At 42.8% G+C, this 144,179-nt stretch overlaps 1 protein-coding gene and 1 pseudogene across 3 annotated transcripts; both read right to left on the reverse strand.

The window, feature by feature from the left end:
• Window positions 1-6,281: 6,281 nt before the first annotated feature.
• On the reverse strand, window positions 6,282-67,332 carry Atg4c (autophagy related 4C cysteine peptidase). 3 transcript variants are annotated; one of them, XM_021160047.2, is made up of 11 exons: window positions 66,975-67,332; window positions 47,378-47,512; window positions 44,135-44,218; window positions 41,851-42,084; window positions 38,756-39,086; window positions 37,346-37,416; window positions 35,564-35,700; window positions 31,369-31,447; window positions 30,424-30,500; window positions 26,565-26,684; window positions 6,282-7,574 (listed from the first exon to the last, which is right to left on the reverse strand). In XM_021160047.2, the coding sequence occupies exons 2-11, from the start codon at window positions 47,451-47,453 to the stop codon at window positions 7,407-7,409; spliced, it is 1,377 nt and encodes a 458-aa protein (XP_021015706.1). In that variant the 5' UTR covers window positions 47,454-47,512; window positions 66,975-67,332; the 3' UTR covers window positions 6,282-7,406. The 3 variants fall into 3 exon arrangements, with proteins under 3 accessions (XP_021015706.1, XP_029332200.1, XP_021015705.1); XM_029476340.1 differs by having other exon boundaries at window positions 41,851-42,024; window positions 66,809-67,332; XM_021160046.2 differs by having other exon boundaries at window positions 66,809-67,332.
• Window positions 67,333-81,485: 14,153 nt separating this feature from the next.
• LOC147004248 (endogenous murine leukemia virus Env polyprotein from Emv-2 locus pseudogene) lies at window positions 81,486-83,324 on the reverse strand (annotated as a pseudogene).
• Between the last annotated feature and the right edge of the window lie 60,855 nt (window positions 83,325-144,179).

Below are 144,179 nucleotides of genomic sequence, written 5' to 3' on the forward strand. Positions count from 1 at the left end.
AAGACCTCTGCATTAACTATCATATGAAAACGCTGGACTCCCGTCCATGACAAGGTTATAGTTACCGCTGATAACACTGTACTTTGCTTCTGACATTAGGAAGAGATTCACAAAATAAAAATAAAATAAACTCTATGTTTAAATGGCATGTTAATGGAAATATAGACGCAAGCTTTTCCATCTGAGTTCACAGATCCCGGGGGACCATTCAGACGTTTATCGCATTAAGAATGAAAAGCATTTAGTGACCTGTTCTTTCATGGTCCTATAGACAGTCAGTAAGCATGGCTACAGAACCTGCAGACTTATACCTAGATAAAACATAGCAAAGACCATAGAGAAGGGCTTGGAGAATCTTCCAGCTTTAAATTTTCATTGATAAAGGGTGGAGACTAAAACCTCACTTCTGATTCCCATCCCGTTCTTCCTTCACAGTACCCTTCCTTCTGCGTCTTCTTCCAGGCACCCCCACCTAACCCCTACTCCTGGCATTCAACTGAAGGTCCAGAACCAAATCCTTACACTCACGGCCAACTGAGTTTCAGTACCAAGGCAAACACGGTTCAGCAGGATAAAGGAGGAATCCTTTCAACAATGGTGCTCGCACACCTCCACAGAGGCACAAGGATCCATCCAGATGTCTACTTCATAGCACACACAAAAATCAGCTCAAAAGGAATACAATGGAAGAAATAAAATTATAAAACCACTCTTTTTTTTTTTATCACAGATTAAGAAATGGCTTCTCAACTATGTCCCCAACTGCACAGACTGAGGGTTAGACAGAACTCAGAGAAATTGGACTTGGATTCAAAGTGGAACTATTTCCTGTTCTTTCTTCTGTGCTCTCCCTCCACTTGGTCCTTCGCAACAGGACCCAAAGCAATAAGGCCAAATGGCCATGGACAGAAACCTTTATCACAAAAATAAGACAACCCACAGATTGAGAGGAAAAGCCCAGAAATCATACAACTGGTAAATAACTTAGACCCAGGACTTGCAAGGAACCCTTACCTCTCAGTAACGCAATGACAAATGACCAAACTTTGCAATGAGCAATCAACCTGAATTTCCTCTGTGGCAAATGAGAACTGAAAAGCACATGGCAAGATGCTCAACACTGTTACTAACTGGAAAAATCCAGGAGGGTAAGGTAAGGGGAACTGGAAGGATCCTGCCTCAAACATTGCTGTACCTACCCTGGAAAACATTTTGGTAGTTCTTCAAAGAGTTAAACACAAATTTCCCTACATTATTAGCTATTTCAGCTCCTAAGCATAGGCCCAGGAGAATCAAAATATACACCCACATAAAATCGTGGACATGGCTGGCCTCCACACTGTATTCATAGAGGCCAGAAAGTATAAATAATACAAATGTCAATCAATTCGTGAATAAGCAAAATGTGATTTATCAATCTACGGGAATATTATCCAATCACAAAGGGAATGAAGTTCACGAGCATGTAAAAGAAAAAAAAAGTGGTTCTAAATGAAGAAATCAGAAGAAATACCCAGAAGAGCTAAATTCATATAAAGTAAATCAGCGGCTGTCAGGCTGGGGGTGAGAGGCCAGGACTGAGAACCAAGTAAAAGCAGGCACAGAGCTCCTTCTCGGGATAATGAACACGAGCTGGCCTGCCACAGTGCTCATCATTATAGCTATGTGACGACACTGAAAAAACAAAACAAAACAAAACAAAACCAGGTGGCCGGCGAGATGGCTCAGTGGCCATGGCTCAGTGGCTGGCCACCAAGGCAGACTACCGGAGTTTGATCTCTAGTATTCACAGGATGGAAGAAACAAACTGACTTCTGTAAGTTGTCCTCTGATACCCAGGCATGTACAATAGGACTCACGTAATCACACACAGGCTTACACACACACACATGCATGCACACACAAACACGTACACACACACAAATAAATCTAACAAAAACTTGAAACCCATAGAACTGTACATTTAAAAACAATGAGTGTCAATACACAAACACAACAAAGTTGTGGTTTAAACCAGGTATAGTGCCCACACCTTTAGTCCCAGTACTTAGAAGGCAGAGGCAGGCAGATCTGTAAGCTTTCCAGGCCAACGTGCTCCACACAGCCAGTTTCAGGTCAACCAGGCAACACAGTGAGAACCTGTCTAATGGGGGCGGGAGGGGGCTGTTGTTTAAGAAGGAAAACCTCCTGTGAGTCATGAGATGGCATCTCCATCACACTCTGGTTGGAGTGTGATGTCATAGGCCAAGTGTTAAGGCTTAGTCCCAGCCACTACTGGTAGGTACAGCAATCTTTAGGAGGTGGGGTCCAGTGGAGAAATGACCTTTGAAGAGGATATTACGACCTGACCCTCCTCCCTTCTCTTTGCCCCCGACATGCACTCCTCCCCTGATATGTTTACCTTAACAGGGCCGAAAAGCAATAAGGGCAACTGACTATGAACAGAATCTTCCCAAACTATGAGCTAAAATAGGTCTTTCTACTTTTTAAGTTGATTGGTCTAGGTATTTTGTTATAGCAATAAATTGCTAACTCAAATGACTACAATAAATACTTTTATCTGGGACTTAGATGCACGTTAGATATCTAATCCAGTTGCACCCCCACCCCCAGCCCCACCCCATCTCCACCCCTGTAACTACCTTAAATAACAGACTACACAATTTTTGGATTTTATTACTAGTTATTTTGTAACTATGTCATGAAGACAGAAAAATAGGAGTGATAAGACTACTGGTAAGAAATGCAGATCTCATAAATCTAATTAATGTCCGGACAGAAATAATCAGCCTCTGTGAAATGCTCAGGCGAATGTATATCCACTTTAAAGCGGACAAGTATATATTCTACTGTGCAAAAGAATAAGAAGAGAGTGAGTTACAGCTGTATCAAGATCATGTCAAGCCTATATGATTAAAAATAATTTGAGCTTCAAATATTTTTAAATATTTTAAATTCCCTTTTATAATATTTTAAATCTTCTTAAACTATTATTTTAAAACATCTATTATTCAGGCCTTTCAGATTCAACTGTCTCAAGTCCTTATAGGAACAAATTTTATTGCAAAAATAGGAGTGTCTCGGAGTGTAGCCATGGGCTACCAGCCAAAAGGATTGTGGCTAGAAAGCAGTCACAGGTCACAGGTCACAGGAATGAACACAATGCAAGCCAGAGGTTAAAATAAGACTGCCACATAAATAAATAAAGCCATGAGAGGCTGAGCACGAGGTGGCCCCTTCACCAAGAATAAACAGATTCATCAAATAAAAATCCAACTCAACCAACTGGACATGCTTCCATGATTCAGTGAACACAACATGCAGAGATAAAAGCAACATATTTAGGCAGCAAGGGGTGGGTGTGTTTTCTCTTGGTAAGTGCACACGTGCAGTGGCTCCCCACTGAAACCCCTGTTCTAATTACTCTCAGGAGCAGGTTTTCCCACTCAGCCCTAATTTCCCTGCGTCTGTTTGCCCTATTCTAGTGCAAGCAAACTGGTCTGAACACTGCCTAGTGAAAAGCAGGCCCTGTAAGCACACTGCTCAAGCCGGGGAGCAGGGGTTCTCTAAACCGAGTGCCTCTGCAGCAGCCAGACACAGCTTTGGGGGAAGAGATCTGCTTTCATTCTTACTGAAAACAAGGATCCCTTATCGTTCCACGCAACTGCTCTTCTGGTGTATTCCTTGTTATGGGGGAGGGAGGCAGTCTTTCACGTGGGATTTGGAAATGCAAACTCAGGTACTCAGCAAGCACTCTTGCCCTGAGCCAGCTCCCACCCCTGCTGCCATGAAGTCTCACGTCTAGGTTGTATCCTCTCAGTTCTTTAAATGTAGCTTCTGCTTCATCCCATGCCTGCTTTTTATTATTTTTTTTAATTTATTTTTTTATTATGTATTTTCCTCAATTACATTTCCAATGCTATCCCAAAAGTCCCCCATACCTCCCCCACTTCCCTACCCACCCATTCCCATTCTTTTGGCCCTGGCATTCCCCTGTATTGGGGCATATAAAGTTTGCAAGTCCAATGGGCCTCTCTTTCCAGTGATGGCCGACTAGGCCATCTTTCGATACATATGCAGCTAGAGACAAGAGCTCCGGGGTACTGGTTAGTTCATCATGTTGTTCCCCCTATAGGGTTGCATATCCCTTTAACTCCTTGGGTACTTTCTCTAGCTTCTCCATTGGGAGCCCTGTGATCCATCCAATAGCTGACTGTGAGCATCCACTTCTGTGTTTGCTAGGCCCCAGCATAGTCTCACAAGAGACAGCTATATCTGGGTCCTTTCAGCAAAATCTTGCTAGTGTATGCAATGGTGTCAGCATTTGGAAGCTGATTATGGGATGGATCCCTGGATATGGCAGTCTCTAGAGCAGGGAGCGCCATGCCTGCTTTAATAACAACACATTTAGTGATTCTATTCTCACAAACTGTTTCTTCACTATCTGTTCTTCCTCGTTTCCTGGTTTTGGAAAATCCTTTATAGTTTTTTTTTTTTTCCTTTTGGTGCTTCCACATGAAAACACCTCTATGTCAAATACAACTGACGGTGATCTGTCATAAACCACAGTAGTGAGACTTCTCTGAGGGAGAAGGGGGAACTCGCAACCCTAAGTTTGGACTGGAATAACATGCTTCCTGGCACGGAACAATAGAGGTTAACTAGAGATCACTAAAAGTATAGGGTTCTGACCCAAAATGGGATGGATTACACAGGTGAGTCATTTTGTTGTTTTCGGTTTTAACATAACCACTCTAGTGTCAGAATTAGCATATGAGGTTATGTTTGCCACAAATAGTGGCAAATCCCAAGGTTAACAGACTCCAAAGTGATCTGAGTTTTAATCTTCTGAGATTACCTTCTCACTGATACAGATTTAATGGGGTTGGTTTAATGTAATACCAGGAAAAGGAATCCCTTGGGAAAATTTTTTGGAAATACACTGTAAAGGATCTTTTCATTTGCTTATTCACTCATTCACTCCGTAAAGGGTTAACTTTCAAAACTGCCTTCTGGTGGTTAAATTCTGGCCAAAAGAAACAAACTCAATCAACCCTTATAAAGAAAACAAAAGGAAACTTTTGTTAAACATCCTATCAAAAAAAAAAAATTGTACAAAGCCCTTTCTGAAATGTGTCTGGTAAGATCTAGTATCTTTAATGGGAGACTCTCTCCCCTTAGGACACTAACTTAGAATCTTAGAATCTTCCTTGGAAGAGAGCACTCCCAAGCCTCCCTGCTTGGCTGTGCTTCCTGTCTTACAGAACATTAAGTCTGTGTTCAAAGCAAAGTGTGAGGCCAGGATGTACAGGGCTTCTGTCCTGACCCTACGGTTCAGTAGCTGCTTCCCTGGTGAAGGAGTAACCTAGCTTCAGCTGGTCCTGAGATCCGGGCAAATCAGTAAATTACCAAGATTAACCTACCACTCTTACTTCCCACCCGCACAGTCATTCACGCCTACACACCACCCAATACACTTTAGATCCATATCATTATCTCAAAGTTTCTGATTCTACACATTTATTCCCCATCAGCTAGATGACTGTGTTGTAAGATGTATTTGTTTTGACTGCACAATATCCTGAAAGAGCATTTTAAAACAGAATTTAATATCAACAGTGTGCTACCTCCTCTTTCCTTACCATTCCCCAGGTAGAATTTTTGTCTCACTCCAATATGCCACTTTAATATTATCTTTTTAAAGGCTAGGAAAGCGATGAGCTTCAACTGTAACAAGCTTGTATTCGGGTTCTTACACGGGAACACTCACAGCCAGTGCACATGAAGGTCTGGGCCTACGTCCTCCTGTGGCTGCTGGGGCAGTGGCCTGTCTCAGGAGAGTGGGGCACATGAACCCAGCAGACTCGTGGCTGCTCGTTCCTCGGCTGCTTTGACATTCTAGGAAAATTAGTATTGAACTTAATTTGTTCAGATTTATAGGGACAAAGGGAAAATTTAGATTTTAGACTGCCTGGATTCAATAAACTATCCGCCATGGGAAATGTCAAACCTGCTTTCACTCCTCAGGTTTACTGAGGCCTCTGTTGTGGCTCCAGTTGCATCTGTGAACAAAGGAATTCTGGGTAAAGGAGGTCAATGTCTACACAGAACACGGACTTCATCCAACACTGAGACACAAGAGCTTGCTAAAATAGGTAAACCCCTGCTTCCTGGGCAATGGCATCATTTCCATTCATCAGAAATAAATAGAATTCATCCAAGATAACAATTTTTTCAATGAATTAAAATGATCCTGACATTAAATCCAAAACAAAAGTGTCTTATGTTCTCATGTTTTTAATTAAAGTATTTGTTTTATAATCCTGGCTTGGTGATAGCTCTTACACTCTTATATCACAAGTTTGTCTTTAAGTAAACTCACAGCACACTTAAGGCAGATTTAACCTGTACATGTCTCAGCTCCTAAATGCCATGACACCATTTTACACAAACAGTAAAAGCAGAAAGCATCCATATATTCCTTGTATTCATCATTTGAGTTAAAAATTAAGTAATACATTGGATTTCCATAAAATTTCACTTTTAAGATTGAAAACAAAAGCTACAGTAATTCTGTAATTTCCTTTACCTAATTAAAATAAATAGAGATACTACTGAAAATTTAACTTTTAAATATGTAGAGAAAATCAATACTTTAGGACAGCTCAGAGGTAGAACACATGCCTATCATATACAAGGCCCTGGGTTCAATCCCCAGACCCAGTCCTGAAAGGAAGAAGAAAGGAAATAAAGAAGGAAGGAAGGAAAGAAAGGAAGAAAGGAGGGAGGGAGGGAGGGAGGGAGGGAGGGGAAAACAAGTGTTTTGTATTCATTCCTCATAGAAGACTCTGAAAAATGCATAAAGAGTAGCTGCTATAAAATCATATGGGTAAGTATTGCCTTAAAATCCTGCTTACATAATTATATGTGTCCATTTCATTATCCAGTTATGCAAACCCAAAACGTCCTCTGGTTATGTTAAGAGCAGGAGGTTGGTTAGCTCTGAAGATCCAGTCTCCTGTCATTAATACAAAGGGAGGCTTTTAAAAGTAATTTGGTGATCTGAATCTTTGAGGAAACATGTATCATAAAGTCTTCAGGAGACCAATGGGCTCAGGTAGAAAATGCTGGGGACTGAAAGGCTTGCAGTTGATGTAGTGTTCCGTTAGCACATCTTTGGGAAACAGGAATGCAACCAGAATCGTTTGTTATTTATCGCTGGAAAGCAAGAGCCATCAAGTCATTTAGAAAAGGTATTCAGAAAAATACCTTTATAGTCTGGGTGTTTTCAAATGTGTACTGTTCGAGGAACGCGCTCCGTTAGAGTCTCCAGCTCACTCGCGCTCCTCGACTCTGCTGTGTTCGAGCGCCTCTCAGAAGCACAAATGTCACAAATGTCTTCCCCTTTAAAGAAGGACAAACTCTTCTGTGCTAAATCTTTTGAAATTCTTCCTTTCATCTTCTGAGAAAAGGTCTTCTTCACTGGCTGCAGTAGATGTAAAATCAAAGTCTTTGGAATGGCCATTTACAAAAGTAAATAGTGGATATTTCTCCTTTGAGGAAATTTTCAACATCTGCAAGAGACAGCACAATTAATCATTCACCAGGTGCAAGTGTGCATAGTAGGGCCAAGTGACACAGCTAAGCCTTTTAGCTCTGACCTTGTTCTGTTCATTTCTCTCTTGCGCTCATCCTGTGCTGCTGTTTTAACAGCCCTGCCTATAGGCTTAAAGTTGATTGGCCCCATACAGTCTACCCATAAACATGCAAGCTGGGCTATCAGTCCTCTTCACCCCAAGGTCTCCCACAGTCTTCCAGTGCTGTTATTCTGTAGCTATGCTCAAGAACTAACTCATATTTACCTTCCTTTCACAAGTAACTAGAACGTGACAAAATGGCAGTGAGTGCTGGGAAGGACTGCTTGGCAAGGTAACACACATAAAAGCGGCGTGATACTGAGTCAGAAGGCCCAGTCTTATCTCAGGTCTGCAACTACCTCAAAGTGACCTTGGGCAAATGACTCTCCCTCATTCTCTAGGAGAGAGTCTAGGCAGCCAATTTCCCTACTTTAGACTTGTTTTTAAAAGATTAAAAGCAGTAATATAAAGCTCTTTTAAATACTCAGTTTGAGGGCCAGTGAGATGGCTCAGTGGGTGAAGATGCTTGTCACCAAGCCTGACAAACTGAGTTCAATACTAGGCACCCATGTGGTGGAAAGAGAGAATTCATTCTTACTAGTCGTTCCCTGATTTCCACACGTATACAACGGCATGTGCATACTCATAATTTTTTAAAAAATGTATAGAAATGTAAAAAATAGGTTTGGCCTTTTCAAAGATTTCTATACTAAAATTTTTGACTAAAATAATTCTGCTTTAATCTAGTCAACATGAAAGAGAGATCTCTAGTTCAGTAATGACAAATTGCCTCCGTACAAACAAAAGCAGCCTCTAAAATCTTGTGGGAGACCTGCAACTATTACATAATATACATGTTTATAAATTATAGATTGAAGTGTATTTGAGCAATTTTAAATCTTTCTGTTAAATACATTCTATTAAAAGGTAAACCATATTCATAAAAGTGAATATCAAACTTTCTCTGAAGAATGTTTGGGGGAAAAATGTTTCTCTTTTTTGTTATGAGACAAGATGTAACTATGTCTCCAGACCTGCCACCACCTCACTGCCTCTGCCTCCCAAGAGCTGCAGTGACCTGCATGTGCCAACGGGCCAAGCAAAAACCAAAGCTTTGTTTTATGTAAGGACCATTAAAACTCTGAAAGGTTCAAGCTTCACAGAAAAGGCGGAGAGAACACCAACTGTGCACATACACAGCGCTAGTCATCAGGTAATCATGGCTTGTTAGCCCGTGTAGACTTACCACACACACACAAGCACACATGCATGCACACATTACATTTGTAGATTCTCTTGGCTTAATAAATAGCTCTTGCCAAAGAAACAATGCTAAAAACATTTCAATGAGACAGTTAACATAATTCACTTTTTTTCTTTGTGGTTGGGTGGAAACAAACCATTTTTAAAACAACTAAGTACTAAAAACATTATTTGATAAAACCAGATCTTATAATTCGTTTCAAGCTTTTTTTTTTCATTGCTCTAATTTATTTGATTTGCATTCTACAGAACAAGAGGAGATGGGCAAAAATATTGAAATAGAGAACAAGAGGCAGAAAGGATTGCATCTGAGGAAGCATTCTCCACCAGCCAACAACCTGCCTGTCACCTCACATTCATCTCCTGTCACCGGTAAAGTCCAGTGTTCATTGGGCCAGAGGCCATATCATATTACCTTCAGATCAACAAAGCACAGCTAACGTTAGAAACGTCCAACTTTCCCTTCAAGATCAGAAGGAGTCATTTGGGTTTCTTAGCGATGTCCGAGATGCTCGTCAGTGAATTATCAGTTAACTCTGCACCCCAGGGAAAATGCCAGAAAGAAAATGCACCCTTATCCTTTGTAAAGTGCATCTCCCCTCATGCAGTCTGAGGCCTCCTATACAAAACCTGTTGATTCCAGCTTTGAGAACTGTCAGTGGCAAATCTTTCTAAGTTTATTTAATAATACTCAGAATCTCAAATGAGACAGGACATCTCAAAAAAAGACTGAGTTTTATCCAGGGGGCTGGAGAAACCTCTCTGTAGTTAAGAGCACTGTCCCACATGACAGCTCAGAACCATCCAACTCCAGTTCCAGGAGATCTGATGCCCCCTTTCTGCCTTCCACTGGGCACACGTGTGGGGACACACCCACAGACATCAAAATTTAAAATGAAGGTTTATCCAAACTAGTTACAAGTCAATGTCCACATCAAACCCGCAGCCTATGATTGGAGAGGAGACTCCGCAGTGAAGGAAGGGCGCTGGCTGCTCCTGCAGAGGACCCAAGTTTAGTTCCCAGTACCCACACGGCATCTTCAAGCACAGGTAACTCAAGTTTCACAGGATCCAGCACCTGTTCACTTCCACATGAACAGGCAGCAGGAACACATGTCCTGCACAAACATCCATGCAGAGAAGCGCTCGTGGACATGAAATAAAAATAAAGGCACGTCTTTAAAAACCCTGTGTGCATGTTTATATCAGGTTCTTTTTCATGGTGTCAAAACTTGGAGGAAATCAAGACGCTGCTGTGGTGTCTTAGTGAGAGAACAAACAAACTGTGGTGATCCTGAAAATAGAACCCTAAAAAGAAGTGAGCCACGGAAGCACGCATGAAAGCCTCGAATGCATGCTACCACGAGGAAAGGCCGGTCTAACGCGACTGCGCACTGGATGGCCTTGGCTATGACATGTTTTTGAAAAAAAAAAATGATGGCCACAGTAGGAAGATCAGTGTCTAAGAGGACAAAGGATGGACGAGCATAGCAGAGACATTCTGACAGTTACACGATTGTTTATGATATTATAATGACATGTGTCTCAGTATATCTGTCGAAAGCCACAGAATATACAGCAGACAGAGTAAATCTTAAAACTCCAGACTTGGCACAACAGCAACAGGTCAATCTGAGCAAATTCCCTCCCCGGGGAGGGCAATCTGATAGTGGGGAGGGGGGGCATACGGGTGGTTTCCTGCTCAGTTTTGTTGTGAAGCCAAAGCTAACCTTTAAAGATTATTCAGCCTATTAAATGCACTATAATGTACAGTTGGCTAGAAGACAAAGCCAAGTGAAAACTTACCAGCCCATCAACATGATAGAGCAGCCAAGATGTCATTTCAAGACAAATAAAAACTGGAACGCCAAAGGGGGCTTTGTAAACTGTCTAGCTCATTCTTTTCTAAATCAACAAATTCAGAACCAAAGGACTCAGATGATTACAGCCACGGAAGACGGAAGACGAGTACATCAACAATTCATTATCGGCACTTGTGTCCCCAAAGGCCTGTCAACAGACTTTCCAGGAACTCCCCATAGCAAGGGGCACCACAGCAAGACAGCTTTAAGAATACAAAGAACTGGGGCTGGGGAGATGGCTCAGTGGTTAAGAGCACTTGCTTGTCCTCCAGAGGACCCAAATTTGGTCCCCAGCACTGATATCAGGTGGCTCACAACCACCTATACCTCCAACTCCAGGGGATCCAATGTCCTCTTTTGTCCAAGGTGGGCACCCACACAGACAAACACAGAAACATAAATAAAAATTACAGATGCAATTTTTTAAAAAATCAATCCTGAATTTAAAAAAAAAAGGAAAATCTGACATTCTAATTAGAACAATGGCAGTGTTGTCAAATCTTGGGATTTCCCAAAGTAGATAATACAAAACCTACATTTAAAAATTCTAAATTAGAGATAAAATATCACTAGCTTAACACTATTCAAAGTAAAATACATGTTAATTAATTAATGATGTAGGGAAATGTTTATTTTATAATCTTTTTTAGGTTTACTTTTATATGTGCATATGTATGCTGTATGTGTGTGCCATGTGTGTGTTGAGTGTATATATCTCATGTGGGTATACATGTGTATGCTGTGTGGGTTATGCCATGTGTGTGCATGTGTATGCTGTGTTTGTGTATGTGTATGCTGTGTGTGTGTGTATGTGTGTGTGTGCGTGCCATGTGTGTGCATGTATATGTCATGAATGTACAAGTGCAGGTAAGAGGCAGAAGAGAGCATTAGGTCCCCTGAAGCTGGAGTTACTAGTGGTTGTGAACAGCCTGAACTCAGGTTCTCTGCAAGAGCAGCAAGCACCCTTAACTGCTGAGCCATCTCTCCAGAACCCAAATGTTTATTATATAATCTGTGTGTGTGTGTGCGGAGGTCAGAAGAAAATTAGCTGAAGTCAATGCTTTCCTTCAGCTCTGTGGGTACTAAGGATGGAATTCAAATCATCAGGGTCTCTTGAAGACACCCTCACCTGCTGAGCCATCTCCTAGCCCTATCCTCTACCTTTAAAAACAAGATATAAATCTATTTATAAAGCTCTAGAAGCAAACATAATGAAAATATTAACACATGTTTCTAGGCGGGAAAATTAACAATGAGCTTTTTTTCTGTTGGGCTGTGTTGGGGTGTGTGTGTATGTGTGTGTGTGATTTTCTAAACTTTTTTTTTAATTTATTTTTTTATTAGGTATTTTCCTCAATTACATTTCCAATGCTATCCAAAAGTCCCCAATACACTCCCCCCCCCCAGTTCCCCACCCACCCACCCCCACCCCTTGGCCCTGGCATTCCCCTGTACTGGGGCATATAAAGTTGGCAAGTCCAATGGGCCTCTCTTTCCAGTGATGGCCCACTAGGCCATCTTTTGATACAAATGCAGCTAGAGTCAAGAGCTCTGGGGTACTGGTTAGTTCATAATAATGTTCCACCTATGGGGTTGCAGTTCCCTTTAGCTCCTTGGGTACTTTCTCTAGCTCCTCCATTGGGGGCCCTGTGATCCATCCAATAGCTGACTGTGAGCATCCACTTCTGTGTTTGCTAGGCCCTGGCATTGTCTCACAAGAGACAGCTATATCTGGGTCCTTTCAGCAAAATCTTGCTAGTGTATGCAATGGTGTCAGCGTTTGGAAGCTGATTATGGGATGGATCCCTGGATATGGCAATCACTAGATGGTCCATCCTTTCCTCACAGCTCCAAATTTTGTCTCTGTAACTCCTTCCATGGGTGTTTTGTTCCCATTTCTAGGAAGGGGCACAGTGTCCACACTTTGGTCTTCGTTCTTCTTAAATTTCATGCGTTTAGCAAATTGTATCTTATATCTTGGGTACAACTGGCAGTTATCATGTAGAAAAATGCGAATTGATTTTCTAAACTTTTAAGCGTGTACTTTGTCCATAAATTAAGAAAATAGCGTTTTTAAACTTTTAAGATAAATTAGCTTACAAAAGCATAAGTAATTTCGAAACGGGGCTTGAGCGGTCTAAATTCTATTTTGTTTTCACAGCACAGCTAAATGCATGCTGAAGCTGCTTTATCTCCTCAACAGCAAGTCATAGATTTCTTATCTTTACAGGAAAGAAATACAGCCAAACTTTATCTGTGTGCTGGGTTGGCAGGCCTCAGAATTTAGACAGGAAAAATCTAGAGGACAAAGTTGAGTAATTTATTTCATCACAAAGCTAGTTAGGAGGATGTGAGTAAAACAAGGGAATGATCGACCACTTCCCCCATGCCAAAGCCCTTTCTACTACTGCCTACCACCAAACACGCAAAACCACGCTAGTCCACAGCACTCTGTTGGTACTCTCCATGGTCACTGTACTGAGCTATAGCATATGCCTTGGTCACATTCTAAAGCCAGCCAAAAACATGAAAAATAAAATATGTCAAAATCACCTTGAAAACCCTTCCAACTGTTTAAAGTATGTCAGTCTTCATACCTTATACACACCCTTTTCAGTGATGTGTGTAAATGTACAATATGGACTGTCATATACTGTGAGCCAGAAATGGTGACACACACCCGTAAGTGTGACACACTCCCAAGTACCCGGGAAGGTCAGGAGTTGGATGCTAGCCTGGATTAAATATATCAGGATACTGTCTTAAAATGCCACAACTAAAATCAAGTATATGTACATATGAACACAGACATAGATATAGACAGACAAATAGATGATAGATAGATAATGGATGATAAATAGATGAATTAAATAATTCTAATAATAATAGATGGAGGATAGACAGACAGACACACAACTATGAAAGAGTGGCTGGAGAGCTGGTTCAGTGGTTAGGAGCACAGCTGCTCTTATGGAGGACCAGGGATTGATGCCCAGCATCCACATAGTGGCTCACAACACTGGAACTCCTGATACCTCGCCGGCTTCTACAAGCAGCAGGCACACATGATACACAGATATATGCAGGTAAAATGCCAACACACATAGAATAAAATAAATACACACGTATGGAACATGAATGCTTGGTTACTACACGAGCCCCATTACTGAACTGCATTAAGACTGCAGGTGTTGTTAATTCCCTTACATTCTGATGACCGTAAGTCCTACCCACTCTTCTAGCTCTCAAAGGAACAACGTGTTATTAGCTCTTATCCTCACCTTGTTTCCATGACAATGATCTTTCTGAAGCATCATTCCCTACGGTCCTGCAGCACCTCACTTCCCAGTGTCTTTTGAATAACTCTTTACTCACTTACTGTCTCCATCTAGTTCCACATCCCAAACACAGATATCCCAAAATTGACCCTTCATCTCTCCTATGTATTAGGACATCCTACATTCTCCTCCTTAAAAATATCAGCTGCAGGCTTGAGAGATGGCTCAGAGGTTAAGAGCACCAGATGATCTTCTAGAAGTCCTGAGTTCAATTCCCAGCAACTACGCGGTGGCTCACAACCATCTATAATGAGATGTGGTTCCCTCTTTTGGTGCACAGGCAGGCAGAACACTGTGCACACAAAAAATAAATCTTTAAAAATATATATTTTCTACCCTCAGCTTCAGCTATTTGTCTATCAAGCACAGTTACCTTCCATGCGTGCAGATGAGGTGGTGAACACTGGAGGATCAGGCAGCTTCTCTATGGTTTCAAGGCTACAGCGAGCTGACGAAGCCAGGTTTTGACCACGGCAGCTTAACTCTAATACGGCTAATATTCTATACAGGCCTCAACAGCAAATGAAGGCTCATTGTAACATCAGATCAAATCAATCATAATAGAGTAGAACAGTTTCTTTCTCCCCAAATTAGCTCCCTTCCAGAATTCCTACTAATTAGAAGTGGAGTTGTTGCAAATGACAGATACAAAACAAAACAAAACAATTAACAAAGGTTTTAAATAATAGGAACTGTTTTATCAACAAGAAGTCTGGTTTTTTTAACTTGTTTAGTTGACATTAAAAGGCAGTCTCTGTAATTCCCTGGCCTCCCTCTCCTAATTACAGTAAGATTACCAATGTCCCATAGGCTTAGTTTGCCTTCAGGGTAGGGGACATGGACAGAGGCGACATTGCATCTGTATCCTAATTCATCAGAGAAACATCCCTGAAAGTCTGAGTCCACACCCACATGACTTCACCAACCCAAAGTGGATCTACATGACGGAGACCCCAGGAACACGAGTGAGTGGGCGCATTAATACCATAAACACAATCAGGATCCTTTCTGTAAAAGAAAAACAAAAAAGGAAAAGAGATGGGGATTAAACAAGTACCCAGGGTTTGTGTGCCATCCACAGATGAGGAGCACGTGATCAAAATCAAGCAAGGCCACGTGCTAAGCACATCTTCAGGGTCTGTGGTCAGAAAGGACCAGGCTGAGACCCGAATGACACTAAGGTAACAAGCCCTGTCAGCAGACATACCGGAGACTTAAATTCTTAGTGCATTTGAGCAGACAGACAACAGCAGAGACCGTGGTCCTCAAGAGCAGATCTCACAGGCCCTGCTGAGTCAGATGAGAAGGTGATTTGGGTTTCATTTGTTTACTTAAACACCCACCTCAGAACCATTCTACCACAAATTTCTCACAACTCTTCCTGGAGATTCTCCCCAGTGTTTTCTAGCTCTTCCTCACACTTTTTTCCTGACTGCACGACAACCAATCCTTCCAGCCCCACCTCTATTCTACTGACTCTATCTCAGGCCACACTGACAGCTCCTCCAAGGCCTCACGGACTCGTCCAGTTGAGCATAAAGATGACTAACACTGGCTGTGGCACGGCAGACTCAGCTCAAAACCAGATACCTAAGAACTGTGTTAGCCTGAGCGAGCTACTTGACCAGACCGTCTCACTTTATTCAGACGTAGAACCAGCAATGCTAGCATCTACCCAACAGAGTTCCTGTGCAGACTGAATCTGCCAACATGTATAAAGGTCTTACAAGACTGTCTGGTCCCTGATGTATTGGCTTCATACTGTTATTGCCATTATTATCACAATATTAGTCTTTTGGCATTTATTAAACATATAGAGTCATTTGCCATTAATGTCTACTCTTATCTTTTTAATGAAACTATAAACCCCTAAAGATTACACAACAAATCAAGAGTTCTTATCACCAGATCCAGAAGGGAAAAGGATGCAGGTGGAGATCACAGAGCTAAGGAAAGGAGCCTCTCTGGAAATACAATTGTAAGCATGCGCCTGAAACACCAAAGTGGTCTCACAAAGACATTTTCCGAGATAGCGATGGGTGAGGGAAATGTCACTGCTGGAGGAGATGGGAACTCTCTCACTCTATGAGGACAAGGATCACAGAGGCAGGTTCCAACCCAATATAAAACAAGCAACAAAAAAGAACAACTGCTAAACAACAGGATCTACCTGAAATTTGAAGACTTTCAAGACTGCTGGAAATAAAGACCATCGTCGCAGGGAAGGTGAATTCTCAGGGAGACAGGAGACTGGGACAGGGATGATGAGAAGCCTTGAGTTGCTGTAACGGCTTGACTCAGTACCACTACTTACTAATTATCACCATTTCTCCTAAAGACTTAGTTACTTTATGTGTATGAGTGGTTTGCTTGTATATAAGCCTGTGCACCACACTCATGTCTGGTGCCCACAGAGATCGGAGATCAGACCCCCTGAAACTGGAGTTACAGATGGATGTTAGCGAGCACGTGGGTTCTGGGAATGGAACTGGGGTCCTCTGCAAGCCAGCTCTCTAGGCCCAGTAATTAGGGCTTTGTAAAAGTTGTTGACCTTCCCAGAACTTCCTTAGCTGTATCAGGGGTGTAACAGTATCTACCTCACAAAGTTCAATTAGAGTGAGATATGTAGGGTGCTCCGCAAAGGACTCAACAAACGCTAGAAATGCATTGGCTTGCCTCTCTGATCTCAAAGTCCATGGATGGAACCACCTTCTGCAACAAAAGGATGACATAGAGGTTTTTGTGTTAACCTCTATTCTAATGAAATAATTTCTTTTTCTAGCTTTTATTGATTTATCATTTATTTGTGTGTGTGTGTATGTGTGCAAGCACGTGCGCATGTGTGCGCGTAGGCATTTCTTTAAGTTATATGCCTCAAAGGCATACAGAATCCCTTGGAGCAGAAGAGGGTGCCAGATCTCCTAGAACTGAAGCTACAGACAATTGTAAGTTGCCATGTGGATGCCAGGAATTGAACCCAGGTCCTGTGGAAGCATAGTCAGTGCTCTTAAGTACTAAGCCATCTCTCCAGCCACAGTGATTAATTTCTTAATATTCTTGGGTTTTATGTGATTTTTTTGGCCTCAAACAGTACTACCAGGTAATATGCTTGCCAACAAAAGGAATGTCTTATTTGATAATCAGGTTGGGAACAATTATTTTAAAAAGAAATATGAGAGGAAAGACAAATACTCCCATTACAATGTCTCCAGGGCAGTGGAGCAGAGTGCGTGTGAGCTAAGTCCACGGGCTATGAGGTATGTTAGCAGAAGCTACAGAAAGCCCTCAGGTCTGCCCTGCAGAGCTCAGAGAGAAACAGGATGCAGATGCAAAAGACAATACCAAACAAACAACAAACAAGAGGAAATGAAATTATTTTCTCAATTTCAAGAAAAATTCCTTAAACAGAAAGAATTTAAAGACACCCAATGATCAGGATCCCAAATGAGGATGTGTAAAGCTGACTTACAGCCAAACAGTAAACCAGGCCGAGTACACTTCATAAGCCCCACTGACTTCGTCTCAGCCTTCAGACTGGTGTTACAGGCAGCACCAACTAGAGAGACACGCAGCACATCACAGAGGGAAAGTGCTTGCTCACTGATGCACAGCATGTCAGAGAGGCAAAGAGCACGGTCATGGATGCACAGCATATCAGATCTGCTAGGATGTAGCAAGTCAGAATTCAAGCCTGAGAGCTTCCAAAGGAAGATGGTCCCATTGCAGGGACAAGAATTTACAACAACATCAGACTTGGCAACAGCCAACTCCCTACAGGAAACAGAGGGCAGGCCTTCAGAGCAGAAAAGAAGAGCAAAGATAGATAATTTGACATTGGGATTATCCTTCCCAGGAAAGAACGAGGAAGGGGAGGGAGGGGAAGAGGAGTGGGAGGGCGAGAGTCAGCAAAGTTTGGTTTTAACTCCACACTGGTCATCACTTTCAACAGATTACCTTTATATATTCACATATACATAATTACATAGAGAAATTAGCTTTCTGAAAAGTGTATTTTGAGTTATACATACTAATAGTACTAAATCAATAGACTATTATAAATCTTGAGATAAGGCCATAGAAATTTAAGGAAAATAACACTGGAATAGGTGAACATCTACTGACGACCCTCTATATAGCTCAATCATTGAGCACTTTGATAACTTATAAGAAAAAACCTTTAACAAAACCTCTTTAATTCAGTCTTTCATTCAACAAATATTTACTGACCCCAAGAGTGTGACACACATCCCTTAGCGCTAGTAACTCAACTATAAACTTTCCAGAAGTTTGCCAAGGTAACACTGCAGTGGAAAAGGCATATGCGTGCCTGAAGCAGCAGAATGCACACAGACGAGTTGCACGTGTGTAAAATGAATGACAGGCAGGGCAGTAAGGAGACAAACCAGGAATGGAGCGACTTCGCACAGACAGCTAGAAGTCTAAGCAGAGAGAGAGAGCACGAATAGAGACCTGGAAGAGGCAAAGGAAGGGACAGGAGCGCATCTGCCATCTGTTGAGAGGGAATTCTACACACAGAGCAAAGCAGGAGCAGGGAGAGGCTCAGTCAAGCTGGCAGAAGAGGACCGAAGGTGAGGTCCCAGGCTGGTGATAGAGGAAGCAGGGATCCCTCCTGAGCCCCATAAGGCCATGTGAGTTTGCACAAGTTTAAGAGTTGACTCGGAATAGGTTGGAAAGAAACTATGAAGGTTTGAATGACAAGTTACTAGCACAATCTTAATTGTATTTTTAATCTATTTCACTATTTTATAGGAATGGGTATTTCGCATAATTGTCAGTCTATGCACTGCATGCACACAGTGGCATGGAAGCCAGAAGACAACATCAGATCCCTGGGAACTGGAGTTGCGAAGGGTTGTGAGGCACCTCATGGGTGTTGGGGCTCAGACCCAGTTCCTCTAAAAGAGCAGCCGGTGCTCTTAACCAGGAGCTGCCATGTTAAATAAGATCACGGTGGCAGCTATGTTGGCAACAGACTGTAGCAAGGTGACTGTTAAGAAACTAGAAAGCCAGGCGGTGGTGGCGCACGCCTTTAATCCCAGCACTTGGGAGGCAGAGGCAGGCGGATTTCTGAGTTCGAGGCCAGCCTGGTCTACAAAGTGAGTTCCAGGACAGCCAGGGCTACACAGAGAAACCCTGTCTCGAAAAACCAAAAAAAAAAAAAAACAAAAGAAAGAAAGAAAGAAAGAAAGAAAGAAAGAAACTAGAGCAGACATTTCCAGGAAGGTGCCATGAAGGACCAGAGTGATGGGAAAGGTCAGCGGGTGCCACTCAACGTGCACGCGGGGTGGGAGATGATGAGAGATGCCTCTGTGGTGCACACAGGGGGTGAGATGGAGAAAGACCCAGTTGGCGGGCAGGGCCCATAAAGACAGCATTGCTGATTTATAGGACAACCAAATTCCCTCTCAATTGCTCTGCTTCGCTTTAGCACTTTTATAATTTCCTTTAGTGTCCACATTCCTTTGGATGGGCAGCAGATAAAACCTAACAGGTCTCCTTCTATACACAGTACCTGTGGCAGAATTCCAATGAAATAAAAAATAAAAATAACTTTACGATTTTAAAAATGGATCTTTTTATTTTATAGTCAAGTCTTACCGATTTAAAAAAAAAATAGCTAAAAGTCACTTTATAAATACCCTTGTTAGGAGAGCCTGATAAAACAGCATGTGGCAAAATAACTCCTCACCAAGAGCAACGGTAAGGATGGATAAAATAGATAAAAGCACCACTGAAAAGCTTCTGGGAGGAAGAGTCCATTGTAAGGAGGGAGAACCTGGTAGGTTGGAGTGACACCAGAGGCGGAAACAGAAAGAACCCTAGGTCCCATGAAAATACCTCCAAGGCAATTCACTTCTGAAGCCAGTAGGTGGTGCTGGGCAAAGCATGCTTCCACACAGGGCAGGGGCGGTGTGTCTCTGCCCTACTAAGTGCACTGAGGCAGTAGACATCACCTTAAGTGACGGAAGTTAGGTACCAGCAAAGGGACATGTGCCAGCCACTAAAATTCAGTAGGAAGACAGTATTGTGTCACCTGCTGTAATACACCTGACCTGAAAGGTGTGAGACCTGAAAGGGGACCTGAAAACCATAAGGAGACACCAGGTAAACCCACCACTAGGGACAAGCTAGAAAATTACCAAACATGTCTTGGTTTTTGTTTGGTTGGGTTGTTTTGTTTTGCTGTGTTTTGTTTAAGCAAATCTGGCCATCTTTAAAAGTACAAGATAAAGTCATGGAAGATGGTAAACTCCTCTAGATTAAAGCAGAGTCAATATACATGGCTGTCTCATGGTATCTTCTAAAGCCCAGATGCTCACGTGATAAACCGCATCACTCCTCTGATTGGAACAGCTGAACCGAGCTTATGCAGGGGAAGGTCTTGTTTGTAAGAAGTGCACATTCAATTCTTCAAGCATAATGGGGCATCATGCTAGCAATTATTCTCACACGGGTCCATGGCAAAGTTAACTGTATTGCATTTTCAACTCTTCTTTAAAATTTCTGTCTCTTTTAAATGGATGTGAAATAAAGACACAAACAAGCAAAAACAGTATTCGTTCTTCAACAAGAAGCACCACAGAAGACAACCATGGCAACAATCAAGAGCGACACAAAATGACGTCAGACAGAAGCCTCGTGAGAAAGAAGGAACAGAGGCATTAGGAAGACGCCACTCACTACAACACAAGGAATTCAGAGTCCTACAAGACTCAGATTCTGGACAGTGAAGCAGAGAAACAGACATAAGGCAGGAAATGCTACCAGAGATAGAGGAAGCAATTGCAATTATATAATTGTAAATGATTTAGTTGGGCCAGGTGAGGCGGTGCAGGCCTGTAATCCCAACACTTGTGATGCAGAAGCAGCAGAATCAGGGACTTGGGCCTTCAAGGTGGCTCAGTGGGTGAGGGGGCCTGCGGCCAAGTCTGACGGTGAGTTAGGTTGTGGAAATCCATATGGGAGAAGGGACAAGCTGACCCCTACAAGTTATCTCCTGGCCTACACATGGACACACACACACAATAAACTCACATGGATAATAAATACAATCATTTGAGAGAGGGGGGAAGGGAAGGGAGGAGGAAGAGAGGGGGGAGAGAAAAGGGAGAGGGAGAGAATAAATACCAGGCTAGCCTCAACTACATAGTTTCAAGGCCAGCTGAAGATACATCAGGATCTATCTAAAAAAAAAAACAAAAACAAAAACAAAAAACAAAAACAAGCAAACAAAAAACCATCATTCCAGGGGTTGAAGAGATGGCTCAGTGGTTTAGAGCATTTGTTGCTCTTCCAGACAACCCAGGTTTAATTCCCCGCACCCATATGGAGGCTCACAGCCATGTGTAACTTCAGTTCCAGGGGATCCGATGCCCTCTTCTACCTTCTCAGGCACCAAACATGTCCAGGGGAAACACATCATGCAGCCAAAACAGTCACACATAAGATAAAATAAATAAATCTAATTTAAAAAAATTGTAATCAATCAATAGAAAAAAAATTTAGTCAATTAGTAGATTCAATAATAGAGTACGACCTAATAATCAAAATTGTACATAAATTAATGATATTGCCACAAAATATATAAAACCAAAAGTAAGAAAATATAAAGAAGAAACAAAGAGGTCCATCCTCGCAGGTGGGAACTTATCCCACAATCTAACTTGGGCCGTCAGACCTGGCAGCAGGCCCCCTAGTCTACTGAGCCACTGTGATGGCCCAGCGTCCTGATCCTCTTGCTCCATGACTCATAGCTGTGACAAACAGCTGGCAAATGCACTGTGTGGTGGTTTGAATATGCTTGGCCCAGAGAGTGGCACTATTAGGAGGTGTGGCCTTGTTGGAGTGGGTGTGGCCTTGTTGGAGGAAGTGTGTCACTGTGGGGGTGGGCAATGAGACCCTCCTCCTAGCCACATGGGAGCCAGTCTTCTCCTGGTTGCCTTTGGATCAAGATGTAAAACTCTCAGCTCCTCCTGTACCAAGTCAGCCTGGATGTTGCCATGTCCCATCTTGATGATAATGGGCTAAACCTATAAGCCAGCCCCAATTAAATGTTGTCCTTGTAAGAGATGCCTTGGTCATGGTGTCTCTTCACAACAATACAAATGCTAAATAAGACACACTGTAAGACTGACTTGGTTCATGGTTTCAGTTTATCGTGGCGGCAAGGTGTGGAGGTATGAACAGTTCTACTCGTGGTGGCACAGGTGTATGAGGAGGCTGGACCAAGAAAAAGTATGGGGCTAGAAACTGGAAAAGACTGTAACCCCTGAAGCCTCCCACCCCTTGGTGACCCCTCCCCACAAGCCAGAACTCATCTCCTAAAGTTTCTGTAACCTCTGCTACCAACACTGTCACCAACTGAGGCTCAGGTGCACATGCACATATGGCTGTGAGGAACACCTCAGATTTGAACCATGGCAATCAGTTAGCTTTCAATAAGTTAAAAAGCATGTAGGAAAATAAAGGACATAAAAAAATGTAAGGAAGGAAAGGAAGGAGGGACAGTGGACAACAGAAAGACCAGAGACAGGGTTAAGGAGAGCTACCCCATCAAGTCTTGAGAAGTCAGCGGCTTCTGCAAATTCATCTTCAGCAAACCTGACTGTGCAAAGGGAACTGGGTGTTAAATTCCTATTAGGACACGAAGAGGAAAAATAAGGTTAGATCAATGGGTGTGGCTACATAGGATCATGAACTTTGAGGAGTTATGTAAATCATTCAAATGACCCTTGACTAGATGAATTCACCATCATCTAGGTAGTCAAGGTCACTATCAATCAGAGAAATACAGATTAAAATACAAACTGATACTAACTCTACCTAGTAGACTGTTTATACATCTTCAGCCAGGCAGCCTCAAGCGTCATCGCACGAGGCGCTGGGAATTCTTGCATACCGCTTTTAGGAGTACTCTGGGCAGCTTCAACCACAGGAGGCAAACAGAACTACACACTCCTGTGTAGTTTTTCTACTCTGTGTAGCATTTCTAGATGTACAAAGTACATCTAATGATGTACAAAGTATATCTAATGCAATTGTGAAGAATGATATATGCACAAGAATACGCTTTAAAACACTATTTATAGGGCTGCACAGAAGGCTCGGTGACTAAAGTACTCACACAGAGCCTGGGTTCAATCCCTAGCACCCACATGGGAGTGCCATCTGTAACTTCACTCCCAGCGGATCTGATGCCCTCTTCTGGCCGTCATAGGCACTGCAGCACATGTGATACACTTAAGTACTTGCAGGTAAAACACTTATACACACAAAAATAAATAACTCTAGCCAGGAGGTAGTGGTGCATGCCTTTAATCCCAGCACTCAGAAGGCAGAGGCAGGCAGATCTCTGTGAGGTCAAGGCTAGCCTGGTCTACAGAGCTAGTTCCAGAACTGCTAGGGCTATATACACATGCATGCATATACACACACCATACACACACACACACACACCCTGTCCTGAAAAACAAACAAATAAATAAATAACTTTAAGAAAATACAAGTAATAGAATATTATTTTAACTAAAACTTGAAAAAAAATTTTAGGTTCTTAGAAACAAGCTAAATGACCATCAACAAAATAAAGGCTGAGAACCTAGGTAACATAGTAAGTAGCATATGATGTTTATAGATGTATCAAAATGGGTGTGATGGACAGATCCAATATGTAAGTTACCAGTAACAAGTCAGAAAAGGAAGGCAGCTGGAGAGAAAGCCACTTACACTGGGTTTATAACCAATTATAGTATATGTGTAATTTTTCATAAGCTCGGTGCTAGAATACAGGCATTTTTCTTCATATGTCTATATGCCTGAAATTTAAATTTTAATGGCATAAAATACATTATTAATGTGCTGCTCCAGCCTGACATTCACACTTCTCTACAATATTATGTCAACGTACGTTTCTAGTGTCACTCCCGCTGTGCTACTTCCTAGCGCCGTGTTTCCTAAGCCGCAGACACTCCTACATGGCCTTCTCTGCCTCCAGGTATGTTACCTCTACATGACTAAGGAACACATGTCTTTTCATCATTGATAACTTAAACAATTTTGTACAAATAAATGAAAGGGGGAACCGTGCTCACTATACCCACAATGTTTTCTAATACGAAGGGAGACTCGTGTGTGTGTGTGTGTGTGTGTGTGTGTGTGCGCGCTTGTCTTTAGTGCCACATGAAAATAGAAGGTATCACACCCTGGATTAACTTACAAGTCATTTTTCAAGTTTAGTGTAAGGGATCGCTTTGGTAGAACTGACATCTCCAGAGCACACCCTTCGGGGTTCTGCTCAGATGGTCAGAGGACAGAGAACCTGCCCGGTATGTACCCTGGGCTTCCGTCAAAGTGGACCCTGCCTGGATATGCACCATAGTGTGGCTTCTCTTGGCCTTCTCCCCGATCATTTCCTTGGCTTTAAGTACGTTCCCTACCTACTAAGCTATGGAAATTATGCGTACACGTTCAGGCTCAGCTTAAATATCACCATCACAATAAAATACTTTGACTTGGATATGCCATCTCTCTGGGTTCAACTCACCTCCTTCCTCATCAATTTATTTCTAGATTCATATGAACGCTTATCATATTCAATGTAATATATGTCTGCTTGTCATATTCCCCTCCTTCAGTATAAATGTTACTCGAGTCTAGAAGCTTTATGTCTTATTCGAAGCAGGAATCCTATCTCAGCCACTTTACGCTTTGTATACAGTAGACACCTGGAGACTGATCTCCATCCAATAATCACCTTAATAATTTTTATTAACATTTTTCAATCACACAGCATACGGAGACTATTCACGCATAGAACGTTACAACTAAACTTGACACTCTAGACTTCCTAGCTTCGTTTTTAACATGAGAAAACAAAAAATAAATCCTATAAGAAAACAATGGGGTGGCTGGAAATGCCAGATTCCGGTGTTACGGTGTGTGCTTAACTTAGAACTGCCCGAGCAATAGTGACTGGCAAAGCCAGGCTTCGGTACCACTCCACGGCCTTTAGCTTCGGAGGGCAGCTCACTGGCTCTTAAAAATCTCGGTACTTCCAGAAGCCATGTCGGCGGAGTTTCCTTTTTGCTTTTCTCTGATACATCAGTGATAATCCTAATTGCTTTTCTGGTGAGGAAAGCCATCATGGCTATTTTGGATCAGAAAGTCAATACGCAACTCCTTGGTAAATGCTTCCCTTTGCCTCGGCCACAGGAGTAGACTGCACTCCTGTTTCAAACACACTTATTCTGATCCAAATAGAAAGTAAGCCAAAGAAAACAGAGAACTTTCCCTTTCCGTGGGAAATATTTATCAACACTATCACTAGATTGCCTGGATTTATATATTTTAGGACATACATGGTACTTCACAAAGACAAAGGAGTATCAAAGCAGAGCATACACTGGCAACCGTGATGTCAGGGAAGGGAGCAATGGAGGCTCCGTGCTCCGTTCTGCTCACAGGCCTCCCTGTTGCCAGGGAGGGAGAGGGGGTGAGGACTATGGGTGGACAGAGGAGGAATGCACAGGCACACCTCCTCCTTGCTCAAATTTTCAGCCACATTCCTGTTGAATTTCTCTTTTTTTTTCTTGGTGGGTCGAGTAAACTAAGATTCCCATTTGAGACTTTGTATTTAACATTTCCATACTATTTTTACATTGTTGAAGTAAAATGTTAACCTACTATGTCTTCCTTCCCAAATGAATAAAATCAAATGGATGGTGAACACTGACAAAATCCCTGTTACGTCTGAGTACCAGCTCCAAGTGCCTCACAGTGATTCTAGTCTGTTCTGACTTACCATGAAAGGGCAGCCTACATTAACTCTTGACCCCGATACAGACACCCATCCGGTTACTCGTACTGAATACAGGAGGCATTAAAGCTCTGTATGTGATTTAGCAGTACCCAGGTACCAAAAACATGCACCAGTTTCAATGCAGCAAGTAGCTGGCTGAGCAACTACTTCAGCGAGTCCTTATGTAGACCAGACCAGACAAGACACTGTTACTGGAAGGTAACACTTCGGTTAATAAGGCAGTTCTAAGAAACCCAAAAATATCACTTCTCTTTTAAAAAAATAAATAAATAAACCACTTGGTCTAAAAAGAAATGAAATTTGACTTGATCAAATACTTCATTAATTTTTTTTTCTACCCCTAAGGGAGTGCCCTTTAAAATCCTCTTCAAATAGGATGTAACCTAATTGCTTGCCCAGGGCCACAGTTACAGGATTTTTATTTCAACACTGCCACCTAGTGGACAGTACTTTTAACTAGTCACTGGCTCCATCTGTCTCAAACGCTGGCTCCCCAAAGTTAGTAATAGAAACAGTCAAGGGGGAATGTTACTTGTATGTACATGTGACAATTTACACACTTATTACCATGGACTAGAAATCATGTAATTTACAACACTGTTACATAGTGATCTTAATAAGGTACCTTAGTGATTTCTTCAGATGCTCGTTCAAAGTCCTGGACATTTCGACAGTAAAATCCTATCGTACAACTAGGATCCATTTTTCGAAATGACATCTTTTTAGGAGATGGACAGTGGAATGTCTGTAATTTTTAAAATAGTTTGGAATTAATTTTCCCTTACTTGATGGACTTTCTCTCAAAATATAATAAACATATTTCCTAAGGAGCATTTTAGCCTTCCCCATTCTCTATAAAGATGCACAACACAAGAACCAGCATTGTGTATATTTAACTAAACCTTCACCCTCATGACACTGTGCTGTTCAGCAAAACAAAGCCAGTTCATCAAGTATGCAATACATTTCTAATATTTGAAGAAAAGAAGAAACACAGACCACCAGAGTCAGCACATATAGTCTAATCTAGAGCATATGTTAGCCAGCCATCTCTATGAGACTGAGTTAAGTCTTTTTTATTAGTGATTCTTCATTGTTTATAAATTCATAGCAGTTTTATCCATATAGCCAAAAGTAAGAAATGAACCAAATATCTGTAAACATATGGCTGAATTGAAACTGTCGTGTTGGAGGGCTGGAAAGATGGCTTGGTAGTTGAGTGCTGGCTACTGTTGCAGAGGACCCAGCACCTACAAAGTGGTTCCCGACTGCCTGTAACTCCAGTGCCAAGGGATACATGGCCCCTTCTGGCCTCTATGGGCACTGCACACATGAAATGCACATACTCATACACCTAACATAAAATAAATAAGGCTTTCTTAAAATGTAAAAACTCATGTCATACCATAGTTGTTTGGAATTAAAATGGAACAAACACCTTGTGTGTGCATGTGGATGAAGGTTCTTTATAGTCTTGTGTGTGCACATGGATGTATGAAGGTTCTTTATAGTCTTGTGTGTGCACATGGATGTATGAAGGTTCTTTATAGTCTTGTGTGTGCACATGGATGTATGAAGGTTCTTCCTAATGCTTAAAACTCTTGTAACAAGATTATTCTTAGAATCTAACACACAAACCACAGGCTTGTGTAAATGTCCTACACTGATTCAGGGGTTTTTTGTATTTGATTTTGTTATTCTTGTTGTTTTGTTCATTTATTTTTTGATACAGGCTGTTACTGTGTACCCCTGGCTAGCATAGACTTGGCAATGTAGACCAAGTTGGCCTCACACTCACAGGAACCCACCAGCCTCTGCCTCCTGAGTATAAAATTATTGGCCCATAATCAAATTTTCTTCCTACTTTCTTTTCTAATGTTCATTCCCATAAAGAACATGAGATAAGGCAGGTAGAACTCACCCATGGGGGCTCTGCAAAGGACATACCTTCTGAGCAGGCCAGCTCTGTGTTACAGTCGACCAGCACGCCAGCAGTCATGCACCAAACCCTGACCTGTACAAAGTGCTTAGCTAATACTTCCTTTAATTAGTGGAGTCTGAGCTAACTAAAGTAGATCTCTCCAGCACTACCCAATACAAGCAGTTTAACTGGACTTTCCCTAATATGGTTCCAACTATTTTATTTTCACGACATTAAGAAACAGATGAAGCACAAAAAAGCTAAGAAAACTATAAGCTGTAATACAGAGGAGTGTGTTGGGGTACAAGGCACAGTTCTAGGTCATATATTTACGAGAAAGTCTTTTACATAGAGCATGTCTAAAAATAGCCATTTGCAAAATTTGTTGAAAACAGCTAACAAGAACTGATTCTTCAGTTTTTTACTACCTGGTAAGGAAGACAGTTAAAAAAGGCTGTACAAGGTCCAGTGGCACAGGTTTAACTCACCTGTGACTGTGTCCTCGCCCACCACAAAGCAACGACTAGAGCTTTTTCTAGAGTCAGTTGCTAGAACGGCCTAGGCCTGTTCACCGCAGTCTCCGTAGGTAAGAACCACAAACACTAACCTGTAACCTGTGGTCCTCTTGATGTCTGCAAAGAACTTCCTACCCACAAGCCACAGTTAAAGTCTCTGATTTCACTCAAAAGTGAAGCTGCTTGTGGCTGTCCCTCACGAGGAGTGGGACTCGGAAAGGCACCTTAGAGCCATCTCTATGTTTAAATCATGTTGTTCTGTGTTTACCTAAGATTCTGAAGTCAAAACAATACTAATTTAAATTCAGAATCATTTCTACTCATTGTGAAATAAGTCCACCTTTTAAATATATTCCAAAGTGGTATTGCTAGGCTATGTTCACTTTATGATAACACTTTAAGCTATGCATGTATAATTTAATTTTAAAATTCTGATGTCTGGTAATAGCATCCTCTACCTACATACACAATTTAGGGAGTGATAACAATGTATACTTCCTTCTGTAACAATGAAATATATTTCTGGAAAAAAAGAATCAACGCCTATTTATTTCATTTTAATGCATCATTTATTCATTGCCTGAACAAACAATTATTAGGCACCTATTAAATTCTAGACATGATGACATGTTTAATTAAGGAATTCATTTCCTAAAAGAGATACTGTGGGTTCATATTCTTTATATATGCTCTAAAAATAATAACTACTGGCATAATGAATTTTATTACCTAAACACATAAACGATACCAGAACAGTTGTATTTATTCTGGAGCTTGGAATGAAGCTCCCTAAGTGGTAGAGAACATGCCTACTAACTGCAGTTCACATGTTAGTTAGAGAACATGCCTACTAACTGCAGTTCACATGTTAGTTAGAGAACATTCCTGCTAACTGGAACTTACATGTGTGATTCGTAAGGAGTGTATCTTTGCCTGACAAATTCACCTTCCTCACTTGTCTGTCTATCCAATAACTTTAATGCCACTATTTTTCTTAATTTATTGGTGGTGTTTGAAACAGTCACCACTCTAAGACCCTTCTAGGGTCTGGAAGTTGGAACTGGTGACCTAAGAACTGGAACGGATGCCCGTGCCCACTAGCAGGGCTGCTCTTACCTGTAAGAACTTAGTATTTGCTAGCAGTGTTGGCACATGCCAGTAATCTCGGCACTTGGAAGAGAGTGGGTCTCAGTGAGTTCAAGGCTATCTTGATCTACAAAGCGAGTTCTAGGCTAGCCAGGGTGACACAGTGAGACCCCTATCTCAAAGCATAATACTAAAAAAATTAAAATATCATCTTAAAGAACACAGTTTATAATTCTAGAAATATATGAAATAAGAACTCACAGTGTCTGACTTAGGAAACATTATTTCACTAATAATATACAATAATATGCATGCAATGCAAAAGCCATTTCTGAAACAAAACGTTTACCACATTTCGTGCCAGCCCTGCCCTTTATAACTACTACCCTTGCCATTTGTGATCAAAATCATCCTGGTCTGATATAATAGTTACCCCGTCTCACTTTGGAACTCATACTTCCCTGGCTAAAATATTGGATGACAAAATGACCACCCACAGGGAGAGAAGAGTCTATAAAATGAGCTTCAATGACGGCTAGAGATCCAAATAAACCCCAAAGACGTAAGCAGAAGCAGGCCCCCAGGATCTCAGCCTGCCGCTCCACACCAAGCCGTCCTTTTGTCTCCTCTCCTTCCAGAACAGACTAACCCTATAAGTTCTTCTCTAGGTACTGCTTAGGTAGCTGGCTACAGAAGTACTCAGAGCCTTGATCATTTCCTTCAGCACGATCAAGGTGTCTAAGGCGTTAGAGACGGACATGAATGAAGAAGACAGCAAATCACAAACCAAACTTCAGCAGCCAAGCTCGCAGCCTGTGACCAGTGTTGACTACGGTTTTACACACATTTACAAAATACTAACTTGTGATTGTAACACTGGAAAAGCATGGCTGCCTAGCACACCTCTAAGTAAGTCTGCTTCATACAGTGAGAGAACAATCCCAGCTCCCTATGTACAGTACCTCAAGAGGGAAATCCTTTATGCTGACATCTACAAAAGACTGGCAGTAATGAGGATCCATGTAAATCAAACTGTCATCTACAAGGACAAAACAGAAGACAAGTAATTCACAAAACACCTTATTATGACACTGCTTACAATCCAATTTCTATGTAGAGCAGCTGAAAAAAAAAGGCTAGGTGTAACAGCCTGCCAGCCTGAGACTCGCCGACGGAAACGCGGGTCTGCGCGGCACAGATTAACTTTGCATAATCAAATATGCTTGTATAAGCAGAATTTTATAAAGCGATGAGACTGTCATTTAATTTTTGGTGATGAAATTACTTTCACAAACACACAATTATACTCTACAGTTTGCATATGAAAAATGCATTGGCTTCTCTGTTCTGACAGCAAGAACATATTGCTTGTCATTTCATTATCAACTAACACCGCTAAAAACCAGGGAAAAAGTAAATATGTAAATAGCAGCTGCCAAAATGTAGCGGAGTCTGCTGGAAACTCAGGGAAACGGATAAATTGTGCTTTGTTTGTGCAGTAACAGAAATTAAGCACACATTTTAAGGAATTCAATTACACTGTGGACCAAATGACCAGCATGAGTGGCTGAAAGGGACTGACAATGGAATGAGAGACTCACGGGTCTCCCTTAGCCATCTTGTTTGCAGATAATCTCATAATAACTTAACACTTTTAAAAGAAAACAATTTTAAAAAAGGAAAACTTGCCAGGTGTGGTGGTGCACGCCTTTAATCCCAGCACTTGGGAGGCAAAGGAAGGTGGATTTCTGAGTTCGAGGTCAGCCTGGTCTACAAAGTGAGTTCCAGGACAGCCAGGGCTTTACAGAGAAACCCTGCCTTGAAAAACAAAACAAAACAAAACAAAACAAAACAAAACAAAACAAAACAAAACAAAACAAAACAAAACAGCATACTTAGTCACTGACCTTGAAATCCCGCAAAGTAATATGACTGTTTAGGTTTGCCGCCAATGATACCTACACAGTATTCAAGGCTTAAAACACCCTGTCAAAGGGAAGGAATAGAGTTAGTTAATCAAGAGGCAGGTGGAAATGACCTGAGATAGCCGAGGCTGCACTGCAAGCGCCCCAACTTCTCACCAACAGTTACTACGTTTTCACATTTGCTCCGTGTCCTGGAATCCTCATCTTCCAAACTGCCTCCCTTTTTCTTTTAACAACTCAGTATTAATTCACATCAAATATCTTTATCAGGGTGTGGCTCAACAGCAGGGACAGGCCACGGTGTGCCACAGGAAGAAAAAATGAATAACATCACAAAGCACAAGAAGTCCTACCAAAGCAAAGCTCTGTTCTTCTCCTCATGAGAACATTCTCCTGAGCCAGAGCAGTGGTTCTCAACCTGTGGGTTGCAACCCCTTCATGGGGCTGCCTAAGACCATCCTGCATAGCGGATATTTACACTATAATTCATGGTAGCAGCAAAATTAACATTATGAAGTAGCAATGAAATAGTTTTACGGTTGGGGGTCACCACACCATGAGGAACGGTATTAAAGGGTCGCAGCGTTAAGAAGGTTAAGATCATTGAGATCCAGTGAGCTAGAGGATTAAATAAAGGCTCAGATGGCCCCCCACCTTAACACTATCTGGCTCATGACTGTGTGTTACAATGCCAAAGCTGCTATACATTCATCAGAGAACTTTCTTGGAGGTGAATGCAGTGGCATATATATATATACCATCCTATTACTCAAGAGGCTGAGGCAGAAGAGAGCTAGCCTGGGCCACAAAGCAAAACTTGTCTCAAAAAGAAAAAAAGAAAAACTCTGATTCTTGGATTTTGATCTTTCCTAAGCTAATAATATACAAATGTGGTGTCATCATTTGAGGTTAGGCAGGGGTGGTGAGTGACATGCAGCTTCCCGCCAGGCAAGCCATCCTGAGGGTAAGCAACAGATATTCTGTAGCTGTAAGAGTCTATCCCCTGCTATGACACAGCCTTGCCAATCTTTAAGTCAGACCAGCTGTGATCATTTGAATGGGACCCTCACAAACAGTCTTGTGACACTCCCTAGCAGAGGGCAGGGAAGGTCATCAGACTCTTGGGATTCCAGCTGCTCGTTCCTCCAGTCCCCGTCCTGGCCTGTAGCCCAGCTGTTAGAGTGCACAGGAGGTGAAAGGCTGACTGGAGAGGGACTCTGGCAGCACAGCTACTGTAAGTTACTGTGCATGTTAGGGCAAGGATTTACATTGACAGACCCAAGTCACCCATGCTCCTGTGAGGAACCCAAGTGATCTCATGGGTTCACCAAACTGCACTTAACTGGAGTAATTGCTTGGTCTGCTGTTGTCCTATCTGGGGTGAGCAGGCATTACTGCACATCTCCTAGGGAAAGTGTGTAACAGTTGCTACCGCTATAAGGCTTGACAGGATAGTGTGCTTAGGCTTGGGGCCATCACCATCACCTCACTAAGGGAAATGCAGAAATTCAGGGGCCACACTGCCTCATTAGGGAGCATAAGAAATCACCAAGAGGTCAGGGGAGTGCTGGAGGCATGCATCCACACAGGACTAACTGCCACAAATACCATCCAGGTGAGTCTAGGAAGGCTGGGATGAAGTATGATCACTTAGAGAAGAACCAGAGAATCTGCCCAACGGTCAACCCAGATAAACTGTAGACACTAGTCAGTGAGTAGACATGGGTCAAGGCTGCAAAAAACAACAGGAGTTGCTCCCGTCACTGATGTGGTGTGGCTAGACTACCATAGAGTTCTCGGGGAGGGAAAACTCCCTAAGCAGCCTATCATCATGAAAGCCAAACTCTTCAGCAGGGCTGAGAAGACTAAGGGTGTTGGAGGTGCCTGTGTCCTGGTACGTTTCCCTGTGTTCTGACTGTAGGTTCTTTGATGACATTCCTATACACAATACCAAAAGGATCTTTCTTTTTTTTTTTTTTTTCATTTTTGAAACAATGTCTCATGCAGTCCAGGACAGCCACAAGCTTACTACATAGCTGAGAATGACCCTGAACTAACCTGTCCCTCCCCTTTCCCAGATGCTGGCATTACAGGTGTGTGCCACCACACCCAGCTTAGAGCTCATTATTATTAAAATTTTGGGGACTATCTCCTTGACATCTGCCAATGTTACATACACAGATTTATTAGCACAATTTTATGTGGCTATGTAACATTGTATATGCTACTTTCTTTTTCTGGATTAAAAAAAAAAATCTACGTGTATACGCATGCCTGTGTAAGCTTATGTGCACTATATCTGTGTAGTTGCCTACAAAAGCCGGAGGACATTAGACTCCAACGGCTGGAAGTACAGAAAATTGTGAGCCACTTGATGTGGGAGCTGGGAACCGAACCTGGGTTCTCTGGTAAAGCAGTCAGTGTTCCTAACCACTAAACCATCTCTCCAGCCCCATGCTACTTGATCTTTTTGGCATTCATTATGTCATAAACAGTTTTCAAATCAATAAATACACATATCTCTTTGATAACTAATGGTTGTAGTCTATGCTTACAAACCCTCATAATATTTGAACTGTTCTCGGTTTCTTACTTGCTGACTGGCTAGGCTGCCTGGCCATCAAGTACAAGTCCACATCCCCAGTACTGGGGTTTCAGGAATCTTTCTGTGGGCATTTAGGGTTCAAACTGGGGTCCTCATGGGACTTGACTAGCTAAACCATCTGTCTCCCTGGCCCCAGTTCTGTTTTCCTTTGAGACACTGTAAAAGCAGTGCTAGGACTTAGACACGGTAAGACGGAGGGGACTATATTTACTCTGATCATAAAAAGTAACTGGTAGGAAAGTAGGAAGCAACGTCAGGGTCCTTCTGTATCCCTGCTGCTGGTGTAGTGCAAAGGGAAGCCAACTGGGAAGGCTGGTGGGCAGGGCAGGAGACACAGCTAGGAGTGGAAGAATACCACTCCGTCTTCTAGGTAACACTAAAGGCCTGCTATCTGCAGTGGTTGTTTAAAGTTTTACTGGCAACTCAGGTTGCACTCTTCCAGTCACCACGAGCACATGCATTGTCTGGGGCTGTAATCAGATTGTCTGCAATTGTAAGACATTACAGACTTGCGAGTAGAAGATTGTGTGCAGCCACATCTGTTCTGTGTGACATCGCAACACAACACTGTCATCACCAAAGTTCACACTAAAGGACCACACAATCCAGTTACCAAAGCAAAAAGAAAAGGAAAAAAAAATCTCATAGTGTCTTAAGTAAGCTTCCAATCTTGCTTGGTTAGCATTCATAGCTTCCCTGGGCTAAGGACTGAACACCTCTGCACTGTGAATCAAAACAAACTTCAACTCCCTAAAGTTTATTCTGCCAAGTGTTCCATCACAGCAAGAAGAAAAGTCATTTTATTAAAGCTGAAATGATAGTAAAGATACAAACTTGCAGGCTAAGGACTGAACACCTCTGCACTGTGAATCAAAACAAACTTCAACTCCCTAAAGTTTATTCTGCCAAGTGTTCCATCACAGCAAGAAGAAAAGTCATTTTATTAAAGCTGAAATGATAGTAAAGATACAAACTTAACCAAATACTCAATATTGCAAAGGTATTGCTTTAAAACTGAATGTCTTAGTGTCTAACACAAGACAGGTTCTTTTGGTTCAAGAAACACAACTATATGCTATGGGATTGAAGAGACTTCTTAAGAAAGGCAAGTGGGGCCCGCCATACGACCTCACTTCTGCTTATATAATCAATTCCTCTCTGGCACCACAGTGTCACAAGAATAAGTTATGAAATACAGTAGCGATTTTAAAAGTGTGTTTTAATGGTTAGTTTGACATGGTTTAGTGTTAGTTTTAGGAATAACTAAGATAAATATATTTCCAATCAGAAAAGGATCCTGGAGTAGTAGCCATATTGCAAACCTCGCTCCTGCGTGCCATCAATTAGTGTAGACTGAAAGCTTTTCACACCATCATAGAAGGATGCTCTTCCGACTCACACATGATCTCTCAGTGCTGAAATTTAAAATGCCTGATGCCACACTTCACAATGTATAGCTGTGAGGTCATGCCTTACTTGTGGAGAAGAGACTCCAACCCCTCTCTATTTTTTATTTTATATTAGGTACTACTGCCTTGAACATAAAAACAAGGAGAACTGAGCCCCTCTTACCTTCACAAACTCCAGATAGTCGGTATTGGTCCTTTCTCCACCAAGTCTAACAGGAACTAAAATAATAACAGCCTTGTCACGTGCATCTCCGGCCGTCACGGAATCAGTCTGCTTATCAATCACGTCAGAATTGTAAACTGGGAGAAACACAATGAGTGTGTGTGTATTAAACATTATAAAGGCAGCTGTATAAACACTCTTACTCTAATCCCATCCCTCCACTGGTTGGTCATCTGTCTCCACTATCACCATCAAAGCACCAACAAGTTCAAACTTTCATACTCATGGACCCTGGAAACAACAGTAGGAAAACACAAGACTTGGTCTCCCTGAGCATGTGTTCTGGCCAGGAAACTGATGACAGCGAGTAGAAGCGTAAGGTAGTCAGAGAGTGTTTAACCTGGTTAGATGACAATAGCTGGCTAAGCAGGAAGGCACTGGCCCCGACCGAGCCTGACAACCTGAGGTCCACTGCCAGAATGATGGGAGGCGAAAACCAATTCCTGCAGGTTGTCCTATGCCCTGGGCACACCCACGACTCCCACAGAATAAATACATGTTTTAAGAAGTACAGAATGGCCGGGCGTGGTGGCGCACGCCTTTAATCCCAGCACTTGGGAGGCAGAGGCAGGCGGATTTCTGAGTTTGAGGCCAGCCTGGTCTACAAAGTGAGTTACAAAGTGAGTTCCAGGACAGCCCGGGCTATACAGAGAAACCCTGTCTCAAAAAAAACAAAACAAAACAAAACAAAAAAAAAAAAGAAGTACAGAATGCCAAACACAGGCCAATCTTTCCACGAGCTGAGCCTTCATGGTTGCCAGGTTTATAGATATATTCATATTAAACCTGACAGACATATTTCTTACTCTTCTAAAGCATTAATTTTGTCCTCTTAAAAGCTTTTCTGCAAAAAATTAACTTATAGCATGGGGTAGCTTATTTTATTTCAGGAAGTAAATAGAGGCTCTATTTCTGATCTCTAGTTCCAAGATGATTATAGATATTGGGTATCAACAGAAGACCCCATAAAAACATAAGATAATTTACTGGCACACTAGAGGGAAACATGCTTCCAAGGAAAACTGTCTATCCTCAGATGTCTGACCTTCCTGCCCTGGCCTCCCTGGGCCAGGATTATAAGCAAGAGTCATCTTAACTGGTTATACTGGCTAACCAAAAAGGAAGGTTAGACCAGGTGTGTTGATAACAACCTCAGCCCCAGCTACAGGGGTGATAGGGTAGAAAGGTTAGACCCAGTGTGTTGATGCACACTTAGTCCTGGTTGCAGGAGTGATGGGGTAAGTTGAATAAGAATTATAAAGTTGAGCTGGAGAGATGGCTCAGCTGTTAAGAGCACTGGCTGCTCTTCCGGACATCCTGAGTTCAAATCCCAGCAACCACATGGTGGCTCACAACCATCTGTCATGAGATCTGATTCCCTCTTCTGGTGTGTCTGAAGACAGCTACAGTGTACTTACATATAATAAATAAATAAATCTTAAAAAAAAAAAAAAAGAATTATAAAGTCAAGACCTGACCAGCCTACATAGTGATGGCCTTTCTCAGAGAGAAAAATAATAGCAAAATAATTTTTCTTGCAAATACATTTAAATTAGCATTTAAGGCATTTATTCAAAAAATACTAACTCTATGGCATGAGGGGTGTTTTATAGGAACAATAATGAATTAGCTATGACTGTCATCTTCATAACCATTTGCAATATAACCAGGAAGGGTCTGAGCCAATACAGTCCACCACTAGGACATCGTCACACACCATACCTGTACAGTCCTGGGCAACATAAATAGTTAGCCCTTGCAAATCCGGATGCCTTGCTTCTTCAACTGCTTTTCTAGGAAAATAATAAACATCCTTTAAATCTTACATAAAATTTCCTGTTGTCACTGAAAGATGTAGTTTAAAAAGGAGAGCAATCCATAGCTGCCCTGCCTTTCCTATGTACCCTGTATGTCTGCTGTCAAATCTATCACCTGGAGAGTGTCAGATATCAGCTGCACTTTCCAAAGCTGAACATGACACTCAATTACCCAAAGGCTCTAATGAAGCTACAAAGCATGCCTCCGAGTCCCTGGGTATACACTTATGTCCCAGCCCTCAAAGGACGTCCTTTCTTCATCAGCTCACTAGCTGCACAGAAGGCTTTCTAAGCAATGAGTCCCATGGCTTCAAGGTTTGCCTCACAGTACAACATCCATTACAAAGGATGTGTTACGATGCTTGTCCCCAACTACGCTTGGCAACTTCCCCCTCCCCCTTTGAACAACTGTTCATTCATACTTATAATCAGTATGGAGGGCTAGAACAGAGCTGAGTGGTAGAGCACTAGCACCACAGGACAAGAGAGGAACAAGACACAACTATTTGACCTGAGCCAATGACTTCCCTAATTTAATGCATCGGAATTCTGTAAGCAAACCTGCCAACCTGAAGGCGCTCCTCAGGGAGAGTGCTCTCAGTGGCATGAGTTCTGACAAAACCCAGCGTCTGAAGAAGGATTTACACAGATGGGGTAAGTGAAATATTTAAGTTGTTTATATCTTTACTATGTATGCTCCTGTATATTAGTGTAGAAGAAACACCAGGTAACTATGGCTAAATATAGCCTGTAGCCTGTTTTTATACTGTAAGCTAAGAATAAATAACAGAAACATGTAGGTGTACAAAGCCCCAAGTATTTACCACTTGCCTCTACAGGCAAGCATGCTGAGCCTGGGAACATCTTGGAGGTTAGAAACTATGCTTTTGTGATTATGCTTGTATAAATGTTTGTGTCATGACGTACACACTCATGGAAATTTGAAGTGTGCATGGAAATGCTAAAACAATAATTTTAGCTCCTGACATCTCATTAGACACATCAATAAATTGGTTACATTAAAAGAAAAAACTAATATGGCCTGCCTTCCAGCCTCCAGGTTGAAAGAAACGGTAGCTTTTGGAACATACAACAATATAATCTACTGAGAACCTACTTAGAAAGAGACCCTGGATATCTGGCAGGAAACTCTGTCTGCAGGTAAAGGCAGTTGTAGTCCCTAAGTCCTGATCCCCCATTAGCAAAGAAAAGCACAAGGTTTTCATGGCGCTGATCTTAAGAGCTTCGGCTGTATACACTCTCAGTCAAAGTTGGTATTTCCCAGCACAAAACAGAAGAGTTGGAAAAATGATACCTTAAAATGTGAGCAACCACCGCTGGTCCGTACCAATCGCCAGCTTTTTTCCCAGACTTCTTCCCAAACTCTATCAGTCGATGCAAGCCAAAGACGGCCACAGGGGAATCTCCAAACCAAGAGATGATCTTCCTGTGATAAGCCTCATTCCGCACTGCACGGTCATCAGGACGCTTCCCAGACGTTTCCTTCAGAGAAACTGCTGGAGTTCTGAGTTCTCTGTCCCCTGAAAGTGAGGCTTCAAACGATGCGGTAAACTTTTTGACAGTGTTGGAAGTCCATGAGTCAGAGTCTGAATTCTCAATATGCAGCGCATCGGGCCAGGTCCAAGCTATGGCAATTCCAAAGCAAGACTCAGACTTTTCCAACAGACAGACCTTGATGACCGTACTAAATACATAGGCAGCACTTAAAGCCAAACAGGTTATTGAAGCAAACAGAAACTCAAGTCTGTGCAAAGGTAGAAGTTAGAGTGATGGTTGCTAATGGTTACATACAGGGTGGAGTAGCTGCTAAAGGGTTCTCTGTGCAAAAATAGAAATATTCTAAAATTGGATATTGTGATAGCTACAGAACCCAGTAAGAATACTGAGAACCACTGAACTGCTCACTTTAAATGAATATATATATATATATATATATATATATATGAAACAATAAACATATCAGCAAACCACTATGATAACATGAGTGATATACATAGATCTGACTGTCTCAGAACCACTCTGTGACTTCTAACTTTCCAAACTAGGAATGTACTACATGTTGTGACTAAGGAAAAGTCACAGAAAAGTAAAAAAAAAAAAGAAAAGCTGCTAAACTCAAGTACAGTCCTTCAATATGGTTTTCCTTCCTCCCTCCCTCCCTTCCTTCTTCCTTTTCTTCCTTCCTTCCTCCCTTCCTCCCTCCCTCCCTTCCTTCCTTCCTTCCTTTTCTCTCTTTCTTCTTATCAACCTTCAGTTGAAATAAAGAGTCCTGTACTCTACTGCCAGTCTGTCAGGCTTCTAGGCTTCCAGAAGGCACAATAATAAATAAATAAGTAAATAGTATAAGTAACGTTTATCGTACTATGAGTAGATATCTTTAGGGGACAGATTCATTTTGATTGCATGTTTTAAAAGAAAAAAGAAGTAAAACTGCTGAAATTTTAACTTTCAGTATCTTTTAAATTTTTTAAAATTTTTTAAAAAATATTTTTTAAATATCTTTTGCTCAAGATATTTTCTGGATATCTTCCTTCAGAATACTATGAATAATAATAACAGTTCTCTAGCAAATTAAAACCTAATGAATAGAGTCAGGGAAGATATCAGATCTAAACACAGCAAATAGAACCATTATTTTACTGTTTAATAATGCAGCAATCTTCAAACATTATTCATAAGCCAGTAAAGCAAATCATTTCATGTTTGGATTAAGTCGTGGCTTCAGAGATCTCCTTAGGAATAAACATTCCGTCCCTGTGTATGAGTTCACAGCGCCACAGATAAATCACCCCCAGGAAACTTGTCTAAACGAAGTCTTAGTTGGGTTTCGTAGTTACAACACTTCTCTGGCATATAGCCAAGGCCCTGAGATTAATCTCCAACATATAAAAACTTTAAAAATTAAAAACAAAACATCTTTTTCTTTGTATTAGTCACACTATTCCCAAATTTGTTTGCTAAATTACTTTAATCATCTCTATATAAGAGTTACTAGAAATCTGATAATATTTAGTAATATCTAAAGATCACAGCCTGAAAACGGTAAAACAAAACTCTTTTACAAATGTATACATCATAAAAAACTGACTGATAGGGAAATGACATTAGAAAGTGAATACAAATAAGTTGAATATCACTGAGATTTCTGAGGGTTTAAAACTCTAAGCATAAGTCCTTTAACCCCAGGACTCAGGAGGCAGAGACAGGCAGATCTGAGTTTGAGGCTGTCTAGTCTGTAGAGAGATTTCCAGGACAGCCAGGGAACTGCTGTCTCAAATAAACGAATGAATGAATGAACGAAAGTCTAAGCACTGGGGCTGGAGACATCGATCAGCAGTTAAGACAGCTTGCTGGTCTTGCAGAGGGATCAGCAGTTAGGAGGACAGACAGCTTATTGTTCTTACAGAGGAGTCAGGTTCAGTGGCCAGCACCCATGTTAGGGAGCTTATAACTGTCTGTACCTCCAACCCCAGGGGATCTGACATCGTCTGGCCTTCACACACACACACATACACATATTTATTTATTTTTATAAATATTTTTAAAACTCTAAACATAATGTTCTCATTAACTGGAAGCCCTAAATTTTAATATAAGGAATTATAGCCAGGTGTGGTGGCACATCCTAACACTTGAGAGACAATCAGGTGGCTCTCTGTGAACTCAAGGCCAGCTTAGTCTACACTGTGATTTCTAGGCCAGTTAAGGCTACATAGGGAAACCCTGTCTCAAAATAATAATAATAATTTAATTCAATTAATACAGAGAAATATAGATTATTTATGGTAATTATATATGATAATATATAAATGATATAATTTATAAATATAATGATGTAGTATAATTGTATATTTGTATTGTTAATTTAATATATAATTATATTATATAATATATAATTTCTATGTAATATATTTGTATATATTATATACAAAATTATTAACCTATAATTATATTATATATGATAGAATGTATATAATGTCATAATGTGTAATATATAATTAATATATACTATTAAGTGATATATAAATATAAGTGATAATTATGATAAATGTAATTATTTATGATAAAATTTCAAGGTACTATGGACATGTACTAAGAAAAAAATAGAGTAAAATTTCTTCTGCCCAGGACTTAATGCGGCACTCTAGAGAATTCAACCAAAACAATAAAATGTGAGGTAAATTCACTGTGGTGACCAGACAGCCATGTTGAATCTACAGTTTTCAAAGGAAAGTCAGGAACATGTACGTGTAAGACACTCGGCTCAGCTCAGTACAGATGGAACATCAGTGGAACACCTTGCCCTCAGCAAGGTGGGTGTGCTATACAAACTGATGCTCAGAGTAAAAACAGCAGCAGCAGCAGCAGAAACACAGAGACTTGATTTACCTCTACCGAGAAAATGTAGTATGAGTCCTTGAGCCAACAGCATCTGGCCAGTCCGCAGCGTGCAGCCCCAGCCACAGTCTGTCGTCAAGGCTGAAGCTTCGATTTGAGGAAATTCTTCCCTGTAGGTCAGCCATATTCTAGAAATGAAATCCTTACGGAATTCTTCCACATTCCCTGCAATTACATGATCTTCAATGGCACATCCTGATCTTGCAGGCAACATCTTGCTTTCATCTACAAAATGTTTAAGATGTAAGTTATATAGTATAAAGATAGGTGAGCAAGTGTGCAGAATGGTAATTTATGTGTGTCTATCATTATTGTGTCATCTCATTTCAGAGGAATGAATGTAAGCCTTCTGCTGTCTAATCAAATGAGAATGAACACTGAGGTGGTTTGTACACTGGGGACCAATATAGGATCTACAGTAACACTGCTATTAACAGTGTCCCTCTGCACCTCTGTAAAATCACTCCTTGGACAAGACAGTAATTTAAAACACCTTCTCTTTTACCTTGGTTGGCTCAGGACACACACATTTGAGTTCTTTGAAATATGACACGCAAATAAGATGCCATGACTTGTCAATGTGTAAGGATGTATACAGTCACGTCATGACTTGTCACTGTGTAAAGATGTATACCATCACAGGAGCTGATACTTTAAAAGGGTACACATTGTATTGTTGTAAATATTTATACCAAATTATAAAGTCAAAACTAATAAGCTACAGAGTAAAAATATAAAAATTTTAAAACGTAAATATCATTTATGTTCAAATACCACTTTTCAGAAATTGTTGCTACCCACATATATCATTTTAAAGGCCTTTGCAAACTAATTGTCTCTAACACAGTTACTATGAAAAAGCCATTGTTTGTCCAATAATTCACAGAACACTCAGTGAATTATTCTCAGGAATTATTATTCCTGGATTATTCCCAAAGAAACCACTTCACCTTTCTTTCCCCTGCATTAGAGACACTGCTCCACATTAGTAGATCTAGTGAGCATCAGTGCTGGCTAGCCTGGATGTGTGGGCACACAAGTGCAGAAATACATCAAGCTACAACTCTCAGGGCCAAAGCTTGCAACATCCGAAGCCTTTCTGTAGGATGTGACAGGCTGAGAGTTTTACAGTGCAGTCTGTCTTCATTCTTCCTTCACCCATCCCTTCTGCTCATTCTGAAAAGTTCCCATCACTCAGCCTTCATCTATATTCAGCAGATGGTAATAAACAAATGAATTCCAAGCCTCCATTGACATGACTTTTTCTCAATATTATACAGAGCTCGAAGTTAGTTACAAATAAAAGTACCTGGAAATTAAACATGGCACTACAATATGTCTAAGTAGGCCCCTTTTGACATTCATATTTGTTTTAAATGTGATACAATAGTTCCTGACTCTCATGTCTCATCCTACACACATAGAGCTCCAAACTCCTCTCTATGTGTCAAGTCATTTCTTAACCTCTTCAGACCTAGACAACACCAGAGTCCTCGGGGAAACTGTCAAGACTGAGTAAACTTTGACCCAAGAGCTTTAAGAAAAATGAGAAATATTTCAAGGACCACACAATAAAAAATTGGGGGAAAGTAGCAAGACAAACATACAAAAGAGAGAAAAGCATTGATAAAATACTGGAGACTTAGTTGAGGCTGACTACACAATACTAAGAAATACCAAGAACTACAAAACCTATACAAATAGGTGGAAACTGAACAATACACTTTTTGAGGATGGAGGGTTATTTCACTGGATGGAAAGAGATTTAAGAACGCCTAGATCCAAATGAAAACAAAAACATAACTCCTCAGAACCTCTGGGATATACTGACACCATTTATGAAGAAAACAGACGGGCAGCTATGAGGGGAGGAAGTCTACATGGAGAAGCGAGGGGAACAAGGAGGACATGGATATGTAGGCTAAGAGAGCGGTGAGGGATGAAGCCCGCCAGCAAGGGGGAAACAAAGGGTGGGGAGAGGAGGGTGCAGAGCAAAGTTCTGGAAAGTCCGCACCCTCAACGCCCGATTGACTGGTAGGAGTTTCAACAGGGCACTTGGAATGGGACCAGTGGGCAGATGCTTGGTGATGTCACTGGGGTGGTCCCTTCCTGCCCCATCATACGCTCAAGTTACCAGGGAACTTAACAAAGAGCACAAGCATATATGTAGGTGGTTAACGTGTCAAGGCGGTTTAATATGGAAATAAAATAACAAAATGTTTAGCAATCAAAGTCTTCAAAGATTTTTTTAATGCTTTATGTGTTTATCACTTACCTTCATATTTAAAATGATAACATTTTCCAAGCAATAAAACAGGTGAATTTCTACTAAAATATGTCTTTGTTTTCAACACCCAACCTGCATAGAGAGAAAGGGGGTTCTGGCGTTAAAATTTCAAAATAAAAGCCCTGCATGACGACCACTATGTATACGCATGTTTAGAAGTTACAAACTATTTAGAAAATGAAACAAAACTAGAGGCTAGTTTAAACAAATTTAAAATTTTAAAAAATAAATAAATAAACTTTGCTAATTTAAATAAATTGTAGTCTCTTAACTGTAATCTCCTCCTTATAAAACATAAAGGAGGAAAACAGTGACTTTGATTTGTCCTGACAGGTCACGATGCTCTCCCCACACAAACTGAAAGGGTAGGAACCCTACTCCTGTCTCCCTCACAGTAGCTTCTGCTCATTAAGGTAGCAAAGATTATCAACTTTGAATTGTCTCCCATCTCAGGTATTTTAAAGGTACAAAGTACTTGACAGCCCCTGGAGAGGAACTTGGGGAAAGCACATAGTAGGCTAGCACACCTGGTGAAATCAGCCTCTGCTGTCATTGTCTGGATGCACACAAGGCACTCAGACATCCTCGTTTGGGCTTTCAATCCCCGGTCCTAAGCCCCAACTGAAGTCACAAACTCTAATTATCCCGTCCGTCAGCAACGGGAGAGAGAGGTGGTGTTCTCCTTGGCATCCACGATGGCAGGAGCCCTTCTGAATCTCCGGTGAAAAGCAGTGGTTCCCTACAGTGCTGAGTACTGCCAAGCCTATGAAAACCCTGACTCCTAAGGGTGGGGTTGAACATGTCACAGTGACACATGCCAGTCAGGCCTGGACTTGGGAGCCTGAGGCAGGAGAATCACAAATTTGAGGCCATCTTGGTCTACACAGAGAAACTCTCTCTAGAAAGAAAGCAGAGTGGATGGTTTTCTAAACACAAGGAGATGTATAGACAGAATTAAAGTTGACAGACATGGGTCTAACAGACTATCAGCCTTTATGTTATACAGAGTCACTAACAAACGTTTAAAACTAGGCTTTTATATTCCCTACAGCACTTTATACAAATAAAGGAAAGTACGAACTAAAATACGATGATGTGAAATAGGCTCTCTGTTGGACAAGGAGACATATAGGAAGTCAGACACACTGCTCAGCCTTCACTGGGCCTCACTTGATTTACTATAAGGTGTCAAGAACAGTTTCTCTGTTCACAGTCCTTCCCCTTCCTCAAAATGTCACCTATCACTACAAAATAAAACTCCCCGTGCCTCAGCCTTAACTAGACAGATCTTCTGTTCAGTGAGACAGCTCAATGAAAAGCCTCCTGCCAAGCCTGACCTTCTGTTTGAGTCCAGAACCCACATGGTAAAAGGAGGAAACAAGGCCCACAGCCGTCCTCTGACTTCCACATGTGTGCACGGCATGTGCCCACACAGAGACACAACTAAAAACTCAAAGGGACAGAGATTAAGGGATTAAGAGCAGTTGCTGTTCTTGCAGAGGTTCAAGTTCGGTTTCCCACTCCTACATCAGGTGGCTCTCAACTGCCTGCTACCCCAACACCAGAGGATCTACTGCCCTTTTCCGGCCTTCATGTGCACAAAACCACACTAAGACACATACATATCATTAAAAATATAAAATAATTTTAAAATAAATAAAAGCGTTAAAACATACTGTTAGTTCTTATCAGACTTAGCATAAATCTCTGGTTTCAGTGAAGACTGTGGTACAAACTAGAACCCTATTCTCCATCTCTACTGGGCTGCACTACTTGACTCACGCTATTGTGTGATAAAAAATGTCCCCGAGGATATCAGTCTATCTAAGTTCTACTCCTTTCAGAGTCATCTTTCGGGATGTCTTCCCCCTTTTCCATTTGGATCTGGTTCTCTTCTAAACTCCAGTAGGACACGGATATTTATCTGCTGTGTGCACACCAGGAACTAGATTAGGGCTTCCCATATATTATCTTTTATAAATATTAGATCAAAGCTCCACACAAGCAGCCATCTCTTCTCCCAAAAAGCAACGGGTTTCTGAGAAGTCAGTAAAAACACGCTCAAGCAAAGAAACCCACCTTTAAAAAAAAAAAAAACTTCTCACCATCTCCCTCTCTGTGGTTTACTCTTTACCTACATCTTCTGATCAACTGGTCTCCAGACTTTTCTCAGAAGAGGAAGAGAATGTGATGTGAGGCACTGCAAGAGCTCACATCTAACAAGAACTTGGTGCTTCACTGTCACACATCAATCATGGGACACATTCTCCCCTGCTATTCTCTTCGATGTGAGACCTCATGGCGGACTGATTTGCTCTATGCTCAGTACAGAAGACGATGGTCCAGTGCTTCTCAAAGGACCCTGACATTTCTCTCTTTTTCCACAGGCACATGGGAGCTTGCATAGTTCAACACATCAGAAGATGAACTTGTACATTGGACTTTTTCTTTTGACTATTTAGTTTCAGTTAACCACTTTCCGTTGTCTTCATAAACGTGTCCATTACATGAGATTCCTTGCTATCTTTGCTTTCCCTTACTGATGCTGAATCAGGGTACTATAGGGCAGACAGGAAGAAACTGAAGATATAAAAAAAACTCAAGCCAGGAGGCTTGGAGGAGGAGCAGTAATTAGCACTGACACACGTTTGAAAAAGCCATATGGAAACCTAGTATTTTATAACTTTCCTTCACACACACACACACACACACACACACACGCACACACACACACAAAACCCTTCCCCTATCACTAAAGAAGGGGCAGAAAGACTGTCAAAGACTGTAAGAGAAGAAGTTGGGACAGACCAGGGCAAGACAGTATCTTTTAGACATGGCGGAGCCACTGCCCTGGTGACCTCACAACAGGTGTAGCTGCCTGCATGACACCTCACTAGATCATAGCAGTCCCCGCTCCAGCAAGAAGGGGCTCACAAGCCCTCACCCCTAGCTAAGCAGTTTATGGCTGCTAGGTGAGGGTTGGTTTTGGGTTGGTTTTTTTTCGAGCTGTGATTCCTCATAGTCTGGCCATGTTCCAGTGGATGCAGATCTGTGCATACATGGACAGCACAACACTAACTGGACTTAGTGGATTTATTTTTAAATGGGAGCAGGATGGACATGAATAACCAAAGAGAAACTAATATCAATGGACTAGATCAAGCACAAGAAAAAAATCTCAAAAAACAAGCAAAAACAAAAACAACATAATACTTAAATCACAATACTTACTATATTTCATATTGTTCCAAGCAGATATAAATTTAGTTTTTAGCTTGTCAACTTCATCTGTTCCTGAAGCCTCCATATTCAAATTCTGGAGAAAAAGCCATCACTTGATTCCATTCTTTTAGAAAATCCAATATACTGAAAGAAAAAAAATAAGCAAATAAGTAACCAACACATATTAGATGGAACCATACTGCTGAAGTTACTTAAATTATGAAATATAATTTAAACTGAAAACAAGCAAAGCAAGCTGAGGCTATTGCTCAGTTGGTTGAGTACTTGCCTAGAACACACAAAATATGGATTTAATTCCAAGCACCACAGAAATACAGTGGTGCATCGCTGGGATCCCAGCATTCTAAAGGTAAAGACACGAGGATCCAAAGTTCAAGTCTCTCTCTCCTCAGGTATGTGGTGAGATTGAATCAGACCTACAACAGCATTGTCAGAAAGGAAGAAAGGAAGGAAGGAAGGATAAGAGAGAGAGAGAATTTTTTCATTTCACATTTATTCTAGAATGTGATAGTCTATAAATATTTTAACTACATAAAGTATGTAACATAAAGTATGTAAAATAGAATTAGCATAAAGCCAAACAATAACACCCCCAATAGCTCACAAGGGAATGTATTCACTTCAGGCACTCAAGGGCCTGAAGAGCATAGCTCTGCTTTAAAGTTTGCGAGAGCACCCAGGCTTCCCGAAGCTGCTTGGGACTCTCATTGGGATGCTGCCTGCCTTCCGTAATTTCCACTTACCCTGATTAAGAAAGTCCTTGCTTCTGTGTAACTGCGTCTAATTGTGTTGCTTTTGAAAGTGTTACATTTTCTATACTATCTTACTGTCTCAATACTGAAGCATTTAAAAGGAAGAAGAATGGCTTGACAACCGAAAGTGCTTCTGGTTTCAAGAATGAATGTAACATGAAGGAAAGTCGAGAATCATGATACAATCTGAGAGATGAAGAAATTACAACAGGAAATGTCTGTGTTTATCCACAATAGCTCACATTTTACTTTCAAGTAAAGACTGCTGCTACACAGGACATTGTGCTTTGAGGATCATAAGTATCTACTGGAAAATACTGGCAATTCTTTATCGCCATTCTATTTCACGGTATGAATTAAAAGCTACACACCATAGCCCTAAGGTAGAAGGGCCATACTAAAGCAAATGTGTCACCAGAACAAGAAATATAAAACTGCCGGGCAGTGGTGGCGCACGCCTTTATTCCCAGCACTTGGGAGGCAGAGGCGGGCAGATTTGAGTTCGAGGCCAGCCTGGTCTACAAAGTGAGTTCCAGGACAGCCAGGGGTACAGAGAAACCCTGTCTTGGAAAAAATAAAATAAAATAAATAAATAAAAGAAATATAAAACTATGCGTAGAGTTAAAGGGTTAAAAGAGCAGGTACGCTCACTGATAAGTGGATATTAGCCCAAAACTTAGGATACCCAAGATATAAGATACAGTTTGCTAAACACATGAAACTCAAGAAGAATGAAGACTGAAGTGTGGACACTATGCCCCTCCTTAGAATTGGGAACAGAACACCCATGGAAGGAGTTACAGAAATAAAGTTTGGCGCTGTGACGAAAGGATGGACCATCTAGAGACTGCCATATCCAGGGATCCATCCCATGATCAGCATCCAAGCGCTGACACCATTGCATTCACTAGCAAGATTTTGCTGAAAGGACCCAGATATAGCTGTCTCTTGTGAGACTATGCCGGGGCCAAACAAACACAGAAGTGGATGCTCACAGTCAGCTATTGGATGGATCACAGGGCTCCCAATGGAGGAGCTAGAGAAAGTACCCAAGGAGCTAAAGGGATCTGCAACCCTATAGGTGGAACAACATTATGAACTAACCAGTACCCCGGAGCTCTTGACTCTAGCTGCATATGTATCAAAAGATGGCCTAGTCGGCCATCACTGGAAAGAGAGGCCCATTGGACATGCAAACTTTATATGCCCCAGTACAGGGGAATGCCAGGGCCAAAAAAATGGGAATGGGTGGGTAGGGAAGTGGGGGGGAGGGTATGGAGGACTTTTGGGATAGCATTGGAACTGTAATTGAGGAAAAGATGTAATTAAAAAAAAAAAAAAAGCAGGTTCGTAGGCCCTGAAGACCAGGAGCAGCTATGTCCAAAGAGTCAGATTCGTAGGGGGGGTGGGGGGGGGGGATCGTCTGCTTAACTCTAACAGCACAGCAGCCTGGAGGGGGGATTGGAAAAGGCTGAGTTACAACTTCTCAAAACAAGGGGAAAAATCAGTAATAAATATATATTCAAATGGTGGAAGTCAATCACATACAAAATGCCAATGATATTTTACATGGAAATCTCTACAAAATAAAAGCGCTGCCTTCGTAATTTATTATTATTTAAATTGTTGACACCCAGATGCGTTTTTTTAAAATTCATAACCCTCTTCTTTCAGTCTCATCTGGGAATACAGGCATAAGGCAAAATGCTTAGCTAAGTCTCTTAAAATAACAAAATTAGTGACATGTTCAGAGGTAAAAGGCATCTGCTACCAAAAGCCCAACAACCTGAATTTGAACTCCAGAATCCATACAACTGATGATGATCAGAAATCATTTCTGATCCCAGCACTTGGGAGGCAGTGGCAGGTGGATTTCTGAGTTCGAGGCCAGCCTGGTCTACACAGTGAGTTCCAGGACAGCCAGGGCTATACAGTGAAACCCTGTCTCGAAAAACAAAAAAAAACAAAACAAAAAAAAAATCATCTCTGATAATTTCCCTGTGACCTCTGCACATGTACTATACAAACATAAGCAAATAAATAAATAAAAGAATAACCAAATTACTCAAAAACGAACTGCTGGAATGAAAAGTTAATACATAAAATACAAGCGTAACACTAGGTTTGGTATTAAACTCTGTATGACCTAACCCAACTAAACCGCCCCAACTAAAGTAGCTCAGAGTGAAACCAGGAGATGAGTAGCCTCTCTCACCACATGCTCTACCTTGTCCTGCCACAGGCTACGCTCAGCCCAAATTAATAAGGTTTCAGACCTGAAACCAGTGATAATACAGAAAAGGCCAGAAAATGCTTGGCGAAATCTGGCCTAAGACCAAGTGGCGGCAGAGTGCTGGCTGCTCCAACAGAGGACCCAGATGCACATCCCAGCACCCACAGTGTGGCTTGCAAGCATCTCTAACTCCAAACCCAGGGGACCAGACGCCCTCTTCTGGCTCTGTCGGCGCTGCATACGCGTAGTGGAGGCAAAATACCCACACGCATAATTTTTTTTTTTCAAAAACTAAACATTCACAGCTGCTTCTCTATCAATAAACCCCCTCCTTATAAAGCACTGGGAGTCTGTCCTGAAGAATGAAGTCCAGGACTGGCTGACAGAGGTTCGGGGTTTTTTTATGAGAAGCAAGTTATAATTCCTGGTGGTAGGCCAGTTTCAAAGGACGCCCACTGGAAGCTACAGTATCAGGCTGAGGCTGCTCCTACCAGGGTTAGAGAGTCAAGAGACCTCAATTTAAGCAACTGAAAAGACACTTAGAGGGAAAATGAAGAAACCCCGAGGTCAGGACGCAGCCCTGTTGGGGGTTTAGCCTGGGCTAGGTAGTAAGCTGCAGGCCACCGTTCAGGATGTGAATAGGGCAAAAGATGGGTGCTTAGACACTGATAAGAAACCCAACTAAAAACACAAGCATGAACGCATGAACGCAGGCACGCACGCAGGCACGCACGCAGGCACACACGCACGCACGCACGGGCCAGCTCCTTGCTGACTTTGAAACCCGGTAAAATGAATCTTCATTCAGTCATCTTTGAACCTGAAATCCTTGAGCCTGGTAAACAAATTACAAAATCCTCAGCTTCAAATAAGCAAAGGTAAGCTGGGAGAAACCTCTGGAGACATGACCACCAAGTCCATGATCAGAACCTAGGCTGGACCCACCACACGTGGCTCGTCTTGGGAGATAATATGTTGTCAAACAGGCCGGCCTTGCCTCCTGGCATACCACTGCTTTACCAAACTGTGTACAACTGCTGGTGAGAAAACTAATACGAGCTGGGCATGGTGGGGTGGTGGGGTAGTGGCGTGATGGCGTGGTGGCGTGATGGTGAGATGGCGGGATGGCACATGGGAGGCAGAGGCAGAGGCAGGCAGATCTCTGAGTTTGAGACCAGCTTGATCAACATAGTGAGATCTAGGATAACCAGGACTACATCCCTGCCTTAAAAAAAAAAAAAAAAAAAAGGGGAAAAATGGTAATAATGGACTGGAGAGAATTTCAGTTCTGAATTGAATCAAGAATAAAAGCTAAACACTAGGTACTTAAAAGTTGTGTTTGCAAAGTATCCTGCTGAGCATTTCCCAAGTCTCCCTGGAAGAACTCGGGAGAGCAGGCCACCAGGCGCTGATGTACAGCTAGAGCCATGTACTTCGGGAACCTCACTGACTTCTCACTGTTCTTCAAAATCTGTACTAGCTCTTTTTAAAGCTTGCATTGCATGCCATGAGAAATAACTTTTCTTCTTAAAGTAGAAGCATGATCAGAACCTAAGAAATTATAGTTGAGCATGGACTATTTTTAAAGTAAAAAAATTTAAGATATTTAAATGTACTTCCTCCTTGACACACTCCAGTTAAGACTAATTGAATAGTTTGCTTTCATATGCAAATAAATAGTTCTAATCTCTAAACCAAACAGTTCTGTGTTACTTAACCTCAGAGAAACTTGTCCTAAGTACGTTCATTTTGCTTTCAGACTCCACTTAATCACAGGGGGAAACTAAGTCCAAGGTCCCAGCCCCTAGGGGAGCTAGGGACTTCCCAACAGCTGAACAGCTTCTGCTGTAAGGAGACAGTTGTCTGAGTCCAGCCATCTCAAGGACATCTTCTCCATCTTGCTGGCAGGGTCAAGTGGCCCCCCATTAACACCTCACAGATCTACTACAGCAACTGAGGCAGACTTTGATGTTCTGAGTGTACCTTACTATGGGTCAGCCCCGATGTGATTTAAGGATTGCGATTCGGTTCCTTTATTTTTATACACCAAAATATGCACATATTTAATACCTATATATGAATGATTTGAAAATAGGCATAACTTTATGAGATCAAAATCAGTGTCACCTCCAAAAACATTCTAACCCCCTCTTCTGAAGAAAACTTGAGAGCTACTTTCATTTTTCTAAACATTTTATTATGATTATTTTTCTTAAAAATAGAACAGTCAGGAGTTGGAGAGATGACTCAAGCACTTAAGAGCACTGCCTGCTATTGTGGAGCAGTTCCCAGCACCACATGGTGGCTCACACCATCTGTAACTCCAGTTCCCGGGGACCCAACACCATCTTCTGGCTTCCACATGATGCCTTCTGTGCAGGCAGGCAAGACTAAAGAAAATGACTGAGATTTCCTGTTAATTCTCTCCTGTAGTTTTACCTTCAAATAAGGGTGGGCGAGTCCAGCAAGACAGCTAAGTGAGTACAGGTGCTTGCTGGGCAAACCTGCGGGCCTAAGTTTGACTCCAGGCCCCAAAGCCAACTCCCCAAAATTGTCTTCTGTGAAGGTACACACGCCTGCGCTCTCAGCACACAAATCATACACTGTGCGCACACACACACACACACACACACATACTTTTTTCAGGAAAGCATTGCATATTTGCCTTACTGTAAGATTCTGAATTCTCTCACCATTCCCATTTACCTTCCCAGCAACTTCCCTGGGTTTTGTTTGCTTCAATAGAGTCCCACTGCGGAAGCCAGGCCAGCCTGGAACTTAGCACTCTCCTCCTGAGTGCCGGGAGGACAGGCACGTGCCACCCTGTCTGGACAAGTTTTTAAGAATTAATTTAAACCAGTTTGGACAAGCTTCGTGCACCTATAGGGCCAGCCTTTCTGAAGGCTGAAGCAGAAGGGCCGCCTGGGTTAGCAGTTCAAGGTCAGCCTGGGCTACTTAAAACATGGATTTGAAGAAGGGGAAAATCATTTCATTAGCCTAGAGCGCCTCGGTCGCAGGTGCTTCCCGGTGTATTTCATTCCCTCGAGTGTGTAATGCCTGTAACTGCCCCTGCTTCAGACTGACTCTTATTCTACATAGTTGATGCTACAAACTCAGCCTGGAAAAGCATCAAAATAACAACAAGCTCACAAGGCCAGATGGCTCCAGAATATGTCTCAGTCACAGTGTGCGTATGCCTGGGCACCTTCCCCAACAGGTATTCTGTAGCAAAGTGAAATAGAAAGGTTGCTTCAGAAATCTTGAATTGTGTTTTTTAATATTGTAGGGGAAGAAAGGGAGGCAGGAGAGGAAGAGAGAGGATGAGCAGAGCACGAGAGGTGAGGGGACCCACTCATGCCACAGAGCATGTGTGCAGGGGTCACGGGACTAGAGTCAGAGTCAGTTCTACTGTGGGTTCTGGGGATCAGACTCGGATCAGGCTGGCAGGGCAAGCCTCTTTACCCACTGGCCCACCTCACCGGCCCTCATTTTGAATGTTTTATGTGCCTTTTGTTGCACCATTATATAAAATAAGTAGTAAAATCTCTCCCCAGTTTTTCATTCATTAGCACCATTTCTGTGCATGTATTTTTAAAGATTTTTTTTATCATTTTTTAACTATCATACATGGAGTGGGGGAGTATGCACACACATGAGAGCAGGAGCCTGTGGAGGCCAGAGGCACCCGACCTTCCTGGAGCTGGAGTTCCAGTGTGGGAGGTGGGAACAGAACTTGAGTCCTCGGCAAGACCAGTATATGCTCTTATCTCTGAAGCCAGCTCTTCACACTCATGCCTTACATGCCTATATTCTTATTAATACATATCAGTCCCTTCTCAGCTATCATCTCTGCTTTCTAATCTGTCTTCATCTCGGTTGTTTATCTATAGAGATACTCACACTGCACCCACTTCTACTCCCTCCCGCACCTGCCAATCAGCTATTCTTATGCTCTAAGCTTAAACTCTAGAAAATGTAAATCCTCCTTAAATGACACCTGAGAGTCCAGCATGCTTAGCACAGCAGCGGCAGGGGTGTCAGTAGCTCCAGCAGAGGCAGGGGTGTCAGTAGCTCCAGCAGCTGTCTCCTCTTAGAGCTAATGGACAAGCTGAAGGCACTAAAACATGTTTTTTTTAAATGTTAAAAGAAAAAAAAATTCCAAACACAAAGACAGGGAGGACCTGTATCCTCAGAATAAGCTTAGAAAACAATGAAAGACCAATAGCAAAGAAATACTATAATAGTTTTGCCCCAAGAATGCATCTAGTAAATACTTTGAGGGTTCTTCCTATCTTCACTTAACATTTTGTTGATACACAGTTCTTTCATAATGATGACCCACCATCTTAAATCCAAACAGGAGAGAGGAATCGAAGTCTGTAACAGAAGCACATTTCCCACACCTGTCGTGTGGCTCAGGTGACACCTGTGCTGCACTGTCCACATCATGCTCCTAGGCTGTGCAACGTCACCATCATAACCACCCTGCATGGGACATGTGTGTGTGCATATGTGAGTGCATGTGTGTGTGCATATGTGAGTGCATGTGTGTGTGCATATGTGAGTGCATGTGTGTGTGCATATGTGAGTGCATGTGTGTGTGCATATGTGAGTGCATGTGTGTGTGCATATGTGAGTGCATGTGTGTGTGCATATGTGAGTGCATGTGTATGTGCATATGTGAGTGCATGTGTGTGTGCATATGTGAGTGCATGTGTGTGTGCATATGTGAGTGCATGTGTGTGTTTAGCTTGCATTTTGCTTTGTTTGGGTTTTGGGTTGGTGTTTTGGTGGTGGTGGTTGTTTTTTGTTTGTTTGTTTGTTGTTTTTGGGACAGGATCTCTCTGTAATCCTGGCTGTCCTGGAAACTTGCTATGTAGACCAGGCTGGCCTCTAACTCACAGATCCCCACCTGACTCTGCCCCCACACCCAGCCTTCAGATGATATTTTTAAACACCCTACCTAATCCCATCCAGTCTTCTCTTTTCCACATGATGAGCCCCAGTTCCTTTAAAGGATCAGAAGGCTGTAGATAATGAAGGCCTAACCACAGTACTGATGAAGGGTTAGAAACAGGATGCAAGCAGAAAGCTGAAACAGTGGAACTGACAGTACAGCAAGAATGGGTCATGAAGGTATACACACATAAGACAGAGTCCTAAATAACACAAAGATCTGACATCTAAAAGGACAATGGTCACAAAGAAGCAAGAAACCAAGTGGAGAAAGCGAAGTTCAAAACAAGATACAATGAGGGGCTAGGGACATGGCTCTATGGTTAGGAGCACTGGCTGCTCTTGCAGGGGACCCAGAAGCCACATGGCAGCTCATGGCCATCTATAACTCTAGTCCCAGGAATCCAACACCATACTCTGTCCTCCAAAGGCACCAAGCATGCATGTAGTGCACAGATTGACATGCAGGAAAAACATTCATACATAGATAGGTAGGTAGGTAGATAGATAGATAGATAGATAGATAGATGATAGAACTTTTATATGAAATAGACAGTGAGTTTGAAATTTGTAAGAAATATAAATAAACTTTTTTCCAAGTCATCTTTCATTGGTCACTTTTACCAAGAAAAACTTCACAGGTGTTGAGGGCAGTAACTATATACCATTTAAACACAAAATATCTCACTCATTCACCAAATAATTTGAGAAGCAAAGCACTAAGGGAATAATTCAAGCCATGAAACTCAGCTCCTGCCTTCATCTACCTTATATGCTAAAGGTACACCACTGAATGGTTGTGTATCACACAGAGATAAAAAGTATGACAGGACAGAAATATTTCCCCTTCCCAGTGAGGACATCATACACAAACAGTATCACAGAACAAACACAGTTATGACTGCACTGTTCAGATACAATGGCCAAAGGCATACAAATGCATCTTTCTATTCTGTACATAATGCAGGAAAACACTTCACACAACACTCAGGAATGTGTTAGTATCCTCAACAATTGCACCCATTGTTAAAGAGTGATGCCTGAATTGTGTCATCTCTCCAAAGAAGAACATTGTTTCAATCGCTTTGCCTTACAAACAGAAAATGTTGAGGTTTTTTTTAATGAGTCTTAATTTTAAATAATACTGCAGCAATTATGAAATATACCCACAAGTGTGAATCCTTACAAAGGTAAAAACAACTATAAACTACATGTTCTTCAGTGGATATAACTGCTCCTGGATTCTCTATAACTGCATACTATGGTAAGTTTAATTATAATGTCTACCTTAGTTTTAGAGATGACTGATTTTATATCTATTAAAAAGTAGTTTACTAGACACCCTTTTTAAATTGAGAATATAACTCTGAATACAATACCTTTAGTAGAACATAGTCTAGGGTCATAAAATGGCAAGGTAACCTTTATTTCCTAGATATGTTGTTGGGCACAATGATGAGCTAGTAATTTTAAAACCTTAATATGTGTGTGTTACAGAATAGTATGAATGAGCAGATATGTTGATACGGTTGAGAAGCCCAGTTATCCCTATGGTAAAATAATAATATATTATATATACATATATATATATTTGGAGAGAGAGAGATGAACTGGAGAAGTGAAGAGAACTCTTCAATGCTGAACTTGAACAGAAAGTACTCACTCTATGAACCCATGGTTTCTTTTTTAATAGAGTACAGATGGGTAGCTGTGAAGGACCTATTTAAAAGGTTTAGAAACAAAAATACCAGTAGCGGGCTGGAGAGATGGCTCAGTGGTTAAGAGCACTGACTGTTCTTCCCAAGGTCCTGAGTTCAAATCCCAGCAACCACATGGTGGTTCACAACCATCTGTAATGAGATCAGATGCTATCTTCTGGTGTGTCTGAAGACAGCTGCAGTGTACTCATATAATAAATAAATAAATCTTTTTAAAAAATACCAGTAGCATATTCAACATGTAGAACTTGGTTTTTAAGTATCAACTCATAGTGAATAATCCAAGACTTTATGGATAAATAGCTGATTCCAGATCTCCGGCCGAGACTGGACAGTAGCACTGCACAGAACATCTTACAGTGCAAAAGTGTAAGAAAATGCTCAACAACCGATGAGAACATACCCAAGGGAAATGGGAGCAAGCTTGGAAGCTGCCAGTGACCACATCTGAGATAATATAGCTTCAAAACAGACAAAACAAAACAGGCAAAAAGATGGTGGATGGGGCTAGAGAGATGGCTCGGTGATTAAGAGAGCACTGACTGCTCTTCCAGAGCATCCAGGTTCCCAGCATCCACATGGTGGCTCTTGACCATCTGTAACTCCAGTCCAGCGTCAGGAGTTACACCTGATACTGGGCCTGACACCCTGTTCTGGCCTCAGGGGATACTGCATCACGTGGTACACAGACATACATGCAAATAAAACATTCATTTAAAAAAATCTAAAAAAAAATAAAATAAACCAGAATCATGGTAACAGATTATAATGCACAGCAGAAAATTGTTTCAAGAATTCTTAAATCATGGAGGGAGGTCAAGGCAGCAGCTAAAGGCAGGTGGGAACTAAACCAGGAGGTGGGAACTAAAGCAGAAACCATGAAGAAACATCGACTGCTGGCTTGCTTCTCTACACAACACACAAACACCTGCCCTACAGTAGCACTGCCCAGTGGGACGGGCCCTCCCACATCAATTATCAATCAAGGAAACCTCCTGCCCATGCCCATAGGTCAGTCTCTTGAAGGCAACTCCTCAACTCCTCAACTGAGGTTCCCTCTTCCCAGGCGACAATAAAACTAACCAGGACACCCAGAACCTAATTGATATGAAGTGATAAGACTTATCAATTCTGTGAGGTACTCAGCAAAAATAATTGGTTTGTACTCACAAAAAATAGCAATTGCCTTTAAAGATGAGGACAGAAGAGAAGGAGGGAGCAAGCAGGAGAAGGGGAGAAGATGTTCTCTGTAAAAAGAAAAGAGAGACGGCTGGGAGAAGCAACTGCCCACACGCGCAGGCCAGATGCCCTAGGTCTGCGTTCCAGCACTGCAAAAGCAAAGGATAAAGAGAAGAGAAAACAGAACTGTGACAACTCAATATATCCTATGAAGTATAACTAGATTTATTATTTTTTTTAAGCTATGGTAATATTGTTGCCTTGTTTGGGGAAATCGGGGTTTTGAATATTGAAAACACGATAGCATTGAGGTTAGGGTGCTATGGCATACTAACAGTGGCTTGGTTGTAAGAAAATGATGTAATTATTAAGTCTGCATGAGGAAGTGCTTAGCAAGGATGGGTCATGAGGGTGTCGTCTCACTTCCACATAGCCCAGGAAGAAAGAAGAGTCTGTGTACGTGTAAATACTGAAAGCACACCCACAGTAACCAGCTCCCCTGAGGGGCAGTGTGAGCAGCCTAAGCCTGGGCTTCCAGGGAAAGGTAGAGATTAGGCTGACTCGAGAGCAGCTTAACTACTTCCTCCTCCACCCATGAGGGCTCACAGGGAGGGTGAGTAATCACAAACCGATCGGACACTTGCCTGAGAACCCAGTGCTAAGTCATCTCAGGACCGTAATGAATAGAAAAGGCTTAAAAATTAGATAATGTTTTCTCCAAAGCCAAATACAACTACCAAGCAATACAACTAAAGCACAGACTACACATCCGAATAACAAACACGGAAACTGCACCAGGGACGCTGGGGAGCCTGGGCACACGCTGTCTCTCCTGACCCTATGACAAGGGTAAGGCCAGCTCTACTATTCTCAGTGTCTAAGCTGTCCTGCCCAGCTCTGTATGGCTGTACTCTAGTACGTAACAAGAGACGCTGAATTCAATCTACTGACTCCAAAGCCCAAATACTTTGTCATATACTCTACGCTATTCCCACCACTGTGAAATATAAAATCTAAACTGGCTGGACTGACTCAGTGCCTACCAAAAAGCACACAATTGAGAGATTCTGAAGGAAACAGGCATGTCTGTATTGCTCTATGTACATGTGCATTCATATATGAACCAAGCTAAGTGAAGTTAGAATTTTGCCAGATGCCCTATTGACTGTCAAATCTCAAACCAAAAAAAAAAAAAATTTTAAAGTTATTTAATAAGGTACCACTCAGTGTCTTACATAGGATTCTTTTTTTTTTGAATTAATTTTTTTATTAGGTATTTTCCTCATTTACATTTCCAATGCTATCCAAAAAATCCCCAATACACTCCCCCCCCACTCCCCTACCCACCCACTTCCACATTTTGGCCCTGGCATTCCCCTGTACTGGGGCATATAAAGTTGGCAAGTCCAATGGGCCTCTCTTTCCAGTGATGGCCGACTAGGCCATCTTTTGATACATATGCAGCTAGAGTCAAGAGCTCTGGGGTACTGGTTATTTCATAATGTTGTTCCACCTATAGGGTTGCAGTTCCCTTTAGCTCCTTGGGTACTTTCTCTAGCTCCTCCATTGGGGGCCCTGTGATCCATCCAATAGCTGACTGTGAGCATCCACTTCTGTGTTTGCTAGGCCCCGGCATTGTCTCACAAGAGACAGCTATATCTGGGTCCTTTCAGCAAAATCTTGCTAGTGTATGCAATGGTGTCAGCGTTTGGAAGCTGATTATGGGATGGATCTCTGGATATGGCAGTCTTTAGATGGTCCATCCTTTCGTCACAGCTCCAAACTTTATCTCTGTAACTCTTTCCATGGGTGTTTTGTTCCCAATTCTAAGAAGGGGCACAGTGTCCACACTTTGGTCTTCCTTCTTCTTGAGTTTCATGCGGTTAACAAATTGTATCTTATATCTTGGGTATCCTAAGTTTGTGAAGAGACACCATGACCACAGCAATTTTCATAAACAAAAATATTTCTTTGGGGGGGGGGGAGGTGCTGGAGAGATGGCTCAGCAGTTAAGAGCACTGACTGCTCTTCCCAAGGTCCTGAGTTCAAATCCCAGCAACCACATGGTGGTTCACAACCATCTGTAATGAGATCTGATGCCCTCTTCTGGTGTGACTGAAGAAGACAGCTACAGTGTACTTATATATAATAAATAAATCTTTAAAAAAATATTTCCTTGGGGATGACTTATGTTTTTAGAGGTTTGGTCCATTATTGTCATGTTGGGAAGCATGGGGACACACAGACAGACATGGTGCTGGAGAGGTAGGTGAGTTCTACATATGGACCCAAAGGCAGAGAGAGAGAGAGAAAGAAACACCAGGCCAGGCCAAGCTTAAGCATCTGAAATCTCTAACAACGCATTTCCTCTTACAAGGCCACAACTACTTTAACCCAGCCAGGTGTCCTGAACTTTTCAAATGAGCCACTCCCTAGGAGCCTTGGGGGTGGGGGTGGGGCTTACATTCAAACTCACTTACACTATTGTAAATGGTTTTAATACATCACATGCAAATTCAAAACAGATACCAATGTCTTTCCAGAAGCTTTCACCTATAGCCCTAACCTTCTGCATTCAAAGATCAAAGATACCAAAAGAATCTGAGTGATTTTCCATTATTCAAATACACTAAACTCAGGAGGCAGTGGCAGGCCGATCTCTAAGGGCTTGAGGCCATTCTGGTTTACACAATAAGTTCCAGGCCTGGCTATAGAGTGAGATAATGAGACAAGCTCTTACATACACAGACACACACACAAACACCACAAGCAATGACACTCAAGAAAAAATTTAACTAAAAAAAGAACCTATAACATCACTGCACCACAATAAAAATACTAACAATAAATGTGTATGCCTAGAAGCCTGACCTTTCACTGATCTCTATCTTAAGGAATTCACCACCATCCATTGTCACAAGACCTTAGTCTCAGAACTAACTGCCTAGGGGTAGTCAGTGACATCATCTCCCTCACCCTTCACATCCATTGGCTTCTGCCTTGACTGCCCTTCTCCAGATGATAGTCTCATCCCACAAGTAGCCTATTCTGACTCTCTCCTTACTGGGCTCTCCCATCTTCAGTCTTCCCCGCTAAATTACCTCAGAATAAAGAGCGTCAAGTCCTTTCATAGAGCATTTGACATAGCTGTAACTTCAAATTTGACTATCTGGTCTATGCCTGCCTTCTGTATTACACAGACAATTTGATTATGACTAGTTTACTCGCTGTGCTGGCTAGTTTTATGTCAACTTGACACAAGCTAGTTATCTGAAAGGTGGGAACCTCAATTGAGAAGATGCCTTTATAAGATCCAGCTAAAGGGGCTTGTGAGATGGCTCAGCAGGTAAGAGCACCCGACTGCTCTTCCAAAGGTCCTTAGTTCAAATCCCAGCAACCACATGGTGGCTCACAACCATCCATAACAAGATCTGACTCCCTCTTCTGGTATGTCTGAAGACAGCTACAGTGTACTTACATATAATGAATAAATAAATCTAAAAAAAAAAGATCCAGCTAAAGAGCATTTTCTTAAATAGTGACTGATGGGGAAGGCCCAAGCCCACTGTGGGTGGCACCATCCCTAGGTTAGTGGTCCTTGGTTCTACAAGGAAGTAGACTGACTAAGGCATGATGAGCATCGCAGAAAGCAGCACTCCTTCATGGCCTCTGCATCAGTTCCTGCCTCCAGGTTCTGTTAATGATGGGCAACAATGTAGAAGTATAAGTTAAATAAGCCCTTTCCTCTCCAGCTTGCTTCGGTCATGGTGTTTTATCACAGCAATAGAAACCCTAACTAGGATGCTCACTACACCGTGACCTAGAAGAATGCCTAGTTAATAAATAAAAGTTATATGTGAGATAAAGACTACAAATGGATTCATAAATAGTCCTAAAAACAAAATGTTTATAAGGCGTTTCCAATATAAGGAATTCCTAATGACATAAATTCTGGTAACAAAGTTTTGCAACTTAACTCTGAAACTAAAACATGTCATATAGTTGACAATCGTAGCCTGTTTAATTGACGGTAACTCATAAAATAGTAAATTTTGAAAATTATGTTAAGTCCTATGATTTGATTAAAAACAGGTTAGTCTACAAGCAAGTCACTTACCTGGTCTACTTCTTCAAACCTGACAACCAGCCATCCTGGTCTCTAGGCTGCTAGCCCAACCCCACACAACTCAACAGCAAATGCATGGTACACAGGTCCTCTCCCCAACGGCTCTCAGATTCCTTCCATTCTCAGTGTAGTCACTTAGGCTATGCACCTCAAGCACTTCACATCTGAGCCCTTGCCACTGCTTCATCAGTGCAGGCATTGTGTACCTGCTAAGTGCATGGCAGCTGGCGACATGAAGCAGCCCACTGGTGTCTTTCCGGTCTCTAGCCTCTGCAGTTCAGCTTTAGGGATCTGTTCACTTAATGCTTCCTTCCACCTGCAGTTCTTTCCTCGTAACTTTTACTTAAAGCAATCTCTGCCCATTACTTAAGATATAGATGAAGTCTCATCACAAGATGGTAGATGATAGATAGATGATAGACACATAGATAGAAGGATACATAGATGTTAGGGATGGAAGGATAGCTATAAAATAGATGGATATACAAACAGAAAGATAGATAGAAATGGATAGATATAAAATGGCCCCTTAGCACCCATATTTGCTGAGCTGATGCTCTCTATGCATCCCAAGATAAAGAACAAATCTTTGCAGCTTTCATGCATGGAGAAGCATCAAAAAGACCTGGACTTGGGGCTGGAGAGATGGCTCAGTGACTAAGAGCACTGACTGCTCTTCCAGGGTTCCTGAGTTTAATTCCCAGCAACCACATGGTGGTTTACAACCATCTGTAATGAGATCTGACGCCCTCTTCTGGTGTCTGAAGACAGGGACAGTGTACTCACATATGAAAGAAAGAAAGAAAGAAAGAAAGAAAGAAAGAAAGAAAGAAAGAAAGAAAGAAAGAAAATAAGTTAGTTTCAAAACATCAATAATAGCTTACTGAGTTCATATAATGAGGAGATGATGCTTTGAAATTATATAGTACAAAGATGAGCTATGGAGGCAAGGTGGTCTCAGTGAATGTCATCATTTCATTAAATAGTAAGAATTCAAAAACTGCCTAGTAAGTGACTAAAATTCTCAGGAAAAAAGTCAACTTGAAACTCAAAACTCTCAGGAAAGTATATTTAAAAATTATGTAGTTATGTAGCTAGCTTCTTACCTTTTTTTCCAGTAAAGAATTTCATGAATGAATTCTGAAAGTGAATATGTTGGGTTTTGTTTGTTCCTGGAGGTCATTTTGTTTGTTTGTTTGTTTGGTTGGTTGGTTGGTGGTTTAGGGTTTACTTGTTTTCTTATGTTTGGAGACAGAGTTTCACTCTATGGCCCAAGCTGACCTAGAACAAACTGTGTACCCCAGCCTGGCCTCAAACTCATGGAACTCCTCCTGCATCAGCCTCCTGAGAGCTGGAATTACAGGCACCCACCAATTCTAAAATATCATATGTTTATAATAGCAAACATAACAATGTATTTCAGATTGATTAGAAATAATCCCAACTCAGAAGCATATCTTTTAATTTTATTGATAGTTATAGACTGTATCTCTTAAAGAAGAATGACACAGTACCTCATGAAACTGCAAAGCTTCTGTAAGGCGAAAGACACCGTCAATAAGACAAAAAGGCCACCAACAGATTGGGAAAGGATCTTTACCTATCCCAAATCAGATAGAGAACTAATATCCAATATATATAAAGAACTCAAGAAGGTGGACTCCATAAAATCAAATAACCCCATTAAAAAATGGGGCTCAGAGCTAAACAAAGAATTCTCACCTGAGGAATACCAAATGGCTGAGAAACACCTGAAAAAATGTCCAGCATCCTTAATCATCAGGGAAATGCAAATCAAAACAACCCTGAGATTCCATCTCACACCAGTCAGAATGGCTAAGATCAAAAATTCAGGTGACAGCAGATGCTGGCGAGGATGTGGAGAAAGAGGAACACTCCTCCATTGTTGGTGGGATTGCAAGCTTGTACAACCACTCTGGAAATCAGTCTGGCGGTTTCTCAGAAAATTGGATATGGTACTACCGGAGGATCCCGCGATACCTCTCCTGGGCATATATCCAGAAGATGTTCCAACTAGTAAGAAAGAAACATGCTCCACTATGTTCATAGCAGCCTTATTTATAATAGCCAGAAGCTGGAAAGAACCCAGATGCCCCTCAACAGAGGAATGGATACAAAAAATGTGGTACATTTACACAATGGAGTACTAGTCAGCTATTAAAAAGAATGAATTTATGAAATTCCTAGGCAAATGGTTGGACCTGGAGGGCATTATCCTGAGTGAGGTAACCTAATCACAAAAGAACTCAAATGATATGTACTCACTGATAAGTGGCTATTAGCCCAGAAACTTAGGATACCCAAGATATAAGTTACAATTTGCAAAACACATGAAACTCAAGAAGAACAAAGACCAAAGTGTGGACACTGTGCCCCTTCTTAGAATTGGGAACAAAACACCCATGGAAGGTGTTACAGAGACAAAGTTTGGAGCTGAGACAAAAGGATGGACCATCTAGAGACTGCCATATCCAGGGATCCATCCCATAATCAGCCTCCAAACGCTGACACCATTGCATACACTAGCAAGATTGTGCTGATAGGACGCTGATATAGCTAGCTGTCTCTTGTGAGACTATGCCGGGGCCTAGCAAACACAGAAGTGGATGCTCACAGTCAGCTATTGGATGGATCACAGGGCTCCCAATGGAGGAGCTAGAGAAAATACCCAAGGAGCTAACGGGATCTGCAACCCTATAGGTGGAACAACATTATGAAATAACCAGTACCCTGGAGCTCTTGATTCTAGCTGCATATGTATTAGAAGATGGCCTAGTCGGCCATCACTGGAAAGAGAGGCCCATTGGACTTGCAAACTTTATCTGCCTCAGTACAGGGGAACACCAGGGCCAAAAAGTGGGAGTGGGTGGGTAGGGGAGTGGGGGGGAGGGTGTGGGGGACTTTTGGGATAGCATTTGAAATGTAAATGAGGAAAATATGTAATAAAAAAGAAGATGAAGAAGGAGGACGAGGAGGAGGACGAGGACGAGGACACAGGCCCATAAACCCAGCACTCTGGACACCGAGGTGGGAAGAAAGAGTTGGAGTTAGCCCAGGTTGTGTGGTTAGACTGTTTTAAAACAAAACAAAACACAACACAACAAAACAAAGCAGTATTAGAAACACTGCAGCACAATAATTAAAAGGGCAGCTGGGAAAGTCACTTAAATTACAGGGTTCCCAGAAAATAAGACAAGAAATATCTCTGTGTATAACATTAGCAAATAGCAATACAAAAGCATTAACCAATGCTATTAGACTACTAAGAACAAAGCTTCAAAAAAGAGTTTCACAAAACAGTTTTCAATATATTTGTATCCAGGCTAAAGAGTTAGCTCAGCAGTCACCAGCACTGGCTATTCTTGTGGATGACCTGGGTTCGATTCCCAGCACCCACGGTAGCTCGTAATCACCAGCAATTCCAGTTCCTAGAGATCTGATACCCTCTTCTGACTTAAGCAGGCAGCCGGCATACCCGTGATGAACAGACATATGTGTAGAAAAACACCCACATAACAAAATATTCTTTTAAAAATATATGTGCATCCCCTTTTATAGAAAAAGCATCAACTAAGGGGCCTCTAAACTCATTTTACTAATGTATACAATCCCTCACATTGCCCAGTTTTTAACTTCAGTTCTCAAATTCTTATGGCAGGTGAACCAGTCAATTAGCTTCAGACACTAGACTAATTAGGACTCTTCCCTAGCTGGAAAAATAAAAGCTTTATCATTTGAAACTCCGAAAATACATTTCAAAGCCTTTCCAATCCCTCCGGACACTTCCAAAGACTCATAATCTAATTAAAAGCCACAAGCAGCAGGCAGGGAAGATCCCTCCTTTGTGTCTATCTGCTCTCAGCTGACACAAAATCAATTCCAAACTCCCAAGGGAATGCAAGGTCAGAAAAGGTAAACAAACAGAAGGAAATCTTCACCTAAGTAATTCAAATATTAAAAAGCTATAAAACAATACAGTCTTAGCCCCGAGGTCGCAATGAACCCCATGTGGAAAAGTAATCAATAAAAAAACCAAAAATATAAGACAAAAACCCTGAGAAATATAAACTCAGAGTTATGCTGAGCTGACCCCAGTGATGTCGGGTCATCGCACGGAAGATTGTATTCTGAGTTTCCAACTTCAATAACCCTCAGATGTGGGTGGGCATGTGAGAATGAGCAAAAGCCGGTCTATGAAGTCAGCATTATTAGCACAGCCAGGGTATATAATGCTACAGATTGCGGTTTCAAACAACGAAAGGGGCAACGGGGCTACAGACGGACAGATTGAGATCTAACATTTCCCACACGTACACTTTTTTTGTTGTTGTTTTAAATGAAGAGAAACAAGGAAGAGTCAATGGGATACGGCGGCTAGGGAGAAAACCTCTCCTGGTCAAGAAGGATAGAACAGCCGGCCACTGGAAGGCTTACAGTTCAAAGGGCGAGGAGGAGTCAGAAGATAACCCTCAGGAGGAAGCAGAATCCAGAGAGGCTCCAAAACCCTCCAGGAACCCAGACGGTTGGCCACGGGTCTGCACCAAGGGCAGGGCCGCCCCCAGAACCCGCCATTCGTAGACTACAAACACCAAGCTCCAACCTTCGCCACTCCGCCAGCCTCGAGCCGACCCCTCGGCGACACGGGACTGGATAACTGTCCAGCCGCGCAGGAGTCCCCACACTAGACGCGCGTCGGCTCCAGCAGCGGCTCGGAACAGCGCGTACGCACCGCTGGACGTCGGCCCGCGGCCCTGCGCGGCCACCGTAGCACAGCACACCGAAGCCTCCGCAGGCCGCGGTCCTGCAGGAAGCCCTGTCCGAGACCCTAAGCTCCGGGGCTGCAAGCTCAGAGCCTAGAGCGGTGCATTTGTGAGCGGCAGGCCCATGTTAGATTTACAGCTGTCCCTCGTAACTGTAACTACTGGACTTCAGCTACTACCCGCCACGCACCGTGAGCGTCTGCGGTCTCGGGACTACAAGATCCAGCATGCACAGAGCTCTGGGTCCTTAAAACCGAACCCACTTGGATTAAAAGACTAACAGTCTGTCTACTCCAAAGCAAGCTGTTACGGTATGGGGTATTGATTACATCCTGGTGGAGCATTCAGTTTTCACATTCAGATTCTTGTTAAGAATTGTAGTACAGGACCTGCCTTTTAAGAAAATCGGGAGAGATATACTAAATGATGTCAACATGTAATTCTACTAATATATTGTTTTCAGTAACACAGACTGTTGGAGCAATACATAAGAAATAAGAGCAGAAACTACAAGGGGAAAATCAACAGTCTCTGCTACCGGACAGTTAAACAGCGAGAGAATGAACGCCTTCTGGAATACAAAATATGTTCTTTGAATTTTAACTGTGTTTTCACAATTAGAATTGAGTGGTGTTTTATTTGAAGATAGGGGCTTGCAATACAGCCAGACTGACCCAGAACTCATTATCTTCTCTCAATCCCCTAGTGTTGGAATAAGAGATCTGTGCTAGGACACTGGAAAAATTATTTCATGTTATTCTCATGAAAACAGTTGCCTAGAATTAATTACTAGAGCAATTTATTCACCAGTCACATGGGCGGGACAGGGGTATAACAAGACAACAAGAAGGGCATTTATTAGCATAGATAACAAAGTATCTGCTCCTTTGTCTGCTTGGATAGTCTGTTTCATATTTTGAAATGCAGAACACTTTCTGATGACTTGGAGAGGAGATGGCACGGATCTCACAAGCTGTCCTTTTCATAACTTCTATAAGGACTTGTATGAGGGTTCTCTAAGAAGCAGAACTGTTAGGAGGAGTGTATATTAGACTTGCTTACAGGATGTGGTCCAGGTAGCTCAACAATGGCTGTCTCACACTGAAAAGGCTAAGACTCTGGTAGTTACTTGGTCCATGAGGCTACAGGTCTCAGAAATCCCAGTCTGGCATGGGGATCCTTCCAGATTCCTGGAGCACTGTCTTCGTTCCAATTCCAAAGAAATTGAATTTAGTACTGGCAGCAACAGGACAAATGAACTTGCCCGCAAAGCTGGGGCAAATGGACGTAGAACCGTTTCCTTCCTTTTTTATTTGGACTGCTACCAAACAATTGTGGTCTAAATTTAGGGTAGGTCTTTCTTCTTCACATAATCTGATTAAGAAAACTCCTCACTACAGTACCCAGCAGCTTTGGTCTGAATTAATTCTAGATGTAGCCAAACTGACCACCAAGATCTACCATCACACATGTACTACCAGAATGGTTGTATTTTAATTTTTTTGTCATACTATATTAACAAACCATGAGAACCGGGGCTTGGATTTATAAGCTAACTATAGAAAAGTATGGTATATTATATGTATACCACAAGCAGAGGCTTTCTGCAGATTTATGGTAAAACAAACTTTAATTGGTTAGAAAAGGAAACGAGAATGCCTTACATTTTTACAGTCTCACACGGGAGTCACAGAGGGACTTTCTATTCTCTAACACTGGCAAGGAATCCACTACCATATAAACCCCTTCCAACTCAGTGCGCTAAATTATGCAGTACAAGCAAGTAAATATTTAAAATCTATGATCATGGAAAAAGAGTCTGCTGCTTTTCATACTCGTGCACCAAACTGAAATTCCAGTGGGAGAGAACATTTCCAGTAGTGACTGGGTGGGAATGCTGATGAGCTATAGTTAGGGGGACTGGGATTCACCGGTGTTTGTGGTAAATAAACACTAAGTTACAGTGATATTAAGAAAGCTTTTGAAATAGGCTTCATTTCTGGTGGACATGGTTCTAAAGCAGTTTTAATGTTCAATTGTGTAAAGGAAGAGGGGTTTAAAAGTACATAATGTATGTAACAGACTGCTTTTTAGAGATTCTTAGAGCTGCAGCTCCCAGCAGTAGTCTTGCCTGTAAATGTGTCTTTGTCTACCTCAGCCAATTGCCCTATACATAAGAGTCAAAACTGGACAGACTGCTCATTTCAACAGATTAGGGACAAAGCACTTATTAGCTGTTCCTGGAGCAGGGGTAGATTTGATAATTAGGAGATAATTAGGAGAAATGTCAAGGGGAAAGGGCAGAGAAGAGAGCTTCCGCTTTTACAAAGTTAAAAAAAAATGTATATAAACTTGACTGCACAATCACTTAAACATTTGTTAAATTGTAACCCTTTATTAGCTGATCTACCTTCTAAAAGGCAAGAACTGCCTTTTGAACCTTTCTGTCCCTCAGGTCCTAAACACTGTATTTTGTACAAACCAAAAAATTCTCAAGAGTGTCTTTGTGTGCACAACAGTGCCAGAGACTCCACAGCACCCTTCTCATTAATACTGTTAACTCTTGTTAATGTGCAAGTTTTAGTGTTGTTTTGTTTAGGGACAGGGTTTCTTGTAGCACAGGATAATCTCTGCCTGAGTGTTTCATTGAAGAGGCAGTATGACCAAGGCAACTCTTATGAAAGATTTAGTTAGGGCTGGCGTACAGTCTCAGAGGTTCAGACCATTATCATCATGGCCAGCAGCATAGCAGCATACCTGCATACATGGTGCTGCTGGAGAAGGAGCTGAGAGTTCTGCATCTTGATCTGAAGGCAGACAGAAGGGGACTCTTCTTCTGTAAGCAGCCAGGAGGAGGGTCTCTGTTGTGGATTGCTCTTTGTATTTTCTGCTCCCTCAAGAGGAGTAGATCACATACTGAGGTAATTCCAGGTGAAATCTTAATTGGTCAAATAAAAACTAGAGCCTCTGGTTGGGCAGTGGAAGAAAAAAGCAGAGCTAAAAGTTTTAGAGAAGGGAGAGAAGGAGGAAGAAGGAGGAGGAAGAAGAGGTTGAAGATGGAGCAGACCCATATGGCCGGGAGGAGCTGAAAATAGCTAGGGATTTCATAGCTGGGCAAAAGTATAGTGTAGGGTACATTTGCCCAATCTAGGCATGCAACTTGTATTCATATTAAGTTGTGTGTACTTTGCATGGGCATATTGGGCTTGGAGATTTACTGATATAAATCTGGCTGATATAAATATAAGTCTCTAGTGTTTTCCTTCTATGGTGCTAGAGGGAGCTGAGTGGGATGGAGTGTTGTTGGCTTCTGCAGGCCATCCAGGGGGTTGGCCTGAGGAACACAATCGGCTAGCTCTAGGTATTTTCAGGAAAAACTGTTTTTGGTCAGCTTAGCAAGCCAGCTGCAGGAATCCGGGCCAGATGACTGCTTAGGGCTAGCCATGAAATGGGCGAAAGTGATGTGGTTGGTCCCTAGCTGAAGTTATCTTGGTCTTTTAAAACTACATGCTACAGGTCTCTTCTGCACTGGGCTGAGATTCAAAGCTTCCCATGGGCCAAGCATATTCAAACCACCACAGTCTCCAACTCATAGAGTAGCACTCCTTATCCTCCTGCCTCTAAATCCCAGGTACTTTTAATGTACTTGGAATCCATTTCATTTGAGCTATATACCCAGACACCTACTTGTTTTTTAATTATTTATTATATAGGTCTTGTTGGGTTCCTCAGGTCTTGAACTTACTCTGTAGCCCTGGCAGGCCAGCTGCTTGCCATCTGCCTGCCTCAGCCACCCCGAGTATCAGATTACAGGCCTATGTTACCAGGTCCAACTTTAACGTAGCGTTAGTTTTGTGGTTTTGTTTTGAGAAATGCTGTTCCTTTGGTTTGTTTGTTATTTGTTTGAGACAGGATCTTATTGTGTAGCCCTGGTTGATCTGATACTCACAGAAATCTACCTGTCTCTGCCTCCTTAAATGCTTGGATGAAAGGTGTGTGCCACCACACCTGGCTAATATAGGTCATTTCTAATGTTCATGGTTTTCTTCTCATTAGTAATCCAAGATATATAATAAAATAATGATTCTAACCAGAATATTTTATTAATCAAAATGCCACATTTGATAACCATGAAGGAACAATTTACTGGAGCTAGGATTGCTCAATTGGTAAAGTACCCACCATGCAATCCTGAATACACATAAAAGCCAAAATGGCAGTGCATGTCTACTCCTGTGCTGGAGCAGTGAGGGGAAGGTGGGTAGCTCCCAGGAGCACACAGGCCAGCAACCCTTGCTGAATTAATGAGCTCAGTGAGAGCTTTTGGCCCCTAAATAAATAAATAAATAAATAAAGTGTTAAAAAGTTAACCTCTGGCTTCCACACGCATGCATACCCATGCATACACACCCATATGAATACATTCGAGAACGCGAACACAAAAAATACTCTAACGTCTGCAAAATACACATTTTTCCCAGCAGATATGAAATAATCACATTTTAAGCCTTAGCAAATATTCAAAAATCAATTAATTTCTTATTGCCCGCGCTTTTGTTCCCCCTGGTAAGAACACGCTCAGGGCAACTGGAATCTTCTGCAGCACAAGCTTTATTGCTTACCCCTTCAGGAGCCAGTGGAGAAGAGAGAGCCAGAGAGAGAGATAGAGAGATCCCCAGAATGGCGGAAACCCGTCCCTTTTATGGAGGACTGTCCTCCGCCTCGGACGTGTCGCTCCCTGATTGGCTGCAGCCCATCGGCCGGAGTTGTCGTCAAGGGGAAGGCAGAGCACATGGGGTGGGAAACTACCCCGGCGCATGCACAGATAGTTTGATTACACGGGTGCCAGTGCCATCAGCGCCATCTTGTAATGGCGAATGTGAGGGCGGCTCCTTACAATTTCTTGTATCTTATCAGATTATATCTGCATTAAACTAGAAATCATGCAAACACATGGAGATTGAACAAATCGCTTTTGAATGCTTGGTGGGTCACTGGACAAATCACTGAAGGCAATGAGAAATTCTTAGAGTCAAGGGAGAAGGAAAAGATCATTTGGTAAAACCTTTGGGATACGGATAAGGCAGTTCTAAGAAGTTTGATGGCTATGCCTACATTTGCAATCATGAACCAGGCATGGGTACCACCTGTAGTGCCAGCACTTGGCAGTTGAAGCAGAAGGACCATGAGTGATAGGCTGCCTTGGCTCCGCAGGGAGACAGACGCTATCCCGAAACAAACAACAGTGTCAGGGAAGTCCCAAATAAATAAACAACCTCATGGCTCTAGAACCATGAGAATAAACCAGATACAAAATTAGGGAAGCCAGGCGTGGTGGTGCATGCCTTTAATCCCAGCACTCAGGAGGCAGAGGCAGGTGGATTTCTGAGTTCGAGGCCAGCCTGGTCTACAAAGTGAGTGCCAGGACAGCCAGGGCTACACAGAGAAACCCTGTCTCAAAAAAAAAAAAAAAAAAAAAAAAAAATTAGGGAAAAGGGGCTTAGGTCTTTAATACGAGTAAAGCAAAAAACAAAACAACCCACAAACAAAACTGTAGGATTAGATGGATTTTTAAAATATATTTGTGTGTTTGCATGCACACACACTTACATACATGGTCATGGTCAGGCCACAGTGTGCATGCAAAAGTCACAGTTGGACTTGCAGCCATGTGGTTCTGAGACCGGCTGGGGTTTTCAGGCTTGGCAGCAAAGTCTCTTTACCTGCTGATCCGTGTCGACAGCCCAAGATCAGATACGTTTACTGTTGTGCTCTACTGTAGCTTTAAAGATCTATCGTCAATGCCCATCAAACTATTCTATAAAATAGAAGGGAAAGAAATGCTTCTAAACTATTTCTGTGAAGCCAAAATTTCCTTGATACCAAAAACACAGACAGAAAAAATAGATTAATTTTCCTCATAAATGTAAATCTTCAACAAAACACAAAGCAAATTCAATAATACAGTGAAGAATCCTACACCATGGTTAAGTTGCTTTTATTCCAGGGATACAAGGACTGCTTAACACATGCAGATCAATAACTGTGATAAAGCACCCAAGCTGAACCAGGGACAAATCACAGGACCATCTCCATTGATGCAGAAAAAGCCTTTAATAAATTTCAGGAAAGTCTTCATGATAAAAGCCATCAAGAAACTAAAATTAGGGCTGAGGAGATGGCTTAGTGCATCAAATTCGGGTATGGAGGCTGGAGTTTGGATCTGTAGGGGGAAAAGCCAGCCAGGTGTGGCTGTCACATAGAATCCTGACATTCATGAGGACCCCCAGGGCTTGCTGACTAGCTGGACTGTCATACTGGAAAGCTCTGGGTTCAGAGAAGTGTATTTGGTTCCCTGCCAAAACAAATAAGATGGAAAGCTATTGAGAAGACACTAGATATCAATTGCAAGCCTCCACACACATGGGCATGTTCACTCATACACATGCATCCACACATATGTGAACATGTATACATTTATGTATACATTCAAGGGAAGAAAGAAAAAAAATGGAAGGACCAAACCTCAATATAATAGTTTATACACAACAAATGTATTACCAACAAAACACCAACCAGGAAATGTGCTTCTGAGTGCTTCTTCTAAAACAGGAGGGAGACAAGGGTGTCCACTCTCATCTCCAATCTTCAGGGCTTTCATTCTTCACCAGACTAGTAAAACTAAACGAGAAATAAAAGAGCTACCAATGAGAAGGTAAGAAGTCAAACTGTTCCCATTTGTAGACAATATGATCATATATCTAAAACCCTAAGATTCTACAGGAAGTACCTGTCTTTCCTTGGAAGTTAGTGTAAAATAATAAAAAAGTACCGTGAACTTTTTAAACACAATGTTTATAAATAGCGTACAGTAACATGAAAACAGGCTTTAAGTCGTCAGAATAAACAAAAGCACATGGATGAAAATTAAAATCATTTCTTAGTAGAGCCAAGTAGCTACTTCCATGATTCAGTTTGTGTTCCCATCTGTGATTTGGAGGCATCCATGCACTGGCCTGCTTACACAGATGGATATGCTGACTACAGTGAGCACTCCTCAGAACTGGCCACTAGCGACACTGGCTGCCTTGTGCAATCTCCTCCCCTTGAACGTGACTTAGGCCTCGTGGACAGTGACCAACTACTAAAACATTTAAAAAAAAAAAGTGCTGGTAGCCATGCCGGTGACTAAGTTGCATAAAACTGTGACTTCTGTCTTGTTAACCAACTCCATGAGCGTCTTGGGTCACGTGCTTCCGTGAGCGTCTTGGGTCACATGCTTCCTTGAGCAAGTTGCTATTGTTGGAGAAACCCCGTAGCAGTGAACCCAGGGTGACCATGGCCAATAGCCAAGGAGGAACTAAAACTCTCAGTCCAGCCACCCCAAGGAACTAAATCCTGTGAACACTTGGAGAGTATGGAGACACAGTCTTCCCAAGCCCATACCTTCAGAGCACAGGTCTTGGTCTATACTTTAGCATAGCCTTGCTAAAGTCCATGAAGCAGAGGCTATGCCCAGATTCCAATAAAAAGTTATGAAATAATGTTTTTCCATACCGCAAAGAATTGAGGAAGTTTGCTATACAGAATGCATAACTACAGTGTGGCTGAGATATTTATGATACTAAATAGTACATATACATAGGTATAGGGATTTGTATGTAATACGTTATGAGGTAAAACACCAGTTCTTTACATGGGCAAGAAGACAGGCTTTGAACATTAGCCACAGTAACAGGCTGCCAGTCTGACTGAGCAGGGGAACACTTGCCTTGAGTATGTGACACTCTACATTCCCGACACAAAACCAAAGTAAAAAGTAAAATAAACGTTGAAAATTGTCTGATATTTCTAAAATGTTTTTAAAAGGTTATACAAAAATTTTAATATTAAAATTTAATTTTATTTGAGTTATTTTAACTTTCATGAACTAAAAATATATTTTGCCATTGAGTTTTAAAGTTATCCCCCACCCTTTTTCCCTTTAATCCCAAGTTTAAAAATTAACATTTTAGCAGGGTATGTTGTCACACACCTTTAATTGCAGCACTTGGGAGGCAAAGTGGGATGGATCTCTGTGAGTTCAAGGGCAGCCTTGTCTATAAATCGAGTTTCAGGATAGCCAGGGCTTTTACATAGAGAAACCCTGTCTCAGAAAAAAAAAAATTAACTTAAAAAAAAGATGTATCTATTTTTATTTTATGTATATGGGTGTCTTGTCTGCATGCATGTCTGGGCACCACTTGAATGTTGAGTGCCCACAGACAGTTGTAAACCACTTAGCCATCTCTCCAGCCCCTAAAATTAACCCTTGAATACCTGCATTTCAGATAGGAATGGCTGAGATAACTGGAGGCCAAGAATCACCATGAAGGTGTTCACATTAATGAACATACACACATTAGCAAAACTGTCTAAAATTAAGCATGTCAAGAATAGCAACTTATATGCACATAATGTGAGATTTAAATTTTTCAAAAGTAAAGTAGCCTTCTAAGCTAACCTGTTATTTCAGGAATTCTAGGGGCAGGTTAAATTCTGCCCAATTGTGTGTGGTTGGCTGGGTTTTTGTTTTTGTTTTAAGACAGAACTTCTGACCCTCCTGCCTCCTCTTCCTGAGACTAGGACTACAGGCAGGCAGCACCACACTCAGTTCATGTGGCCCTGGGATCAGGCCTAGGAATTTGTTCACACCAGGCAACACTCTTGGGGGCCACATCCAGAGCCCATCAGTAGTACTTTAAGATTCATTTTGCTAAGGGCTCATTTTGATGTCTTGAAACGAGAATCAGTACTAGGGTTCTCGCAGGTCAGTAATGTGTGCTACATGATGGATATTCCTTCCCAGAAAATCACCAATGGGCGATAACTCCTAATCTGTATGTCAGATTACCCAGACACCAAAGCGTTTGGGGTGGCTCTAGCTATGTGCAAGGTATCAGGCTCTTTCTGGATAAGCTGCCAGGATCCCTTCCAGGGCAGAAAGGGGAGACATTCTTCTGATAGTGTTCTCTATAGTACGGCTGCATGTCATGGACTTGGATACCCAGGAGGCATCACCCAGAGTCACCAGAGGACTTCTATTCAGTCTGGGTATCCAGATGCAAGAAAATGATTGCCACGGGGCTGCTGTTGCCACCATCTGAGTTTTAGCCTCCATCGGGCTAATCATTAAAGGCACTGTGTGGGAGTCTTTCTGGAACAAGCACTCCCATACCAGTGGGAAGGAAGAGAGGAGAGTCACAGTGGACCAAGGCCAGGACAGCTCCTGAAACACTTTGATCCTGGGTCCAGTTCAAATTCTCATTTTATACTTTAAAAGCACAAGGTGGGACAGGCAAGCAAGCCAGATTTTGAGAAGCATACGTGACAGCCAGCAGGGTGTTCAGGGCGATGACCCACTGTTTCGGTTGTTTTTCCAGGTCATTCTGTGACAGGTAGCAAGGGTAGTCGTGCTTGGCAGATATTCAGTCCAAACGGTGCTTTAAATAAATCACTAAATAAAAAACACAAATCAGAATCTAATCATTGATCTTTTCTAACGTATTCTATTTCAACATAAACCAATGAACACAAAATGGTACGTAAAAGCAGTGGCAGAATTTAAATACCAAGGAAATAAAGCTGCCAATCAACGGGTGAACTAATGGACTAAATACAGTTTCCGTCAGAGGAAACATAAATACCAAATAACTATTTTTCTAAAGTTCAAAATCACTTGTCAGTGGAGAAATGAAAATTAAAACTACTTTGTGCTACCGCATCACCCCAGTCAGAAAGGCTGTCATCAAGAAATCTGACAAGAGATGTCAAAGAGGACATAAAGAAAGAGGAACCGCAGCCCGGCACTGCTGATGGGATGCAAATTAATACAGCCACTAAGGAAATCGGCATGGAGGGCCCTCTGAAAATCAACAGGGCAACTACCATGTGACCCACATATCCCACTCCTGGGTAATGGCCGAGAGAACTCTGCATCCTACCATAGATGTACACATCGGTGTTTACTATTGCTCAGTTTACTGTGGCAAGGCAGTGGAGGGAATTAAATGTCCGTCATCAGACGACCGGATAATGAACACCTGCTACAGTTATGAAACAGAACATGGGGCTGGAGAGATGGCTCAGCGGTTAAGAGCACTGACTGCTCTTCCAAAGGTCCTGAGTTCAAATCCCAGCAACCACATGATGGCTCAGCAACCACATGAATGAGATCTGATGCTCTCTTCTGGTGTGTCTGAAGACAACTACAGTGTACCTATTTTTAATAAATAAATAAATCTTTAAGAAAAAAAAAAGATAAAACAGAACATTACTCAGCTCTAAAGAGAAAGGACCCAGGCATGGTGGCACACAACTTTAATCTCACAGGTGAGGAAATTGGCTGGCTGAGAAAGTGAGTGGAGACAGTTTGATCCACACAGTGAGCTCCAGGCCAGGCAAACGTCCACAGTGAGACCCCTGCCTCAAAACAAAAACAGAAACAAGCAAACAATAAGGCTTGAAAGGGTTTCAGGACTGGAGAGACAATAAACAATAAAGCATATGCCACTCTTCCAGAGGACCCCGGTCTGACTCCTCGTGCCCACAGGGTGCTTCGCTTCAAGCTGTGGCTCCAGTTCCAAGGTATCCACTGCTGACCACTGCGGGCACCAGGCATGCAAGTAGTATACATAACGTGCATACAAGCAAAACACACAAAAAATGATTGAATAAATCTAACACAAATTTTAAAATAATGTAACAGTTAAGAAAAGATTGCAGGAAAAATGGATGGAGTTAGATTGTACGCTATTAATCGAGGTAAACGTCACCCGTTACTCATATGCAGATCCTAGCCTATAGTGTGTGTGTGCGCGCGCGCTCGCACACGCTTTACATGGGACTACAGTAGAACATTTAGGAAGGAGAGCAAGCATGGGCAGTGTTGGACGACAAGGGAGGACAGGAAGCAGCCAAGGACACGTGAGCCACGAAAGGATAGCAGCTAATTGGTTTTCTAGTTTAACTCTGTCACAGAGTTTTCTTTCAAGCAATCCCCAAGCATGAATGTACTTGTCATAAATTGGGACTGATGTATTAATGGACCCTCCTTAATTATGAAGCATAGAGCCAAGTTTCCGTGGAGCAAGCTTCCACTGAAGTTGTGCTCAGTCTCCTTTACTGGAGAACAGCAAGCAGGCATAAAACCCCAATGAATTAAACCTATTTCACCCAGTGGCCAGTAGATGGCGATAGTAACTTGATATTTGATTTTCAGTTTCTTCTAAAAGGAACTTCTAAAAGTGTTAAAAGAACACTTTTTTAAAAAAAAGGAAGTAGACCTACTTCTGCAGGAATTAGGGAATGAGTTAGCCTATATTCAAATAAGACTTAACACCCACAGTAATAAATTCACATATAGAGGTATCTGTTCTGTCAAAAGCTCCATATTTTATTTAAACTTAATATGGTTAATAGCTAATAAAATAGATCTGAAACCATTTTCAGCTGGAACCTAGAATTTCAATTGTTTCATCTGTCTGTCATAAATAAATGTGTGTGTGTGTGTGTGTGTGTGTGTGTGTGTGTGTGTGTGTGTGCATTAGCGCGGGAACGTGCCGGTTCAATTTTTATTATTTCCTGCAACATTGGACCCCTCAACTTCTTCCATAGGTGACCCTAAATCTTGGATATCCCTTCAAACATCAAGATAATCGTTCGGGCCCTTGTACCCATTTCATTGACTTCGGATGGAGGCTGTACTCGGGGAGGTCACAGAACCTGAGTGAGATGTCAAGACAGTTCCCACGGGGAGGTTGGCCTTGGAGCCAACAATCCCAAGAGCCGAGGAAACCGCATCTACTAGTCAGTGCTCACTGGCTTTGGCACGCCACCAAATCCATTTCAGACTGGCTTTTGAAGAAGAAAATGAGATTCAAAGAGAAGAAATTAAGCTGGAAAGAAACCCTAAAGCCAATTGGAACCCACCAGTCAGCTTTGCCATGGAATTCTTAATTCCATTTTCCATATAGACTGTCTGAAATTGGGGTTCTGTCCCTTGTGACCCCCTGGTTAGCCCTCATACTGTCTGAAGCAAGCAGAAGCAAGCTGTGGGCACTGTTTTCTGGCTCCAGCACCTGTCACAGTGTCTGTGTTACAAGCAATTTGTTTTCACACCTGTCTCTCTAGACTTGCAAAATCCCTTCGGAGACTGTACTTGATGTATCCTATCTCACACATCAATAGCAATGCAAAAATGAACGTAATTAGTAAGCTCTTACTGAATTAATACAAAAATGCAAAATAATAAACAGTGCCTGAGCATAGATTTGGAGCTCACAGATTGCATAAAGAAAGAAAAATACAGTCCAAAATTGACTTTACAGGCACAATTCTTGGGTTCTCAGACTTCACATTTCTCTTAGCCTGATCACACTTATAACTCAACCTAAGATCCTCAGATTCAATTTATTTCTCTCTCTCCTTTACTCTCCTTCTGTCTAATATAACTGAATTCAGAGGCGGAATGAACTTGCTGTGACTTCTCTTGGTTTCTTTTCTTTGATTTTTCTGTTGTCCTTCAACTCATAGGATAGCCACCCATGCTTTCTGTTTTCCTCTGTACATGTTACAGAAGAGGAGAAAGACATCTTTGGGAGCAAGAAGCTGTCTTCCCAGAAGCTCCAACATATGCGTTTTTGCATCTAATTAGTCTAAAATGATTAATAAGGTCAAGGTAAATTCACCCAATGGGTTGGCAAATTGATGATTCAATGGGCCCAGTGAAGACAGTCTTCCCAGGGCCCACTTCTGAAACTGAGTATGACCCGGGACTAAAATTAGAATAGGGTGTTCCACAAATGAACATTGGCAGAATTGACACAAGGATCAAAAATAGATTCAGGACAGCCAACATAACAACTGTAACAGAAATCAACACTGGGGCGGACGCCAGAAGATTCTGACACAAGCCCAGTAAGAGACGGCCAAGCCCTGGGCAAGAAGTCAGTAGAGTTCATAGAAGTGGCCAGACTCAAACGCTGCTCAAAAAGCAGGTGGATGGTGCGTGATGCCTAGCTGGCTGGAAAGCTAGAAAGTGGATACCAGTCACAGATGACTCCAAATGGGAGTTTTTTCTTCCAGGCGGACACAGTTAGCCTGAGTGTTTTCAGATGTACTGGCTTGGGTTTTTACAGCATTGGCTAAGCTAACCGAAAGAGCTCTCATTGGGTCCTATGGAGGTTCTTGGGGTTCCTGCTGTGGCATACTGCTTTTCTCGGCCACACTCCTTCAAACATCAAGCTCATGTCTACATCAGCTTCTTCATGCACTGTAGTAGACAAGACTAACTCAACAACACAGTCAAGTTCGAAATTATTTTTTTTAAAGATTTATTGATTGATTATATGTAAGTACACTGTAGCTGTCTTCAGACACACCAGAAGAGGGAGTCAGATCTCATTACGGATGGTTGTGAGCCACCATGTGGTTGCTGGGATTTGATCTCCGGACCTTTGGAAGAGCAGTCGGGTTCTCTTACCCACTGAGCCATCTCACCAGCCCCAATTATTTTGAAGTAGGTTTTGAAGTGTCAGAAACTGGCTCCTTTACAATAGGAGACACAGCTGCGGTGGCTGCCCCACGCACAATTCCCCTGTGGCCCTTTCCAGCTAGAGATCTGAGATGTCGGTTCAACCTCCCGACTCCCCGCTAGTCACAGCGGTTCAATGTGGTGTTTGAGCAGTTGGGGGGGGGGCAAGTTCCTTCTAAACAGTTTTCAGTTTGAAGTGGAAGAAAGAAAGTCACAGGCTGGGGGGTGGGGGTGGGGGGTGGGGGTGGGGGGCGTCCAGCAGTGAAAGAGTGAAAGACCCCCGTAGGGAGACCCTCACTCAAGTCTCGGGACCGCCGCGCACCCAGTAGGACACTGAGACCGGTTCTTGTGATCACACGAGGAAGTTTATTGAAAGTGAGACAGAACGAGACAGGACGAGAGCTCAGGCCAGCATGCTGGGGTCGAGACTCATGCTCCAGGCGGGAGTAGAGGAGTTTCGACCCCGGCCTGAAGTTTTACAGAGCTTTTAAAGGAAAAAACCACAAACCAGGGGAAGGGAGGGGAAATCATAAATATTTTCAACAATTAGATCATCGATCATGCGCTACCTTAGGCAATGCTTCTGGGGCGTTGAGACATTCTACAGAGGTCGTTGGAACATTATGATTGTTCCAGGAAAGGTAAGGTATGTCCCGGGAGTGGCTGAGGCCTGGGGACCAGATGCCTATGACTCAAGTGTTTATGACCTTAGCAGGTTACCAGGAATTTTCCATTCTTCATTCCCCACTCCTTTTTGTGAAAAGCTCTAATCTTAGAGCTAGAAGCTATCTTCTTGCCAAAACTGGTATTGCTGCCGCAGGACCATTACCTGAACAGCACTTACTCTTTCCTTTACAAAGGTCACTAGTCTGTTGAGAATACACGGTCCAAAAGTAAGTAAGAGCATAAGAATTATTAAGGGCCCAGCTATAGTAGAGAGAAGGGTAGCGAACCATGGAGACCTATTAAACCAACTTTCAAACCATCCTTGTCTGTCTTCTCTTTCTCTTCTACGCATATCTAAGCGTTCTCTGAGCTTGGCCATAGAATCCCTGATTACTCCTGAATGATCAACATAAAAGCAACATTCTTCTTTTAGGGCAGCACAGAGTCCTCCTTCTTTAAGGAATAACAAGTCCAGTCCCCTCCTGTTCTGTAAAACTACTTCGGACAGGGAAGTTAAAGATTCTTCTAATTTGGTTATAGACTGTTCTATAGCTCCAAGATCAATATCCATAGCTGCACGTAATTCTTCATAATACTGGGGGGTCTGAATTAAGGCAGCGGTACCTGTACCTACTCCAGCGGCTATTCCTAGTCCAAAAAGTACGGCCAAGGTTAAGGTGATAGGTTCCCTCTTCCAGCGGACTCGGTGATCAAACTCATCTACAAAGGAGCGGTCATCATGATACAAGAGTCTAGGAACAAGTTGAACCAGAATGCAGAAATCCTTGGAACCATCAAAAACAGAAGTAGACACACAAGGAGTGAGACCTGTGTTGCAAGCCCATACTGTGTCCCTGGGGGGCACTAGATATTGACCACCTTCACTAGACTGGACGTCCTGGGTCTGGTTACAGAGGTGCCGTCTGTTACGAGGTACCTGACCTAAACAAAGTCCACTTCCTGAGACTGCTGCCAGAGTCAACTTTCTGTTCTCCCCCCAAGGGCATAGAGAGTGGTCTGAAGTTTTATTATAAGTCCTGATCTGAGCAATTCCTTCATAATAAGGGGGGCTTGAGGCATAGCACAACCAGCAAGACCGAGTAATGTTGGGATTAGTGCGATTGAGGACCAGGAATGCCCCCTGTACTAGGCTAAACAAGCGATTCTCAGTGTCTGGGGGCCTGGGAGTAACCCGATCTAAGGAAGGAGTGTGAGTCTTGGCCAAATTGTCTGGTGGAGTAGGTTTAGGAAGTGGTACTGAGGGCTTTTCAGCTAGAACAGAGTTAGGTCCTACTGGTTGGGCTGGGGGGCTACTGATGCTCAAACGAACTATGACTGACGATCCAGGCTCCCCGTTATAGTCATAAAAAACTACTCCCCATCGCATGCCCCTTATCCATGCCTTGGAGTCCTGATTTTTCCCTGTGTCTGTAAATTTGATCAGTATTCTATCTAGATCATCAGAGCGACAGTCAGTTCTTCCATACAGTTCCATTATGGCATGCGGTCCAGGCCCTGTGTTCTGGAAAGAGAACTCAGCCTTATCAGGGGCATGACTACTAGCCCATTTCCAATCACCGTCATTGGAAGTAACACAACTCCATTGGCCACAATAAGAGGAGGCTAGCCCTCCACACTCGGACCGCTTACCGTGCTCTGGGCAGCAATAGAACCCATAACTTCTTACTAAATTAGGGGGAGTGCTTCTAGCAGCTGGAATAATCTGTTTGAGGCAAAAGGCTAGGTCTGGCCACCACGTCCCTGGTGGTGCCGGTTTGGAGGTGGTATACAAGACCTGATCCGAATCAGGACCGAGAACCTGCCAAGTTAAGGTCAGAGGCTGGTGTGGGTTGTGGTCCTTCAGGCCTAGGGTGATTCTTGCGACGCAAGCGAAGCTTAAGAGGATTGTCAGTAGCTGCCACCGTCCAGCTGTCTTTATGGTTGCCTTCATCCTGGTTAGGAGCCTTCTTGACGTGGGAGGCGTGAATCCAGGCGGCGATTCCGTCTACCTTTACTGCCGTGGGGGTTGTTAACAGCACCAGGTATGGTCCTTTCCACCGAGGCTCAAGAGTACCAGCTCGATGTCGTCTGACAAGGACCGAATCTCCAACCTGGAACCCGTGGGGCACTGCTGTAGCCCCTGGTGCATATGCTTCTTTGATCTGGTCCCAGATCTGTGTTCTGACAACTTCTAAGGCCTTTAAATGAGTAAACAGAGCAGAGGGTGAGGAAGAGTCAGCACAGGGATCCAATATCCCGCCAGACTCGGTCAAGGGGGGCGGTCCCCCATGCAGGATTTCATAAGGGGTGAGGCCGAAACGTCCAGGTGTGTTTCGGACTCTAAGGAGCGCAAAGGGAAGGAGGGTCACCCAGTCTTTACCACCGGTCTCAATGGCTAATTTAGTTAGGGTCTCTTTTAGAGTTCTATTCATTCTTTCTACCTGTCCTGAGCTCTGGGGTCTATAAGCACAATGTAACTTCCAATCAGTCCCCAACTGTGAGGCCAATTCCTGACTTACCTGGGCAACAAATGCGGGCCCGTTGTCCGAGCCAATTACCTTGGGAATCCCAAACCGAGGCAGAATCTCTTCCAGAATTTTCTTGGCAACCACCTGCGCCGTCTCAGATTTTGTAGGAAACGCCTCAACCCATCCCGAGAAAGTGTCTATAAATACTAGCAAATATTTATTACCATATTTTCCTGGCCTGATTTCAGTAAAATCAACTTCCCAGTAAGCTCCAGGACGGTTTCCTCGTTGCCTTTTTCCTTGTTCTTTATAAGGTCGGGCAGCGTTAGTGAGCGCACAAGCCCGACAGGACTCCACTACCTGTTGTACCACCGCATTTAATCCTTGGATCTGATACCTGGAATTTTTAATAAGTTTCAAGAGTTTGTCAACCCCTAGATGGGTGAATTGATGCAGTTTCTGGACAAACTCTCTTCCCTGTTTGGCAGATAGCTCGATATGCTCTTGAGAAAAATAAGGAAGCCGGTCCGCAGTCCAGATGAGCTCCCTGATATCATATTCTTCTTTTTGGTCCTGGCTAGCTGCTTGATGAGGTCCTGGCTGGGGCTCGCCTCCCCCCATCAAGACTGCTTCCTTTTGGCAGAATATACAATTAGGGTGAGTCACTGGTGAGGGTCCTGACGAGGGCCCACTCTTTCCTGCCAAAGCCATCACCCCCTGGGCTGCCTGCTTTGCTGCTATATCAGCCATCTGATTCCCTTGGGCCACAGGATCCTGCCCTTTTTGGTGGCCTGGACAGTGAATAATCGCCACTTTTTTTGGCAGGTGGATAGCCTCTAGCAGGGCTAGGATTTCTTCTTTGTTTTTAATATCCTTACCAGCTGAGGTGAGCAGTCCCCTTTGCTTGTAGATGGCCCCATGAATGTGGGCTGTGGCAAATGCATAGCGGCTGTCAGTGTAAATATTGATTGCCTTACCTTCAGCCATCTGTAGTGCCTGGGTCAACGCCAGAAGCTCGGCTTTCTGAGCTGAAGTCCCTTCCGGAAGGCTACTTGCCCAAATTACCTTCTTTCCGTCTACCACTGCCGCTCCTGCTCTCCTTTTTCCCTCCACCACGAAGCTGCTGCCATCTGTGTACCAATTTGGCACACCCGGCCAAGGTTGGTCAGTCAGATCTTTTCTTGTTCCAGCTTCTTCAGCCAACACATCGGCACACCGATGTACAGGAACAGAGTCATCCACCAAGGGGAGGAGGGTGGCAGGATTGAGGATGGCAGGTGGAGCAAAAGTCACTCGATCATTTAGCAACAAGCTCTGGTAGTGGGTCATCCGGGCATTAGTCATCCACCGGTCAGGGGGCTGTCGTACAATACTCTCCAGAGCATGGGGCGCGATTACAGTCACATGCTGACCCAGAGTAAGCTTGTCAGCGTCTTTGACAAGCAGGGCTACTGCCGCGATGGCTTTCAGGCAGGAGGGCCAGCCGCTGGCAACTGGGTCGAGCTTTTTAGATAGGTAGGCTACTGGCCGCTTCCAGGGCCCCAGAGTCTGAGTCAAAACCCCGCGGGCTACTCCAGCCCGCTCATCAACATATAGGGTAAAAGGCTTAGTCAGATCTGGCAAAGCCAGAGCGGGGGCTGCAAGCAAGGCTGCCTTTATGCTGTCAAAGGCTTTTTGGTGTTCCTCAGTCCAGGTGAATGGGACTTTTTCTTTAGTAAGTGGATATAGAGGGGCTGCCAGTGTTGCGAACCCTGGTATCCAGAGTCTGCAAAAGCCTGCCGTCCCCAGAAACTCACGTACTTGGCGCGGGGTGGTGGGGGTTGGGATCAGCATCACAGTCTTTTTCCGGGCCTCGGTGAGCCATCGCTTTCCTTCTCGGAGGGTGTATCCTAGGTAGGTCACCTCGGTGCGACATAGCTGAGCTTTCTTAGCCGATACCCGGTACCCCAACTCACCCAATTCATTCAGAAGCTTCTTGGTTCCATCAAGGCACAGTTCCTGAGTTGAGGCTGCAACCAGTAAGTCATCTACATACTGTAAGAGAGAAATCTGAGGGTTCTGCACCCTAAAAGGCGCAAGGTCACGGTGGAGCGCCTCATCAAAAAGAGTAGGGGAGTTCTTGAATCCTTGGGGCAACCTTGTCCAGGTTAGCTGGCCCGTGTGTCCTCCTTCTGGGTCCCTCCACTCAAAAGCGAACAATGGCTGACTGTTAGGGTGTAATCGAAGGCAGAAAAAGGCATCTTTTAAGTCTAGAACAGTGTACCAAGTCCGCTCTGGCGGGAGGGAACTTAATAGGTTGTAAGGATTTGGGACGGTAGGGTGAATGTCCTGCACCCTCTTGTTAACTTCTCTCAAATCTTGCACTGGTCGGTAATCATTAGTCCCAGGCTTCCGCACCGGCAGGAGAGGAGTGTTCCAAGGGGATTGGCAAGGCACTAGAATTCCTTGCTCTATCAGTCTCTGAATATGTGGCCGGATGCCTTCTTTGGCTTCCCTACTCATAGGGTATTGTCTGACCGAGACGGGGGAGGCATCGGCTTTTAACTCTACCACGACCGGTGGTACTTGCTTAGCTAATCCCATTCCTGCTTGCTCAGCCCAGACTCCAGAAAAAGCAGATAGCCATTCAGGGTCTGGCAATTGCTTAGGACCCGGTTCATGGAGGCGATACTCTTCTTCTAAATTTAAAACTAAACACGCTATAGGGGTCTCTCCCCAGGTGACTTCTGGCCCCTTTGAGGTGAACTGAACCTGAGCCTTTAGTTTGGTTAACAAGTCTCGTCCCAGAAGGGGCGCAGGGCACTCAGAAATCACGAGAAAAGAATGAGTTACTTGATTTTTTCCTATTTCCAAAACTCTCTTAGTGGTCCAGGGTAAAATTTACTGCCAGTAGCTCCTATTACCATAGTCTTCTTATTTCCTAATTGTCCTAACGGTTTAGTCAAGACTGAATGTTCTGCTCCTGTGTCTATTAAAAAATTAACGGGAGTCCCCTCCACAGAGAGTGTTACCCTAGGCTCGGGGAGGGGACCCGAGCCCCGACTCCCCTAGTCTTCTCCCAAAGTCAACACCTTGGGTCCTCTTGGCTTCTTTTTGGGGCAATCTCTGGCCCAATGTCCTTTCTCTTTACAGTAAGCACACTGGTCTTTTTCAAGTGGAAGTCTCCGTTCTCCTGGAGGTCTTCTTGCCCTGTTGCCCAGGTACCCTGACTGTCCTTTCTCTGACTTTCTTTCACCTACTACTGCGGCCAAAATCCTAGTTAAGTTTCTCTCCTGGCGGCGATCACGCCGATTCTCTCTCTCTTCTATCTCTTTCTTCTCCCTCTCTTGTTTCTCTTCCTCTGTCTCTCTCTTGTGATACACTTTCTCAGCTTCCTTCACTAAATCCTGTAAAGTATAATCTTGGAGCCCCTCCAATCTTTGTAATTTTTTCTTGATATCAGAGGCTGATTGACCAATGAAAGCCATAGCCACGGCTGCTTGTTGTCCCTCTGAGGAGGGATCAAACGGTGTATACCTCCTGTAAGCCTCCATTAGTCGTTCTAAGAAAACAGAGGGCGGCTCCACTGGACCCTGAAGAACCTCTCTTACCTTGGCCAAATTGGTGGGTCGCCGTGCGGCCCCTTTGAGCCCCGCCACTAGAGTCCGGCGGTAGACCGTGAGACGCTCCCTACCTTCCGCAGTGTTGTAATCCCAGTTAGGACGGGTCAAGGGGAAGGCTTCATTTATAAGATTGGGGAGATTAGTGGGGGTCCCATCTTGTCCTGGGACATTCTTCCTGGCTTCCAGCAGGATCCTTTCTCTCTCCTCCGTGGTGAAGAGAACCTGCAAAAGTTGCTGGCAATCATCCCAAGTGGGCTGGTGGGAAAACATGAGGGACTCGAGAAGCCCAGTCAAGCCCGAGGGATTCTCTGAAAAGGAAGGGTGATTAGTTTTCCAGTTGTACAGGTCAGCTGATGAAAAAGGCCAGTACTGCAATGGGGCAAGTTCGTCGGGGCCTGGTGGGGGGCCACCAACATAGGCACGGAGGGGCAAAGTGACAGTGGAATCAGGTCCATGTCCCCCCTCCGGACTACGACCTCTCCGGCTCCGTGTCCCAGCCGCAGGCCCTACCGCTCCGTCTCTCTCAATAGGGGCCTGTGGCGGGGCTTAGGCAGGGGGTGCAGACGGCCGTGGCAGAGGGTAAGGGGGCGGCTGCGATTCTGCCCACGGAAGGTCCTCGATCTCAGGGTAGATCTTCGGGGGTGTCGGAGGACCAGCCGAGGGTCGGGCCTGCTTGGGTTTAGTTTCTGCGACTGCCACCGTCATTCCGGAGGGCCCCACGGCCCAAGGCTTAACCCAAGGTGGTGGATTGTGGACCAGGTCCTGCCAGACGATGACATAGGGGACCTGGTCAGGATGTCCTCCTACTTCCTGGAAAACAATGCGCCTGACAGCAAAAATAAGAGGCAGGTTAAAGGCTCCCTCCGGTGGCCAACCCACTCCGAAGGTCGGCCATTCGGAGGAACAAAAAGTCTGCCAAGGTCCCTTCTTAACTTCTACTGACAGATTGTGGGCCCTAGTCCTTACTTCAGTCCAGTGATCAAGAGTCAAAGTCAAAGGGGTCGTCACTGTCTGTCCCATTTCGAGCTCGACAACACACACAATAAAAGCAGACACAAACACGAGAGAAAAGAGAAACCAAAACCGACGTTGACCTTGTGTCGACCAAAGGCACTGAAAAGAGTCAGTCGGCCTGGAAGCAGAATGCTGACACAGATCGTCAAGGAGAAGGACTATCTCCTGACTTTTCCCACGGGGGTCCACCAAGCGTCCCTGGTCCTCCCCCTGTCCTCCTGGGACGTCTCCCAGGGCGAACGGACGGTGGACACCTGGGTACGTCTACCCTTTATCCACACCACTCTCTCTCCCAGAGCGTAGTCTCACTGAGCGTCCGCAAAAACCGAAACAGCGATCGCACTAGATTTCTAAACAGAATACAGACACAGCACTGTGACAAAAACAGAGAATCTTACCTCGAAGTGGGTCTAGGACCCCTGGGTGGTCGCGCAAATCCCGGACGAGCCCCCAAATGAAAGACCCCCCGTAGGGAGACCCTCACTCAAGTCTCGGGACCGCCGCGCACCCAGTAGGACACTGAGACCGGTTCTTGTGATCACACGAGGAAGTTTATTGAAAGTGAGACAGAACGAGACAGGACGAGAGCTCAGGCCAGCATGCTGGGGTCGAGACTCATGCTCCAGGCGGGAGTAGAGGAGTTTCGACCCCGGCCTGAAGTTTTACAGAGCTTTTAAAGGAAAAAACCACAAACCAGGGGAAGGGAGGGGAAATCATAAATATTTTCAACAATTAGATCATCGATCATGCGCTACCTTAGGCAATGCTTCTGGGGCGTTGAGACATTCTACAGAGGTCGTTGGAACATTATGATTGTTCCAGGAAAGGTAAGGTATGTCCCGGGAGTGGCTGAGGCCTGGGGACCAGATGCCTATGACTCAAGTGTTTATGACCTTAGCAGGTTACCAGGAATTTTCCATTCTTCAAGAGCACTGATCCAGCATGCTTGAGGCCTTGAGCTCAAGCCATCAGTGCATGCTCACATAACAAACCCAAGGTCAAGCCAGCTGAGAAAGCCAGCATGGATGAACCGGGGCCCATGAAATCCTGCCCGAGTCTGAGGTAGTTGATGAGGTGTGGGTAAGGAGCATCAGTTTCTTTCAGGGTTGCAGCCCCTGCAGCGAATAACCATGCTCCCTAAGCTGCCCTTCACCCATGCACATGAAGTTGGGAAGGAATAGTGGAAGGGGAGGTTAAGAGAGAAATTGGACGGGAGGAGATGGAGGGGTAGGTGTAATCAAAATACATCACGTGAACGTGTGAAATTCTCAAAGCAACAACAACAAAAATCATTGAAGAAACATACTCAGAAAGGAGCAGGTCACTGGAACGTCAGTGACAGGTATCATTTCTGTCCTGGATACTGTCATCACTGTGACCAGATCTGTCGCTGACCTTTCTGTAATCTGATCACGTGCTCCGCCGAAGCTGAGATCTTGGGTGCCTGGCACATGACTCCAGGCTCCGGCTTGTTGTAGAGCTAGAGACTTGACTCGAAGGAACAACGACAGGGCCCAGCTTTATGTGCCCACAGGAAATCATTTTAAAACCAGACAGAATGGGCCTCAGACCCTGGTCCTGAAGCAGTAAGTCGTCACTGATCTCTAGGCAGAGAAAACAACACGTGAGCCCCGTGACCGCCCCGTTTCTCTACTATGACTCAGGAATTGGGAATCCCGGTAGAGCCTTGTATTTTCACTGAGCTCAGGGTCTGGGAGGGCTGAGGTAGCGAGAACCTGAGAATCCTTGCTGTACATCAGAGAGGAAATTGCTGCCTAGAGGGATTGGCCTGAGATTTACTGATGTCTCCCTCCCACTTCATTGCTCAGGGAAGTCTGAGTCGTGTGTGTGTGTGTGTGTGTGTGTGTGTGTGTGTGTGTGTGTATGTGTGTGTGTGTGTGTGTGTGTGTGTGTGTGTGTCTTCCATGTATCCCAGTCTCCAGATTTTTTTTCTAAAAACAGAGAAAACATCTACAGCCAGCTGAATAATTCATTTATTATTCATCTAAAACTCGTATTTCCCCAGTTCTTAGATCTCTAATCAGAATCATTGGTACATTAAGACAATTGCACACACTGTCTTAATGATCAATAATAAACAGTAACCAAATGACTGCGTTCCCACCACTGTCCTCAGGGAGAAATGTTACATAGTTAAAATGATATGCCTGATAAGTTGGGAGCAGAGCGTTTTAATACATTTACTAAAACACACCAGAGCAGCTTCCTCAGGGTCTGGCTGACCCAGTGCCTTGGCAAACACTGACAGTGACCTATGTCCGGAGGGAAAGAGCACATGACACGCCTCACAAGTTGATGCCCTAGATTTACCAGCCCAGAGCTGATTTCTTTCTCTCTTTGTTTTTCCATCGCTAAGGTCGTTCCTTTGTTGGCTCTTGACTTTCATGCCCTGGAATGATTTTTTTTCCCTGTAAATAAATGTTTATTTGAATAAAAATCCGTGGCTAAATTACAAGTTATGCTTTAAAAACTATTTTAAATTCATTTTATTTTATGTTTAGGAGCACTTTGGCTGCACTAACCTCAGTGCACCGAGTCCATGCCTGGTGTCCCCAGAGGATGGAGAGGTGTCAGATCTCCTGGAACTGGAGTTACAGACAAGGGTGAGCTGCCGTGTGGACGCTGAAAACCAGGTTTTTTACAGGAGCAATAACTATGCTCAGTCACTGAGCCAGTTCTCCAACCCCCAAATTATAATTTCTACTTTTAAATTCTACAATTAATGCCCAAATAAGGTCATTTCATACTGGTAGGTACAGCAGACTTACAAGAAATAGGAATGGTTTAGAGGTTAAAGATCCAGCTGGGCGTCTGGAAAGATGGCTCTGTGGGTTAAGAGCATGTAGCGTATCTGCAGAGAACAAGAGTTGCTTTTGAGGACCCATGTCAGATGGCCCACAACCTCTGTAACTCCAGGCCCAAGGAATGCAACATTTTCTAGCCTCTAAAGACACCTTTATACATGTAAATATACACACATACACATAAACAAAAAATAAAATGAACATTTTTTTTTAAATCCATTTGGATACAGGCATGGTGGTATGTGTCGTTAATTCCAGCACTCTGAGGGAGGCAGAGGCAAGAAGATCTCTTTCAGTTTCAGCCCAGACTGGACTGCATATGAATTCCAGACTAATCATGGCTACACAATGAGATTCTGTGTGTTTAACGTTCAACAACCACCAGAAACTGCAATGCTGAATTCTCAGTTTGAACCATGAATATTTATGATCAAAAACACAGCAGGTGACAGTAGTTCATAATAACATATTATATATCTTATGAGGAACTAGAAGAAAGGATCCTGAAGGCTCCCAAAATGAAGACACAAGGAGATGCTGATGTTAATTACCCTGAATGGGACAGAGTATACCACACATATGTGTCAGAACATCATACTGGACCCCACTGACATACAAAAACACCTCATGTTGATAAAAAAATAAATTAATGCTATGCAAGTTGAAAATAAAACAGAAAAAAGGGCCGGGTGGTGGTGGCACACGCCTTTAATTCCAGCAGTTGGGAGGCAGAGGCAGGCGGATTTCTGAGTTTGAGGCCAGCCTGGTTTACAAAGTAAGTTCCAGGATAGCCAGGGCTACACAGAGAAACCCTGTCTCGAAAAAAACCAAAACCAACCAACCAAACAAACAAAAACAGAAAAAAGGAAAGAAAAAATAAAAGAGAAAACTGAGCTGTTCTGCATAAAGAGGAATTGAAAAGCAGAAGTCTTACAGATTCTGTGTGTTCTTCTTGCTTTTATTTACAGCAGGAAAATTAGAATAAAAAAATGTGGAAGTCGCTGACAGTCTCCCTGTAAGAAGGATGTCTAGTGGAAGGCTGTTATGGTGGGCATGCATGTAGTTCAGCACTGGAGAAAGGAGTTCTAAGTCAACCGGAACTAAATAAAAACACCCTTTCCCCAACTCTCACCCCTAAAACAAGTAATGTCAGCATGCTATCTTTTTCCATACAGTGTGAAGAGCATATTGTGTTTTCCCATACTGTGAAGAATGACTCAAAGCAAATCGATCAGCAGAATAACATCCCTTTTTCTAGCTGTGCACGGAAGGGGTTAGGAGAGGTCAGAGTCAGGGCCAAGTGTCAGAGTGGAGAGGACAAATGTTATCAGGAGATTACAGCACATGGCCAGAAGGAGAAGCAGAAACCAAATGCAGTTGGATATGGAGCTGGTGGAGGATCGGAGCTGGAGCAAACCTAAAGAGCCTTGGACAACAGCTGGACAGGACTAACTGCCTTCTTCACTAGCTTGGAGATGTTGGGTCTCTCAACTCTGAGAACCAGAATACTTTAGAGAGTCAGTGTTACTAAAATAATTAAATTTAGAATCTGTACATTTTGTTAAGTTTGTGAGAAAGATTTTTTATTAAAACTTTTATCATTAAATTCTTTATTAAAAACTGCTTTATTATCTGGGTTTTCTCTCTTTTTTTTCCTTCTTTTTTCTTTTTAAAAATTTTTGAGGTTAGAGAGATGGCTTAGTGGTTAAGAGCATTGACTGCTCTTCCAGAGGTCCTGAGTTCAATTCCCAGCAACCACATGGTAGCTCACAACCATCTGTAATGAGATCTGATGCCCTCTTCTGTGTGCCTGAAGACAGCTACAGTGTGTACTCATATAAATAAAATAAATCTTTTTAAAAAGGTTTTTTTTGAGGCACGATTTTTCTGTGCAGTCCTGGCTGTTGGAGGACTGCCTCTGTAGACCCGGTTGACCTGAAATTCAGAGATCTACCTGCCTCTGCCTCCCAGAGCTGAGATTAAAGGTATGCACCGCTGCTGCTCAGCATTATCTGATTTTTTTTTTAACATTAAAAATGTTGACTGTTGGGCTATTATTAAGCCCCCTGGGGCTTAACTACCACAATTTTTGAGCCAAATTAGAAATAAGCTTTATTAAGTACTGTCCAGGGCCAGGTCCCTATCTGAGAGTATGGCACCAAATTACATTAGTCAGAGGCTTATAAAGACAAACCCCACAAGGCTATTATGTATTTCCCACCTTCATCCAATCAGGAACAAGCATACATCCTAATGTATTTCCTACATACATACCTCCCACCTACATTCTTAGAGAAATCCTATATAGCTGGGGCAACCAAGCTTTCTTACAGATGTGAAAACATGTGGCTTGGTATCCTACTTGAACAATAGCCCCCAGCACTCCAGGAAGTTATCTGTCCTTGGGCAAGTGGGTCTTACAGGTTAGAGGCATTTTTGTTTTATAGATCTCTTTTTTTTTTTTAAGATTTATTTATTTATTTATTTATTATATGTAAGTACACTGTAGCTGTCTTCAGACACTCCAGAAGAGGGCGCCAGATCTCGTTACGGATGGTTGTGAGCCACCATGTGGTTGCTGGGATTTGAACTCTGGACCTTCGGAAGAGCAGTCGGGTGCTCTTACCCACTGAGCCATCTCACCAGCCCGTTTTATAGATCTCTTAAGCACAGTAATTTAAGCTAAAACAAAATTGTATCCATCTCATTCAACTTGAGTTGTCTCCTGAGTCAAATCCTTGATTCTATGATTGGTACCTGTTCATATTAAGATCTAACAACTATTAGCTGAATGGTACCGAGACTGAAATTTGTATATCTCGTTAAGGCTTAATGATGGAAGAGCCAACAATAATTAGCAGAAACTAGAAATCCAAAGGCCTTGTCATGGTTTGAATACGCTTAGCCCAAGGAGTGACACCATTAGGAGGTGTGGCCTTGTTGGAGTAGGTGTGTCACTGTGGGTGTGGGCTTAAGACCCTCATCCTAGCTGCCTGGAAGTCAGTCTTCTTCTACAGCCTTCAGGTAAAGATGTAGAACTTTCAGCTCCTCCTGCACCATGCCTGCCTGGATGCTGCCATGCTCCCATCTTGATGATAGTGGACTGAACCTCTCAACCTGTAAGCCAGCCTCAATTAGATGTTGTTCTTATAAGAGCTGCCTTGGCCACTGTGTCTGTTCACACAGGAAAACCCTAAGACAGGCCCTCTGACCACCCACAAGGGGCCCTCCCCCCCCTTGATCACTAACTGAGAAAATGCCTTACAGCTGGATCTCATGGAGGCATTTCCTCATGGGAGGCTCCTTTCTCTGTGACAACTCCAGCTTGTGTCAAGTTTACACATAAAAATAGCCAGTACAACAGCCATATTATTTCTAATGGTTCCCAAGAAACAATTCTCTCTCTCTCTCTCTCAATCTCTCTCTCTCTCTCTCTCTCTCTCTCTCTCTCTCTCTCTCTCTCTCTCTCTCTCTCTCTCTCTCTCTCTCTCTTCTGTGTAATCCTGGCTGTCCTGGAACCCACTTTGTAGACCAGGCTAGCATGGTCATATAGATCTGCCTGCCTCTGCCTCCTGAGTCCTGGGACTAAAGGCATGATGCACCACCACACCCAGTTAACAATTTTCTCTTAAAGCCATACAATAACCTCATTGTTTTGCAAAGAAGAGGTTGAGTACCCTATAATATTGTAGAAGTAGTTCAGCTAATGAATCTATCTGTTCATAGATCTTAGTCTATTTTTACAGGTACCTTTCCTGGTATGCCAATAAACTATGTCCTGATGAAATTAGGACACCATTTGTCAGGACACAGAAGGGCTGAAATACTAGTCAAAGACCAGCAAGGGATCCAAACAACGGGGCATTCATACGAAGCATCTAGGTCGCTGACTCAGCTCATGAGACAGGGAGCAACCACATTGGCTGGACGGGTTCACATCAGCGTTCAGCAAGAACGAGGCTCACAGCAATTTTGGAGCAGTGTGGAGTCCACAGCTGATTCTTGGGTGGTGTCAGCCAAGTAGAAGTTTGCTGGGACAGGTACAGACTAAGGATAGAAGTTAAATTTTAGGAGCTTAGATGAAAATCTTACACTTGGAGCTTTCAGGGCCATACTCCTGGTACTTGGGGGAGGGGAAGAGTATCAAGAACAGGGGAGAGAAAGAGATCCCACCCTCAGGAATAGGCAAATGGGGAAATGTAGGCTTTTGATTGAAAGTAGCACTTATCTGGAGTCTGTTTGACTTATGAGAGATAACCAAGTCTTATGACTCTTTGAGGTTTACATGAAATTTATAGATTACAAATAGAGATAAAAAACGTTCATTTAGATATATTAGCATTACCACGGTTTATAATCTGTACTTAAATACACATTGTAGGAAAAAAAAAAAAAACCAGCTCACAGGTATCTGTAAAACAGCTGGAGTAGACTCATGCCTTTGAGTCATAGCAAAAGCTATGGCTTTAGGTTAAAAAGCCTGAATATTCTTTACTCTTTCCAGAGAGCTGGATAGTTTGGACAGGGATGTTTTTAACATGATGAGAAGCAACTTTAAGCTTACACTCAGATGATAACTGTCTGAGTTAGGGTTTGCATTTCTGTTAAGAGACACCATGACCAAGGCAACTCTTATAAGGACAATATTTAATTAGGGCTGGTTTACAGTTCAGTGATTCAGTCCATTATCATCAAGGCAGGAACATGGCAGCTTCCAGGCAGGCATGGTGCAGGAGGAACTGAGAGTTCTACAGCTTCATCTGAAGGCGACTAGGAGAAGACTGGCTTCCGTGTGGTTAGGAGGAGGTCTCATTGTCCATTTCCATAGTGACACATCTCCTCCAGCAAAGCCACCTACTAATAGTGCCACTCCTTGGGCCAAGCATATTCAAACCACCACACCAATCAAAGAAAAATTCAAAATCTTGAGCTTATAACTACATCTATCAACTTATCAAAACTCCATTGATCAATGTTAAAACTCTGAACCTTTGAAATCTTCAGTCTAACAAATAGCACAGAGGAAAAAGAAGTCTGGAACATTTTTCATTCTAGGTCATTTCCTTAAACCGTTATAACTTGTATTTACACACTGTGAGCCACTTTCTCAGAACTCCAGAAATTACTTAAGCTTTCACACCCTCAGAAACGACTTTCTTAGACCCTCATAACTTAGATAAACTTTAAACCTTTTCTTTCTATCTAATCACTTACCATAAGATTAAGTGGTTAATTAATGAGAGAAGTCATTGCAAAACAAGTTCCTTTAAATAAATGACTAGTAAAAAGTTACGTCGGAAACCTGTTTGTCCCTTAATAAGAAGCCTGTTAGCAATCCCATAGCCTTATAAATTTAAATATTTAAAGAGTATATCACAGGAATCTTTTTTCATTAAACATTTTACGTGTCATATTCAGCAGATCTCTGAAGAGTTTGAAGATGACGTATACAGTATACCTGACTTTAAATAAACTGTACTTGTGTTTATTTATTCCCTTTAGGCTTAACTTTGAAACATATATTGAAAGCAAAATAAAGCTCACTCTCGTAATAAATTATATTAGCACTCAGAATAACTACAAGTATAGTTTTGAGCTCATTAAAGGATTTTATCCTTTATAAGGTGACTATGTCTTAATCATCTTTAACAGCTTATAATAAGTTAGAAACTTCCATAACATTAGGGTTTGCATTTTTATCCCTGTTAGGTTTAGCCTTTAAAAAAAAAGTTTCTGAATTTAAGCTCTTTCAGTATCAAAATAAAGCCCTCAGTCATAAATACAGTCTAAAGGGAGACTAGTAACTTCACTTTCCTGGTCCTTCCATAGTGAACCATTACAAAACATTACAGTTTCTTGTATGACTCAGTTTATCAAAATAGCTAAAGCTTAAAGTTAGCAAAGACAAGGAGGCTAGACATATACTCTTTTTTTTCTTTTTTAAAGATTTATTTATTGATTATATGTAAGTACACTGTAGCTATCTTCAGACACACCAGAAGAGGGAGTCAGATCTCGTTACGAATGGTTGTGAGCCACCATGTGGTTGCTGGGATTTGATCTCTGGACCTTTGGAAGAGCAGTTGGGTGCTCTTACCCACTGAGCCATCTCACCAGCCCCTAGACATATACTCTTAAGTCAGTCTCTGCTATCTAGAATCGACCTTTGGTAAGGAGAGACATTCTCTAGGATCTTTCCCAACTACTTAGGTCATTGTCTCACTACATTATAAGGTAGAAATATCCCAGTTTCTGTAGTTTAGCATTTGATGCTCAGAGCTGTGACCCTGACTCAGCTTTTTGTTTATTTATTTTTAAAGATTGCATCTATTTAAAGACATCATAATATAAAACATTTTATAAACTTAACATTTTCTATAATAGACTTACACATTTAAATATTTAAATAAAATGTCTATAGTTTTTTTTTTCATTTAACTTTTTTGTAAAACTCAAAAATTTCTTGTTAAAGAAGTTCAAAATCTCTCTACTGTGGGCACCTACAATATCAAAAATAAAGTACCAATTTTACTTGAAAAGGGAAGGAAGGAACAGCCATAATCTGGATAAGAGAAAACAAAACTCCAGCAGTGCAAACAATTCAATATTCAATATCAGATATTCACAATCCTCTGTGTTTCCCCAAGAAATTCTGGTCCCTGCTCCATCTCTGCCCTTGGCAACACATACAGCTTCTAGGCTCCAGCCAGCTCCACTTCACTGTGGCTCTGGCTTCTGGTAACTATCTCAGGTCACCAGCATCTCCAAACCCACTAAGGTCCCTCTCCTAGTTTCTCTTTAGGAACTTCATCCTTGCCTCTCAGTGCCAAGTCTCAGTAGCTCTCTATGATCTTCCTGCCTTTAAAATCTTGTAAATGTAATGTATTTGCCTGATGTAATTGTCTCCAAGGCTAACCTAGGCCTAGTGTGGCAGCTTCTAGCCTCCTTACAATCTTATCTAGGCCAAGAATATTTTCAGCCTCTGAGACTTACTGTTGAATAAGCTCACCCTTTCTAATGCTTTGAGCTCTGGTTGGCTGGTTCAACTCAGCTGCTCTTGCTCAAACTCCTCTCCAAGATGACTGACTCAATCTGTCTTCTCTCTTCCACTCTCTGCTTGGCCTCAAACTAACTCTAGCAATCTGTTCTAATCTTCTGGCTCCTTCTCATTCTCTGGCTTGTTCTGTCTTCACCTGTATCTAGTTTATTCTCTCTTCAACCTGTCTCTGCAAAACTGTCCAGGAACTCAGGAACTGCCTCCTATCTTCTTCTTCTTCTTCTTCTTCTTCTTCTTCTTCTTCTTCTTCTTCTTCTTCTTCTTCTTCTTCTTCTTCTTCTTCTTCTTCTTCTCCTCCTCCTCCTCCTCCTCCTCCTCCTCCTCCTCCTTCTCCTCCTCCTCTTTCTTCTTCTTCCCCTCCTCCTCCTCCTTCTTCTCCTTTTTCTCCTCCTCCTCCTTCTTCTCCTCCTCCTTCTTCTTCTTCCCCTCCTCCTCCTCCTTCTTCTCCTTTTTCTCCTCCTCCTCCTCCTTCTTCTCCTTTTTCTCCTCCTCCTCCTCCTCCTTCTTCTTCTCCTCCTCCTTCTCCTTCTCCTCCTCGTCCTCCTCTTCCTCCTCTTCCTCCTCTTTCTCCTCCTCTCCTTCCCCCACTCTCTCTGCATTGTTCTCTCCTAAGTAGCTTCTTTTCTTCTCTCTTCTCGGGAGAGTTGGGAAGATCTCCTTCTGTTAAATCTTTCTCTGACTCATCACTTTGCCATTCAATTAGTCATCACTTTCAAACCCGAGTGCTTTCTTCTACAAACTAATTTTACCTTCATTGTTTGGGATTAAAGGTATGGACTAAGGCTGAACCACACCACAGAACAGGGTTTTTCAGTAAATAACACAGTCTCGGGGTTCACAGTGTAATCAAATATCCTGCAACACCACGTGGGTTATTGGTTTTAAAAGTTTAGTGTCATCAAATTATCCTTTATGTTACAGGCATTGCTACCAGACCAAGTTCAAACACTTGTCTTCAATAAGCCAATTAGGGGAAGCAAATTAATAATGAAAAGCAGGAGAGAGAGAGAGAGAGAGAGAGAGAGAGAGAGAGAGAGAGATTCAATGTGGCCCTGGGAAGAGAGGTACAGTGATCCAGTATTTCCCTAAGCCTGTCTTTGAGGGCCCTGACATAAAGGTAAGGTTTAAATAGAAAGCAAGAAATGTACACAACTAAGCAGTCAGGCAAGGTGCTGTCCCCTGACACAAATGTCCTAGTTCCAAGTCTGCAAGGTCATCAGACAAATTGTACATCTTTCTACAGGGGATAAATTTATCCTCTGGAAGCCCTCAAAAGCTTCAGCCTTTCTTTTCCCAGCAGGAGATTCCTGCATACATGCTAATTTCGTGGTGTCCTTTCTTCCACTAGTCTATAGCAATAGACTTTAGCTGTGTTCATTTCTGCCAGGCAGATTGGCTATCCTTCTGCACAGACCTCCAGTTTCTTCACAGCACTCTTTTGTTCTCAGAAGGTAGCTTGGGGAAAATAAGAATGCTGGCTGCTTTTTACTTTAATAAATAAATAAATAAATAATAAGTAAACCCACTATATTTCTGAGGTTTTAAATGTCAAATAATTTTATATTTTCTACTTTGATTTTATTGATTTGTTGAGTCCCTTGCTGTTTTTCTACTTCCTTTGAACCCCATTGGGTTTTTTTTTATTTGTTTGGTTGGTTTTGGTTTTTCGAGACAGGGTTTCTCTGTATAGGCCTAGCTGTCCTGGAACTCACTCTGTAGACCAGGCTGGCCTCGAACTCAGAAATCCGCCTGCCTCTGCCTCCCAAGTGCTGGGATTAAAGGCTTGTGCCACCACCGCCCGGCTTCCCATTAGGTTTTTTGTTGTTATTTTTGCTGTTTGTTTTGGTTTTGTTTTGTTTTGTTTTCTGAACTATCTATATTTTTTCATTACTCTATCATTCTTAATCACAGTGGCTTGCTACCTGGAATAACCTTTGAAAATTATTTCAATGTCTAGGATGTGTGCATGTTGTATATATACCATCATGCACACAAATAGTTGTGGTTTTTTTTTTTTTAAGTAGTGCACAGTCTCTCCTTTTCTACCCTTAAATTTCATGGCTCACGGCTACAGTTTTTCGGTTGCATTTGTAGTTCTCTTTGGCCCTTGTCCTTCCTACAGCACATTCTGTACCTGCTTCCACTTGAAGTGCTGTTGTTTTCTTTCTGTTTACTTATTTAATGTGGGTGTTTAGCCTACATGTATGCGTGGGTATCATGTGCATGCCTGGTGCCAGTGGAGACCAGAGATTTTAAGATACTACATACATTTAACCCACTGTTTATAATGAAGACTCTTTTGTGCACATTGTGGTCTAGGAGTCTCTCCACAAACCACATGCACACTGATCTCAGTCAGACAGGCATGGTTTATGGAAGACACATCCTTAATACTGGTCAGAACAGGGACATAGTTCAGAAAGAATTATCTGAACTATGACAGTGGACATCTTTCTCTGTCAGCTTAAAGGAAAGAAAACCCAAACCCCACAATGAGTTCCTGCACAGGTGCAGGAAGTGCTGCCAAGTGGTCAGCGCTGACTCAGGCTGTTTCAGACTTAACAGTTCAGATTGACCTGATTGATCTGATGGGTCCTACATAAAGCTTTACGGAATTTCTTAAGATTAACAAATCTCAGAACATAACAGGGGATGTGGTCAGTGGAACCCTGCTCTGAGTCAAGTCACTTCTCTGTGTCAATGACAGGCAAGTATATTACAGCAACAGTATGAAATAGCTGGCAGGCATGGAACAAAAAGGCTACAGCTGTGCTGGGGGGTGGGGGTGGGGTCAGCCGTAACAGTGTAGCTGTTATTGTTGGCTTTTTATAACTATCACACTTCTGATTGCAGCCTGAATACTTCTGAGTTATTCAGAGAGGACAGATTACAAAGGAAGAACAGAAAAGAAAAAGCACAAATGTTAGTATGTCAAGATGTTTCCAGCAATGCTCCAGCCAGCTCATACTGACTCACAGAAATGGATTACTTTATGTTCAGGAATTTTTTGAGTCAGTTGTTAAAAGGCAATTAAAAATTAAATAAACTTATAATATGCATTATAACCTAGAAAGTAAGTTTATTACAAGCAGGTAAACATTAAAAACTCTTCTAGTCATCTCAGGAGGCTTATTACCTTCTACTTTCTCTCTCTCTCTTTTTTTTTTAAAGATGCATTTATTTGGGCTGAAGAGATAGCTCAGTGGTTAAGAGCACTGACTGCTCTTCCGAAGGTCCTGAGTTCAATTCCCAGCAACCACATGGTGGCTCACAACCATCTGTAGTGGGATCTGATGCCCACTTCTGGTGCATCTGAGGACAGCTACAGTGTGCTCATATAAATAAAATAAATATTTTTTAAAAAGATGTATTTATTTTTTTTATGTATACAAGTACACTGCTGCTGTCTTCAGACACACCAGAAGAGGGCACCGGATCCCATTATAGATGGTTATGAGCCACCATGTGGATACTGGGACTTGAACTCAGGACCTCTGGTAGAGCAGTCAGTGCTCTTAACCACTGAGCCATCTCTCCAGCCCCACCTTCTACTTTCTTAAGGTTACTTGCATCCATCGTGTCTTTATGCTGGGATATTCTGTAGTGGGATTCTGTAAGGCTCCCTTGATTTCACACTTAGAGAAGTTGCATAAATATCTGAGATGGGGCAGAGTGTCTCAAGCAACTGTGCACACCTGGGATCCCAGCAATTTCGGAGGATGTGGCAGGAGAGACACAGCTGAGGCCAGCCTGAGCATCTTAGCAAGACTTTGTCTCAAAACAAAATGTTGAGGAAGGACTAGAGATATAACACAGGAAGTTCATTCCCCAAGGCTGGAGAAAGGAAGAGAGGGTGAAGAGAGGAGGAAAAAGGAAAAAGAAAGAGAATAGCAGAATTGGCATATTTATATCACGGAAACTGGAACATGTATAAGAGATTGATCTTGACCTTCCACTGTCTAGACTTAAATTGAGTACGTAAGTGTTAATATGGGATGCATAGATGGTTCAGTAGTTAAGAGTACTAGCTAAATGTAAGAGCCAAAGTCAACCTGTAAGCCCCACTTGCCCAAGGACAAGATAACTTCCTGGGATTCTGGGAGTTGTAGTTCTTGGAAACTAACAAAGCCACATGTTCTCTGTAGTGAGAATTTGGTTTCTTAAAAAATAAAAACAAAAACAAAAAAAATCAGTTATGTTGGGTGAATGTGTTTTTGTTTTAATTCCAGATATGGGATGTGGGGCTGCTTCAGTTTGTCCACAGCCGTTAACTAGGATTGTCTCATGCTATAGGAGAGACATTATCTTTACCAGCTGCAGATAGTTTAATTCTGGGGACTCTGCAGATGTTATGAATGCCAGAGCCCCGAGAGGGGCTGGAAGTGTTCTGAAGAAGAAGGCAGCCACTGTTCTCCTGGTTGCTGCCCCCATTGCCTATTGCTGGTTTGCTGGTTTACTGCATGGCTGGATATTCTGACAACAAAGACAGGACTTTCCCTAAATGGCACAGCCATGACCACTGGAAAGAGTCGTGAAGCCAGCACATCTGCTTGACACAGTTCCAGCAAAGCTGAGCAGATTGCTACAATCTCTGTTCCTCCCCTCTCTCTAACTTTTGGGGTTTGGTCTCTGTGTGCTGCATTATGGGAGACTTTCTGCATTTTGATTCATTTTATATCTTTTCCTGAGAAAAATTATGTCTGAATCTTTTTCGAAAAATCCTAAAATTAACCTTATCTGGCCACTATTTGGAAGTCCTCCTTATGCCCTGGAGATCATTTAAGCACAGAAAAGCACATAGCTAGATGAGGCCATTATCTTAGGAAACTTCTTGGAGTATCTGCCCCTGAGCAAACTGAAACAATATACTTGATGCAGGGCAAAGAGATATGCTGGCCAGGAGGAGAGGCTACAGATTTAAGGTCTCTTTTTATTATAGGCTTAGAGTCTCTAAAAATGTTTAAAGATAGAGGGGGTCAGTCATACAGGGTATATTCCTGAAGGAATAAAACTCAGTAAATAAGATAGATTGACTAAAAGAAACTTTCGTACTTTATAGCATAAATGATGAAACATATCATAGAAGTTAGGTATTAGTATTTGCTACACATAAACAAAGACCAGTTCAGATAATTTCTGTTTGTGTAGAGTGCTTTAAAATAGCAAAGACTGCCAATCTTAAAGCAGGCTGTCATATAGTAAATGTGCTTGCCTTAGAGGTGACATTCTTTAGATTCTTTTTTTTTTTTTTTTTTTTTTTGGTTTTTCGAGACAGGGTTTCTCTTTATAGCTCTGGCTGTCCTGGAGCTCACTTTGTAGTCCAGGCTGGCCTCGAGGCTGGCCTCGAACTCAGAAATCCGCCTGCCTCTGCCTCCCGAGTGCTGGGATTAAAGGTGTGCGCCACCACGCCCGGCTATTCTTTAGATTCTTGACATTGGAATCATGGGGCTAATAACAATAAGAATTATCTGTTTGGTTTGTATTTTCTAATTGTGTCTGAACTTGTAACCCTGGACATATAGTGAAAAGTCAAAGATATATTCTGTACCACTTGGATAACCATTAGTCTGTCTTTGTTCTGTGAAACCTGCATAAATAAGGAAGCCCCTGGTTCCTGGTCAGTCAGAGCAGCAGAAATGGCCTGAGTGCTGACAAGTCAGAGCCACAGAAGTGATCACTAGCAAGTCAGCTGTGAGATTCCCCCTGTCCATCACGCAGGCGATGCAAGGCAAGCAGAGATATGCTGGCCAGGAGGAGAGGCTACTGATGTAAGGTCTCTTTTTTATTATAGGCTTAGCGTTTCTAAAAATGCTTAAAGATAGAGGGAGTCAGTCATACAGGGTGACCCACTCCATCCCTCATCCTCCGTATCTCCTCTGAGGGCCATCCTGTCAGGAAGGACCCTCCTGATGACCCCAATTCGAAGTAGCCTATAGAGGTTTATGTCCCCTTTCCACTCTAACCTTCTTTCTCTCTTGCCTAGTGCTGAGGTGTCGGAAGGGATTAGGGTGGACTAAGGGTTGGAAGGGAGGCAGAGGTATAAGAACACAAGAAATGTTTCAGTCCCCTAAACAAGTTTATTTGAACCAACTACACCAGATGTGCTTGATCACACGAAGGCAGGAGATACACCAGGATATATTCTTGGCCCTGATTGGGAAATGCAGTGAGTTGTGGGTTTTACCTTTTTAAGCCGCTGCAAAACAGGAATCAACACCACTCCCTGAGATGCCAGAGTGGACCTGACAGATTCCATCCTGGTCAGTTTGCTTCAGATTTGGCTTAGAACTGTGGAACTGGTTTTTCTCTTGCAAATCTCAGGATTAACAACAGCAGGTTCAGTTCCCAGCACCCACAGCAGCTAACAACCCTCTATAGCTCAAGCTCCAGGGCATCTGGCACTTACATGCGTGTAGCACATAAACATATATACATGCACATAGCACATAGACAGATACTCAAGCCAAACACTCAGACACATAAAATTAAAAAAATAAATCTTAGAAAAGAAAAGACAAAAAAAATGTAAATTAGACATGATAGCATCTTGCCGAAAAAACTGCACTTCCCAGCTCCTCATGCAGACTATGGAATTCATTCACATCCCTATAACAGGCTCCATACCATCTTCTTCGTTAGGCATTTTGGCCATTCACACATGTGGTTGATTGAAGTCACCCTTCACCATGGATAAACATGGTCCTGCCTAAGGTCAGACCACGCCTCTCTCTCTTTCTGCTTTCCATCTCTCTACATCTTTTTCATTAGTAAATTAAAAACAAGGTATGTGCTGTCTCTGTGCATGCATTCGTGTGTGTGTGTGTGTGTGTCTGTGTCTGTGTGTGCATGTTGCAATTAAACAAAGCAAAAGACATTCTCCCAGTATTAAAGAAACAAAAATGTTTTGTTTTTTATACTTTACAACATTCAGTGAAGAATCACTCCCACACGGACAAATGTGAGTTCTGCCTTTTCTCTTTCCGTTTCGCTTTCCTCCTGCCCTTTAACTTAAATAACAATGTCAACCTGCATTCGGCTTTCGTTGTTTGCAACCACGCATAGGCCACAGATACTAAAGTTCAGCTAGAGTAAGAGAAACCACATGTATAAAAGCAATTAACCATATGACTCTGTAATTTGCATAATTATTTTTAAATTGTAGGTTATTCCTACTTTAAATTAGTAAAATATGGTATGCATGCATATAAATGTTAGTTTTTAGATTTTTAAAAATTATTTATGCGTATGAGTGTTTTGCTTGCACGTATGTCTGTGCATCATATGTGTTGTGATCATAAAGAGAGAAAGAGCTATTAAGATATGTTCTGGTGGGGTGTGGGAGAAGTATTGGGCCCATGCCGAGGCATCCCTTCCCCCTGAGAGTCAGCCACACAATGGTATATTATAGATTAGAGTTTATTCAGGGCACGGGGAGGGGAGTTAAGAGAGTAGTAGAGGCAGAGAAAGGCAGATAGAAGGAGAGAGTAGAGAAGTAAAGGCCAGCCATGACCACATTGGGGGTGGGGGGGAATGGGGAGAGAGGGGGAGCAAGGAGGCAAGAATAAGAAAGAGAGGAGGGGCCAAACAACCCCTTTTAAGTGTGCCAAGCCTACCTGGCTGCTGCCAGGTAACTGTGTGGGTGGACAGAATACCAACAATATGCATGCCTGGTGTCCTCAGAAACCAGAAACGAATGGATGCTGGATCCTCTGGATCTGGAGTTACATGTGGTTGTGAGCTGGCATGAGGGTGCTGGAAATCAAACCCAGGACTTCTGGAAGAACAGCCAGCACTCTTAACTGTCGAGCCTTTTCTAGGGCCAGATTTGTTTTTGAAAACTGACAGACATTTATCTGTGGGCTGGAGAGATGGCTCAGCGGTTAAGAGCACTGACTATTCTTCTTGAGGTTCTGAGTTCAATTCCCAGCAACCACATGGTGGCTCTCAACCACCTATAATGGGATCTGATGCCCTCTTCTGGTGTGTCTGAAGACAGAAGACAGTGTACTCACAAACATAAAAATAAATAAATAAATAGCCGGGCAGTGGTGGTGCATGCCTTTAATCCCAGCACTCGGGAGGCAGAGGCAGGTGGATTTCTGAGTTCGAGGTCAGCCTAGTCTACAGAGTGAGTTTCAGGACAGCCAGGGCTATACAGAGAAACCCTGTCTCGAGAAACCAAAAGTAAATAAATAAATAATCTTTAAAAGGAAAAACAAAACAAAAAAATCTAACATGTATCTGCACCTTGCCTCAATACAGGTGGCAGCTTTGAAAGGGCAGCTCAGAAGACAAAGGAAATCCATAGAGAGGCAGCATGGGTATGCTGGCCTTCCTCTGAGAAGCTATATGCTGGCGAGGTACTGCTGCTGCTGCTGCTGAGGTCCTCTGCTGACTCCGACTCCAGCTTCATTAGCATTGCAGCGTGGACTCAATACTCTCCAGGGACTTTCCTGCCCTTCAGTCGCACTTAGGGACAGCTGAGCTTCCTGGATTGAGTAACTCTCATTTTCTGCTTCTCTAGTGAGCAGGCAAGTCTTGTTGATTTACCCAGCCTGTGTCATGTAAGAGAACTGAATAAATTCCATTTTTATTTTAAGTATACATATACATCATATATATATATATATATATATATATATATATATACATATATGTGTGTGTGTGTGTGTATCCCTTCCGCCCCCCAGTTGTCTTCATACTGTAAACTCCATGTGAACAGTAACTAATTCTGTTTGATTCCCCAAGATTCTACACGGTTTCTATTTAAGTGCTTATTAATAGATTGTTATTGTGAATGGGTAAATGAAAGTTCAGAAACTTTGCCTCTTTAGTATTTATTTCTGAGAACCAACAAATACAATCAAGTACTGAAAGGAAAAGAAAAGAGTTATGCCAGACTGTACTCACCGTGAATCACAGCCTGTTGATTCTGAAAACAATCCCATAACCGTCAAATGTGTTAGGAGAGAGGAGAGATGGCTTACTTGGGGGAGGGGAAACATAAAGCTGATAATCACATACTTGGTTTTGTGCTTGCTTTTTAAGTCAAATCCCTGTTGCAGTACAGATGAGGAGAAAGTCCAATATCCTACACCCGAAAGCAGAGCCCGATTCTGGAGCTTTCCTGTCTCTTAGAAGTACGAGCATTTTCTGACGCCACTGTTGGCTAAGAGAACTGATTGCTTGCTTTATAGCTTCAAGACTTTTATGTAAGATAAATGACAATAAATAAGAATCAGGAGACGCAGTTAAGAAAGAGTCAGATAGGGTGTGCCTTTTAGCGAGCATGAGCTGTTCTCAGTATGAATCCTAAACTGAAATCTCGCATCTTAGTTTATGTGAAGAACTTTACGATGGATTTTATCCTTATACTGCAAATGGGGGTGCCCATTCAGAGGTTTGTGAAGTTGCTTACAGTATAGAACTGCTCAGTAGCAGGACTGAATTTGATACCATTCAACTGGAGATAAATCCTAGGGGTTTTTTTTTTGTTTTTTGTTTTTTTTAATTTGGACAATGTTTCTGGAAACATCAGCTATCCATATGCCATTCAGTTTGCTGAACTCCTGGGCTGCTGCTCTCAGAGGCTGGAGGTCTGCCTGACAATCGTTATTTCCTCTCTGTTTTCCTTGGACTTTTAAACTTTATTTAACCTAATCTTAAGCAATAACATGCATGAAATTATGGGTTAACACATTACATCGTCCAAATACATGAGTTTGTTTAAATGGATGCATAAAAATAAATATTAAAAATGTATCTGCTTATTGTCTAAAAGTGAATGAAAAAAAAAAGAAATAAAAAGGAAAGGAACATGACTGACCAGGTGTATGGTGGAGGAAAATGTTTATTATAGATATTATATAGATATTACTATAGATATTACAGATAAACATAGCCAGAGGCAGGGGCATCTGGGAGACTCCAGAGTGGACAGGACCCTGAGCCACGTAAAGAGAGGAGAGAGGGGAAGGGAGAGGGGAGAGTCAGGGAACCAAGTAAGGTAGCCAGGAAGCCCAAAAGAGAGTAGACTGAAAAGACCAGGTAATCAAAATGGCTGGATTATATATCGAAGGGCAGCTGACAGGAAGGACAGCCCAGTGCCTGTCCTGGAGAAGTTTAGGGTGGGAGGCATCCAGGAGGGCCCTGCAACAGGTAGGAACTGAGGGATGCTGGGAGAACCAGGTAGCCAGGTCCACTTTGATATGTTAATAGCCATTTGCAGGTCCACTTTGATATGTTAATAGCAATGGGCACCCTACCCTTTTGTCCTAAGGTTTGATACTGTAAAGAAATTAGCTTACTGTATTCTCTGGGTCTGTACTTCCTAAGACAAACACTGCTTCTGCAGTGCTGCTGAAGGTCTCGTTCCAAGGTGAGGCCAAGTGTGATGGTCATATTTATGGGCTAGCCTCCAGTTTAGAGGAGAGAAATCAAGCTATTTTTTTTTTTCTGAGACAGAGGGAGGGAGACTGACTCACGTTTCCTGAGCAAACTGCCAGTGCACCAAACAAGGAGCTTTATAAAAATGTTTCTCCCGTGGTCACTCAAGCCCTCCAAACAACCCAACTGGAATTAAACTTGGCAACGATTACTGAATATCATCAGTGTCGGGCAGCTTACGGATTCTGCAGCAAGAGAAGAATCAAAACTTGCCAGAAAGCACCTATGCTGCTAGCTGCTCCCCCAAGACTCCCAGATCCAAGAAAGCTTCCTGGCTTTTGTGCAGGCCCAGCTGGAGTTGAATTGTTTTTATTCTTTCCTGTAAGTAGGTTGTGGGAGGAAGTCTTTGGGCTGTTCTCTACTATTGAGTGGGAAGAATAATACAGGACTATTAGAGAAAAGGGAAAGTGGAAGTGGGAGGAGGAGGGTGTAACCATTGTAAAAATAAATCCATATCTTTTCGAGTAGAAAAGAAAAGAAAAGGAAAGAAAAGAAAAGAAATCAACGTGTATTTGGTTTAGGAATTTGGATATGGTCCAATGCCTCTAAAAGGAGGGGGAAAAAAGAAAGAAAGATAGAGCCTCAGAAACTAGAAAGACAATACACAAAAATTTTGACATTATGTCGACAAGTGTAGCCCAAAGTGGTAGAACATTTTCCCAGCACATTCAAAGCCCTGAGTTTAGTCCCCAATACTGCAAAGAAAATTTATGTCTGTGTTTGGTTGCAGTTTACCATATCTCTCCCATAGTGTCTTCACATCCGATGCTCTCCTCTCCTCATTCTTGGGTAGTAACTAGTACAGTCTGGGCGTCATTGGCAGGTGGGTCTCACCAACATCTGGATTTTAAATTAGAATTAAATAAGCAAATCTTACGACTCTTATCCCTCTTATTTCCTAAAACAAAAATTCCCTGAAGGATCTTTAGCTAGAAGTCTTGTTTTTCATGAAGAGACAGCATTATTGTGGCATCTTTCACAATAACCAAAAAATTGGGACTGCCCTTGTTTTCGTCTCCCTTTGGCTGGTAACCTAGGCAACAGATTAACTGACTTGTGCTTGCTGAGGAGTCATCACAAAAGAATGGAAGTTCATTTTGCCTCACTTGCTTGGGATAACTAAGACTGCGCTCTATTTAGCAGGTTGAAGTTACTATGAAACCTGAAAATTATGCAGAGAGTCCAAATCTACAAGTGTCCAGTTAAAGCAAGCTTTATTTAGTCCTGGCCAGAAAGATGCACACTGGCCAGGTCCATACTTGGGATTCTCAGAGAATGTTGCAGAATTAGGTCAATCAGATTCCTTAAAGGCCAATCCCATAAGGCTTTCTGCCTCTGTCTAATTGGGGATGAGCATACATCCTGAGGTGCTTCCTGTCGCACATCTCCCACCTATGTGTGGTCCAGCACATCCTGTGCAACTGGGGCAACCAACCTTGTGTGTTGAAGTGAAAACACAGGACTTGTTATCTTACATGAACATCAAATGGAACATTCCAGAAAGTTATTTGTCCCTGCCGGGCAGTGGTGGCACACACCTTTAATCCCTGCACTTGGAAGGCAGAGGCAGGAGGATCTCTGAGTTTGAGGCCAGCCTGGTCTACAGAGTAAGTTCCAGGACAGCCAGGGCTATACAGAAAAAAACCTGTCTCGAAAACCAAAAATGAGGAAGGAGGAGGAGGAAGAGGAGGAGGAGGACAGTTATTTGTTCCTGGGCATGAAGGGTTTATAGATAGATTAATGATAGCCCTTATGCTACCTTCACTTGGTTAAAAGAACAATTGGTTTTTGAAATCTAGGATCTTAGAGACTTGACCTAGAAAACAAGAACATCTGGGAGCCAGAGAGAAGATCATGGAGTCAGATGATTTGAGTATGAAAGACTAAGGAAGGCCACTAGGAGCTATGCTACTTATAGTAGTTTGGAAGTAACAGGAATCTTGAGAGGCGTGTGTGTGTGTGTGTGTGTGTGTGTGTGTGTGTGTGTGTGTCCCTGGAGACCAGCTGAGCAGAGCCATCCCTGTGGAGTGAGGGTCCCAGCTGTCAACATCTGGCAGAAAGAGCAAATATCTCTTCATGGAAGTGGCTGCCTTTCAAAAGACTGTGATTTGGGCAACTGACATCTCATCAGTGTAGTAATGGACTGAGAGCTTTCCTCCTGCTCTTCTCATCATGGGTCTTCTCAATTACATAAGCTTTGACCGTCTTTCATAGAAGATGACGTGAAGCCCTCTAATAAGAGTTATCGACCGTAACAGACTTGATTAGTTTAGCCCTGGAAAACAGTAAAATGTAGCATTCCCTACATTTTCATTGTGTCAGTAAATTCAATGAAAAAACCAGAGCTCCTGGCCTGCCAAGTTAATGGAGTCTAAAAGGTTTCTATCTACTTGTCACAGATGTTAGTTCTGATACAGTGGTAAACAAGGAATGGCTGTTCTGGAGAGCTAGAACCAGCCCAAGATAAAATAACTAGCTCCTGGACCTGCAACATTCCAACCTCCCCACAAGTTAAGATACAGTAACTAACCTCTGGACCTGCAACATTCCAACCTCCCCACAAGTTAAGATACAGTAACTAACCTCTGGACCTGCAACATTCCAACCTCCCCACAAGTTAAGATACAGTAACTAACCTCTGGACCTGCAACATTCCAACCTCCCCACAAGTTAAGATACAGTAACTAACCTCTGGACCTGCAACATTCCAACCTCCCCACAAGTTAAGATACAGTAACTAACCTCTGGACCTGCAACATTCCAACCTCCCCACAGTATCAGTTCCAATGAATCAATCAGCCTCAGCAGACACAACTTCCTTCCAGGAATTCTCTTTCCTAATAAGTCTATCACTGTATAGCAATAGTACCACAAACCTAATAGACTAAAACATCATTCATTGGTTAAAGATTCAAGACAAATTCATTTGAACTCTCCTCCTTTCTCTGACCTGTGAGCTAGGTATAGCTTCACTCAGTCCTGTGAGTCCTGGTGCCTCAGCAGCTTCAGTCAGACATTCTGCAAGGTTCCACTGGAACAGGATCTTTGACCAAGTTCACCTGGCTACTGGTCACGTTCACATTCTTGCAGGCTGGCAGACTGAGGATCTTATTCCACAGATGGTATCTTTAATTCCTTGTGACATAAGTCTTTCCTTGTGGTCACTTGCTTCATCAGGACCAGTGAGTCAGTGGAGTTCACCAGCAGGGTCAAAGTTACAGCTGCATGCTCTGTGGTCATGCACGGCGTCTCGTCATCTGGGCCATATGCCACTGGTTAAAGCAAGCCATAGACTTCATCCACATTCAAGGAGAGGGGCTTCACACGGGGCGTGAGTTCCAGAATAAAGAGTACTTGTGTTCATCTTTATATGGACAACCTAAGTCATAGAATAATTTTATAGCAATACTGAGAAGTTCGTGGGGACAAAGCCCACAAATCAAATACAGTGTTTACCATGATGGTTGTCACATTGGCATTCTTTTTTTAAAGCTTTATTTTATGTGTATGGGTGTTTTACCTATGTGTCTATATGGGTGTATCACTTGTGATGGTCTCAGAGGCCAGAAGGCGCCATCTGATTCCATGGAACTAGAGTTATAGACAGCCGTGGGCCACCATGAGCATGCTGGGAATTAAGCCTGAATCTCAGTTATTTCTCTATCCTCCATACTAGTATTCTTTTGCTAAATAGTCATTTACATACTTATAACTTGCCCCTTTATTATACATGCTTTTAAAAACATTTTTCTAATTATTCCTGAAAGGGGGTTGTAGAGAGGAATATCTTGGCTGTTGTATGGATGCATCACCTGTCAATTTAAAAGCCTATGCCCTATAAGAAAGGATAGAATAAAAGTTGAGACATTGCCTGGCAGTGGTAGCACACGCCTTTGATCTCAGCTCTTGGGGAGGCAGAGGCAGGTAGATTTCTGAGTTCAAGGCCAACCTGGTCTACAAAGTGAGTTCCAGGACAGCCAGGGCTACACAGAGAAACCCTGTCTCGAAAAACCAAAAAACCAAAACCAAAAACAGAAACAAAACAAAACAAAACAAAACAAAAAAACAAAAACAAACAAACAAAAAAGTTGAGACATCTGAAAAGCAGAAAGAATTCTGGGATAGAGCAAGGTATGGGAGGAGACACAGGGGTGTCAGGATGTAAGGAGGACTGGCACATGGTACCTGAGCAGAGGTAAGCAGCCACATAGCCACATGGCGGAACGTAGATTAGTATAAAAGGCTTATTTTAAACTATTAGTTAGCCAGGGAACGATCCTAGCTATATGGTATAGGTATTTGTAAATATATTTTGAGTCTAAGTTCTTCTGGGGAACTTGGGGCTAGGATGAAAAACAGCCCATCATACAACTGGGAATGGATATAAATAAATAAATAAATAATCATGCATGATAGAGTTACTGTAAAAATAATCCCCTTTATTAAAGGGGAGCTAGGGTCTGAAGTATGTATTATGTAATATTTACTCAACTGAGGAAAACATTCATGCCTACTAATCAGCTATAGAAAGCGTTCCTGTGAATCTTGATTTACACATTGTGGTGGCTTCACTGAGATGCACACACACACACACACACACACACACACACACACACACACACACACACACGTTTGCTGTCTCTGCTTTGCGCTTACAGCAAAGGACATGAGCTCTCGCTCAGCATCCTGCTGCAGATGCAGAGGCTGACCCCTGTGGTCAGGCTTCTGCTCTGCTGTCAAGGGCTCCGCCTACCCCTTTGGAACTGTATGTTAAAATAAACATTATCTCCCTTAAGTTGCTTTTGGTCAGGGCACTTTGCCACAGGAACAGAAAGTAGCTAATGCTTGTATGAAAATGCAAATTAAAACAGTGATGTGCAAATATTATGTCATATTGAAAAAGATTTGAAGGTTCTGTTAGGGGAGCTTGTGGGAAGAAACAGATAAGAAACTAACAAATGTAACAGATATCTGTGGGATACAGATAGGTGCTATGAAGAAAATTACAGTGGGATGAAGAGTCAGATTGACAGAGCCGCAAACCCAGCTCCGGTGGTGCTTGTATGTGTGTGCGTGTTCGTGGAAAGTGGAGGACAACTGTATGCATTGTACCCGGTGTGCTATCATTCGATTGATTGATTTTCTGATGAATTATTGATTAAGTATGTGTACACATGCCACAGCATATGTGGGATTCAGAGGGGAACTATCAGGAGTGGGTTCTCTTTTTCCCATGTATAGGTTCCAGGGATCAAACTCAGGTCCTTCACTTTGGTGGCAGCTTCCTTACCCAATGAGAAATCTTGTGCCACACTCCTCTGTTTTGTTTCTGAGGCAGGATTTCTCTATGTAACAGCCCTAGCCTAGTGAGTCCTGGAACTGCTTTCTACACCAGGCTGCCTCAAACTAACTCACAGAAATCTGCCTGCCTCTGCCTCCTGAGTGTACCACAAAGACTGTCTCCCTCCTCCTTTAAAAAAAATTAATTAATTAAAATAAATATATTTTTTGTTTATTGACAGGATTTTCCTACGTATCTTTGACTGGCCAGGAACTTGCTAAGTAGACCTGGCTGGCCCCAAGCTTAAAGAGATCTGTCTGCTTCTGCCAAATGCTGGGATTAAAAACATGTGCCACCATGCTTGTCCTGGCCATTTTTTAAAGACAAGGCCTGTAACCAACATGGAACTTATCAACAAGGTTTGCTTTCTGGACTGTGACCCCCCCCTCGCCCCAGGTATCTCTTGTCTCTGACTCCTCAATATTGAGATTGCAAGTGTGTGCCACACAATCACATTTTTAATGGGTTCTGGGGATCAACTATTGTTATCAATTATTATTATTACTACTACTACTACTATTATGCTTGTGAGTGACCAAGACATCTCCCTAGCCCCAGTGTTGCCAATTGTATAAAGAATAATCTAAATGACTTTTCTCAGGGGGGATAAGGAAAGCGAAAGTGAGCCTTTAAATCCCCAAAGTAAAGATATTCCATAAAAATGTAAGTGCCAAAACTCAAACACGGTTTGCAAAGTAGTAGACGCGAGGAGAAACCTGGTGCAGCTGATTCACAGTGACAAGGAGGAAAATGGAAGAAAATGAAGTTGGAGAGGTGGCCAGGGGCTAGGTGGTAGGGATCTGGTAGCTTGCATTAACTAAAACAAAATAATTTTACTCCATGAAGCCATCTGTGATTGAGAGCTAGGGAAGAGTCATGGTTGTGTCGATGTTTAAAAGCAATCTGTGGCTGCTGCCCTGTGGGGACGAAGTAGAAATGGTATAAAGTGGGAGCAGAGGTCTGGTGTGAAGTGGGAGCAGAGGTCTGAGAGGTCTGGTATAAAGTGGAGTAGAGGTCTCAGAGGACTGGTGTGAAGGGGAAGCAGAGGTCTGAGGTCTGAATGTCCACTGTGAATGAGAATTCCTAGAGAGAAGCTGTGTCTCAAAGGCTGATTGGTTGGATCTGGAGAGGTTGGAATGCTATATAGGTCCTTAGCCTATGTCTAGTTTATGCTGGATGCCCTTAGGCTCCTAAAGACCCGTTGCTTGCCCATCTCTGTGTCAGACCAAATATCCTGTGACTAACGGATTGAAGACCTCTTGAAATGCACTAACAACACCCAGCTTCTACCCACCCACTTTCCAAGAGTCAACAAAGAGTCTGAGGCTATAGCTGACATCTCTCTGCTTCAGAGTAACTACCTACTTAATGTTACCACCAATGTAGTTCCAATAAGTGCCTTGGTTCAAGACTTTCTTTATTCTGTTACTATAAAAACTTCATGAAAATGCTACCATACTAAGACATGGAATTTAAGATAAAATGAATATGTTTCTGGGCCATGCTCACCCATATTTGGCTCCAGAATAAACTATCTCTTGTCCCCTTTGAGGTGACAGCTGTGTTTTTTACATCAATACTACTAAGTGGCAAAACAGAACTTAAGATTTCCTAGCTCCCTCCTGACCCTCTCTTCCCTGGCTTAGTTAAGGGGACCGCCACTCTCTAAGCTGATTGCTTCTGTCCTCCACAGTTCCTACACCTTTGCTTGGTCAAGTTTCTTTGACCAAGGAACTCACAAATCCATGCTCTTTCCATCCCTACTGCTGCTGTCATCCTCTTAGCTCACATTTGGATAGCCACACCCCCTCTGCATCTACCTCCAAGTCCCCCCCCACCCCCACTCATTATTCTCACCTTGGGACTGTGTTTTCAACTTTCTTTTGGAAATATAAATCAGATCATAGCATAAGCTAAAATTTTAGCTTTAGGTTTTCTTACTTGCCTAGAGTAGTAGCAACATTTCCCTGTTGGTCTTATAAAATCTTACGTGATTTGGTTTAACCTCACTTCAAATGCATCTCCTGTTTGTGATAGGCAGAATCTGGGGACCCCATTCTCCTTAATCCTTGCTGTTATACCCCGTAATTGAGCTATATTGTTTAGCAACAGGGATGTTATCTGAACCCTTGAAAATGGAGGCAGAAGGGGAAATCAGAAAAATTCAAAAGACAGGATAGATTTGGCCCTTTCTCCCTCTGCTTTGAAGAAGGCTATGACCTTAAGGGTGACACAGTTTTCTAAGACAAATTTCCCAAGCCCATTTAGTCTTGGGTCTGCAAGGTCACAGGTTAGCACTGTTTTAAGTTTGTGTGACTGGTTAATGTAGCAGCAAATAATAAACACCACCTTTTCCTGCTCACTGTGTTTTACAATGCAGAGAAAAGGTCTCAGCTCTTCAACCCTCCCCAGTATTCCCCAAATAAGTTTCTTCCTACTCCTACCTATGCACCTAGCTTTTCCTGCTTGGGAAATTCTATCCTACTTATCACTGATTCTTACTCTTCCTTTAGATGACAGCTTAAATGTCAGACCCCTAAAGAGAGCCTTTCCCTAACTACCCCAGCTTAAGTGGCAGGTTCCTAGCTTACTGTCTTACTTCCCTATTATTTTCTGCCTCCTGTCAGAAGACCACTCCCATGCATAAACGTTCTAAGCACTTTCCATTTAAACATTGTGAGGCTGTGAAATGAGTGACTTTGCTATTCTCTGCTTACAGATGAGAACACGAAAGCAGGAGACCGAGAAACTCGCAAGGATCACACACCTGGTAAAGGGCAGCACTGAGATTTGAACCCAGGAAGTCTTACCTCATGCTTGTATGAAACCTTCTTCATTAGAAATAATGATCAGGGGTTTGAAGAGATGGTCTAGCAGTTAGAGCTCTTTCCATCCTTGCAGAAGGTTGGGGTTGGATTTTTAGTGCCCATGTTGGATGCATGTTAGGTGACTCACAACCACCCATAACTCCAGCTCCAGAAGAGCTGCATCTTACACCCTCTTCTAGCCTGTGCAGGCACAACATGATTTTTAAGCTTTATTTATTTATATTTTATTTACACGAATGTTTGTCTGCATATATATATGCCTGTGGAGGCCAGGTGTCTGTGGAAATCAGAAGTGGGTGTCAGATACCCTGGGATTGGAATTACAGACAGTTATGAGCCACCATGTAGGTGCTGGGAATCAAAACCCAGGCTTTGTGCAAAAGTAGCCAGTGCTCTTAACCTCTGAGACATCTCTCTACCTTCATAAAATAAAATCTGAAAAAAGACAAGAAAAAAAAAAAAGATCAGTTTTGTGAATGTGTAACATTGGCCCAGAATATATAGTTCTTCTCATTTGGTGAAATTATTTGTTCAGAATGGTTTATCAAAAGAATACTGGGAGCCGGGCATGGTGGTGCACGCCTTTAATCCCAGCACTCGGGAGGCAGAGGCAGGTAGATTTCTGAGTTCGAGGCCAACCTGGTCTACAAAGTGAGTTCCAGGACAGCCAGGGCTATACAGAGAAACCCTGTCTTGAAAAACAAACAAACAAATGAACAAAAAGAAACCAAAAGATACTGGGGCTCGGAGGAAGCTCACTCTTAGCTCCTGACAGGTAGCTCTGGGCTTTTTCAACATTCCTTTGGAGGCGTCTCTGGTACTCTGCTCTATGACATAGCCTAATTCAGGGAAGTCTTTCTGGTGGTCATCAACTATCTTTGGCTGCCTATAGTAACTGGCCTGTGTCTAATACACACTGACTTCTCTGCCTCTATGGGGTGAATTTCTCCTAGTAACAGCATGTAATAACTATGTCTATTTTCTTTCTGTCCCATGGCAGTTTCTCTCTGGACAACACAAGCGGCCCTTCCCACCTTTGAACACCCAAATTATAATACACGTTTGAGAATGCTCTCCACCTCCTCTGAAAATCTCTCTGGTGTACCCTTTTCCTGCTATAAATAATAATCAGTGTTCAAGATCTCCCGGCTCACCCCATTGACTCCAAACAACCTAGTAAAGCCAAGACTCTAGCCTGTAAAACACTTCCTCAATAGCCCAACAGGAAACAAAGACATCTAGTCCCAGGCCTTTAACTCAGGCTGCTGGAGTCCACCAGAGCCAATTGTTTGGATTTCCTGTATTTGAAGCACAAATGCTTCCTTTTCCAATAATAGACTCGCTAAGGCCTCAGTCAACACAGCAAAATTAGGGCCTTCAAGGAAAGCCTGTGTTCAGACTGTGCTTAGCGGTAATTTAGCTTGGGAGGTCTGTGTCCCTGCACCATGGTTCATAAAAGGAATGGCAGGGCCTCTCAGTTCTCAGACTCTCGATTATAGTTCTGGAGGGGGGTGCCCTGCCAGCAGTGACTCCCTTATTTTATGTCACTTCAAGGAGTTCAGAGTCTATTTCTTATAAACCACAAAAGAAAAAGTGGGTGTGCCTAGTATGCAAATATGACTTTCCAAGGAATGCACACCCCTAAGCTCAATGTAGAACATTGTTTATGAAATGGGGTTTGACTCCCAAGCCCACATTCGCCTCTGCCTCTGCCTCTGCCTCTGCCTCTGCCTCTGCCTCTGCCTCTGCCTCTGCCTCTGCCTCTGCCTCTGCCTCTGCCTCTGCCTCTGCCTCTGCCTCTGCCTCTGCCTCTGCCTCTGCCTCTGCCTCTGCCTCTGCCCTGTGATGCTGGGTTCCAGCCACACCAGATCATTGTCCATGGCTCAGTACATTCGGTGCTTTTCCACATCTTGCTCTCCCAGCATTTGCTCAGGAGTGTCTTCTAATGTGCCTACTGATCGTCAACTCTCGTCGTGACATCATTTGTTAGCTGTGCCCACCTCCTTCTCTAAAGAGCAAATACGATGGGGAAAGGTATGTAGTGGCTCGCCTCCAGGTTAGCAGAGAACATAGGAAGGAAAGGAGGGTGCCAGGGGACTGTTGGCTATTTATTTTTTATAGCCTATGGGTCCAAGAGGCAAGAAAAGTTCTCTCTGTAATAGAAGCCCTTCTTGGAACCGAAAATCTTAGAGCATGTGGGAAGAATTTGACAGTGAATAGGGAAAGAGTAAGCTAAAAGTGATAGCCAGATGATCTCCCTCAAGTCAGACCTTTAAATATAAAGAAAAGAAAAATTCCATGGTGCAACACATAGACTTCTCACTACAAGAAACTATGACAATCAAGGAATACTCTACAATGGGGCTACTTGTTTTGTGCAAGACTTTTTTTTTTAGTTTTATTTTATGTGTTTTGCTTCCATGTATATTGTGTGCATGCCTGGACAACAGAAAGGGGGCATTGGACTTCCTGGGACTGGAGTTTGGAGTTATAGATGATTGTGAGCCGCCGTGTGGGTGCTGAGAATCGAACTGGAGTCCTCTGTAAAAGCAATGCGTAGAGAAATAGTATGTCTTCCCAGTGAGAGATCACTCAGCATGCCTAGAGATTAATGAAGTTTTTAGCCACGCTTGTGCCGATGGAGCTAGTGCTCAAAGAGGAACTGGCGAGCTAGCTATAGGCAAGAAAAATGAGAGTGAGGGTATTCAATTATGAACCCTAAAAACTAGATATGCAGCTGAAGGATTTGGTGTTTTCCCTGTAGGATTTTGATCTTGCTGAGGTCTGATCTTTACCTGCTCTGTCCCCACCCCTCTCTTTTGGAATGGAATACTTACTCTACACCATTGCATATTAGACATACATGACGCAGCGTTTGATATTGTCAGAACTCACAGTTAAGCTTGTCTCGAGGGTGAAAGCACACTTTGGGCTTTTGAACGCTGCTGGTACTCTAATACTGTGGAGATGTTTAGAAACGGACTAAGTGCACTTTGCATTATGAGAATGAGACTTTGGGGGCCAGGGCAGGAGTATTATGGTTTCAAGTGCCGTGTTCACGTGTCATTTTGACAAAGGGTAGACCTGTCATTGGTCATCTTGGTTGTCAGATAGACTGGATCTATAAGCAGCATGGAAATATACCCCTACATGTATCTATGTAGTGCCTCCAGAGGAGTTTGGAGAAGGAGGAAAGACCCATCCTGAATGAGGGCTGCATCATCTCGTGGGCTTGGCTCCGGGATGAATAAAATTGAATAGAGTACTAGCAGTCATCTCTCTGATGACTGACTACAGACACAATGTGACCAACTGTCCCAGGCTCCTGCTACCATGCCTTCCTTCCCTCCTAGAGTTGTCCACATCCTCCAAGTCTAGTCCCAAATAAACCTTTCCTGCCCTTGGTTCGTTCTGTAAAGTATTTTGTCACAGGAATGAGAAAAGTTGCTACTAATACAAGTATATGAATTACATATTGTAGGGCTTTGGGGGTCCGGCCTGCATTTTAATAATAAAGACTCAGAGACATCTGTATAGTAAAAGGCTGCTGGCCTGGTTGCTGAGGCAGTCGCTCAGCTAGCCCATCCAACTTAACTGACTTCCCTGCCATTGTGTCTCTCCCTGTGGTTCTCCTTGCTATTCTGCCTTGCTTCTGTCTTCTCTGCCTGGTCTTCTGCCCCAGCACCAGTCCACAACTCTTTGCCATACTCCTAACTTAGCCAGTCTGAACCAATCAGCAGCAGGAACATGCCCCACCCATCTCTCTGTACTGACTTTTGTCATTGAGGGCCCCCCCATGGCAAATTGCGGTTTCCTTTTGGGCAGATGAAAAAGGGACACACATTTACATATCCTGCTAGCCTGGTACCAGCATAGCCATTAACGATTGAGAATACACACTTACAGTCAGTGATACAATATGTGTGGATTATCCCAACAGTTATATAAAGAATATTATACAAGTAACTATTTTAATCTGATGATACCAACAACTTTGATCACTTGCAAATTCCATCTTTTCTTTTCTTCTCGTTTTTTGTTTTTAAGCAGAATCTAAATGTGAAGCTCTGGCTGGTCTGAACTCTATATAAACCAGGCTGGCCTTGAACTCACAGAGATTTACCAGCCTCTGCCTTCCAAGTGCTGGGATTTAAGAACATGGGCCACTATGCTCAGCCGTAAACGCTCAACACTTTTATTCTTCTTCCGCACAATTTGTTGACTGTCTTTTGTTGATCTTTTACAGGCTGTGTCCCTTACCACATAATAACTATAGTTACTTTAACAGTTTTGTCTTTAAACTTCACACTAGAGATATAGTTGATTTGTTACACTACAATTACAGAAATGGGGGTTTTGAATAGAATAGACTTATTTTCCTAGTGAGTTTTATATTTTCTGTCTGTCTGTCTTCTGTCTTGTCTTGAGACAAAGCCTCACTACACAACCTTAGCTGGCCTGAAACTCACAGAGATCGACTGCAGGGCAGGGAGCCTGGGGGAATAAAGGGGAAGTAGGAGAAAACCCATGTCCCGCAGAGTTCCAGTGCAATTTTGGGCAGGCAGACTCGGAAGAACTGCTTTCCACACGCCCCAGGTGGGTGTCTGGCTGTGGGAAGCTATGGACCCAGCCTGCAGGGGTGGACAAGGGGCAGTCCTAGCTACCAGGTTCTCAGCCTCAGGCATCCCAGACACAGCTGCTGGATACCATGGAAGAGCTGAGAACAGAATGGGGGCCCTGGGGACCGCTCGGTCAGCCCTGGGACTGGGCCGAAGGGCGGAGAGGGCAGGGGGAGAGGGGAGTGCTGGGCGGTTCCCATGCAGGCGAGAGTCCTTGGTCTGGTCATGGCTGGAGGGCAGGAAGGCCTTCCAGAGGGAGGTTAGACACGGTTCTTAGGGGAAAGCCTATCCCATCGTTTAAGCACAGTGGGCCTTGATGAGCAGAGACAGTCTATGGTTTTAGAGCTTTATTGTAGAAAGGCAGGGAGAAAGAGAGAAGGTAGAAAGAGAAAGAGAGGCCTACCATAGCCATGTAGAGAGAGCGGGAGGGGAGAGAGAAAAGGAGGGCTAGAAAGTAAGAAAGGTGAAAGCTTAAAGAGAACGAGGAGGGGCCAAGCAGCCCCTCTTACAAGTGGGCTGGGCTATCAGGTAACTGTGGGGGTGGAGTCTGGCCAGAATGCCAGGAGCTTGGGACTTTGAGTGCATGTGCGTGACTGATAGTCTCACACACCTCTCCTGCGGGGACTGTGGGGGCAGTAACTTCGACAGGAGCCAGGGGTCCAGGAGTCATGATTGAACACCTTCCATCCCATGTAGATGGAAATCACCACCCATTGGCTCCCCCGGGGTTTAAGACCTATGCTCAACTGGAGACCAGGCTGTCTGTGTGCAGCCCACTGCCCACAATTGACTAGTAAGTTATTTCTCTGCTAGTAAAAATGAGCCAATTCAAACTAGATTAGAGTATATGTACACAGGTTTGTCGGAAAAACAACAAATCCTTGGTGGGTGAGTTCACTGGTCCCAAGGCCCAGGAAGTCATGGTGGAGAAGGAAACAGAAAAGAGAAGGGGGGAGAGAAAGAGAGAAGGCGCATGCAGAGAGCAGGAAGTGGGAGGAGAGGCCAAAATATCTGGACTATATAGAGGAGTCCCTGGTGGGAGGGCAGCACAGTCCTTCTTTGTTTTCTGTGGTCTAGGACACTGAAGAATACACAGCTCTGTCAACCTGCGGAGCTCGACAAAGCAGGAGCCAGTCCCTTGGGTGACTTGGTTATAAAAGCTGAATTGCTTGAAGCTCGTATCAAGTGCTTCCAAGGCTGAGCGCAGAACTGGGTTTATTGCTGGTTCAGATCAGGGAAGACAGTACTAAGAGTACTCCTCGTTCAAGCAAACAAAAGACTCCTGCCTACCTTGCAGAGGGAGGGAGGTATCAGGTGTGGAGTTATTGCTGAAGGGAGCCAGGGAGAAAAGTTCCGAGACAGCTCATTTCCCCCACAATTCCAGAGGTATTACCCCTCTGCCACCCTCCCAGGGTAACTTGCAAGAGTTTGTGTCTGGAGCCAAGTGGAAGAGACACTATCACTAACTCTCCCTCACTTTTAATTTTTCTGATAGAGGTTACACATTTCTAGGGACACTTGCTGAGGAGGTAATGGGAGACAGAAGATACAGATCTTGGGAGCAATTCAGAGGAGAAAGAAGACCATGCAACCCACTGTTTTTGCTGGCAGAGGCCTCAAATCTCTTTCCACAGAGTGTTTCGCTGGCATTGTCACTGAAGCAAAATGAGAAAGAAGGTTGAAGAACTGCTCACTCTCTTCGTAAGTAAGAGGCGTCACACCAACGCTGCAGGAGAATCTTTTGGCTTGGTGTCATTGCTGAAGCACCCTGGTGATAACCTCCTTTGAAAAGGTGCTCTCTGAGATGGGAGTCGCTGATAGAGTACTAGCAGGTACAACCCTACACTCACTCTCCAGCACCACAATAAGCAACCTACGTGGGCTGAAGATGTGGCTCAGCAGCTAAGCACACGTAGTGCTTCTGTAGAGGACCCAGGTTCGATTACCAGCACCCACATGGTAGCTTATAATCTTCTATACCTCTAGTTCCAGGGGATCTAACACCCTCTTCTGGCCTCTGCAGATACCAGGCACGTGTACATTCAACAGACATCCATGCAAGCAAAAACACTCATCCGATAAGATAAAATAAATCTAAAACAAAAATGAAACACCTTAAAGCTAAATAACAAATTAAATAAAAAATGAATTTGGTTTCGGCTTACACTAGTCAGAGCATGTTGCTACTTCCTGTCTGACATAAACAGTAAAGAAAGAAAGGGGGTAGGGACAGAAAGGGAAAGTGCTGGCGAGAGGATAATTTACACAAATATTTAGAAATGGATCACCATACTTTTTTCACTGCATTTTTCCTTGAATTTTTTTCTATTCCGCACACAACTGAAATTCTTGCACTTGAAAAGTATTTTGTAAATATTTAGATAGGGCTACTTAAATACATATGGGATTGAGAGAGACTATATTAATTGATCGCTTTGCCTAACAAATAGCTATTGTCAGACTCAAAGCTCGGGAGTAGTGCTGAGTAAGACAGAAAACCTTTGGAGATTTCATTAGCACTGAGCTCACCAGAGCGCTCATGATTCCCAATCTATCACAATAAATGTCTTCTCTTGAAATCATAGCAGGAGAACATGGCAGACGAAAGTATCTATCTCAAGGTTACACACAGGTAGGTGCTTAGTGTAATTGCTTTGTAATGACACTATTAAAACTCTAAGAATAGTCAGAGTCCTTTTTTGAACTTTATAAGGCAATGGAAATTTTTCTATAAAGAATATTAGAAAGTTATCGATCAATCGATTGAAACCTTCTGGCTAGAATAATAGATGTACTTAACCTGTGGGCATGCGATTAGTGTGACTGAGGATCCTTTGTCCCCACCCCTGAAGTTTCTTCCACTTGGTAGGGTCCTATTAGTGTACATCTTAGCATACTGTTCCCGGTCTTCTGCCAGTACCATAGTTGTTCCACCCAGAGAATGATCAGTGGGTTTCCAGCAAGAAATTGGATGTGGACAATTCAGTTTTCCCCCCTCTTGGGATATGATGGAAGAGAGGAAGCTTGTATTTTCTTTCTGATTTTACCAGGACAGGCCTGGAGACAGAGGGAAAGGGTTGCCTAGGAACCGGGTAAGTACATTTGAAAGCTCTGGCTCCAGTATTGCTGAGCTCAGACAGCAGCCTTCCCAGCTAAGCTTTGTGAACAGTGAAGAGAACTTCTTTTTATTTCCACCTGTCTTGCTTTTATATTCTTTCCTTATTAAGTCAGAAATCAGGTAAGACATGGATGAGAGTTACTGTTCCTTGTGTTTCTCAGTTTGCCATCGCTTTGACAAATATAGATGAAACTCAGCTGTAGAGAGGATGGATTCCTTTTGGCTCCTGGTTTCAGAGGATTCAGCCATCTTGTCTGTAGTGAGGAGGGAAATCAGGGAGGAAGGAAGAAAGTTTCTCCCCTCATGATGACCAAGAAGCAGAGGTGATGGAGCGGAGTGGACCAAGGCAGGATAGAGCCACAAAAAGCAAGTTCCAGGGGCCCTACCTCTAGCTACGCCTCCCCTCCTAACTATGGTTCCTGAACTATGGTTGCTATTTATATTTAAGCCAGAACAATTCTTTAGATTAAGTTAACATTGCCCTATATGTGTGTAAATGATATCATAAAACTCAGTGGCAAGTGTCCAAGCTCTTTAATTGACCTGGATTTTGAATTCAAGATGGTAAAGCCAACCATCTCAAACAGATCTTGTCCCTCCTTTAACACTGACAGCAAGGCCTAGCATTCTTGCAAGATTAAATTAACTTAAGTATCAAATATAATGCCCAGCATTAAAAATAGTGGCATGAAACAAAACAAACAACAACAACAACAAACAAAAAACCCCAGCAGCATGGGAGAGTTACTAATGCATTTCTGCATTTGTGAAAAATCGACCTTTTGAAAGAACATTAGACTTAAAAAATGCTTTATTTTAACTATGTGTGTATATGTGAGTGTCTATGTTTTTGCTAAATGCACATGAGTGCAAGCTCCATGGAAAACAGAAGTAATGGATTCCTCCTAAGCTAGAGTTACATGCAGTTGCAAGCTACCTGATGTAGGTGCTGGGGATTGACCCTAGGCTTCTTCGAGAGCAGTACAAGCTCTTCACCATAGAGCCTGCCCACCCTCCATATAAATCTCTCCTGTGAAAGACTACATGTCTTAATATTTGATCACTTAAAATATCCTTGGAATTCTGGGGGGTGGGGGGATGAGCTAAAATAAAGTGAAAGTATTGTTTCCAGTTTGTTTGCTTGTTTGTTTCTGGTTTTTCTATTGCTTTGATGAAACACCAGGACCAAAAGTCAAGTTGGGAAGGAAAGGGTTTATTTGACTTACACTTCCATATCACTGTTCATGGTTGAAGGAAGTCTGGACAGGAACTCAAACAGGGCAGGGATCTGCAGGCAGGAACAGATCCAGAGGCCTTGGGGGTATGGAGAGGGTTGTGGGGGAAGGCTTCTGCTTGTTGGCTTGCTTACCCTGGCGTGCTCAGTTTGCTTTCTTATAGAACTCATGACCACCAACTCATGTATGGCAGTACCCACAATGACTCCTCCTCTATTAATCACAAATTAAGAAAATGCCCTGTGGGTTTTGCCTATGGCCTGATCTTCTGGAGACATTTTCTCAGTTAAAGCTTCCTCCGCTTGTGTTAAGTTGACATAAAACTGGCCAGTACAACAGGGTTTTCCTGTGTAGCCCTGGCTGTCCTGGGACTCTGTAGATCAGGCTGACCTCAAACTAAGTGATCCATTTGTCTCTGCCTCCTGAGTACTGAGATTAAAGATGTGTGCCACCACACTTGGACTAATATCTATTTTTTAAAATTTCATACCTTACTACTGTCGTTACTCCTTCTAACTCCTCCTGTGACCACCAACTCCTCAAATTCGTGGCATCTTCTTTAACTTTCATTACTTTCTCTCTCACATACAGGTGTACATATAAATGCAACATGCTGAGTCTATTTAGCATTGCTAACCAGTTGGAATTAGGTAACCTATCAGTACACTCTCCCCTGGAGAAGTCTTAAAGTCTTCCTTTAAGTCAGTCATAAGAAGGCAATCTGAGAAATACCTATCAGGCTTCTTAATTTTGAAGGTGGCATCTCCATCCCTTTGAAACTATTGTTCCAGGTGTTAGGTTGTCCGTGGATCTCTTCCTCCTACGAGCATCTTCCTATCTCTGCTGACTGCAGTTTATTACGGGCACCAATGTGGACTATCTTTTTGCAGCTGCATAAAATTTATGAAAACGGGGTAAAGTTTCTATTATTTTCTGATATAGGCTTGCCAAGATTCCTTCATTCAGAGATTTCCGGTTTTAGCTCAAATAAATGAAAAACACCTGTACCGTTTGTGACCCTCCACTCTCCTGGAACATAATACAAATTGATGTAATGTGAGCTGGGCTGTTCATATAAGGCTGTTCTTTTCTCCCGCTCTTGCTGTTCTGGAAGGAGTTTTCAGTTGATTTCTCTGCAGATGTTCAAGGACAAATCAGGCACCCTCTCCTCTGCTTTCAATGGTCTCAATGGTTCATTCCATTCTCACTTCCCAGTCCTTCCATATCTGCCCCTACCTCTCCTTTGTGACCACATCCACCCACCCCATCTCCCCCAAAAGAAAAACAAGTCCAATTTGTGTTGTCCACAGATTCACTGGTGCACGGTTAAACTCCGAGTGGCAGGCCTCCTAAAGAAAATTGAGATCTTCTCCACCTGCACCCCCCATCCCCGCCAGAAGCCCTCAGTTGTGGAGAGCTACCCTTCAGCATCCTTATCACAACCTTTAAGAGTTCTTATTGATGACTTCCTTTTTAGGCTGTTACTTTTGGGGGTGGGGGTGAGGTGGGGATAAGGGGTTGTCACAGAAGCCTTCTGTATTCCTCTTTTCCAATTGTGTATCTGCAGTTATCGATTTCATGTCAAAGTGACTTCCTTGATCTTTATATTCAGCTGGAGCTCAGATCATGGGCTTCTTCGTGGTTTCTGGCCACAGCATAGACAATGAAGACCCACCCCCACCCCCACCTCTCGCTGCAATAGGACCATGGACACAAACAATGCTCTCGGAGGCAGCCTGGACCACGGACATCAACATGGCTTCAGGCTGCAGCATAGACCACAGATGACCACAGTTAGGTAGTAACATCCAACTGGTGCTGGCCACATCAGGTCCACTGACCCACACATGGCCCCCAGCAACATCACAGAACACGGTGGTCCTTCAGGGGGATCCTGCTTGGGAAGTGAACCATTCCTCAGCTAGGGCTGCCACCATTACCTAGAATCAGTACGATCCTGAGGCCAGGGCTGTGTAAGGAGGTTGAGTCTGCATCTGCCTAAGTTCCAGGCCACTGCATTCCACCCAACCCCACCGTTGACCACTGTAACTTCTGCCTTCCCTTACACCTCTCACCACCATCACGTCTCCAATTCCTCCTCTCTTCACAGTGCAAACACAGCTCGGCTCTTGCATCCTTCCAACCTCTCCATCATACTTTCATCCATCTGCAGCCTCCAAGCCCTGTTTTTGTTCGTTTGTTTTGTTTTTTTGGTTGTTGTTGTTGTTTTGGGGATGTTTGTTTGTTTGTTTGTTTGTTTGAAATAGAGTTTCTCTGTGTAGTCCTGACTTTTCTGGAACTCCTTCTGTAGACTAGGCTGGCCTTGATCTCATAGAGATCCACCTCTGTGCTGTGATGCAAGGTGTGAGCCACCATCACCAAGCACCGATATTCCTCTAATAAGAGAAAAAAATAGTTTGTGAACAAAATATACTAGACTACGTATATTTTATTTTATTTTAACTGTATGAGTGTTTTGCCTGCATGCATGTCTGTGTAGCATGTGGCATGTATGTATGCCTAGAGCCTGTGGAGGTCAGAAGAAGTTGTTGGATCCCCTGAAACTGGAGTTGGGGGCAGTTGTGAGCTGCCATGTGAGTGCTCAGAATCAAACTGGGGACCTCTGGAAGAGAAACTCGTGCTCCTGACTGCTGGGCCATCTCTCCAACCCCTAGATTAGTTTAGTAATTTATTAACTACAACCTGTTCCACAGGTTTCAATTTTTAATGACTTAAGCAAACTTGTGTATTTATTGGCTTTTCTTAATCCAGATATACTTGGCTTGAGGCATGGCTCACTGCTCAAACCAACACTGCTCAAAAAAACAGAAGGCAGATGTGGTCGTACTCACCTAGAGTCCTAGTCCTTGAGAAGTGAGGCAGGAGGATCAGAAGTTCAAGGCTAGCTTTGGCTATAGCCTGGGCTACTTGAAATGTTGTCTAAAACAAAACAAAAGAAAACATCAGACCTGTGAAATGGGTCTGTGAATAAAGCCATTTGTCATCAAGCTTATGATCTGATATTTATTCCTGGGACCCACACAATAGATACATAGAACAAATTCAAAAACGTTGTCCTTTGATCTCTACTTACACACCATGGAATACACATACCCCATTCATGCACACCCCAATAAATGTTAAGGGGGTGGCAGTGTGGGTATGATGAATTGTAGTCAGATAAGGTACTTGGCAGGCAAGCCCAAGTTCTATCCCCAGTACCCACATGAACATGGAAGTAGAGAACTGAATCCTTAAAACTAACCTTTGGTCTCCACATGTGGGCTATGGAATGCACACACACTACTGAACATTGTTTTTTTTTAAAGCCATAGATATGAAGCATGTATATAATTCAAGATAGTTCATTGGTTATATAAGTATGAAAAAGAGGTAAAAACAATTTTGCCAATATATTTTATTTGGCCCAGTAAAACCCAAATCATTCCAATACATGCTCAATATTTAAAATGTTTACTTAGAAATCTTAGGCTGGGATGTAGGCTCATGATGGAATCCACACTGGCACATAAAAGGCCCTGGGTCCATTTCAAACTCCTCAAGAAAGTATTTCCACTAAGGAAATTTACATTCTTTTACATGTATCATGTAAACTGTGTGTAGCTTCACAGTTGGCATACCTCTCAGTTGAGGTGACTGACATTTTAAGTGCTTAGTCATCACCCATGGCCAAGACAAAGAATCAGGAAGACATTCTGGCTTGTGTTTTATCTTGTTCTTTGTCTTGGCTTCATGTCAAGCAGCTAAGACGTTTCCACCTTACAGTCTAGCAGTGAAAGTGAAAGAGCACCCTGCCTAACTTTATTTTTTGTTTTTTGTTTTTGTTTTTTTTTTTTCCGAGACAGGGTTTCTCTGTATAGCCCTGGCTGTCCTGGAACTCACTTTGTAGACCAGGCTGGCCTCGAACTCAGAAATCCGCCTGCCTCTGCCTCCCAAGTGCTGGGATTAAAGGTGTGCGCCACCACCACCCGGCTCCTGCCTAACTTTAAAAAAATAGTCATGGGTCTGTAGTGATCAAATTATGAGGAGACCCTCCCTCTTTAAACTGACCACCAATACTTATGATCATGGAAAGTGGCACTTGGGTTGGTTGATCTTGTCCAAATAACTCCTACACCTAAAATTTTTTTTTTTTTTTTTTTGGCTTTTTCGAGACAGGGTTTCTCTGTGTAGCCCTGGCTGTCCTGGAACTCACTCTGTAGACCAGGCTGGCCCAAACTCAGAAATCCGCCTGCCTCTGCCTCCCAAGTGCTGGGATTAAAGGCGTGCGCCGCCACCACCTGGCACCTTCTTACAGGTGAGTACAGGAGGGAGCAGAAAAAGAAGGGAGAGAGCCAACTTCATTCCTAAGTAATGGTTGAGATTTTTTAGAGCAATTCTCTAGAAAAGCCCACATCTTTAATTTCCAGCTTCCATGTCTAGCTCTTGTTAAACTTTGTCTGTGTCTCTATCCAATTATCACTGCAAAGATGCTGCAATCCAGGGCCCACTCAACTTCCAGAATTTTATATTCAATCTGAAAAATTATGTTATATTGGAGGGCTGAGATTAGAGCTTCCCTAGGACATAACCCTTAAAATAGAATTGTCATCAACTATTGAAAGACTCAAAAACTCCCAAAGGGAGGCACTTACTCAAGCCTCGGGTCAGCCGCGCACCCAAGAAGACACTGAGACCGAACTTAAGATGTATAGAGAGTAAGATTTAATACAGCAATGACAAGAAAGCACATAAAAAAGCACATATACCAGATATCTGGGGTCGAAACTCATGCAGCCAGCAAGGTGCAGAGGAGAATCGACAATTGGCCCAGACTTGTCACAGGCTTTTATAGGAGAAGGGTAAGGGGAAAAGTACAAGTTTTACGTCACCAAGGGGCTTTGCCAAGGGGCTTTACATAACCAAGGGGTCGTGTCCTATATTTTGGCAATGTACTCGATCTATTGGAACATTCTGGGGTAGTACCAGGAGGCCCCTATCTCAAAAATGTTCTTGGAACAGTCTTCAGTTAGGAGGGGTAGGACTAGGTTTGTTCCAGGAGACCCCTTATCTAAAAAATGTTCCTGGAGCAGTTTCCAATTGGGAGGGGGTACCTTGGGGTAAAAAGTTCAGGAGTGCTCCGGGAACAGTCTCTGGATGGGAGGGGTAAGAGAGTTCAGGAACAGTTCAGGTGTCCAGTAATTTTCCTCTTTCACTATGGTTGAAGGAAATTTACTACTAGTTTCCAGGAAGACAGGAATTATGCAGGTGGATGAGCAGAGCTATTCTTTGAGCAATGTGATGAACCGAAGAGTTTATGGTATTACAGGCATATGAGTGAGGGATTATTTATTGGAGCGGATTTGACTCAAAGGCAGCTGCATCCCTGTAAAATCCATCCTAGCATGGATGAAACAAACAAACAAACAAACAATCAAAACTGTATCCTTGGAGCTGTTTGTACAACCTGCATGCAATTCCACATGTTGGATAGATCCCTTTGCAACCTTATGGCTTATAAACCTTAGGGAGGGAGAGGCCTTGTGAATCTGGTCCATTTTAGAGACTTCCTGAATCTTCTGAGTTTTACTTCCTGAGTTTTAACTAGTCTCCTGGGATGGAATGCTTCAATTCAGATGAAATTACTACACAACACTCTTTTTTTTTATCATTTTAATATTTCTGAGATTCTGACAAAAGCTGAATACTCAAGGGGTCTTGAAGAGATGGTAGAGGAAGCCACCAGAAGTTCAGGAAGAAGATAGCAGCTGATCACCCTGCCTCAGTTTTCACTGTTTGCTGAATGTCTAAGTGCTTTAGATTTCAGCTCCAGCTAACAGAATCTTTAACTCCCTTCCTTCACATCATCAGCTTTACCATCTAGCTGCAAAAGAGCCAAGGCTTGGAAGAACCTTGAATTGCAATAGAAGAATATTCTATTTCTTTGTTTCTGTCCTGCGGGCCTCTAATATAAAGGCAGTTTGCCAAGAGCTAAAGTGTGGCACTCAGGACACAATTAGGAGAAAACAATCACATAGCAATTTGCAGAAGATAAATTCAATATAAATCGGATGTGGGAATGGGGAGTAGAATAACAATAAATTAGCTGCACAAGGACTGGTCTGGAGAAAGGCTCAGTGGCTAAGAACACTGGGCCTCGATTTGATTCCTAGTATACACATGGCAGCTCTCAACTGTCTGTTACTTCAGGTCCAGAGGATCTAAAGCCCCCCCTCTTGCCTCTGCAGGCACCAGGCATACAAATGGACACATGCATACATGCATGCAAAAACCAGCCACATTTTTCAAAAAAAAATGTGGAGTAAGAAGAATTCTAAAGAATAAAGAAACAGAAATCTAAGACACAAAATGCTAGGTTGGGTGTGGTGGCACATGCCTTTAATCTCCGGAGGCAGAGGCCAGCCTGGTCTACGAAGTGAGTGCAGGACAGCCAGTGATGATTACACCACAGAGAAACCCTATCTAGAAAACAAAACAAAACAAAAAACTGCTAGAGCTGAGGTAATGTGAGAACAGCTCCATCCTTAGCCAACAGACTGTGATAGTGACCTTTTCAGAGAGGGCTTGGTAGTGGCTCATTCGATGGCAGATAAGTCACTGTGGTGTTGCAGTGGTGGAACAGAATTTTGCTGGAACCTTGCCATGGAATCTTCCATAAAAGTCACCTTTTAGGGCAATGGGCAAATCGCTCACAGAGACATTGCCACTGTCTCTGGCTGCTGCCGGTCACTATGCATTACAGGAGCTGGCCTCAGAACAAGCTGAGCGTGAGGCTGTGCCTGCTCAGTGAGCATCTAGGGAGGAAAATGCACGTTCTCACTGGCAATGCCCTCTTCTGACAGGACTTCAGGGTCAGCTGTTGCAGGGAAATACATATTTTAAAGGCCTAGATCTGTCTTTCAAAGGACAGTGGGAAAGAGTTGACATGGGGCCAGGAAGCAAAATAACCAATTCCCAGGTTACCAGAATTTTTGTGAAAGGCAGCAAGATGACATTTCATTAAGAGACACATTCTCATGGAATCTATAGGACATGCTTAACTTTAATATGATGGGATTTTTAATTTGATTGTCTGTTTTGATGGGACTAGGAATTGGATCAGGAGCCTTGCCCATGCAGGACAAGCACAGCACCACAGAGCTGTATCCCTAGCCCTATACACTTCCGTCCTACTTTACTCAAGTGAGACTGATGTCAGAATGCAAATGAGTCAGCAATGCTACATATTATATAGAGATTATATAGATACTGATATTTGATATAGATATTTGATGCTTCAAATGACATGCTATAAAACTTTCAAAAGTAAAAGCTGTTTTAGGTTTACTTATTTTTGTTTTGTGTGTGTGAGTATTTTGCCTGAATGTATGTCTGTATACCACATGCCCAGAGAGAGAGAGAGAGAGAGAGAGAGAGAGAACAGAAGAGAGCCCCAGAGCCCCTGGAACTAGAGTTATAGACCATGGTTTAGCTACCACATGGATGCTGAGAAGGAGGCTAAGTCACCTGTGAGAGCAGCCAGTGTTCTAAACGACCAGCCATCTCTCCAGTCACCAAACATTACTTTATATTACATTTATTTCATTTTTGAGGGGCTCATGTCATGAGCTGTGTGGAGGTCAGAAGACAACCTTCAGAAGTCATCTACTTCTCCTACATGAGTCCTGGGGAGCAAATTTAGGCCATCAGACTTGGTGGCGAGGACCCTTACCCAATGAACCATTTCCCTGGCCCGAACTTTTTTTTTTTTTTTTTTCAAGACAGGGTTTCTCTGTGTAGTTCTGGCTGTCCTGGAACTCACTCTGTAGACCAGGCTGACCTTGAACTCTGAAGTCCGTCTGCCTCTGCCTCCAAGGGCTGGGATTAAAGATGTGCACCACCACGGCCCAGCAGCCCAAACATTTTGTTTTGGTTTTTCAAGGCAGGTTTTGTCTCTGTGTAACAGCGCTAGCTGTCTTAGAACTTGCTGTGTAGACCAGGCTGGCCTCAAACTCACAAAGATCCACCTGCCTCTGCCTCCTGAGTGCTGGGATTAAAGGCGGTGTGCCACCAAGCCCAGCTTAAAACATTACTCCTTAAGCACCTCACAAATTTTTGCTGGACATTTAGAGGTTTTTTTGGGGGGGAGGGGGTTGTTTTTGTTTTTTGTTTTTCCCACTCATGCTAAATAGTGCAAAATAGAACCCATGTTAGTCAGCATTCCGTCACTGTAACACTAGCCTGAGATAATGAACTTACAAGGAGAAAAATCATTGTTTTAGTTCATGGTTTTGAAAGTTTCCGTCTATGATTGGCTAGCACTGTCGCAAGACCGGCATCAGAGCAGGCGCAGGAGCACGAACATGAGAGAGAACAAAGCTACACACCTCATTGTTGGGCGGAAAAAGACAGAAGGAAAGAGTCCTACGATCCCGTTCCGTGCCAGGCTTCATTGGTAAGGACTTGGCACAAGATCCCCTTCTTAAAGGTCCAATACCTCTCATGGTCGTTGCTTTGCTCGCACGACAAAGGACCAGTTATGCAGTTTTAATTATGCCTGTATTTGATGGGGAAAATGATGCTTCTGTTTGTTCTGTCTTGTAGCATACTTCAGACGCGTCTTTAGTTATTTGAAGTTTACTAAATAGAACGGTGAACTTCAGCTGTAAGAGCCTCAGAGTAAGAACCGGAAGGGCTGGGACACAGCTCAGTCTGTAGAGTGCTTGCTTGCCTGGAAGGAACAAAGCTCTGGGTTTGCTTCTCAGCATCCCATAAACTGGGCCTGATGGGATAGGCCTGTAATCCCAGCACTCAGACAGTGATGGCAAATGACTTGAAGACGATTTAAGGTCATCCTTTCAGCTCCATGTGGAATTTGAAGCCACCCTAGACTACATGAAACTTTGGAGGTTTTATTTTATGTTATTTTTAACAAATAGGTGAGGTTGCTATCTGAACAGTAATAAAAAAAAAAAAGTCTGGGCTGGTGAGATGGCTCAGTGGGTAAGAGCACCCGACTGCTCTTCCGAAGGTCCAGAGTTCAAATCCCAGCAACCACATGGTGGCTCACAACCATCCTTAATGAGATCTGACTCCCTCTTCTGGAGTGTCTGAAGACAGCTACAGTGTACTTACATATAATAAAGAAATAAATCTTAAAAAAAAAAAGTCTGTAATTGACACTGTAGTAAATACATTAGGACATTCAGACTTTTAATTACCTAATGATGCTGAGACCTCTTGCATTGGTGTGGTTATGATTCTATGTGTCAAGAAATTAAAGTTTGGTGAAGTTCAATGAAATTCCCAAGTAGCATCCCCCGAAGTTCTGAACCCCAAGTTCTTAACTATTATAGTTGCCTAACAACATGCTGTAAAAATACTCTTGTAAAGTATAATGTCTTTTAGAATGTACACACTGTAAGAAGATACCCAGAAAAGCTGTGTCTGAATACAGGCAGAACAACAGAGAGCAACTCTTAATTAAAATAGTTGGAACCTGCTCCACCAATCTTCGAGAGCAGTAGTTGATCTGATTATGAGGGTCGATGTGGTACGGAGATGCTGACACCACTGTACCCACAGGATTTCTGCTTCTCACAGCACTCTAGATAAAGCTTCCCACTTAACACTGAGCTAAGCTTGGCAATAAACAGGGGAGAGAAGTAGGAGAAATGGCTAAAAAGCAGATGGAGAGCAGGCTGTTACCAATAGATTAAAATACTAATGGTTGTGCACTGCTTTCCTCCCAGAGCTCAGAGGCAGGTGAGTTTCTGTGAGTTCAAAGCCAGCCAGGGCTACACAGTGAGACCCAGTCCTAAACCACAATGACAACCCACAGAAGCAAGGCCAACCATCAAATGCATGCAGAAAACACAGACTGCCAACCTTTAGCTTATTTATTGGGTGCCAGAAGGGGTTCATCTTTCCCACTATCTGTGAAGTAAATGTCACTTCTGGATTCTTCTTTGTCTCTGGTAACAAAGCCAGGTTCTGAGCTGGGTGAGCTGCCCCACAGAACAAAAACGAATGCCCTCATCCCCTTCTTTAATGACTGAGAAATTTAGACTTTTAATGGTTTGTTCTTAGACAGTGTCTGCAAGCCTCTTATTTTTCCTTCTGAAAAGCCGTCTCTCGGTGGCTTTATCTTTGGCTCCCTCCCATCTCTCCTGCTTCCTTTGTCCTTACGCCCCACCCCCATCCCCATCCTCCTCATCAGCCCTTTTCCACTTTGGTTTCTGTCATCTTTTCCTCCCTTGTCTTGGTTGATGATTTCTCTCTTCTCTCAGACCTCAAATAGCATCTGCTGTCATACTTTGAAGCTCCCTGTAAAGCTGATGATTCTAAACTCAGTGCACTGGATTATTTCTGTCTGACTGTCCTACATACACGGCAAGCCTGGAGCAAGACTGAAGCATGCATTTCACTTCCTCCCCAAACCCTGGCTACCTTGATTTGTTTCCACTTACTAATAACTAGCCAGGGTTGTTACTGCAAGAAGCACTGCATGCAGGCTACAAGGAGGACTTTGTGTCTCTCTTCTTTAGAGGCTCGGAGGCCAAGAAGCATTGCAAAGCCTTTGTAGCAACGGCCACCACTTGGCTGTGACACCTTATAGTAGGATACAATGGTGGAAACAGATTGTAACTCAGCCAGAGAGCAAAGAGGACTAGGGGAGACCACATTTCTCCTTGTGGAGGGTGTTTTGTTTTGTTTTGTTTGTTTGTTTTAATCCCTCTCCCCATTTTGGTTTTGAGACATGGTTTTGCTACATAGCCCAGGCTGGCCTCTAATCTGAGAGCCTTCTGCTTCAGCTTCCGGAGTGGAAATCTCGCAAATGTACACCATTATACTTGGCTTCTTTCTTTTTTCCTTTTTTTTTTTTTCCACATTGATTGATTGATTGAGTGTGTGTGTGTGTGTGTGTGTCTGTGCTCGTGCCTGTGTGGAGGTTCATTCTTTCCCGTGTGTGTCCATTCTCTCCTTCCACCTCGTGGGTCTCCAGGGGTTGAACTCAGCAACAGGTGCCTTTATCCACTGAGCTATCCATCCATACCATTTTAAACATTTTTTGCTACTGGGGGTCAAACCCAGGTCTTTGAAGGTCTTAAGAAGGTTTTCTCCATGTGACCTATGGTCCCAGCCTTGTAGCGATCATCTTGCAAGAAACTCAAGGGTTTTTAGGAGAAAGACTCCATGCCTTCAATGACATCGGGACCATCCCATCTCTTCAGGGCTCCACAGAACCTCCTAATACTGCCACCTTGGAGACAATTTTTTTGTCATGTGGGCCCTTGGTGACTACTAAACCATTTCCAAATCATTGCACTAAGTAAATGTTGCTGTTAGCACCGTCTAACAAGGTGCTGGGATCAGTAACAAGAATGCCGTCTCTGGCAGTTCAGCTCACGCCTCCTACAATCTTTGTCCAATCGGTTGTCAGCCCGCAACTCCTCCTCCAATCTTTGTCCAATCGGTTGTCAGCCCGCAACTCCTCCTCCAATCTTTGTCCAATCAGTTGTCAGCCCGCAACTCCTCCTCCAATCTTTGTCCAATCGGTTGTCAGCCCGCAACTCTCCAATCCAGATCTCCCTCAACCTGATTCTTTTCACTTTCACAGCCACTACGTCAGTCCGGTCTCATTGGTTTCTTAGCATAATAGAAACTGCTTGTAGTCACACAGAAAATCCATCTCCCTCTTTGCCTTTGGTAATAGACCCTGGTTTTGATCAGGGTGTGCTACACCACAGGATGAAAACAATTTCCCCTACTTATCCCAAGCAGCTAAGTAATGATCGACTGAGTTCTGACTAATGAGATGTGAGTCCCAGTGATAAACTCAAAATGTCTTCCTTTCTCTGTGTTTCTTTCCCTTAGGCTGTTATGTGTCTGTGTTTTGAGGAGTGTCGTCTTAGAATGTGCAGCTGAGGAAAACACCTGAGAAACCCTAGATCACTAATTTACAGATTGCCAATTGAAAAATGAAAGATTATCTCATGCAAACCACTGTTTTGTGGGGCTTTCATTACAGTAACTAATCCCAGACTAACATTCCAGGATTAGAGCCACGGCCTTTCAAATTAGTCTTCCAGCTCTCACTTTGAACTTCTCTGCATATATTCAACCCATTTCCTTTATTTAAATCAGGGCATTCATTGCCAGATTCCAACGGGATTGTACTGCTCCTAGTTACCGCCCACTCCCGACCCCACTTCCTATAGTGTGCATTTCACTTTCCTCAGCGTGGCAAACCTAACTAGTTCATTCACCGGCCTCTGCCTTGCCACCCTGCCTCACTTATGTTCTGAAGGTTCACACGGATCCATTTGCAGCTTAACAGTATAAGCTAAGCCCACGTGTCTCCGTGCTTCTGTAGACGCTGTGTGCTCTGCTCACAGGGCACCTTTCTCCACCTTGAGGACCTTTCTAGACCCAGCTGGTTTCTAGTGGTCCTTCAGGGCTTAGATCAGCATCTCTTGGAAGTTTTCCTGAGCAAGGCAGGATCACAGCACCCTCGTGTGTTACCAAAGTGTTCTGTGTAGCTGTTTACTTCCCACCCCAGCCCTTTGTCAGCTGTTACTTTCTAAGTAACAAAAGAGTTTTTTTCGCTCTCTCTTATTACCAGTCTCTAGCACAAGCTCTGGCACACAGTAACACTTTAAAATAACAATATTGCTTAAGGGGCAGTGAGATGGTTCAGAGGGTAGTGACACTTGCTGCACACCTGATGTTGATCCCCAGAACTCAAGTGGTAGAAGAGAATTGACCCCTTCAGGTTGTCTCTGAGTTCAAACAAATACAAATGTAAACTATTATGAAAAATAAATTAAAGGGGTCATTTAAGTGCTTGAGATGCTACAGAGTGATGGCTGTCACGAAAGCAGGGAACTCAGACTGCAGATAGACCTGCAAATGCAATGCTAAGCCGTGAGATGCCAGACTTATTTAGAACCATGTGACGCACCGTCAATTGCTTTAGAATCCTGCGACTACCGTCAGATACGCTGTCAAGAGCTAAGTATCTATCTTTTCCTTTATACAAGGCTAACCCAAATCAATTCCCAAATAGTTAAGTTATATACTTCTTCAAAAGTATTAGGGAAAAGAGAGACTGGAGAGAGGGCTCAGCAGTTAAGAGAAGCTGCAGCTCTTTCAGAGGATTCTGGTTCAATGTCCAAGCACCTAAATGGTGACACACAATGGTCAGTAACTCCAGATCCACGGGATCTGATGACCTTGTCTGGTCTCGGCAGGCACTAGGAACATTCGTGGTGTGTACACAGACATACAAGCAGGTGAAACACCCACGCATATAAAAAAATTAAAATAAATAATAAGTAAAAATCAGCCATTCATAGTTCTTTTCCTCCCTTGTTCCAGTGCCACAGGACACCAATATCAGCACATTTTCCTTTCCCTTAGCAGTCACCTGGTGTAACGACCTTTATCTTATGGCTAATGAATGGCAGCTAGAAAGTTGTGCTTTGCCCGAGATCAGAATCGTGGCTGACCCAAAACCTCAAACCTCACCTTATCTCACTTCCGGTTGCCTATTGCAACCTTTTAGCACCTTTCGTGTTTGACTGATTTACTGTCTCCTGGTAAGATTTCAGTATGGTCAAGGATTGCTCATTGCACGTCTTTGTCAAGGTTCAAAGTCTGCACCAGTAATGCTTCGTATAGATAGGATTCTCAGCCTTGCCTGGTTGTAGCTAATCGCCTCAAAGCCTCCTGTCCCTGGTGCTCCTGTTCTGTATTAATCCTTCCCTTTCACATGGGTAGTGTGTATGGATGTAATGAGATAGTGGAGCCTTGATGGGTTATAGCGTATGATAAAGGAGATAGTCAGCTTTGGTCATATAACGAGAAAAACTTTATATTGGTTATGTATCTATGTATCTATTTGTCCAGCTATCTTTTTAAATTTTATTATGTGTGTGTATGTATGTTTGTGCATGTGTGTATGTGTGTGTGTGTGTCAACATCGCAGTCCAGAAGTGGAGATCAGAAGATAGTTCTGCAGAATCAGTTATCTCTTTCTAGTTTTATGGGTTCTTGTGAATCAAACTCACTTTGAGCTCATGTTGTCAGGCTGTGTGGCTAGCGTCTTTATCTGCTGAGCCACTTTACTGGCCCAATTATATTAAATATTAAAAAAAATAGTGCATGTACGTGTGTACATGTGTGTGTGTGTGTGTTTGCACGTGCATATGTCTTTGTTCCCCATATGGGTCCTGGGGACTGAATTCTGGTCATCAGGCTTGGTGGCAATCATCTTTACTTGCTGAACCATCTCTCTGGCTTACATCATTTATACTTAGGGAGGCAATGACACAATGTAAGAACTTTTCATTATACTAGTCTTATGCCCAAACCATATGGTGCGATGGCTCCATTTAAGCCCTCTGAACCCGGAGCCAACAGGAGGCACATTAGGAATCCTGTTGTAAAGCCCATTGAAATCTAAACATGTGAACCAATCCAGCAGTCCTCTCATAGAGAGGGCCTGAGCCTCGGACCTTCTGTGGAGAACGAGCACCAGGGTTCTAGGGCTGCTGATGAGCCAGCCACAGTCAACAACAGTGGGTTGTTTCCAAAGCAGTGGTCTCCTTGTACATTCACCAACTACCACCTGGTAAGTGACACTGAATGGGGCATAGGCTACAGCTGTGTCAAAGGGTATTTTAATTGTTTCATGTGTTTCTTTTTCACTGTTTATAGTTACTACACCTCAGGAATGTACAGTAGACAAGATGCTGTAAAAGTACAAAAATAAATAACTTTTCAGTGAAAAAAAAAACCATAATGCAATATAGCATCAATGCTGAATAGCATGATTATGTGCAATACATAAATATGAACTATCTGTATACATCTGCAAATCTAACTTAGAACTAAGGTACATAAAATTGAAGCAAAACTCAACGTTTTAATAAAGAAAACTAGGACTGAACACTGCAATAAATCAGAAGTAGTGCCTCGTGTACATACTTAACTATTCACAGATGAAAACAGGCATTACCACAACACTAATCTAACTATATTCATTTATATATAAAAAACACAAGTTTCATACATCACAAAAAACCTTCCGTTATAACACAGAAGTGATATTACCAGACAAGCATCTCTGAAGAATACTGCCTTTTCTAGTTGTTATTATACAGTGCTGTAGATAATGCAGCCCATGCAATACTAGAGTCCTACACCCAAGTACAATATGATAAAGCAGCCCTCTGCCAGTGGTGCTGGATACCACTAAAGAAGTCTACTGCAGCCATGTTGGTTATGATTTTCCGTGCAGAAGGGTACAGTTCCATTAAGAACTGGAGTCTTTAAAAAGCTTTAAACAGGGCTGGTGAGATGGCTCAGCAGGTAAGAGCACCGACTGCTCTTCTGAAGGTCCTGAGTTCAAATCCTAGCAACCACATGGTGGCTCACAACTATCCGTAATGAGATCTGACGCCCTCTTCTGGAGTGTCTGAGGACAGCTACGGTGTACTTAGATATAATAAATAAATAAATCTTTAAAAAAAAGCTTTAAATATTCTTTCTTGAACCAAAACATTCAACAAAAGATGCACATGAAAAATTAACTGTTCAGATACCTTTGCAACTTAAAATTCAGATGCATGTTATCTAACAGAGCTGCTGTATGTGAAAACCAAACAGAGTTTAATTTCTTCTTGTAAACAAATTCTGTGCTACAATTTTAGTAATGAGAATGCAGATATCTTCTGATGTAGGCCAAACACAATAAGCTTTAAAGATTATCTCAGGCACCCTGTTGTTGACTTGATGGTTTCACTTAGAACCAGTTGTGATGTTACCTTTCACAGAATGTCCTAATTGACAGTTATTAGAAGACCAATTTAACCAGGCTCACCATGGTACCAAATACCAGTTTTGTAGTTTTCTTCCTGCTTCCAAAAGTCATGTCGAAATTAAGGTGAAGTTTGACTATGGTAGTAAACTGCCAGTCCTTTTCTGGTGTACCATTTTTTTTTAAGTACTGGCGCATAATACTAGCCAAAGATTATACCTTGATTACATTCCCCAAAGGCAGATATGCTGCAAACATGCACAGATTTCATTCATTTAGTTTGGCACATGGAACTAAATTTTGTTCCTAGAATATGTGTATTTCAACTTGTTGTGCATATTTTTGTCCAATTTTACTGAGGGGAGGACATATACATTTATAGGGCTGTATCTATCTAATTCTGCCTGCAACAAACACCCAAACATCCTAAAATATCAATTATATGACAGACAAGTATAAAGCAAAACTCTGGAGAACATCAAAGGAAAATAGCCATGCATCTGTTCTTTAATGTTTTCCTACGATATATTAAAATAAAAACAACGCTTCTAGCAAGGTAGTGGCTTTAGATATTCAGGGAGACAATGAAACACTATGAGAACACTCAACTTTGTCTTCATCTGTAACTAACATCCTATGTGGTTTTCCATCTCCATTCTTCTTATGTGAGGGGATAATAGCTACCTCTGTCTCAAGTGTGTCAAAAGTGTATCCCAGATAGTCCCACATTTTCCCTCTCCTTTAAGTTTTCCCATACAATCTACAAATATCTGGAGGTCTTCCCTTGATAAGCCCTTTCTGTGGATCCAACTGTCCTTTCTCCAATTCGTAGCTGCTTCTCTCAGATCTGTTCTGACCCACTAATGCCCAGCCAGCCTTAGTCCTTATTCCAGGAAAGTTGTTAGCATTGGTTCCAAAGTGACCCTTGGACTTCATTTCTCTACTGGCTTTTATTTCCTTAATCCTTCTCTGCTTAGACCTTAGGCTGGTTACATCCATTGTCTTTCTTTCTTCTCAAGTCACTGAAATGTCTTTTCCTTTCTACCCTCATGCTGATTTGCAGGTCTTTTTTCAACTTAGAATTACTTCATGAACACACACATGTTCCTGTTACCTAGTTGTAACTATTTGTAGTGTGTAATTTTAAAAGGCCACACTATCACCATCTCAGGGCCATACTCTCAGCTAGGCTCCAAGAACAAGCTGCCACTGGTCCCACTCAGGACATAGCTCCTTCAAAGGCCAGCTGGTTCTTTCTCTGAACTCTGGAAGCTGGGATCACTCCTCCAACCCCCCCATGGCTAGCTCTGCCAAACCTCTAACAACCGCCTTGCAGCTGTGCCCTTTCTCCTGCCCACCTGAGTCACCATGGATGGAAAACACCAGGCAGCCTCTATATTTTAAAACTAGCCAGATAACTCAATGGCTGGGTGAAGAATATCTTGCCCCACCCTCCTTAGCCTCCACAGCCGCCTGTGGAGGCTACAAACCATGGCCCAGAGAGTTACATGTCTGCTACTCCTATCTGCTCCACAGCCTGGTCAGAATCCCTCTCCCTCTCTCTCTCCTCCTCTTCCTCTTGGGACCTGGAAATCCCACCTTATCTTCGCCCAGCGATTGGCTTCTGCCATTTTTATTGACCAGTTAAAATGGGGAGAAGGTTCCCATGGAACCACCAGAGTACAGATCCACTCCTCTTCGGGGCGGCTGCTCCTGAGGAAAGAGAATTAGCATAAAAATACAAACGACACCAGGGCAATCCACAACAACTATAAGTATAAACCCAAGTAAATGACAGGTCTTCTCTCATTCATAAATCATTCAGTAGGTATATGCGGAGAAGAAAGGGTATCCAGTATGCATACTCACAGTTTTCTAAAGCATGTGAATCAAAGTAGCAACAGGAAACAGAAGATACATGCCAAGCAGGACAATTTCAGGAGGGTTTATTTAAAAGGTTGCTGGTATAGAAAACAATAAGATATGGTCCAATCAAGTAAGGCTAGTGCCTGTTAGTTTATGGCGGAGATGTGCCAGTATCTCTATGGTATGCTGACTTAGAATCTTTTGGCTATATACCCAGGAGTGGTAGAGCTGGATCATATGACAGTTCTATTTTTAGTTGTCTTTTTTTTTTTCCTTTTGAGGAACCTCTAGTAAATCATTCTTCATATTGCTTAATATTTAGTCAGCAATTAGAATTTTTCCAACTGTCTCAAATATATGTCTTTTATTTTATGGCTGTTTTCTTTGGTTTGCCAAATTCTATGTGATGGTTAATTTTTTTATGCCAACTTGGGTGGGATCAAGGTTGCCCAGATATTGGCCAAATGTCCTTGTGGATGTTTCGGTAGGGGTGCTTTTGGATTAATCTGACACATATATTGATGAAAATAAGTTGCCTTCTTAATGTGATTGGTGTTCATCTAC

This window comes from Mus caroli, unplaced genomic scaffold (genome assembly GCF_978045245.1).
Source record: "Mus caroli unplaced genomic scaffold, Mus_caroli_1 scaffold_6, whole genome shotgun sequence".
Classification (NCBI taxonomy): domain Eukaryota; kingdom Metazoa; phylum Chordata; class Mammalia; order Rodentia; family Muridae; genus Mus; species Mus caroli.

Excerpts from the sequence above, each read along its gene's own strand:
- Atg4c (XM_021160047.2), bottom strand. The coding sequence starts at position 47,453 with ATGGAGGCTTCAGGAACAGATGAAGTTGACAAGCTAAAAACTAAATTT. Across the intron at positions 39,087-41,850 it reads ACTACATTTTCTCGGTAGAG|CTTGGACCTGGCCCGATGCG; the intron begins GTAAATCAAGTC and ends GAATTGCCATAG. Across the intron at positions 31,448-35,563 it reads ACTATCTGGAGTTTGTGAAG|GGTGTTTTAAGCCTTGAATA; the intron begins GTAAGAGGGGCT and ends TCCCTTTGACAG.